This window comes from Diospyros lotus, chromosome 5 (assembly GCF_014633365.1).
Source record: "Diospyros lotus cultivar Yz01 chromosome 5, ASM1463336v1, whole genome shotgun sequence".
Classification (NCBI taxonomy): domain Eukaryota; kingdom Viridiplantae; phylum Streptophyta; class Magnoliopsida; order Ericales; family Ebenaceae; genus Diospyros; species Diospyros lotus.
Window position 1 is genome coordinate 8474705 of NC_068342.1, and position 144179 is coordinate 8618883.

Sequence of the window (144179 nt, forward strand, 5' to 3'; positions counted from 1 at the left end):
GAAAACTGTTCCCGATCTCATTTCTTTCATCACTAAAAATCATAATTTTAATTTCTCATCGGTACTATACCATTTTCCTTGGCTATCTAGAGTCTGAGGTACTCCCTCTGATTAATTCGGTCGTCCAAAGCTGTGTTAGTGTGCCCTATAGTCTTATTTTTCCCAAAATTCCAATTATGCCCTTTATCAAACATCATTTTTATCCTCAAAATTATTCTCGGGTGTTACAGTTGTGGCTGATGCCCTAAGTAGAAAAGAAACCACTTGTGTGGCTGGAATGATGGTATCCGAGTGGAAGCTAATTCAGGCTTTTAGTCTGATGACAGTGGGAGTAGTTTCCCGAGGTAACTCTACTTATGCAGCTAGTCTCACTCTGCAACTAGAATTAATGGATCAAATACGGTAGGCTTATTCAGAAGATTCCAGAAATTGAGTCATAGATTGATGAGCACGGACGAGCAAAGAGACCAAAAATTGTGGTAAGAGAAAACATTCTTCGGTTTCAAGGAAGGATATATGTGCCTCGCATGGAGGAATTACGACAAGTAATTTTGGGAGAAGCCCACCGATCCAGATACTCAATATACCCTGGTGCCACTAAGATGTACAAAGATTTGAAGGCTATGTATTGGTGGCTCGGGATGAAGAAAAGTGTGGCAAGGTACATTAGTCAATGTGATACATATCAGAGGATCAAGATCGAGCACTAAAAACCGGGTGGAAGTCTGCAACCATTGGAAATCCCAAAGTGGAAATGGGAGCACATCACGATGGATTTTGTGACGAGATTACCAAGAAGTCCTAAAGGAAATGATGCTATTTGGGTGATTGTCGACAAATTGTCCAAGTCTGCTCATTTTCTGGCTATGAAAGTAAGCCAACCAATCAGCAAGTTAGCCCAGTAGTATCTCAACGAGATTGTCAGATTGCATGGGGTACCTGTAAGTATTGTGTCAGACCGCGACCCAAGGTTCACTTCTAGATTTTGGGGAAGTCTGCAAAAGTGTTTAAGTACTCAGTTTAGGCTAAGTACAGCCTATCATCCCCAGATTGATGGTCAATCAAAAAAGACCATTCAGACCTTAGAAGATATGTTGCGAGCCTGTGCTATTGACTTTCCAGGAAGCTGGGAGGAACATTTATCGTTAGTAGAATTCGCTTACAACAACAGCTATCACAGTAGCATTGGAATGGGTTCATATGAAGCTTTATACGGATGAAAATGTAGGTTCCCGATATGTTGGGCTGAGGTAGGTGAACGCCAAATCTTGGGACTCAAGATAGTTCAGGAGACGTCAGAAAAGATAAAACTCATTCGAGAAAGAATCAAGAAAGCTCAGAATCGTCAAAAGTCCTATACGGATACTAGAAGAAGGAATTTAGAGTTCCAAGTTGGTGACAAAATGTATCTAAAGATATCTCCCCTAAGAATGGTAACTCAAAGCAACAAGAAAAATGGCAAGTTAAGTCCCAGGTATATAGGTCCGTATGATATAGTGGAAAGAATTGGACCAGTCGCTTATCGACTCGCTCTACCCATGGACCTATCAAACCTCTACGATGTATTTCATGTATCGCAACTCCGTAAGCATGAGCCAGAGCCCTCTCAAGTAATGCCAACCGAAGTTGTCAAGGTTCAAGAAAATCTTTCATACTTTGAGAAACCGGTCAAAATTTTGGATCGTAGGGATTAAGTTCTAAGGAACAAGTCAATCCCACTCGTGCAAGTTCTGTCGAGAAACTCGGCAAGTGAAGAGATAACTTGGGAGCGAGAAGAAGACATGAAGGTTAATTTTCCACATCTATTTGAGAACCCTATAATTAGAATGAGTGAAGAATGATCAAATTTCGATGACGAAATTTTTTAAGGAGAGGAGAATGTAATACCCTGAAACGTCGTGAATAAATAAGCATAATTAGAATTGTAGTGCTTATCAGTAAATTTAATAGAATTAGGTATGTATAAATTTATTTACATTGTATAGTTTAAACATAGTTAAAAATACTAGAAATTATATAAATATTTTGTATTAAAATTAGAATTTTCTTGCAAAAAAAAAAAAAATCAATATATAAATTCATATATGTATGTATATATGTATATTATATAAAAAAAATCAGAAACAAAATCGGAGGAAGCGCAATGACCATGCTCTAGTCGCGCCTGCAACAAGCAATCAGAGGGAGAGGGGTGGTATTAATGCCGCAATGGCAGTTGGGATGGCCTTCAGGACACGTGGGTGCCCGTGATGGGACAAGACACATCGGTTTTGGGCTATAAATATCCGAGTTCGAGCGAGGCTCTTCACTCAAACTTTTACTTTGGAAATCGGGTGATTAGAGCAGTGTTTGAGAGATTGGTGAGTGAGGTTTTAATCCTTACGTTGTGGGCAAAAATTCTGGAAAATTTGGTGGCCATTGGAGCAGAGGAAAGCAGCAAACAAAGCTCACCGAAAAATTGCGCCTTCGTTGGAGCCGAGACTTCAACCACCGATTCGAGGTATTGTTTGATATTTTTTTCTAAATTTTAAAGCTATAATCAATGTCAGGAGGTCGATTTTAAGGGGGCTAGAGGATCGTTTTGGAGCTTGGGGGCTCGAGGGATCGCCGGCAGCGAAGCAACCACCAGAGAAGACGACCCAGCTATGTCGGGCATGTGGCGGCACGCGCCAGTGCGTAGGGAGGCGACGCGTGGTCTACACGCGCACACCAAGCAGAAAATAAAGGAAAAGAAAAGAAAAAAATAAATAAATAAAATAAGAAAAGTTTTGCAAAAAATCTGAAAATTTTTTAGAAAATCTAGAATTTAATTTATGTTTTATTTTGAGAAATTTTTTTTGGAAAATGTTAAAATAATTATTTATTTTGTTATTTTGTTATTATAGAAAATAGGAAAAAATAGGAATTTAATCTGAAAAATTATAAGAAAATTCCATAAGTCTAGAAATGTTATTTTAGGAATATTAGTGAAGAAAAATTGGGTTAAATGAGGATTTAGATATTTATTGTGAATTTTGAGGATATAAGACTTAGAAAATAAGAATAAATTATGGAAAATTATGAGGAAAATAGGAAATTGATATTCGGGAATAAATTTAATATTTTAGGGACCCATGAGGCCTGAGGATTTGGAAATAGCTTGTATGGCACAACTTTCGAGATCGACACGCTTATCGTGGCAACTTAACTTGTGAAAAGTAAGTGTACTGTTACAAGTTTAGTATGGTTATAAATGTTTATGTTAAACTTCGATATTCGGAAATGATTTCATCATATTGACATACTCTGATATGTGTCCGTCACGTAGACTGCACACATGACATGCAATGAAATGCATATGTAGATGTTGATATTCTTGATTACGCGCATTGTGGCCATAAGAAGTATGAACTGGCACCGCTACTTTACCAAGGGTGCCCCCATACACTCTGGCTTCAAAAGAGGTGGCTATAAAAATGGTAGGTAGCATGAAGGGTGCAATTGATACCTACGATGAGTAAGACATTGCATACACACATGATAAAACTTTTGTACCCTTACTTAGATGGTTCATCATCTAATTTGGGTTTTTGCCCCTGGAATATTCAAATGTTCCAGTTGGGACTTGCAGTGATAGTACGAAAATAGAAGATGTGTAACAACACGAGTTGTCGAGGAATGAGCAAGTTGTACCATGTTTTGTTGTAGCATGAATATTTCAAATATTATGATTTGCAATTAATACTTATTTCAAATACTAAATGCTAATCATTAATGCAAGTTTTGGGAGAAAATTTTATTACTACTTATTACTTCAAAGCAATTGAAAAATTTAAATTATTAATGCAAATTACAAAATGTAAATTATTAATACAATAAGTATTAATTGCAAATAATTAATTAATGCAAGTTTTAGGAGGAAATTTCTTTTTTCAAGACTATCCTACTTTTATATATATAAAGATTTTGTAATTAATTTAAATTAAAATTTTAATTTCTTTTTAAGATTTTATATTTCTTTTTATTAATTTAATTCAATTTAATTTTAATTTTGAATTATTTAATTATTTTTAAATTTAGCGGCGGTTTTTTAACCGCCGCTAAATTAAAATTTTTAATGAATTTTGCGGCGATTTTTAAAAACTGCCGTTAAATTAAATTATTTAATTATTTTTGAATTTAGCGGCGGTTTTTCAAAACCACCGTTAAATTAAATTTTTTTATGAATTTTGCGGCAGTTTTGAAAACCGCCGCAAATATTAATTTAATTTTAATTATAAATTATTTAATTATTTTTGAATTTAGCGGCGATTTCTCAAAAACTGATGCTAAATTAAATTTTTTAATGAATTTTGCGACGGTTTCGAAAACCGCCGCAAATATTAATTTAATTTTAAATTTTAAATTATTTATTTATTTTTAATTTAGCAGCGGTTTCTCAAAAACTGCGGCTAAATTTAATTTAATTTTTTAATTATTTAATTATTTTCTAAATTTAGCTGCTGTTTTTTAAAAACCGCTGCAAAATTGAATGTTTTAATGAATTTTGCGACGGTTTCTCAAAACCGCCGCGAAATGTTAAAAAAATCGCCTCTAAAATAGTATTTTGCGGCGGTTTACAAACTGCCACAAAATTTCATTTTTTGCGGCGGTTTTAGAAACCGCTGCAAAAAAATCGCCGCTAAAAATCAATTTTTTTGTAGTGTGTTGTGTACCGAGAATTTGGTATTATGAACTATGTTCAGTTATCAATGTATGAGACGCTATGATCAAGTTCGACTTTAGCTTCCACTTTATAAGATTTTATTTAAATCTAGTGTAAGAATTGTTTCGCTTGATACTAGATAGGTCTAAGGGAATTTCAGGAATAATTAATGAAATTTAGCATGAGAAAAAAAAAATTAAGTCCCAAATTTCCTAAGATATAACACGCCCTGAGAAGATGGTGTGTTACAAGTCAAATCAACTGGATCATCCCAATCAAGAAAATTTGTCTCCACTTTTTCTTTTCCCTTAATTGAATTTTGGTAGAGATCCACAAGATATTTTATTGTACGACAAGTACATGACCAATCCCCTTTCATTCCACATCTATAACAACTTTCTTCAAGTTTCTTAATGGATGAACTATTTTCATTTGCTTTGTGCCTTTTAATGTTGTTGCCTTGTTGCTGATTATTTTATGCATGGGCTTTTCCATGTGTGTGCCCGCGTCCATGTCCACATCCACGTCCATGGTAAGATGTTGCATTTGCTTTATGCAATGCTGTGGAACCAGTTGGACGTGACACATGATTTTTCATCAGCAATTCATTATTTTGTTAAGCTATAAGCAGGCATGAAATAAGTTCTGAATACTTTTTAAATCCACGCTCACAATATTGCTACTACGGAAACACATTTGAGGCGTGAAAGGTGGAGAAAGTCATTTTCAACATATTTTCATCAGTAATTTTTTCTCCACAAAGAGTTAATTTAAAAGTTATTCTAAAAAATTTAAAATTGGTGAATCTCAACATCAAGAATCCATGACAATTAGTTCTTGCCAGATATGTCTAATGTACTAAACTCAAGTTTGGTGATGTTTGCCATTTGTATAACTTTGTAATGAGCAAATAAGATCCAATTAATATTCGAAAAATGTAATTAAATATTGTATGATCATATAATTAATGTTAAGAGGACAGAAGTTATTTGTTCTCCATCAAGGATAAGCATTAGATCATACATCACATATAAAAAACAAATATTATTCAAGATATGTGCTACTTCAAGGGCATAATATAATTTGGAAATAATGACATATTTTGGACTATTACTACTTTAGCAGCAATAGTTTAATATTTTTCAAGAATATTGAAATTAGAATGTTATATAATATAATTTAACAATAATGACATATTTTGGACTATTACTATTTCAAGAGCAATAGTTTATTATTCTTCAAAAATATTGAAATATGGATATATTAATTAAAGAAGGAAATAATGTATGAATTAATGAAGGGAATATTGGCATATCAATTAAAAAAAAAATAAGAATCAATTAACATATCAATTATAGGAAATATTGCAAGATTATATCGATTAATTAATTCCATATCAATTTAAAGAAAATATTGCAAGATCATTTCAATTAAAGGAAATATTGCACAATTATATCAATTAAAGAAAATAATGAATGATTATATCAATTAAAGAAAATACTGCATAATTATATCAATTAAAGAAAATATTGACATGATAAAAAAATAATTTTCTAAAATTGTAATGACATATAATATTAGATCTGATAAAAGTTTGTTCTTAAGGAGCATGTAATATTCTTCTAGAATATTGCAATAAGTTGTGTTACTTCAGGAGCAACAACATATTCAATCTAATAAATTATGTTCATTAGGAACAATTAACATATTAAAAAAATGTAAAAGAAAATTGTGTTTCTTCAAGAGCAACACTAAGATATTCTTTTAGAATATTTGAAACAAAATGAAATTGTAATTCTTTAGGAACCACAATAGTATAATAATCTTCTGGGTTATTTATAACATTATAAAATTGTGAAACAATTGAGAATAAGATTCATGATAAGAGAGAAAGGCTAGTAGACAGACAAAATTGAAGAAAAGAAACTTGAGATTGTGGTTTGAAAAAGTTAAGGTTGTGTTGATAATGTGTTGTAAAATAGATAGAAAAAAGAATGGTTGAATATAATCATATCTGGATTAAAGAGAAATCAACTCTAACAAGTTAACAATGAGACCAGTTGTAATACCCCATATTCGTATGAGGATGCCACATAATTTTTGATGAGTTTAGAATACCGAAAAATTGATTTTATAGCAATTTCAGGTACCGAATCAATTGCAGGGAATGCCTCGGAGTAAAATTGTCTAAAGAAAATTATATGGTCTCGACGAGCGTTCCGAGATAAGATTTATGGTATTGAAAGAAATCGGATCGGGAACAATTTTCGGTATAGCTAAAATACAGCTGTCATTTAGGCTGTAAAACCGAATCGTTGTAGAAAACTCCCGAAAAATCAACGGAAGCCTAGGGGGGCTCCGGTTTTGCATAACGAGCAACCCTTCAGTGGTTTCAGGATGAAACGACAGTCCGATAAGGACATTGGGGCAAAATCATCTATATCAAGTAAAATTTAAGTTATTAATTGTGAATTTTTGGTATTAAAATGCAAGTTTAATCGGTGTTTGAGGACATGGTTGCAATAAGAAAATTACCCAAGTAATATTATGATAAAATTGGATTTTAATATATAATTTCTCTTGATTTAAAGTATAATATATAATTATATATATATATGTATTTATATGTATGTGTGGCTGTGGGCGTGGATGGCCAAGCCTCTGTGAAACTGCAATGGCCAATATTGGAAGCTAGATTTGAGGAAGAGAAAAGATTTGAGAAGGAAGCATTAAATGTGATCTATGTGAGCGTAATGAGGCCATGCCTCTGCAAAAAAATTTATGGCCGAGATTCACGCAAATTGGAAGTAAATGGCAGCGAGATTTGTGGATTCTTTCTGATATGCGTGGCAGGCAAGCATGCAACAGTATATATATATATATATATATATTGGAGAGCAGCCGTGGCTGCCTATAAATAGGCAAGAGAATCGGCCGATTGAGAGGCAAGCAAATGAGAGATCGAGAGAGAGAGGGGGGGAGAGATTGGAAGAGAGCTCGTGAGGGAGAGCGCTGGAGCCGAGGGGGCCGCTCAGAATGGCCAAAGTCGGCCATGGCAGCAGCAGCGAAGCTGCTGTTCGGCAGCCATGGCCGACGACCAGCAAGCATGGCGGAGGTTCGAGGCGAGATGCAGCTCGCTGATGGTGGCGCGGTGGTCGTCGGAGGCTACGGAAGCTTGAGACGCGGCCGAAAGTAGCTGAGCCGCGGCCATGGCGGCCATGGCCGCAAGCTCCAGCAGCCAACGCGAGCAGAGGAAGAAGAGAAGGAAGGGAAGAAGAAGAAGAAGAAGAAAGGAGAAGGAAGAAGAAGAAGAAGAAGAAGAAAGGAGAAGGAAGAAGAAGAAGAAGAAGAAGAAGAAGAAGAAAGAAAAAGAAAGAAGAAAGAAAAGAGGAAAGAGAGAGTTGCAGGTTGCAGGCGGGCGCGGGAGGAAGAAGCAGAGGAAGAAGAAGAGAGGGAGAAAGAAGAAAAAGAAAAGAAAAAAAAAGAAAAGAAAAGAAAATAGAAAAAATGATGGGAAAATTCTAGAAAAATCGTGAAAAATAGGAAATTATGTTTCGGTGACATCCCGGAGATTTTGGTGAGAAAAAATGGAGAAAAAATGGCTCGGGCACGCTTTTCGAATATTGCACGCAAATCGAGGAAATCGGAGATGCTAAGTTAAGGTGAGTAAAATTCTCTAGAAAATTTTATAAATTTTAAAATATTATTTTATGAATTTTCTTAGTGAAATATTTGAGAAAATATTCTTAGAAATATTTAAATTATCGAGGAAAAATAGGAAGAAATAGAGAGAAAATTAAAGAAAATGCCAAAAATTATGGAAAAATAGGATTTAATATTTATTCAAATACTTATGGTGATTAGGATGCTTTGAGGTCAAAGTTGAGGTGTCTGATGCGAATTTTGAGGTTAGCACGCAAATCGAGGCAAGGCACGAATTTCGAGGTAACCCGATAAACTCTAAAAGGTAAGTGGTACTTCCTTGATAATGATTTCATCATATTGACATGCCCTGATATGTATCCATCACGTAGACTGCATACATGATTATGAAATGCATAAATACACGTTGATGTCATCGATCACACGCATATGAGGCCGTAGGGGGTACGAACTGGCACCGCTGCCTTACCAAGGGTGCACCCATACACCCCGGCTTCGAAAGAGGTGGCCGCTAAAATGGTAGGTAGCATGAGGGGTGCAGTTGACACCTACGATGAAAGACATTGCATACACTCATGACATAGCATTATGTACCCTTACTTAGATGGTTCATCATCTAACTTGGGTTCGCCCCTGGAACATTCAACGTTCCAGTCGGGACTTGCAGAGATGATTCCGAGAATGGTGATATGTAGTGGCGCGAGACGTCGAGAGGCGAGTAAATGTACCATGTTATGTTGTAATATGAGTAGTTTAAGAATTATGTACATTGCATTTATTGTAGACGCTTATGAATCAACTTTGTAATGAATGTCATGTCTAGTTATTATATGAGCAGGTTCGATTCAGCTTCCTCTTTGTATTTATTTTCTAGTATAGATATCTCGCACTAGATAAGGTCTTAGGGAATTTCAGGATAATGTAAAGATATAAAAAAAAAAAAAAAAAATAGACCAAATTTCCTAAGGCATAACATGCCCTGAAGAAGTGGGCTGTTACAGTTGGTATCAGAGCTTAAGATTATTAGAAGCCCTAACTGACTCGGATGTAGTTGATATTGGAGTTAAATCATATTTGAAGATTAGGAAATATCAATTTGAAGACTTAAGGGTATCCGGTATTGATGGAAGCAGTTAGTAGGAACCCCAAGTGGAGGCTTAGGGAAAAGAGACAAGGGTTCGTAAGACGAAATCCCTATTTAGGAGATTCAGGGATTGTCGGTTGAAGGCTTAGAGGTTACTGGATTTCAGTGTTGAGTAGTGGAAGTGCATGTCTAGGCAAGTTCTGGCTAAGGAAAGACTTGGTATTTAAATGTGTCCATTTGTGACCCACCTCTCTTTCCTAGGAACTTACCTGGTGTACTATTCACGTATAAACACTATTCCTATTCTCGGTGAAATGTAAAAGCCTCGTGGAAAGCTAATACAATGACCTAGCTATTGAAGTTAGAAGCCGATAATATGATTCGGGTATAAGGTTGACTCGGTAATCATGATTATGGATCCGAGAGATTTAGAGACTGTTGATTTGAGGTCATTAGTCAAAATCATTACGAGAAATGATAGGATAACTGTGGTTATCGAATCATGGATGATTAGTCTGACGTGACATGGCCTAGCTAAAGAGTTAGGATCAAATGATAAATATTTTGTGAGGATCATTTAGTGTCTTGGTAATGAGATGTAAAGATCAGGGATCCAACGGATTAGGTCAAGCAAGAGGCCAAAGATGGTCAATGATGGCGTATGAGTTGTGTCAATTAATCAGTGATAGTGGTGCAACCGATGTGACTCACAGAAAAGGGGATAAGGAACTCTAGCAAGCGTAACGATACTACTGGTTTGGTGTTCGTAGTAACAGATCTGGATCTAGGGACCCACGTGCAGATGGTTGAGGAATGGCTTGCGATATGGTACGGGAAGCCCGTCGATCGAAGCATCATGTCAGACTACCTGGGAGACGATCAGATGATGAAAATCTAGAACAGCCCAGTAGGGTCTGTACCTTGTATGGAGTTTAAGTCCCAATGGTCTGGGATGCAATGTGTGCCACTAGCTGTGATTAATCGAGGTCAGAAACCTAGGGAGTCAACCCGAAATGAATATGAATCGAGTGTCGTATTTAAAATTGTATCGGGATTTGCAATCATCTTGGGAGTGGGTGACATGACGAACAGTGCAAGGCTCGAGGAATAGAATACATCGGTATCTAGTATGACAATAGGGTCATGAATGGTCGTGTGCCGATAGTCAGCTGGATCTAAAGATCGAAATGTGAGAGTCAATGAAATTCTCGGTAAACGAGACTATGACCAGTTCAAGGCCTTGGCGATAAATAGTGAGATAGCAACATTGGTTCGAGTAAAGTTCGGGTATCAAAAAAAAAAAAAAAAAAGAAAGAGTTTCTTAATAGGTCGTAACAACCGTAAAGGAATGATAAGGAGACCTAGTCAATAGAGGTTGTGATTACGGTTCGGTGTGCCAAGTGGGCTTAAGGATTCGAAAGTCTGTAAAAGAAGATTCGCGAATAAGTTATGCCTTGTGCATCAGTATGTGGACCTAAATCATTATTTGAGCTTTAAAGTATCATTCGGTAAAGAGTTCTTGCAAGTTTAAGATTCAGTTGTTTTTAATTGAAACCAGGTAACGTGATCTAAATAGAGATCTTCAAAGAGAATTTCCTAAGGATTGGAGTACCATGGGAGATGTAGGTACTTACCCACTCCAGTTAGCAGGATGGTTACGGACAGATGTCTTTGAGAGCCTTTGGCATGCTTGAGAGAAACAAGTAATGGAAAATGTGCCAGGATGTCAAATTACAGTAGGAAATGTCGCGTTCTTAATAGATTAAAATCTATTGGAGATCTAGAATTTTCGATTTTGAAGAATAAAGGTCCTGTTAGGTTAGACGATTAGTCTGAGATAGCCCTGGTTGGCAATTCGAGGATGTGTAGCTGGGCGATGATTAAAATGATGCCAGTGAGTGTAAAAAAAAAAAAAAAATGCCAGGAGAATATTCTTAGAAGGTTTTTCGGATTTATTTTTGATGATAGATCACTACAAGAAAAATCAGTTTTAGTGACGGGTTTTGTGACGGGGATGCTCCCGTCACTAATTTGTGACGGGTTTAGTGATGGAAAGCCGTCACTAAAGTGGTTTAGTGACGGTCTGAAATTACCGTCACAAAATTGTGACGGGATATCTATTTCCGTCTCAAATCAGTGACGGGATAGTGTATCCCGTCACAAAATAGTGACGAAAAATAATCTCCCGTCGCAAATCAGTGACGGGAGCGAGGTTTCCCGTCGCAGAACTGCGACGGGACTGATGTTCCGTCGCAGTTCTGCGACGGGACTGACGCCCCGTCACAGTTCTGCGACGGGACTGACGCCCCGTCACAGAATTGCGACGGGACATGTCAATCCCGTCACAGTTCTGCGACGGGGACTGACGCCCCGTCGCAGAACTGCGACGGGACTTGTCAGTCCCCGTTACAGTTTTGCGACGGGACTGACACCCCGTCACAGTTCTGTGACGGGGACTGACACCCCGTCACAGTTCTGTGACGGGGACTGACATCCCGTCACAATCGTTCCTTTAAAATAACCCCCGCCCGCCTTTCCCTCCCACTCTTCCTCCACACCTTTGAACGACCCCCCATCCCTTTCTCTCACTGTCTCGATTTTTCTTCTTCTTCACAGTTTCCTTGGTTCTTCTTCTTCTTCTTCACAGTCTCTTTGTCTCCTTGGTTCATCACAGTCTTCTTGGTTCTTCTTCTTCTTCAGTTATCTTCGGTGCTCTCAAGCTAAGTATTTTATGTTTTTTATTTTGTTTTAGTTTTAATTATATTCTGTTAGTTTAAGTATAATTTATTTGTGTTAGTTTAGTTGTAGTTATTTTATTTTTGTGTTAGTTTATTTGTAGTTATTATTTTTGTGTTAGTTTAGCAGTTTATTTTTATATTAATTAGTTTAGTTTTAGTTTAATTGTTTATATTATTTGTAATGCTTAATTAAATAATTAAACTACAACTAATTAATTATTTAGTTATTTTGATATGTAATAATTGGACTAGGAAACTCGTGCATGTGTAAATAATGTTTATTTTTTTATTTTTAAGTTTAGATATATTTTTAATGAAAAATATTGTAATTTTAAATAAAATACGTAAAAAATTATATACTAAAAATAAACTTACTATTTAAGAAAACATATATTTTAAGAAACTTAATATTTTCTAAAAATATTAAGTTTATATACTAAAAATATTTTCTTAATATTTTAAGTTTATATACTAAAAATATATACTAAAAATTATTTATTTAATATTATTTTTTTTTATATTTAAGAATATTTGTGACGGGTACTCCCGTCGCAGATCTGTGACAGGGGTACTACCCGTCACAGATTGTTTGTTTTAATTATTTTTTTTATTTTAAGAGTGTTTGTGACGGGTAGTGCCCGTCACAAATCTGTGACGGGGCAGTACTTCCCGTCACAGATCTGTGACGGCTTGTCATATCCGTCACAAATTTGTGACAGACAGTTCCCCGTCACAGATTTGTGACGGGAATCCCTGTCACAAATCTGTGACGGGCAGTACTTCCCCATCACAGATCTGTGACGGGCACTATTTCACCATCACAGATTTGTGACGGGCAGCACTTCCCCCGTCACAGATCTGTGACGGGTGGAACTGCCCCGTCACAGATCTGTGACGGGTACTACTGCCCCGTCACAGATCTGTGACGGGTGTCCCATCACAAATCTGTGACGGAATTGCTATCCCGTCACAGATCTGCGACGGGTAGCACTCACCCCGTCACTAAAATTCTGTCACGCCCCCTTTAGTGACGGATTTTACCCCGTCACTAAACCCGTCACAGAAAAATTTAGTGATGGATTTTATGTTTTTAGTGACGGATTTTTCCGTCACTAAAACTGATTTTTTTTGTAGTGGATTGAGGTTATTAGATGCCTAGCTATGAGTGATTTGATTGAGGACGTAAATTATCGGGGTTTGAAATTGGTGATAATTAAGAATTAATATCTTTACCTCGGACTTGATGAATTATTAAACAACTACAAGAGGCTAGGATAATTACGATTGATGTGCGACTGAGGAATGAGGCAATAGAGTCATGATTTGATGATTTGACCAAGTACCGTCTGCATTAAAGACGCTTTAGTGATTGTGTTTATCAAGGATATATTGGTGTACTCCTCAGATAGAGAGACGCATGAGAAACATTGAGGATAATGTTAGGGAACGACGCGATAGATGTTGAGACTGAGATTTGCTTGCTAGGTCATGAGCCAATCGAGAAAGAAATGATGAGAGCATGAGGCTCTGTGAAGTCAAGGTCGAGGATTGAAAGTTCCAAAAAGTCAGATAACTCAGTAGGTTTTGAGAGATGAGCCAAATGTTGAGTAGAGGTTGGTTCAAGCAAAGGTCGGTAACTTGAGTATGTAGCTCCGAGAAAGGATCGAGCATGATTAAAGTTAGTTGACATAAAAAAAGAGTAATTTGAGGATTAAATGATTGATGATATAAAATGTTATTTGAGGATCACTTCGAAAAGTTCGAGGAGTTATTTAAGTTATGGATATATGGATAAATAGGTATAAGTTTGGCGACCAAGTAACGAAGGAACAAGCATGCAAGGATATTAGTATTGCTAAACTTAAAAGACAACGTTAAATTTTGATCAAAGTTTTGGAGATAGATAGAATCTATTAACAAAGATTTCTTGAAGTTACATTACATGATTAGAAGATGATTGTAGTCAATTGTCAGAAACTTGAGGTTATATCAGGTGATGAATTCCTATGAATGAGAAAATAACAGTTATAAGAAATTTCGTATAAGGATCAAGCAATGATTAGGTTTGATATGACCTAAACTAAGGCATAACTAGTTTCAAGAATAGGTGATAATGTATAACTGTGATGTTTTTGGATCCAAGGGTTCGTGAAAACGTTTGATAATAATAAAAAAAAAAAAATTCTTTAAGGATCAGTGGATAAAAATTAAGATGTATCGAGATCAGGGACTTTTGTACTAAGGTTGGGAGACTATCAAAGCATAATTGATTAGTATAAGAGAATTAATCGGTAATTAGGAAAGTGTCGTGATATCGAATGGATGACTTAGTGAAAAGTAGATTGAAAATTGATGATATGAGAGTTGTAAGCTCATTATGATGATGTGAGTACCAACTTAGATAGGAGCTCGAGCGGAGATTCTTGGCCCAAGGACCGAGTTATGCGATTATGATTTTTGGAAAGTGAAATTCGAAAGGTATGCGTGGTTGCCAAGTGTACTGGTTGATGAGCATGGTTAACACAAGGGTTTAGATTTTGATATGTGCATTGGCATTCACGAGTTTCGAGTAAGATTTTCTCTAGTTATTTGATCAGTTAAGTGTTGATTTCGATGATGAAATTTTGAGATTTAGAATATGTGGCAAATTTCGAGGACGAAATTTTTGTAAGGAGGGGAGAATGTAATACCCCATGTTCGTATGAGGATGCCACGTAATTTTTGATGAGTTTAGAATACCGAAAAATTGATTTTATAGCAATTTCAGGTACCGAATCAATTGCAGGGAATGCCTCGGAGTAAAATTGTCTAAAGAAAATTATATGGTCTCGACGAGCGTTCCGAGATAAGATTTATGGTATTGAAAGAAATCGGATCGGGAACAATTTTCGGTACAGCTAAAATACAGCTGTCATTTAGGCTGTAAAACCGAATCGTTGTAGAAGACTCCCGAAAAATCAACGGAAGCCTAGGGGGGCTCCGGTTTTGCATAACGAGCAACCCTTCAGTGGTTTCAGGATGAAACGACAGTCCGGTAAGGACATTGGGGCAAAATCATCTATATCAAGTAAAATTTAAGTTATTAATTGTGAATTTTTGGTATTAAAATGCAAGTTTAATCGGTGTTTGAGGACATGGTTGCAATAAGAAAATTACCCAAGTAATATTATGATAAAATTGGGTTTTAATATATAATTTCTCTTGATTTAAAGTATAATATATAATTATATATATATATGTATTTATATGTATGTGTGGCTGTGGGCGTGGATGGCCAAGCCTCTGTGAAACTGCAATGGCCAATATTGGAAGCTAGATTTGAGGAAGAGAAAAGATTTGAGAAGGAAGCATTAAATGTGATCTATGTGAGCGTAATGAGGCCATGCCTCTGCAAAAAAATTTATGGCCGAGATTCACGCAAATTGGAAGTAAATGGCAGCGAGATTTGTGGATTCTTTCTGATATGCGTGGCAGGCAAGCATGCAACAGTATATATATATATATATATATATATTGGAGAGCAGCCGTGGCTGCCTATAAATAGGCAAGAGAATCGGCCGATTGAGAGGCAAGCAAATGAGAGATCGAGAGAGAGAGGGGGGGAGAGATTGGAAGAGAGCTCGTGAGGGAGAGCGCTGGAGCCGAGGGGGCCGCTCAGAATGGCCAAAGTCGGCCATGGCAGCAGCAGCGAAGCTGCTGTTCGGCAGCCATGGCCGACGACCAGCAAGCATGGCGGAGGTTCGAGGCGAGATGCAGCTCGCTGATGGTGGCGCGGTGGTCGTCGGAGGCTACGGAAGCTTGAGACGCGGCCGAAAGTAGCTGAGCCGCGGCCATGGCGGCCATGGCCGCAAGCTCCAGCAGCCAACGCGAGCAGAGGAAGAAGAGAAGGAAGGGAAGAAGAAGAAGAAGAAGAAAGGAGAAGGAAGAAGAAGAAGAAGAAGAAGAAGAAGAAGAAGAAGAAAGAAAAAGAAAGAAGAAAGAAAAGAGGAAAGAGAGAGTTGCAGGTTGCAGGCGGGCGCGGGAGGAAGAAGCAGAGGAAGAAGAAGAGAGGGAGAAAGAAGAAAAAGAAAAGAAAAAAAAAGAAAAGAAAAGAAAGAAAAGAAAAGAAAATAGAAAAAATGATGGGAAAATTCTAGAAAAATCGTGAAAAATAGGAAATTATGTTTCGATGACATCCCGGAGATTTTGGTGAGAAAAAACGGCTCGGGCACGCTTTTCGAATATTGCACGCAAATCGAGGAAATCGGAGATGCTAAGTTAAGGTGAGTAAAATTCTCTAGAAAATTTCATAAATTTTAAAATATTATTTTATGAATTTTCGTAGTGAAATATTTGAGAAAATATTCTTAGAAATATTTAAATTATCGAGGAAAAATAGGAAGAAATAGAGAGAAAATTAAAGAAAATGCCAAAAATTATGGAAAAATAGGATTTAATATTTATTCAAATACTTATGGTGATTAGGATGCTTTGAGGTCAAAGTTGAGGTGTCTGATGCGAATTTTGAGGTTAGCATGCAAATCGAGGCAAGGCACGAATTTCGAGGTAACCCGATAAACTCTAAAAGGTAAGTGGTACTTCCTTGATAATGATTTCATCATATTGACATGCCCTGATATGTATCCATCACGTAGACTGCATACATGATTATGAAATGCATAAATACACGTTGATGTCATCGATCACACGCATATGAGGCCGTAGGGGGTACGAACTGGCACCGCTGCCTTACCAAGGGTGCACCCATACACCCCGGCTTCGAAAGAGGTGGCCGCTAAAATGGTAGGTAGCATGAGGGGTGCAGTTGACACCTACGATGAAAGACATTGCATACACTCATGACATAGCATTATGTACCCTTACTTAGATGGTTCATCATCTAACTTGGGTTCGCCCCTAGAACATTCAACGTTCCAGTCGGGACTTGCAGAGATGATTCCGAGAATGGTGATATGTAGTGGCGCGAGACGTCGAGAGGCGAGTAAATGTACCATGTTATGTTGTAATATGAGTAGTTTAAGAATTATGTACATTGCATTTATTGTAGACGCTTATGAATCAACTTTGTAATGAATGTCATGTCTAGTTATTATATGAGCAGGTTCGATTCAGCTTCCGCTTTGTATTTATTTTCTAGTATAGATATCTCGCACTAGATAAGGTCTTAGGGAATTTCAGGATAATGTAAAGATATAAAAAAAAAAAAAAATAGACCAAATTTCCTAAGGCATAACACGCCCTGAAGAAGTGGGCTGTTACACCAGTACAAAGAGAAAGAGAGAAAGAAATCATAGAAAAGATATCAATATAATATTACCTCAAAAAGTTTGTATTTTATCAAGAACTAAAACCCCTATATTTATAGAGAAAAATTAGAGTTGTAGAAGTACAATAGTTACTCATCCATAATTAATAATTTACAACAATCTCATGATTTTAAAATAATTGCTCATTGTAACGACCCGTTGGTGGGTCTAGGAGTTATTAATATTTTGTGTATGAGCATTGGGAATTTTACCCCTATTAAATTAAATGTGAGAAATATTTTATGTGGCAAATGTATGTAAATAAATTATGTGTTAAATTAATGAATTGGGTTGCCCATTTGTGCCTAAGCCCATGTATTAGTGGGTTGTGTTTTAATTAAATGGGATTGATATTGATTGGGACCTAGAATGGAAATGGGTCACTTGGAACTTGACTATTGAAATGGGTTTTGAGCCCATGTGTTTGAAGTGGTATGTATTAATGAAATAAATGGAAATCATATGGATTGGGCTTTAAAAATTGGTTAGGCCCATGTGAAATTTTGTTGTATTAAATGAAGTTATAAAGTTGGCCCATCGGGCCAAGTATGTGTTGAATTATTGATTTGGGCTCAACCCCAATTGCAAATTATGTTTTAAGTTAAATGAAAATAAGGAAGAAATAAGAAAAAGGCAAAATGTCCAAAGTAGGTTTATATGTTGATGTTGTGTAAGAAAAAGAAAATAGTAAAACGGTAATTGGCATAATGGGTTGAATAAAGAAAGGAGAAAAGAAATGAAAAAAAAAAGAAGAAGAAGAAGCAAAATGGCAAAATTGGGCATGAGATATTTTGTGTTGTGTGTATATGAGGGCATTTTGGTAACTTTCAAGGGGAGAGTGGTTGGCAGCCCACTTCTCCACATCTTTCTCTCCATGCCTTCATGCTTCTTCTTCATTCTTCTTCTTCTCCAAGTGGAAGCTTCTCCTTCTTCTATTCTTCTTCTTTTTCTCCTTCCATTTATCTCCTTGTTTGGAGCTTCAAGAAGTGGGGATGTTGACTTCATCAGAAGGCTTTTCTTCTCTTCAATTTTCTTTAACGAGACAAGTTCTTCTTGCATCCTTTTATCAAGTTGTGAAAGTTTTCTATTGTTCCTTTCCTTTCATGCAACTCCACATTCTCACCGGTTTTAATGTATAAGAATACGACCTTGTGTGCCTCATTTTCTTGCTAAAAATCATTTTTGAAGAAGTTTGAAAATTTTTCTATTTTTCTCCAAAAACTGGTGGGTTTTCCATTTGAGATGGTTTTGGGGTCCCTTTTGAAGTCTCCATGGGGTATATTTCATCCCATTTTTCTTTCATAAAATGACATTGTGGGTTAGGAAGGTAGAATGAGAGTTTTTAGGTGATTGATGTCCATTTTGTGTGTTTTTGGTGGGTTTCTGGTGAGTTTTTTTCGTTTTCAGCCAAGTCGACTCGTTTGGGAGGTCAAGTCAACTTGATTTTGGGTGAGTCGACTTGACTTGCCCTCAAGTTGACTTGGCTGCAACTTGACTACATTGCGCATACTTCGCTATTTTGCCCATAACTTTTGATGTAGAAGTGGGAATTCACTACAAGAAAAACAGAATTTAGTGACGAAAAAATCTGTCGCTAAAACATCAAAATCCGTCGCTAAAAAATTTAGCGACGGGCATCTTCCCATCGCTAAAAATGGCGTCGCTAAAATTTAGTGACGGGGAAAATCAGCGATGAAAATTTCCATCGCTGATTAAAAAATAAAAAATAAAATTTATTTAAAAAATTAAATATTATTTTAGCGACGAAAATCATTCCGTCACTAAATAGCGACGGAAAACTTTTCGTCGCCAATGCACAATAAAAATTAGAATATTTAAAAAATTAAAATAAATTATAATTAACGACGGAAACAATTATGTCACTAACTTTAATTTTAAAAAAATTAATAGTAGCTTGCGCTTGGATGCGCACGCTGCTGCCTTGTAGCGCCACATGGCGCCGCCTTGAAAAGCCATGTGTAGCGCTGGGATAATTTCCCAGTGCATTCCTTCTTCCCTTCCTCAATTTCGATCCCCGATCACCCGCGCACGTGTGCGCGCGCACAACCGTCCGAGCTGTGAGCTTCCTTATGATATACACTGCATATATTAACTATGTACTATACCTAGCTAAAATTACAACATTTTAATTTTATTTTAAATTAAGTTTTAAATTTTAAATCTTTTAAATTCATAAATTAAAACTTAAAAAATAAATATTGTAAATTTTAACTCAACTAATATACCACTTAAATGTTGTAATTAATTTATCTCTTAAATATTTAAGTTTTATTTAATTAAAAATTAGTTTAATACAAATTTGTTATTATAAATTTTACAATATCATATCAATTTACATATTTTTGGTTTGTAAATAAAATACATAAAATATGCATTTAATACATTTTAATATTTTCTTAATCTTTGTTTAATACATAATAAATAAATTTTATTTTTTTAATTTATTTTTTTCATTTGTAACGACTGGCTAAAATTTTTAATTATTAATTTATTTTTTAATTATTTAATGATTTTATATTTAATTCAAATTTATTTTATTATTATTTATTTAATTTTTTTATTAATTGACGATGGAATATTCCGTCGCTAAATATATTTAATTTAATTAAATAACAAATATAAAATTTAGTGACAAGTAACTTCCGTCGCTAAAAAATAAAAATAAATTAAATTAAAAATACAAAATTCAGTGATAGGGCAACACCCGTCGCTAAAAAATAAAAATAAAAATAATAAAAAAATATAAATTTCACAACGGGAGCACACTCGTCACTAAAAAATAAAAAATTAAAATCAAAAATTCGGCGACGGGGCAATACCCGTAGTTAAAAAATAAAAATAAAAAAAATATAAATTTAGCGACGGGGGCACACCCGTCGCTAAAAAATAAAAATTGAAAATTCAGCGACGGGGCAACACTCTTCACTAAAAAATAAAAATAAAAAATAAAAAATTAGCGACAGGGGCACACCCGTCGCTAAAAAATAAAAAATAAAAATAAAAAATTCAACGACGAGGTAACCCCGTCGCTAAAAAATAAAAAATAAATTAAATAAAAATACAAAATTTAGCGAAGGGGTAACCCCATCGCTAAAAAATAAAAATAAAATAATTTTTTTAATTATTTAGCGACGGAATATTCTGTCGCTAATTCCATCGCTAAATTTTAAAAAAATAAAAAATTTGGCGACAGAATATTTCATCACAAATCCAAATTTTCGTCTCTAATTAGCAACGAAAAAAATTTGTCTCTAAATCCGTCACTAAATTACAGATTTTTTGTAGTGATTGAGATCCGTTTGAAGAATAATAAACTAGACTTTGAAGGATTCGATTTGATATATAATATCATATATTTTGGTTATGGTTTGAGTTGGTTAAGACTTTTCTTAATCCAAATCATGTAAGATTGTTAAAGCAAATTATTTTTAAATGCTTCCTTTGATATCCCTCAATCCTCTAAAATGATTGAATGTGGTTGAAGACACCTATACATATATACATGGGATTCATGTGATAATAGCGTAAATGAATTGCATGAGGAAGCATGATAATCATTTGGGAAGTTAATAAGAAATGTTCTTGATTGGTATGTCCATGGAGTCTCATGGGTGATGCATTGCTAACATTATATGAATAATTGCACTTAAATGATAGGGTTGCCATAAATGGATGTGAATGAAGTTATATGCATGATCATGATGTGATGTGGCCTAAAATCCTAGCGAGTGATTTTAGGCCTACCATTGTGAAGTTGTGAAGATGCTTGAATGTCTATGCATACGTGTGTATATATATATTGCCTTAGCGCACCTATTATTTTGTGTGAAAGAAAGTAAGTGGATATCCTCAAGGCATGTCATGGCAAGAAAGGCAGTTTGTCCGCAAGGAAAGAAATGTGAAAAAGGCAGTTCGTCTGCAAGAAAAAAATAGAGATATCCTACCAAGGCGGCTCGCCCGCATTTGTTTCTGGTATGTGTATCATGTACTTTCTTATGCTAAGGATTATGTTGATTAAGTGTGTTACACTATGGCATCAAGTGTTGGAATGCTACTTGTTGTAATTGTGTTTGCGGTTGTGTTACATTGCATTGCGTAATCATATTTCAAAGGTAATGTATCCACAAAAGAGCGGTGTGTTCACAAAATGGCAGTGTGTCCGCATTATTTTTGTGCTATAAGCTATGTTGATAAAATGGCTTTGTGCTATGGTCTAAGTGGGTGAATGTTATTTCCCATGGTAAAATGTGTGAATTTTTTAACAAGAAAAGAAAGCATGACATATATAAATTGAATCACGTACGGTTAATGAAGAAGGCATGGATTGGTGTGTCATTTATGCTTGATGCTTGGGATAAGTCTGGTAATATCTAGTTTTTGTTATTTTTATACACTTGTCAAGCCTTATGAATCACTTTGAAAAATGTGTTATAATGAAATGTAATAAATTATAATTTCTTGGAAGATGATGTTGTCAAGTGTGAAAGTCATAAACTCAATTGAGATTTAGTGGTTGGGTAGTGAGTTTCCCTTGGCTCTTTGTTATTCATGTTTTCGTATATTAATCTTGTCGTAATTTCTTTTTGATATATGCTTGTTGAGCCTTGTGGCTCACCCTTGTTTTTTTTGTAATTCTAGGGAAAAAGAAAAATAATTATTTGGGGCGAGTTTTGGATAGATGTGTACAGAGATGTCCTAGTCTCAAAGATCCATGAGTGTAGTTTGAGGGCATGATTAGAGGGTTTAATTTTGCATTTAAAGTCTTCATGCCCATTTTATTATGAAAATGTATGGGTGGTAAGCTCTATATGATAATGTAAAGAATGATATAATATTTATTTTGACTCCTATTGATAATGAGCAAATATTTATATATATACATATCGTATATGTATGTATATACATATCTACAAAATATATATATTCACATATAAATATATGTCTATACATGCAGTAAAATATTTTAACGAAAAAACATATGCAAGTATTTGTTATTAATGAATGAAAATAAAATATTTTATAATTAATATGTAATTAAAAAAAATAGTCCAAATGACACAAGTGGTGTCATTCGAAATTCTCCCATTTTTAAGTCGAAATCCATTACGAATTTAGACTAAATTTAAATATTTCTATAAAATAATAGTCAAGTATTGGATTTGAGATTTCAAATTACAAATCATAGATAATGGGGTTAAATGATCACATCCAAACACAACTTTATGTAAGCAAGCAATTGATTTGGTACTTGAATTATTTTTTATTTTTAAAAATACTCGTTATATTTAGAAAAATTCCATTTGTGATGGAACTTCTTTTTTTTTAATGGAAACTTACAATCTCCAAATCGAAATAAACTTTACCTTACTGTTTTGGTTCTCACCATCTAAGTCCAATGGTCGATTCCAATAATCTTGCAACTTCTATGGAATTTACTTTTGTGAAGCGTATTTGAGATCCAAGGCGATAGATCAATTTTGGACTTCTTTTCTTTGGGGTGATTCCTTAATTCACTTTTAAAGAAAGGCTTTACCTGGGCAATGTGAAAAATACTTCATATTTTTATAGATCCATTATTACTCTTCCTTGAGTATTGGGTGATACCTTAGCATGAGCTAATGGCATGGGGTTTTAATTAGCTATTCTTTTTCTCTTGGGACTATAAAGGTGAAATTCCTCACCTTAAGGGCTCTTTGCAGTTCAGCCCGATGATTTCTGCAAGAGATGTAAATCACGGAACCCAGTAGTGAGAATCGAACACAAAACCTGTGACCACCTATATAGTAGCTAGAATCCCGAGTTCTTGAGACCATCACATATACGGTCTCAACCGCTGGGCTATGCCCATGGGGGCGCTATTCTTCTTCTCTATTGTTTGGCAATATATAGCAACATTGGTGTATTGTTTTTTTTTTTTTTTGGCTCTTTAGCAATGAATTATATAAGGAGAGATTATAACTTATAGATCAAGGCTAAAATTATTATTGCTTAACCTTCAAGGACAACACAAACATAATACATGAGAAGTGTATTGTTTTTTTTTTTTTTTTTGGCTCTTTAGCAATGAATTATATAAGGAGAGATTATAACTTATAGATCAAGGCCAAAATTATTATTGCTTAACCTTCAAGGACAACACAAACATAATACATGAGAAGAGAATTGCTCACACAATTACATTATAAAAATTTATTAATACAACTCAATATTAGAGTGAAGATTTATTAGAACACGCTGATCTTCAACTTATTGATAACATGACAAAACTAACCAACACACCAAATGAAATCACTTCAGGTCTTTGAATCATTCAACTTATTAATGAAGTAGGAATTTCTTGTACCAAGCTGAAGACTTTTTCAGGCATCTTTTAACTCCATTTTGATAATCTACATAAATGAGACCATATCTGAGAGTGAAACCAGAACTCCATTCCCAAGTGTCAAGAAGAGACCAAGCCATGAAACCCTTCACATCAACACCATCACTGCAGGCATAAAATATAAAATGAAATCTTCGTGAAATTCCTATTTTACTTATGTTAAAAAAAAAAAAAAAAAGCTCAAGTGGGGTATATGCATAAAAAATTACTACTTTAATTAAGAGTTGTTGAACTAGGAATGATACAACACTATAATGAAATATCTTCTATATGTTAATTTATAGGGTTTAGAACTCACTCAATAGCCTCCTTGAGAGCCAAAAGATGGGTACGGTATTACTCTACCCTTTCTGGATCCTTGATACAGATCTTTTCTGAATCTTTGATATCTTTTTGAATTATTTCGTTCTTATCACCTAACCCTGAAAATGATGAAAATCAAATATAAATATATTTAATTTGGAAGATGTCAACAAGCGATATATATGAGCAAGATAATTATTTTCTTACCATTTTCTGTAATGTACATTCTTGGACTCTTGTAATGGTTTTTAGTATAATTCAATATTTTTTTAAGTCCTTCTGGTACGTTATACGTATTTCCAAGCTGCAAGTCATTTATCATAAGTTGATTACAAAACAAAAACTAATATTAGTTATGAAAGGCGAATTGAAAGTAAATCATCATCATATTGTTATTAGTATGTAAATATACCGGTTTACCAATAGGCTTTCCATCTTTCTCACCTATAAACGATAAATACAAATGAATTAGAACTTTTCAATAGATTTAGGTCCATTCAGTTGCAATGTAGCATCAAACCTTTTAAAAAACAAATATACTTACTTGTCAAAATAGCCAAATCATCAGTTGAAAAGCTAAGATGGGCAGGTTTACCATGATGGAGCACATGAACCGCATAGTTTGAGCTATAATAGTTTAGGGCAATGAAGTCGTAAGACCCTATCAACAACATAGTTTCTGAATCATTGAATTTTGGTAACCTTTGTGGCACAAGATCTTTCATGATTTGCGGATAGTCGCCGTAAACCAATGGATGAATAAACCTATAAAAGTTGAAGACTTTTTATCTTAGTGACAATTTCTAAACACCTCGATATAGTCTTAAATCAAAGATTACTTTTTGGCATTTTGATCTATATTTTCAACTCACCATCCATACACAAAGTCAAGTGCACGATTGGCTGCTTTTTCGTCTACGGACTTGTTAGTGTAAGGATACATCCAACCGGCAACCAAAGTTATTCCTATTTCTCCTTTTTGGGACTCCTGCAAGTCAAGTCACGAAAGATGAACACTCGTAATGTATATTATAAACTGAAGAATCAGAAAATTAAAAATCTCACTTGGTATTTCTCCATGTACACTTTGGCTGCTTTTGCATGAGCAATAAGCATATTATGACCAACTATGTAAGGTTCTGTTGCAGAATTCCCAGCTGGGCAAATGTTATTTCTCCATGCAGAACATCGTCCCGGTGCCATGGCACCCAAGTCATAACCCATCAAAATGTAAACATATGGCTCGTTAAAGGTTATCCAATGCTTGACCTTACCACCAAATTCCTTGAAACAAAATTCTGCATAGTCCTTGAAGTCATCCCTGCCCATCAAAATATATCCATTTTGTTTTACTAAAGTCATTAAGTTTTCTGGCTAGATATATATATATAATCATGTAGAAAAATAATGTATATATTTATATGTATATTCCTCAAAAATCACGTGTAGTGCTCACTTTAAAGAGTGTGTGTGCGTGTGTGTACGCATGATGTCCGATATTGAAATATTTACTTACGTAATGTTGGGATTCAAAAAGCCTTCATATTCTTTTTCTAAGGCTTGCCGAAGGTCAAAATGAAAAAGTGTGACAAAAGGTTGAATACCTATATGCGTATTTTCACCAAGGAAAACCAAAATGAGGCAGTACTTAGTTGTTTAAGTAATTTTGTAAAGAATAATCATACAAAAAAAGAGAGAAGAGATTATATATAGAAAGAACCATTTGCAAGAAGCTCATCGATGAGACTCTTATAGAAGTCAACTCCTGTCTTGTTCACTCCTCCGCTTACCCTACCACCTGAGCAAACAAATCATCATTTAATCTAATAATGAAAAACACAAATTGGATATAGGATACGAAATAAAAATAGATAAAAAATGCTTGTGTATATAAATAAAAGTACATTTTTTTAAAAATAAATTATATACATCTTGTAGAAAAATTTAAATTTTATTAAAAAAAATTATAGGTTAGGTCTTTGGCCCTTGCGCAAAGCGAGGATCGAACTTGCAACCTACCGGCCGGATTGACACCAGCATATTGTTCATCCAACCACCTATGTCATGAGGGCTTATTAAAAAGAAACTTACTGGGTAATACTCTCGCCCAAGAAATGGAAAATCTGAAAACATTCATCCCAATGTCTTTCATTAGTTTCACATCCTCCTGCCACATTAATTTTTAGACTGTCAAAGATTGTTCAAAATAAAACAAACATTTTAATCTAAGTAGAAAGAGGTTGCCGCAAATGATAAATAAAAATGATGTATAACCGTTGATTACGGTATAATAAATATATATATTATTTTTAATTTAAAACATTCCAATTAATTGATAATAAATGTATCCTATTTTTGCAATATTCAATCAATTATTAATTTTTTTTTTTGATATTTTTGGCATTTTGAATATTTTAACTATCACTGTTTAACAAGAGAAATGATTTATACAAGTTTGAAACCTTAAAAGGTCTTAGTAAAACTTAGGGGTGGAATTAGTGTATTTTATCATTTTTAAAGTTCAACCCAATTATCTTTTTCAAAAGTTTTAAACCGAATAAAACTATTCACAACTCTAAATTGAGGAATACTAAAAAATATTTATATCATATTTAAGTTATAAATAATTTAACAAATATTTATAGTCACACCTTGTAGTGTCTAAGGAAGTCGTCAGCCACATCAGCATTGCTACCATCTGCTATTTTAGCTGCAACATATTATTATATACAATATTTAGAAACTAAAAGGATCATCATAAATGTTTTTTTAATTAATAAAAAATATAATTATTATTAGACGAGTGTATTCTTAAAATAACACACTCATAATAATCAAGAAATTACTCACACTAATAAGTACAGAAAAGTCTTTTTAGAGATCAAAAATCTTTTTAGAGATCCTAAATCTCATAAAAATTTGAACCCTTGTATAAAGAACTATATTAATTTCTTTATACTAGAGGCCAACCTCACTAATTACAAAGAGCTAATTTTACTTGCACTAAAGAAACACGTTTATCATCCAATTTATATTTACAACTTAATTTTCTTTCTTGCGTCAAAGGAAGTAAAACATTCGATCGAATGCCATTGCCAGCCTTTTTTTTTATGTGAAATGATTCAATGGAGCCTAGCTAGCAGATGACCTCATAGCATTAAGGCTTAGTAATTAATGATAACATAAAAATTTTAAGTAATATTGTTATAACGAGTGTCTTAAGTACTCGTTAATTAGAATATAATAAATGTGTTTTAATTTTTGAGGAGACCTATAACACACTTATTTTTATACTCTTAATAATTTAATTAATAGATAAAATATCTTAAAACATGATATATTTACAATCATAAGATTACTTGAGAATTAAACACAAGATACAATAATTAAATATGTTTTGGCTGTAGATAAAATATAATTATTTCACGCGGGTTAAGAATTTTAAAAGTAGATTTCAATAAAGTGAAGAATTTGAACAGTATAAATGAATGGAGAAGAATTTTAAAAGTCGCGAACAAAAGCATCCCATATGGTTTCGCCTCGCGTGTCTCGTGAGCCCTCGTACTGAATCACAAACACAAGTATATATTCAGAAGAGTCGAACCACGAGCTTGTCTTTCAGCAAGACAACAAACGTAACTAATTAAGAACAAAATTAAACACTAGCTAGCTTAAATATTACTTGATAAGCAGACGATGATGCTCCGAACAGAAACCCTTCGGGAAAGCTGGAGCGGTTGAACTTGTCGGGGACGAGATGCTCGGCGTTGGCCGCAGCCAGGACGAGGAGGCCAAGCAGAAACCAGCTCAGGTGGGTTGCCATTGCCGATGAGTATACTCTCTGTGGTTGGAACCTGGAAGCTGCTTCTTCCACCTGCACACCTATAAATAGCAAGAACTCTGGAAATACGCACAGTTCGCTGCCACGTGAGTTAATTTTTTATTTCTTTCCTCGTGAACGCGTCTGTCTTCGTCGTACGGACGATCGGAAAAGCCCCATTTAACTTATAAATTAAATGGGGCTTTTAACTTTTAATTTATAAGTTAATTTTTACCATTTAACTTATAAATTACGTTATTTATTTTGTCATGCGGTTTTTAAAATTTTAAGAGCTTAAATTCTATCAAAACTTATAAGTTATTTTAAGAGTTTTTTCAATAAGCTCCACCTATTTTTGTTGATTAAGTAAATAATTAATTTATCCACAAACAACTTTCTAATTTTCAACTTCTACCCATCTCTTTTATATTTTTGTCTTCTCTACCGCCCCTTCCCTCCAACTCCCCCATCATCGTTGCCGCCTCTCCCCAACTTCAGCCATCACCATTGATTGTTGCTTCCAGATCCATCCTTATCCTCATCGATTGCTACCTTCAGCATTCATTGCCTCTTTCTCCATGTTCGTCGGTGTCGTTCGTCACTCACGCCTCCATCAACCGTCATCCCAATATACTTATATTTATATATATATATTTAATATATATTATATTAATATATTTTTTAATAATTATATATAATTTATCGATATACAAGTGTAATAATTTTATTAGTTGAATATCAATTTATAATTTATTTTTATTAAAAATTAGTATTTTATAAATTTTATTTATATTATTCAGTAGTATGTTTATTTTCGTATTTTTATTAAGTTCTGATAATTTATTAATTTTTTTAAATCAAACACATAATTATATAAATTCTAATTTAAAACACATTTACTTAAATACAGTACTACTCTATCCATTAATTACGCCAAACAGCGTAGCAATGGCATTTTGTTTGTCACATTGGCTGTGGGCTTTGGCTACATTCACTATTCTATCCATTAATTACGCTGGTAGAAGGGAGCTTTCTTCCTACGTTATCATGCGTTTATTAGAAAATTCCACTCTTATCGATCAAGAAAAAGAAATTTCGTTCTTTATTTTGAATGCCGTCCAGCTGAGTGTTTAATGTTTAATTAAGGGTAGATGTATGAAGGGAAGGGGCGGAGTTAAGATTTTAATTCAGCCAATTTAAATATAAAAAATATAATTTTAAAAATAAAATAATAATAATAATAATAATAGTAAAATATAAAAAAAATTACAATTATTTCTTACTATTTTTTATATTATGATAATGTTATATAATGATCTTATTATTAATTTTATTAAATACATCTTTTTCAACATACACAACTAAGTTATCATTCGATTATACAATTAATTATTCATAATATTCATTAGAAAAAATACTCTTTCAACAGTAACAGTAGAAATCGATACACAACAAGAATTTCGGATTTTAGCGACGGAATATTTCCGTCGCTAAATCCAAAAATCCGTCGCTAAATCATTTTAGCGACGGATTTTTTCCGTCGCTAAAACAATCGTCGCTATATTTTTTTGCTGCAGATCCGTCGCCAATTTAGCGATGGATTAGCGATGGAAAATTTTTCGTCGCTAAATGTATTTTTTTTAAATTTAGCGACAGAAATTTTCGTCGCTATTTTTTTAAAAAAAAATTATTAAAAAAAATTAAAATTTATTTTAGCGACGGAATATTACGTCGCTATTTTTAAAATTTAATTTTTTTAATAATTTTTTTATTTTTTAAATATAAAATTAAAAATTAAAAAAATGTTAGCGACGAAATATAATCCATCGCTAACTCATATTTATAAATAAAAAATAAAAAATAAAAAATAAAGAAAAATAATAATAATAATTAAAAAATAAAAAAAATATTTACACTACAATCTGACAAATATAAAATTATTAAAAAAAAGATAATTAATTAATACTTAAATATTTAAACTTTAAATATAATCAAAAATAGAATAAAATTATAATACTAACACACACTTCTAATAATTGACTGAAAATAAATAAAATAACACACACAAAAAAAAGAAAAAAGCATACAAAATATATGAACAGCAAAAAAAATCTAAAAAATAAAAAATAAAATAAATATCTAAAAAATAAACATCTGAAAATACTTTAAATTTACTTAAATTAAACTGAGCTGCAAACAAATTTTAAAAATAAAAAATAAAATAAATATCTACAAAATAAAAAATTAACATTTTATTTACAAAATAAAAAATAAAAAATTAACCTGGGCAAGGGCGAGAGGCTGCAACGCGGGCGAGGGCGAGGGGCTGCAACACGGGCTAGGGCGAGGGGCAGCGAGCGAGGGTGAGCCGCGAGCGAGCAAGCGAGAGCGAGAGAGCGATGGTGAGACAGCGAGGGCGAGGCCGCGAGCGAGAGGCGAGATCGAGTGAGGGCGAAGCAGGGACCGAAAGCGAGAGAGCGATGGCGAGACAGCAAGGGTGAGAGCGCGAGCGAGAGCGAGACAGCGAGCGAGAGGTGAGGTCGAGCGAGGGCGAAGCAGCGACCCAGAGCGAGAGCGAGACAGCGATGGCGAGACAGCGAGGGTGAGGCCGCGAGCGAGAGGTGAGATCGAGCAAGAGCGGGGGGAAGGCGAGGCAGAGAGCGAAAGCGGGGGCGAGGACAAGGGCGAGAAGCTAGAGAGAGGTAGAGAGAAAGAGGGTTAGAGATTTGGGGGAAGGGGGACTTAAGGTTTTTGGGGGGGGGTAAAGGAGGAGGGGGGATTTGGTTATGAAAGAGGCGGGGGAGTTTCCCGCCTCTTCAAATTTTTTTTTAATATTTATTAATTAAATAAAAAAATAATATAATTTATAAAAATAATAAAAATAATTATTTAATTGATAAAAATAATGTAATTTAAATAAAATTTTATTATTCAATAATTTAAATAGAATATTATTGTAATTATCTAAAAATTTAATTATATTATAAATTGAATAATTATAATAAATTAATTTTATATATTGAATTATTTATTAATAGTTTGTTATCTTAAAAAATTAATTTTTTTTATAAATAAAAATTATACTAAACGAATTTCAAATTGCTGAATTTCATCTATATCTCAAAAACAAAATTAAAGAGTATAAATAATAAAGCGATATATTTATTTTTTTTTTGGTCAACATTAATGTTTTATACATAACACTTAAAATTAAAAAATAAAAATTAACCCGTATAATTTTTTTATAGTATAACTATTAAGGAGGAAACCATTTCATATCTTCATTCGAAAATCATTCCGAACTTATCTTGATACTCTGTTATCTTAATCAACACATTTCACTTCCCTAATTGTTTATTATGAATGACTTAATTGTATATTTAATTGTGTTACAATGTCTATATATTAGATAGTGACATATGATATTGTTCTAAGACACAATGTCATCCATATATTATGGTTTTAAACTTTTTAGTTTAGCAAAAAATTCTCCTATTTATAAAGAAAAAGAAATTGACAAATAGCTTCTAAACACCTTCTTATATAATGTAATCCCTCAATATTGTTTTATTTTTATGATTTCTAATTAAAATAAAGAAAATTTCAATAATATTATGATTTTTAAACTTTTTATTTATTTTTTAAATATAGTGTTTGTTTACATTTTGAACACATTTAATAAATATTACAGTCTTGTACACAATGTCATTCATATATTATAGTTTTAAACTTTTTAGTTTAGCAAAAAATTCTCCTATTTATAAAGAAAAAGAAATTGACAAATAGCTCCTAGACACCTTTTTATATAATGTAATTCCTCAATATTGTTTCATTTTTATGATTTCTAAAATTTAAAATAAAGAAAATTTCAATAATATTATGATTTTTAAACTTTTTATTTATTTTTTAAATATAGTGTTTGTTTACATTTTGAACACATTTAATAAATATTACGGTCTTGTACACAATGTCATTCATATATTATAGTTTTAAACTTTTTAGTTTAGCAAAAAATTCTCCTATTTATAAAGAAAAAGAAATTGACAAATAGCTCCTAAACATCTTCTTATATAATGTAATCCCTCAATATTGTTTTATTTTTATGATTTCTAAAATTTAAAATAAAGAAAATTTCAATAATATTATGATTTTTAAACTTTTTATTTATTTTTCAAATATAGTGTTTGTTTACATTTTGAACACATTTAATAAATATTACGGTCTTGTACACAATGTCATTCATATATTATAGTTTTAAACTTTTTAGTTTTGCAAAAAATTCTCCTCTTTATAAAAAACAAGAAATTGACAAATAGTTCCTAGACACCTTTTTATATAATGTAACTCCTCAATATTGTTTTATTTTTATGATTTCTAAAATTTAAAATAAAGAAAATTTCAATAATATTATGATTTTTAAATTTTTTATTTATTTTTCAAATGTAGTTTTGTTTATATTTTGTACACATTTAATAAATATTACAAATAATTAATTATTATACATTTAATATATTTTTTATTTTATGCACATGAAATATATTAATTGATAAAGTTAGAATTTAGCAATATTATAATTTTTAATATTAATATATTTATTTAAATTTTATAAATTAATTTTTTTATATTCATCTCATGTTTAAATGTATATTTAATTTTTTATAAAATTTAAATATTTATATATTTAAATATTCATCCCAAATTTAAATATTTATAAATTAATTGAATAAAAAAAATTAAAAATTAAAGTGACGGATTGTCCTAGCTTTAATTTTTTTATTTAAAAAAATTTTAATTTTAAATTTTTTATTATAAAATTGAGCGACGAAAATCTATTTTCCTCGCTAAATTTTAATAATAAAAAATTTAAAATTAAAATTTTATTTTAATTATTTAAATTAATATTAAAATTAATTTTTTATTTTTAAATTTTGCGACGGAATATATTTTCCGTCGCTAAAATTAGTGACAAAAAAAATTCCGTCGCTATATAAATTTTTTTTATTTTTTTATTATTATTAAAATTTAGCGACGGAAAATTATTTCCGTCACTAAAATTAGCGACGGATTATTTTTTCTATAGCTAATTCTAAAAAAAAAAAATTAATCCATCGCAAATCCGTCGCAAAATAGCGATGAAAATGTCCGTCGCTAAAAATCCGTCGCTAAATCCCGTTTTTCTTGTAGTGACGGTTAATGTGAAAGTCACAAAATTGTAAACTAATGGTTACATTATATTTTTTTTCATTAGAACCAATTTCTGTGCAAGTTTACTGAGTTCCTGTGATTCTTCAAACTTTTTTTTTAAAATGCAATTTATGAAAAGTTATTTGAATGTTTGGTTTATTAATAAAAAGTATTATTTTTTTAAATGCTTAAAACCCAAAAATAATTCTGTCCCAGTGGGGGCAACTGCCTTGCCCCCACTGGGCCTCATGTGGCTCCGCCCTTGAAGGGCCAACCGGGATGGGCCATGGTCACATGTGTGTTTAATCAAGGGTAGACAAGAGTATCCTGTTAGACAGCTGAAGCTAGTATAAATAAATTGGTTATAGTTAAAAGATAGGTTGATTTTTAGGACATTGATAGTCAAGCATATGAAAGAAATCATGGGCCAAGGGACGAAAAGCAAGCCATGTAGTAAAAAACTTAAATCGTTCCACTTATTCCTCTTCTTAAAATTCCTCTTAATTAGTTATTTTTTCTGTTTTTAATGTCTATAATAATTATAAATTTTGAAATTTTAATTAATGATTAATAATTCATACTTTATGTTAGTTTAATATATATTTTAAAAATATTAATAATTTCATTGTAATAATATATTTATATAATCTAAGCATTATCTTGTTTTTGTGGTTTGATGGCAGATGCAACGAGGTGTGTGAGTTTGATTCTGTGGAGACTGTGACCTTTCGTTATTTCCCACGTGGAGCCACAAGACATCAAATTGGCCCACAAAAAATCTCTTTTGCTTTGTAATGTATTGATAATTTCCTATTTTCATTAGACGTTGCGACAAGCCAGCATTCATAAAAAAAAAAAAAAAATGTCCAGGTAGCATTCAAATTATGTTTCTGTTCTAAATTTATCTTTAGTTTTGTATTTTGAGTATTTATTTTAAAAATTTTAAAAACATGTTTTTTTGTCATTTTAAAAAATTATTTCTTAAAATATAAAATTAAAAAATGTATTTATTTTGAAATTTTGAAAAAAATATTTTATGATATTTTATTTAATGAATTTAATTATTAAATAATAAAATTATACTATTAAAATAAAACTATAAATTTAATTAATAAATTACTGACGTACAACTTAACAATTATTTATATTAAATTATATACTTCATAATATATTATATGTTATCTTATATTTTTAATTATAATATAGATATATACTATATTTTTTAAATTTTAAATAAATATATAATTTTATTTTTAAAATTTAATAATAATATTTCTCTTTCTTTTTTTCCATTTCTTTTTTTCTTCTTTATTCTTCTCTGATGCTTTGCATCTTCTCCATTGCCACCAACCACCACCAATTGGAGATTTACACGATAAAAACCTATCATTAGAAACTCCAAATCAAGGGAGTTAACATACATAAAAATGGATTAGATTTAACGGTTGAATTTTCGTAGATTTAATTTTTTTTTATTTTTGGTCACAAGTGAAAAATGCATTGTCAGTCACCACCAGTCACTGTGGCCAGTGGTTTCTAGTGATTAGAGGCAACCACCCGACACCCAATGATCCATCGACCAATATACCCAAAAACCAACAAGATCCAACGACCAAATCTCTATATATCTAAGTTTAAACGTTCGACCAAACCCAACACTAGCCTTACTTATTGCCAGTCACTACCGGCCATCGTGGTCGGTGGTTTCTAGCGATTAGAAGTAACCACCCGACACCTAAGGACCCGTTGACCAACATACCAAAAAACCAGCATGATCCAACAGCCAAATCTCCTTAAGTCTAAACTTAAACGTTCAACCAAACTCAACGCCCGCCTATATACTCAACGCCCGCCTATATACTCACCGCCAGTCACTATCGACCACCATGACCAGTGATTTTCGGTGATTAAAGACAACCACCCAACACGCAAGGGCCCATTGACCAATATACCCAAAAACCAGCAAGAAAAGGAAGAAAATAGAGGAGAAAGGATAGAAGAGATAAGAAATGAGACAAAACCAGCAAGAGTTGACGGCAGCGGTGTGGTGGGTGCGGTTGACAGTGGTGGTGATGGCAGTCAATGATCGAAGGAAGAGAACAGAGGGGAAAAGATAGAAGAGATGAGAGATGCTAGCTGTACGAGATTGGGAGAGAATGTGTGTTTTCCACGTTTTAGGTATTTTCAATTCAAAATGTTGTTTTGGGTTTCTTTTACAATTTTTTTTATTTTTAAAAATACATTTTTGAAAATAGTAAAGTAAATGCGTTTTCAGTATTTTAAAAAATTAAAAACTCAAAACGAATTAAAAACAATAAAGAAAACGTAGCCCTAATCTTTATATGTACCCAGTTACATGAATATGATATATTATTGGTATGACGGGCACATGATAGTTTAAAACATTTATGGTTTCGATTATAATAAAAAAAATAAATATATCTAGAAGCACAAAACATTTCATCATTCGTTAAATCTTGATAAATATTAAGTGGGATGTGACATAACTAAACATCCAGTGACTCGCTAAATTTAGTAGAATACGTAAAATAGTTTGAATTTATCAAATTGAATGAAATTCAAAAGTTGATTTAAGGGGAATGATTGAAAATAATCAAAATAATTAAGATTAAAAAAGTTTAGTAAAAATTTAGACTGCGTTCTCTTTACTTTTTAATTTTTAATTTATTTTTTATTTTTTGTTTTGATGGTCTATTTTTAGAAAATTAAAAATGTGTTTTATTTATCATTTTGAAAAATTATTTCTCAAAATAGAAAACTAGAAAAAAAATTAATTTTGAAAATAATTTTTTAATGACATTTTATTAAATAAATTTAATTATCCAAAAATTAAAATTATTTAATTTTGAATAAATAAATAAATTAACTTGAAAAAAATAGCAAGTGTGATCATAATGTGATTATAAATGATAAGATTGCATCATTAAAAAACGCATTTACCTTAGAATTTTGAGAAAAAAATATTTTATAATATTTTATTTAATGAATTTAATTATTAAATGATAAAATTAACTCTTTTTAATAAAATTTTACTATTAAAATAAATTAATAAATTTAATTAATAAATTGCTAATATTTTAGTGATAATTTATATTAAATATTATTATACATGATATGTGTAATATACTTAATAATATATTATACGTTATCTCATATTTTTAATTATAATATAAATATACTATATTTTTTAAATTTAAGAATAATTTTTTTTCTCCCTTCTTTTCTTTTTTTCCCTTTTTTTCTTTTTTAGAGCCAAAACATGAAAAATAGATTGTATTTTCCATGTTTTGAATTTAGAGATTATTTTGGTTGAAAACAATCAAAAAAATATTTTTTTTGTTTTGAGTTTCCTTTATAATTTTTTTTATTGTTTTCAAAAATATATTTTTAAAAATGACAAAATAAACTCATTTTCATTATTTTAAAAAATTAAAAATAGCCTAAGAATAATAAAGATAACGTAGTCTTAGAACTTGAAATTTGTGTCCAACGTCAATATGATATATTTATTAGAGCTTGTTTTTTACACCATATACCAAGTTGGCGTATTAATTAGAGATGCTCTCAATACCAAGCTTCATGAAAGAGAGAGATAAAGAAGAGAAGGGAAGTCGCCCTATCCTGCCATTATCAGAGGAACAAATAAATGCAGAGGCCCCCATGGGCGTAGCACGGTTGGTTTTCAGGTAGCAAATTGCACCCAAAAATGCAGGTTCGAGTTATGGCAGCCGCAGTGTGAGAGTTTCACCCTCCTGTGTGGTGGCTTCTTTTGGGCACCATGCATTGTACCTCCTACCTGGTGCGCTGCTGTATATCGTGATTAACTCCTCCCACGTGCGTGGGGCAGTGTGTGGAGGGCCCTTAAGGTGAGGGATTTCACTTGCACCCAAAAAATAAATGCAGAGAGAAGTTTGGCTGAGGGATGGAGTCTAAGAATATTTTTGATATTTTTAAAAAAAATCAAACATATTTAAATTAAAGTATTAAACTCTACAGCTAAGAGGAATGTGTAAACTAATTTATAACATAGTCTTCAGTTTTATAAAAAGGAAATATACTAAAAGATGCCTTCAGAATTGATGTCAAATTAATAATATGTTTAAATATTTTAATAGCAACAAAATAACATAGAGAGAAGAAATAGTTGAAAACCTGGGTGAAATTTTGATGGAGGAACAAAAAACTTGCTGATTATACCAAATTACAGTTGCATTTGCAGAAAGAAGTTTCTCTAACTTGAAGTTGATCAAGACTTATCTCTGCTCAATTATGTCACAAGATAGATTTAATAGATTGGCTATGTTATTTATTAAGAAAAAACATGCTTGAATAACTTGATTATGTAAACTTAATTGATATTTTTGCCTCCAAAATTGTAAAGAGAGTAGTTTTTAATTGATAATTTAAAAAAAATTAATTTTATTCTTTGAAATGGTATACATATTTATTTATTTTTTTATACTTTATTATGAAAAAAATAAATTTTAAATATACTCTATTAGGGGCCATTTTTAGATTTTGACTTAGGGCCCAAAATCTCAATCACAGCCCTGGACATGGCAACCTATGGATAAAGTTTAAGAATTAAAGGCTTGTTTGTGATTTATTTTCTCTATTAAAATTAAAAACATGAACGACAGAAAATTGTACGAGGACGATAATTCAAAAAATTACATAGGAGAAGGGGTCTAATGATGAAAATAGCAACATTCATACGTGGAAACAATCAGTGTACTGTTGTTTCGTCTGAACAATGGAATGGAAAAATCTTTTGCTTTTTATTATAGAAAAGGGCAAGTGCTATAAAGAAAAAAATCTTTTGCTTTTTATAAGATCATCATGTATTATGAAACGTGACACTGTATTATTAGTTTGAGACACAATAACATGATCTCGCTAAAAGAAAAAACTGGACTTTATCGATAGCTCCACCTATGGGTCTTGTTGAGAAAGGAAACTGAATACTTTATTTATCGATAGCTCCACTTATGGGTCAAGGAAACTGGAAAAGCTTGATGCAGCAAAGCTTTGTTGAACAGTGCTTGATATGCTGCCTCAACTCAAATGACATTAATTGATCGGGATCATATCGGCTGAGCTTTTAAGTTACTTTTGTGAAAGATAATGACTCTTCATTGGAATTAAGAATACCTTGATCTAATTTGTCGTGTATAGATGAAGCCCAATTAGATAAGTCAAATTGAATTTTATCCCATGATAAAGCTCAGTTAGGCTTCGTCATGGAATGAAGCCCGATTGAGATGAAGTCTGATTAGGCTTCATCCCATAATGAAGCTTAATCGGGCTTCATGATTGATAAAGTTCGATGATTGATGATGAAGTCCGATTCAGTCATTAGACTTGTATATCTCGTCGATATATGTAGCACGGTCCAATTTATATATACATATATATAAATAGTTACTCTTAAGGCCTATGCGTTAATCATGGCATTTATACTAGTTATTGTTATACGGATATAACAATAATTTTAGTTAATTAAAAACATTGTGGTTAAGTCGTTTGAATGTATAAAAAAATAAATAAATAATCAAAGGATGCAGAAATGTCCTTACACAAACACTCTGATATTTAAATTAAACACTAAAAATGATGTAAACTGTATTGATATTAATATCAGATGTGTTGTCCATTTTTAGGAATAAATGCATGTTTATGTATAGAGGAATGTGTGGAATAATTTTAATTAATTCGAGATTAAGATTCTTTGTAGATAATGTCTATCTTGATTATTGCGAGTCTGACTAGGATTATGATTGTTATAGATAATGTCTATGACATTTATCTTGTCATTTTTTGAAGATAAAATTTCTTAGGAATGATATTTATCTTAATATTTTGAAATTATTTTAAAATTAAATTTTTTATAAATAATTATTTATCTTTTTTTAAAAAAATTTAAATGTTGAAGTTATTTAATTTATTTGGCATAGAAAAAAATTATACCATTTAATCCAAAATATTATTTTAAACTCTTAAATTTTTAATAAGGGCTTACTTGTAAGACAACTCTCAACAATAAATATATCACATTTGAACGTACCGACATATGCGTTCGTTATTTATTATCTTGTATTTTTTAATTTATTTTAAAAGGTTTCTTCAATTTTAAAGGACCCATCCCCATCACATAATAATATTTTAAGTTTTAACTGAAATCTTGCGGCGACTTTCCTTAGAATACACACATACAAACATACATGGTGGGGGTTGCACGCGTTGCGTGTGCTTGACACATTGTTTAACTTATTATATTTTGTAATAAAATTTGTGTACTCGTTATTTATTTATTTTGTAATAAAATTTGTGTAATAAAAGGCATCAATTATTTCCACAATTTTGTTTTTTTTTTCAACTTAAATCCTAAGTGTGAAATTTATGTGGTTGTATGAATTTGTCCATAAATAGAAAGTAAAGTCTAGAGAGTAGTAGAACGTGACGTAATTTGAATGGTGCTATGAATACGACACTCTATAGCTTCTAAGACTACAACATCATAATAATTTGTTTCGTTTGCTGCCAGGCTAGTGCAAAAATTACATCTGAATTTTAGAATATTTATTTTTTAATATTTTATATTAATTGATATTTTTTATATAAATATTTGATATAAAAAATAAAAATATATTATGTATTATAAAATTTTTATTTGTATATTATAATATAAAAAATATTATTTTATATATTAAGAGTGTGTTTGATTGCACATATTTACTATAAAAAATATATAATTATTATAATATTTTCTATGAAATCAATCAAGTACTCTTAATTTTTCTATGAAAAAATGTGTATGGTATAAACATTTAAAGTTTCTTTTTATGAAATTCATTTTTCAAGGGGTGGGGTAATTTTTATTTTCTAGACAAATATTATCTAAAATTAAATTCTAAGTAATTAATTAAACACACCTTAAATAAAATAACGCAAAAGAATGCCATTTGGTTTTGGATATTTGCAATTTCAAAAGTTATGTGTTGTCCCGTCCCTTCATTATGAAATGGAATGTATAGACTATCAGTTGATTGAATATCTAGATGCCCCCAATCAATGTCGTACATTTCACGTTTATGTCCCATCCCCATCCCCATTCTTGCGATCCCCTTCCTCGTCATGGCTCGGTCTCATAATTTTTGAGAAAGAGATGGTTCCATCCCTATTCTCCCCTCCCCTTTTATGCTCCGTATATAATCAAATATATTTATTATATATACTTTTAGTTTTAATAATTTTATTAAAACTAAAAATTCCCACCGCAGCAATAGTATTTGCCAATTCCATCGCTTTCTTATAATAAATTTCACCATACCATTTTCTAAGTTGTTTTTCAAAAACACTCTCTTTGTGGTACTTAAAATTTTGAACTTTTAAAAATTCCCTAATGAAAGTCATTGTCACGATCTCCTGTAAAATGCACAAAAGTCATTGTCAATTGCCAACCATTTTTTTGTGTATTTTAATTATCGATTCTTCTATGTCCTTGGAACCTTCTTGGTTGCTTTTTTTTTTTTTTTCCCGTTTGTTAAAGTTTTACGAAAAAGCTTTTGTTTGGCAATGCTTATAATAATAATAATAATAAAAATAAATTGTCACATCCCATTGTTTAATTTTTTATTTCTATTAATAACAATAATTGTAAATTTGAGAGGAATAGAATGGGCAAAACAATAACTGTGTTTAGATTTTTGTGAATAAGTCTAGTGTTTTTACAAGATTATCGGAGGATTTTTCGGAGTTGTCTTGTTCATGCTTTTAGTTCTAGAAATGCTTAGGTGGAAACTCCTAGGTCTCTTAAAAACTCTTTTGGTGAGAGTTTATCAAGACTTTCCTGACAACCATCTTTCCATTGGGAATCTATTAAGTAGATCTCTCATAAATCCTTCTCTTAGTAGGGTTTCTCATGTCTTTTGTAGTTCTCTCATCTGTTTTAACCCTTATGCTTTATTTTTAATTTGAGAATTTATCTTTCATGGTTTTTGTAAGTAGGTCAATATGTATTTGTTGGGTGAATTTTTTTGCCTTTAAGTCCTTTTCACTTGGGGCCTGTTTGATTACACTTATTTTTTTATGAAAAATGAGTATTTTCCACCTAAGTTCTAACTTTTGCAGTGTTTGATTACACTTATTTTCTAGGGAAATTAAGTTCCCATTTTCGGTCATGTGATGCTATTTTCTCGCTTTTGCGGGAAATGATTTTCCTACGGGGGGCTTGCTTTCCATTTTCAGGCAATTCAATCATCGCGCGCACAGTACATTCACTTCTGTCCACCACAATTTCTCTAGTTCCTCTCCCATTCAAGACGACTTCGTCCCCTTCCTTTTCGTCGCCATCTATCGCCAAAGTCGAGCCCCAACTCAAGCTTCATCGCCATTTCTGACTTCTTGTTAGTTGCCATCCACCACCGAAGACAAGCCCTGACTCAAGCTTCGTCACCATCTCTGACTTCTTGTGAGTCGCTATCCATCGCCGAAGACGAGCTCCGTATTGGGCTTCGTCGCCATTTCCACAGAAGAGAGAGAGAAAGACTCATAGTGACGGCGACAACGTTGCGGCTGACCTAGATGACAACGATGTGGTTGGAAGTGCCGATAGTGCGGATCGATGATGGCGAGGATCTGGTTGTTGGCCATGGTTGAGGGAGATCGACGTTGACCCAGAAGATCGACGGTGGGGTTGTCGGCCCGATCTTTTGCACCTTCAAAAACGCTTAGCAACAACGGTGGCAGGAAGGAGACAGAGAAAGTGAGAAAATGGGTTTAGGGGTGAGAGAGGGTGCGGGAGGGAGACGCATGAGGGAGATAGATTGTGTGAGAAAGTGGGTTTGGGGGTGAGAGAGGGTGAGAGAGTGGGTTTTGTAATTTTTGGGTTTATTTTTATTTTATTTTATTGTTATATTTCATCACAAATTAATAAATAAAAAGTGTTTATTATTATTTTTAATTTTTTGTGATAAATATAAATATATAGAAATGAAAAATAAAAATCATCAAATTTTATAGAAAATATTACCAATTAAACAACAAAAGATGGAAAATAATATCATTGTCTAGATAGAAAATTATACCAATAAAACAGCTTAAACTTCTAATTTCCAGGAATTGATTTTTCCTGTAATTCAATTATCTGGAATTTATTTTATTTCCATCCAAATTCCACCCTTGCAATCAAACGCACCCTTAAAGTCTTCTTCTGTGCTTTACTCCGAATTTCCTTCTAAGTCTCTATTGAATATATTTCATTGGGTATTCGTTTACATATCAAATATAAATCCAAAAATTACTCGATTGTGGGATTTAAAGTAATTGGACAAATAATTCTTGAGATTTGTTGTAATTGGAAAGACTATTCACATTTTATAAAATAATAAAAAATACCTTTCTTTCTATTAGTCAGATATTATGTAAATGACAAAATGATAATCTTACCCTAATAAAATAAAATAAAATAAAATGAAAGGCACTAGATGGAGAGCCAATACCGATAATACACCTTCACATATAGCCAAGCCAATGCTTCAACACATTCCAACCCCACCTCTTCCACCTTCCTGCCCTCTACAAACTCCCCAATACACCACCTTCCATGAGCCATTATGACCAAGGGAATAAGTGAATTTAAATGATATTGTGAGTGACGTGTTTTAATGTTTGATTTAGATAACATTTAGCATGTTAATTTGTAAATATCTTTAATAAAATATAAGTTTATCATTATTTATTAAACACTCAATACTCTAGTTTGTTATATGAATGAGTTATTAGATTTTATGTTTGAGAATATAACATTTTAAGAATAATACTCCCCTTTCCTACGCTCTACAAACTCCTCAATGCACGGCATTCTATGAGCCATCATGACTAAATAAGTGAATTTAAATGATATCATTTTAAATTTTATTCATTTGACATTATATAGGAGTCATTTGAAATTTTTCTTGTTTTTGGATCCATATCTACTTTAGGTTTGAGTTCATATCAAAATACTTTTGCAATAAGGATGAAATGTTAAACTAGTCCCTCAAATTTAATAAATAACTGTACTTTTAAAGTAAATACTTTTGCAATAATAATTTACTTTAAATTCATCAAGTAAATTATTATACAACGATTTGAGAATACATTAGCCATTATGATAGATGGTAGATGTCATATTAATGTTGTGAATGATATTTTAATTTCACTGAAGATATCAACTATATCCTTAACTAAACTTTAAATATTTAAAAATGTCATCCAAAATCATATTTCAAACATTCATGATCTTGATTATTGCATTGTGAGGCAATTGTACTATAGAGTATACTTCAAATTTTGATTTGAGATTCAATAGTTACTTTATTACTAAGATATATATATATATATTTTTTTTTTCATTTTGCACAATGGATACTTGGACCTCCCATTTTTAGAGTCAATACCATTATTCTTTCTCGAATTTATCCTCACCTTTAAGGATGGTAACAAGGTAGGTTCAAGGTGGGGCAATCTTTCTCATCCCCAAACTCAATTTTCTGTGTCACTCTCCATCCTTATTTCGTACCTCAACAGGGCAAAGAAGTTAACCCCAACTTGCCTCCAACGAAGGGCGGGATGTGGATTCCCATTGCATCAAAAAATAATTTAAAATTATTTTATTATTAAAATTTTTGATAATAATAATAATAAACAAAAAATATAGCATTCTCAAGACTAAAGAAATTATAACATTATTACGCAAATGTTTACAAAACCTATCAGAGATTTTTGAGATTAAAGAACAAAAAAAAAAGAAAGAAGCAAAATCTCCCAATTAAAAACCACAATAAATTAATTATCCACTTCCAAAGCCGTTGAACCTTGCTTCCTTCACAAGTACAGTAACCTCAACTCAACTTTATTTATAATTCATAATAGATTATATAACGTAAAAAATAATTTATAAACTACAAAAAATCTATAACTTAGTGACGGGAGAATTCGTCACTAAAACAAGAAAATCCGTCACTAAAAAATTTAGTGACAGAATAAAACTGGCATCGCTAAAATTTAGTGACGAACATTTTAGTGATGGAATTAGTGACGGGGTGACCTCGTCACTGATCTGTGATAGGTCACCCGTCGCTGATCTGTGACGGCATGACTCCGTCACAAATCAGCGACGAGAACCCCGTCACTAAAATATATTTTGTCACAATTCAAAAACAATCTTTGTGGTTCTTGTTTTATTGGTATCTATTACTACAAAACATAGGGGGAGTTGCTTTGCAAAAATATTTTCATAAAATTATAATGTTTTTGTCATCATCAAAAAGGGGGAGATTGTTGAGCCAAGTTGCTCCAATCAACCTATTGTGTATTTTGATATTTAACAAAATATAATTTTAGTAAAACTATTTTTAGTATATTTAAAACCCCTAATGGATTTTTGATACTTGTTAAGTATTATAATATTTTGTGTATCAAAACAAACTAAGAAATGCTATTTGATTCTAAGTAGAATATTAGCACACTATAAGGGAACATATAAATAAAAGAAAATGTGGACATTTACTTAAACTAAATGAATGTAAATATCTTGTAATGAATTTATGCTATGTATTGTATTATCAAAGCAAATCTTATTTTTCTAAAATTTGGACTGAGTGTCGACTCCCGGTGAGGGACAGTCGACTGTAAGTCAATGGTAGTCGACTGTTGATGTGCATTAGTCAATATAGCCGGGCATTGTTTATGCAGAGTCGAGGTAGCCGAGAGTGGATTTTGGCCAATCGACTGTCGAGCCGACTGTAGGCCAATGAAAGTCGACTGTCTGTGAGAAAGTTGACTACAGGTTGAGTGAGAGTCGACTGTCGGCAGCGAGAGTCGCTGTGGGTGTCGCAGAGTCGATTGTCAGTTTGAGCAGTCGACTGCCAGACTCCAATGGTTGGATTTTTGGAGCCGTTGCAGGTCGTTTTGGGAGCCCCATTATAAATATCAAAGGGAGAAATCTTGAGAAAGCTAATGCTCTACCATTTCCTATCTTCCTAAAGCACACCCAATCTCTCAAGCACTCAATCAAAGCAATCCAAGGCCCAAGGAGCTTCAAAGATCTATCCATTGGAGCCTCAAGGCAAAGAAGAAGTTTTCTTCTTATTGGTAACTTGTATAATTTCATTTTGCCTTGTATATTGTTCTTGTATTGATATCCATTGTAGTCCAAGTGTGTTGGACATATGATTGATTTATTTGTATTAGATTGTGGATTGTGAGTGGCATCCTAGAGCCCAAATAATCTAGGTGTATTATTGTGTTGTATTAGTTTCCGGGGTGAGCTAAGGGGAAACCTCGGGGTGTACAAGTTTGCTAGGTGATCTTGTGTGGAAACCTAGTGGTGGTTTTAGTGGAACCTCAAGTGTCGGTTTGACCTTGAGAGAGTGGAGTAGGTGTTGGATACACCGAACCACTATATATCTTGTGTTTATATTGTGATTGTTTGTGTATTTATATTGCTATCATTTCCAAAAAACATATATATTTATAACAAGTGTATTTTGTGTATAAGAAAATCTCAAGAGTTTTAAAAAGGAAAGAATCAATTCAATAAGTTTTTAATCACTCAATTCACCCCCCCTCTTGAGTGGCTATTATGTGTGTCAAGGGACCAACAATGCCGGTATGCATTTACTTGCATTCATGCTCATAGCTCAATCATAAGAAAGAATGGCAGCCTAAAAAGAATTTCATATCAACGATTTCTTAAATTTTAGATTTGTTTTGGGGTGATTTCAAAGGACTGATTCGAGTTTGATATTTGATCAATTGCCTCAAACAAAATTTTGAAGTTTAAGTTCAAGAACTCTAGTTTCGGGAACATCAAACGGATTCACAGTCAGAATTATCCACCAAAAGTTATTTCATGAAAACTACAACAATATAGAAATCAAAACAGTAAGATTCCAGATTTTTGACCAAGATTTAAGGGGCCATCACGGGCTCAATATGAAGCCAAATAAGGCGAGAAATATATCAAAACGAATCCTAGGATTTCTAATTTACATCCCAACAAACAGATCTCAATTCGGAGGTGGGAGCAGAAAGTTATAGGCCAAAGAACACCATGGGGTCAGATTACACGAAACAGTAAGCCACGAATTTCATGATAGAAATTAATCAGCTTGTTACGGGCTCAAAAAGCAACCAAATTATTAAAATAATATTTCAAATCGAAGCCTATGAAGTATAGTTTCCAATGCATCAAACGGATCTTAAATTGGATATCATCACAGGAAGATATACCCAAAAGAACGGAGCATGGTCAGAACTGCTACAACAAATCACAAGTTTGAGAGGCACATTCGAATGACTTCTAATACATTCGAATGATAGGGAAATTCATTCGAATGAGGGAAATGTTGCATTCAAATGTTAGACAAAAATCAGAGCAATTTGATCAGCTTACATGAAATTCATTCGAATGTGGGAGGAACTCATTCGAATGGGACTATTCTGGACAGATTCAACATTGATTGGTAATTAGGGAATAACTTTCTCGTCTGAGCTCCGATTGAGCTGATTCAAGATGATATGGAAAGAAAAAAAAAAATATCTACAACTTCAATGTTTTGAGTTTTAAGAGATTCGGGCTCCATAAAGGTCTAAATCGAGTTTGAAGTTGCTGCTGTCGCAATACATTCGAATGTGACTATACAGTTTCAACAGTGTTTGGAATTTCGGTCATAACTCTCTCATATGAGCTCTGATTTAAATGATTCAAGATTCTATGGAAATCCAAGACAAACATATACAACATTTGTGTTTTTAGTTTTCAGAGATTCGGGATGAATAGGGGTTAAAATTGGGCTTGAAATTTGCTAAAATGGATTTCTTTCTTTTTGGATATATATGGCGTATATATATATGCTATCCGAATCAAACAATGGCTATTCGAATGGAAGCAAGTGACATTCGAATGGTACAAAATGAGGCTTTTAAACAAGGGAGGGCATTCGAACAGAGCATGGGTCATTCGAATGGATGGGGCTCCATTCGAATGGGGCTTATTAATTACATATATGTATATAAAGGCGTGAAACGTTGCAACTTCGAAACACAGGGACGAGCAAGGTCTCTTTTCTTCTTAATCTGAAAATACACCACTCACAGAAAGGATTTTTTTTGGGGGGTATATTAAGCTCCATTCAAGACCACAAGGAGACCCACAAGAAGTAGAACAAGGTATCAATACATTGCAGAAAGACTCACAGTTCATATATATATATATATATATACACAAATATATATCGTTGTGACACAGTCCAACGGATACATAACGAGTGAGGTGTTTGCATCTTTTCCTAACCAACAAAGCCATTCACGAAAAGGAATTATGGGTGATGTAAATCCCATTTGGACCCTTAAGGAAGGACTCATGAAGCACCAAGAAATTCACATACAACACATTAGATCAGTATACTTACGTTTATAAATAATCAACATACAATAAGCAGGAATGGAGGAGGCAACTATGAGGCTTGCTCGACAGAATAAAAAGATAAATGGTACAAGGATTACTTGTAGAAATGGAGAAGGAATGACTGAAAGAAACTTGCCTGATGGAGTCACTCCAACAGAGGAGAAGCTAGGACTCTGCCTTGAAGCTCCAATCGCTAACAACATATCGGAGAAGGAGAAGAAGAGGTCTGAAATAGAAAAAGGATACAGAGATAATTGGAGAGGAAGCAATGGAATAGTAAGAAAAAGGAAGGATACGCACTAAAACAAGGGGATTCGCACACAGCTGTTGCGGAAAATAGGAACTGTGTACAGATTGCACGCCAACTCCATCGATTACTAAAATGCCTTTCCTTTCATATTATAGACAAAAATATCCAGGGGCTCTATTGACAAATGCTAATTAATTATTATTATTATTTTTTTCCCATTTCTTTATTACACCACCAATTCCATTATTTTTAGATTATTTATGATCATGGGCCTAAACCCAAACCAACAATTATATAGCCCACCTGATAAACCCATGAGCTCATTTATTAATTGCGGTCCGTTACATTATGATTAAAATTCCAAACACATCTCAATGGCCCAATCTACTTGGACTCTTCCCACATTTTTGGATTCCATTTAGATGGGCTACTAAATTCTTATTTCCACTTACACTTTATTTCATAAAAAAATATATATATATTTTCAATCCTCAATTAATTAAAGCAAAAATTTTGAGCCCATAATAAAATACTCGAAAATGCCTAAACCCCCTAACGAGTCATTACAATAGAGGTGTCATTTGAATTTTTTCTTGTTTTTGGATCCATGTCTACTTTAGGTTTGAGTTCATATCAAAATACTTTTGCAATAAGGATGAAATGTTAAACTAGTCCCTCAAATTTAATAAATCTAAATAAATAATTGTATTTTTAAACTTAGAGCGACATTAACCATAGCAGGTAATACAAATAAAAGAGGCCGGGGAATAACTAGAAGATTTGAGGTTAAAAAGCGGATGAAAGAGGGTAAAAAGATTATAAGAGTTATTATTAAAAAATCAATGCATCTACCAATAGGCCCTGCTGAAAAGATATTTAAAATGGAGTGTTGCGGAAAACTCTACAAAACAGTGGGTTAGAACTCAATCAAAATCAAACTAAGAATAACTGAATGCAAGAACAAATCAAGGCAAAAAAATTAAACTCCCTGTTTAGCAACAATGGCAGTCACGAAGACTGCTTCAAGGCTCAGATCTGGGCTCGTTCAAACACCACTTAGGTAACGCCAACGAATAGGGACACCAAGCCACAAAGGAGCCCAAAAGCCCCAAGAACCGAACCCCTCAAACCCCCAAATCTCTCGGCCGATCGACACCCCTTACCCAAGCCACACAAGCTTCCACACACAGTAGGATCCACCAAGGAACAGAGGGAAATCACAAAGATATGGGTTCAACAATGGCTAAAAAACTTACATCAAAGAGAAGACAGCAACTCGAACTAAATAGGTGTTGCAAACGCCATTGACGAACAGCCACCACGCACAAGGAAAGTGTGGCACACAGCAAAGGAAAGAAGCATCCATCCGAGAAGGAAAGAAACCCCAAGAGGATCGCCATCAATGAGAGGAGATTCGGCCGAGAGAGGGAACAAGAGAGAGCACACAATCGGCCGCCACACCTAGGGCACAAAAGGGGAAAAATCCCTTTTATATTGTGGGTTTAGGGCAAGAGAGGAAATCGGCTTGGGCTTCATGGACTTGGGATTCATGGGCTTCCTCCCTCCCTTGAGCAAATGGGTCAAGGCCCATTTCTCCTCCAAAGGGAGGGTTAAGGGCTTATGGCCCGACTTCTATAAATGGGCTGCCAATAAATGGGTTGAACCGTTGTTTCAATCCCGGGCCGAAGCCTATGAAGCTAACCTGAACCATCGTCATCGCTTTGGGCCTCATTAGGAAACACAAAACCCAACATGGAGATAGCAGTTGTCACTCGATTGTTATCACCATTAAGGGTGTTTTATTGGAAAAGAATGACAGATGCTCTTAAAAAGCCCCTTTTCTAAAAAATCGAGGTGAGATATATTTATAATTTTTTATTTTCTTAGAAGAACTTTTATATGTTAATTAAGTTTTATAATATATAAATAACTTATTTTGAACTAAATATTTGTAGAGTGAACTTGATATAGACTTGAGTGATCCACATACAAAAAAAGTAGTGGATAAGATTATGGCTAGGCATTTTATGATTTACAAATACCAATGCCACATGCATTATAAGAAATTTGCTACCCCGAAAGAAGCACGTGAAAATCCTGTCAATCACATGGAATCGGATGATTGGAAAGCTTTATGTATCATTTTGAAGAGGAAAAATTTAAGGTAATCTTTTATTTCTAATAAATTTAGATACAATAAATAAATTTTCTCAAATTTTTTTATCTGTGATTTAATTATTCATAGTACTTTTTTTACTCTTATTATTATATATTGTATAAATTTGTAGGCTCAAAGTGCATCAAATACAAGTAATTGAGCGAAGATACAAGTTTCACACACATCAGGTTCAAAGTCTTACTGCCAACGCATGTATGAAATTGTATGTTTAATTAGTTATAAGTTGAAGTATACTTATTTAAACTATTTTGTACTTCATATTTTTTTTAAATATTTTGATATGTATGCTTTTTTTTTTACCAATTTTAAATATAGGAACTTATTGAAGAAAATTTAGAAGAGATTTTAGAAGAAAATCAAGCAGACAAACTTGATCAGCCTATTGAAGTAAGGCTTTATTTTGAGACACATCGTAAAAGTGATGGTACTTGGACCCACCCACAAGCTCAAGAAAACTATGTAAGTAACTTCATTTTATTAATTTTTAGTGATATATTATTTTAACTATTAATTTATATAAATTTTTATGCTTGAATTAACTTCTATTTTTATTTTTATAGGAGCAAATGAATGCTCTTTGGGCAAAGCAATTGAGGATGGTACTGAAATGACTGGGTGCCAGATTCTTGAAAAGGTTTTGAAGCCAAAATCTGGATACATTTGTGGACTTTGTTATGGGGTGAAACTAAGTAAATCTAGAGAATTGAAACTAGAAGCTCTTTTAGAAACTGAAAAAATTGAATTTGAAAAGCGAAATACTGAATTAAGAAAGCAAATACAAAGCCAATAAATCAAAATAAGCAGCTTATAAGAATCTTGTGATCAACTTAAATTTTTGATTAATGAGTTAAGATGTGAACGAAGTGGTGAAGTAAATACATCTGCTTTTTTTCATGAAGGTAAATATATAATTTAATTATTAATTAAGTGCTTTATTCAATTTAAATTCATTTAATTTTTATTTATTCTAATGATTTTCTTTTTGGTAGATTGAAATTATGGAACAACAAGAGGAATTATGGAGCAACAAGTAGATGAAGATCAAGGATGTTTGGTGCCAATTAACTTTATTTAATTTGTATGTTTGGTGAAGATCAAGTATGTTCGATGAAGATCAATGATGTTTGGTGAAAGTAGAATTGTTTTGGAGCATTATTATTATTTCAGAAATGATGACTTTCCATATATAAAGTTTTTTTATTTATATTGTTGATTTTATTTATTATATTTAACATTGTTGACTTTAATATATTTCAAGCCTTTTTTTAATTTTTTATTTGATATAAGGATGAATAAGATATGTCTTAAAAATAATTTCATCACCATGACTTTTATCAGTATTAATATTTTCTAACTAAAGAAATTCGTCACTTATGTGAATTATTGACATAAATATTTTTGTCATCATTGGGACATTGAGAATATGACAAAAATATTTTCCACCCTTTTATAATTTTGACAAAAATATTTTTGTCACATTTTTTGATTTTATGAAAAATAATTTCATCAATATTAATATTTTTTTACTAATTTTTTTTTCACTTGAACTAATTACTAATACAAATATTTTTGTCACTATTCACTATTGGGACATTAACAAAAATATTTTATCACTATTGAATAATTTTGACAAATTTATTTTGTCACTATTTCTATTTTATCAAAAAATATTTGTCACAATATTTGATAATTGACAAAATTAATTTTATCACATTAAAAATTATGTCAAATAAGTTTTGTCACTATTTAAATTGTGACAAAATATTTTTGAATTTTATGACAAAATAATCTCATTGGTATTAATATTTTCTTACTAAAGAAATTCGTCACTTGTGTGAATTATTGACAAAAATATTTTTGTCACTATTGAGACATTGAGAATATGACAAAAATATTTGTCACCATTTCATAATTTTGAAAAAAATATTTTTATCACATTTTTTAATTTTATGAAAAATAATTTCATCAATATTAATATTTTCTTACAAAATTTTTTTTGTCACCTATACTAATTACTGACACAAATATTTTTATCACTATTGGGTCATGAACAAAAATATTTTGTCACTATTGAATAATTTTGAGAAATTTATTTTGTCACTATTGCTATTTTATCAAAAAAATATTTGTCACAATATTAAATAATTGACAAAATTAATTTTATCACATTAAAAATGATGTCAAATAAATTTTGTATGATTTTTATCTAAAATTTGAATTTATTGTGACTAAATAGTACCTATTGTGACAAAAAAAATTTCTTTTAAAATAAAATAATTTGTCATAATAAGTTGGTTTAAGTGACAAAATATTTTTTGTCACAATAAAACTATTGATATTGTGACAAAACTCAATTTTGTCACAATATACTTATTAAGACAAATTTGTTGTGACTAACATGATGACAAATATTTTCGTCACAATAAGTATGTTGTGACAATTTTCATAGTTATCGTGACAAAATATTTTATCACAAGAAGCTTAATTTTTGTAGTGCATGTATCAAATTGAATACTATACTTTAAATTCATCAAATAAATTATTATACAACGATTTGAGAATACATTAGTCATTATGATAGATGGTAGATGTCATATTAATGTTGTGAATGATATTTTAATTTCACTGAAGATATCAACTATATCCTTAACTAAACTTTAAATATTTAAAAATTTCATCCAAAATCATATTTCAAACATTCATGATCATGATTATTGCATTGTGAGGCAATTGTACTATGAAGTATACTTCAAATTTTGATTTGAGATTCAATAGTTACTTTATTTCTAAGATATATATATATTTTTCATTTTGCACAATGGATACTTGGACCTCCCATTTTTAGAGTCAATACCATTATTCTTTCTCGAATTTATCCTCACCTTTAAGGATGGTAACAAGGTAGGTTCAAGGTGGGGCAATCTTTCTCATCCCCAAACTCAATTCTCTGTGTCACTCTCCATCCTTATTTCATACCTCAACAGGGCAAAGAAGTTAACCCCAAGCTTGCCTCCAACGAAGGGCGGGATGTGGATTCCCATTGCCTCAAAAAATAATTTAAAAATTATTTTATTATTAAAATTTTTGATAATAATAATAATAAACAAAAAATATAGCATTCTCAAGACTAAAGAAATTATAACATTAATAAGCAAATGTTTACAAAACCTATCAGAGATTTTTGAGATTAAGGAACAAAAAAAAAAAAAGAAGCAAAATCTCCCAATTAAAAACCACAATAAATTAATTGTCCACTTCCAAAACCATTGAACCTTGCTTCCTTCACAAGTACAGTAACCTCAACTCAACTTTATTTATATATTCATAATAGATTATATAACGTAAAAAATAATTTATAAACTACAAAAAATTTGTAACTGAGTGACGGGAGAATTCGTCACTAAAACAAGAAAATCCGTCACTAAAAAATTTAGTGACGAACGTTTTAGTGACGGGGTGACCCCATCACTGATCTATGATAGGTCACCCGTCGCTGATCTGTGACGGCGTGACCCCGTCACAGATCAGCGACGAGAACGCCGTCACTAAAATATATTTTTAATTTAAGAAAATTATATATATAATATCGAGGTAATTTAGAAATAATTAATGATTATTAATTTAAACAGGAGCAGTTGAAAATGATTAATTGAAATTTGGAGCGGTTGGTAATTAATAATTATTGTAGTTATGGTGACTAACGATTATTTGGGAGTTTAAAGAAAATATTAAATTATTTGGAGATTTAAGGAAAATAATAAAAGTGTGTTGATTTGGGGAAATAGGGAATTAAGGGTAAATGATTAATTTATTTGGAAATATTTATGGAAATACGAAGAATTAAAATAAAGTGATTTGGGTGAATTTCTAGAAATTTGGGGTGTAAGTGTAATAAGAGAAAAATTAGATGTAGGGTGTGTGTGTTAATTTTTGAAAGCAATGGGGTTTATATTCAAATTCTAGAATCTGTCTTGGGCCACGTATGATAGGTGAAGGACGCGACCAGCCCAGTTGGTCGCGTGCACGGATGCAAAGGTGGGGGTCGCGGGATCAAACCCACGTGGGCGCGCGCAAGGCTGGGGGGTTTTTGCCCATTTAATTTGGCCAGGGGAGGGCTGAAACGACATCATTTCAGCCCTGAGGCAATGGCCACCCAGCGTAGCCCAGAGGTTGCCACATGACCCTATTCTGGCCACCCATTTTTGGCTATTTTTAATCCCAAACCAGGTGTCTCCGAACTAGCAAAATTAGAAGAAAAATTGAATAAGAAGGTGCAGCACGCAGTGAGGAAGAAATGGGAAATTTGGGGGGGAAATCCAAGATTAAATGATGTTTTTCTGAGTTTTAATTAGCCAAATAAGTAGAGAAATATGTAATAATCATTATGTTCGGTTGGAATTTAATTTTGGGTCCAATTTTATTAATTTTTGAAGTTTATGTTAATTTGCAGTGTGTATTAATTTGGTGACGTACAAGCGTAAAAACGTTGTAATCTGCTAAAATGAGGTAAGCATTCTTCCACCTTTGTGATCTCCTTTCATTTTGTGAACCCCTAGCCTTTCCTTAATTCGTTTTGATTTCGCGTATTAATTATACGAATTGAGGATTTTATTAGCATGAATTAATTTAAATTAAATATGAGACTCATTGGGGTTTTATTTGTTGTGTGCCTACGGGAGTTTGTACCGCCCCATTTCTTTCGGAATGATGTTGAACCCAACTTGGGGACTAGGTTCCTAGATGTGCGGGTTTGATTATGGATTTCTTGAGTGTGAGTAGGCCAGAGCTATCGAGCAGTAGGGATAGGGGTCTACTGTTTGGTGACGTTGGAGTAAATTATTGTACAGCCCTGAAATGGACCGTCAGGCGAACACTCCTAGTCACTGACCATTCACCAGTGCTGGACACTGCTAACTAACTCTGCCATTATGTGTTTTATTGCATGATTTGATATGTTGTGTTACTGTTCATGGTTTGATATGCTTATGGGTTTGGAATGGATGTTGGGGAATTTATTTATTGAGTATGCTAGGACACGAATATTCTAGCATGATTAGATTGCATCTGGTATGGGCATATGCATCACGTGTGGTTTACTATGTGAGTGGAGCATGGCCTAATGCGCTTGGATGTATGGGGGCTAGTGTATTACGTTGATGCTCACTACGTTGTTGCATTTTTATGTGCATTGCATGGTTACCAACAGTTCACAGTTCTCGGACGGGAGGACCGTTCCGAGGGAGCCTATGACTCGGTTATTCTACAACTCAGGTGTCGGGAGCATCGATCTGGGACGACGCGCACAGGTTTGTTGGAGATTTATGTTGCCTTTCAGGGCAACGGCAGGTTGGTATGGGAATTGGGTGTCGTGTGTCTTATGTGGGCCCCAAGGATTGATACGTGCTTCATTTATACTTTTATACTGTGTTGAGCGTCTCATGGCTTGTGTGTGCTTAGGGGTTTGTGTTTGGGGGAGGGTTTACTAGATATGTTCAGCCTTCTGCCTTTCTTTCTTTATGTTTGTTGAGTCTCTCGACTCACCTTACTTTCCATTATTCCAGGTAGTGGCAGGGTGGGTCAAGAGCAAGGAAGTCAGCATTTACCAGCAGAGTCGGTATGGTGTACAGGTAGTCTCGTCACCGTCAACTCTGATGTTTGAGAGGGATTTCCTCAATTACTTTTTTTACTGTGCTAGGTTATTCCTCGTGTCTCATGTATGTCGGTATAGGAGTCTGTATTCATTTATTTATTATGTGACCGTTGTGCCAGCAGAGTACCCGTAGTGCATGCATGTGTATAGCCTAGCTTTCGTTGTTTTAAATCTTGTGTATGCATGTTAGGGTAGTTCTTGTCTTGTGTCTCATTATTTCTTCTCTCGTTAGGGGCGGATCCATAAATTTATGTAGGGGGAGGCTCAATTTTTTTTTTAAGGTATAAAATTACACATCACAAATTTTGGGGTGGGCTGAAATTTTTTTTGGCTGAATTATTAGTAAAATTTATTGTTTTTTACATTAAAAAATTAATTTTTTATATTAAAAAATATTTTTTTAATAATAAAAAAATAATTTTTAATATTAAAAAAATATTTTTAATTGTGAGCTGCCCTGGGCTTCATCCCTGTCTTTTGTAGGCGCTGCCGTTAGGGTAGTCCGGATGGTTGGGATATCCAGATGGGGTGTTTACAATATATTTATTTAAATAAAATTTAATTAGTGATGGGGTTCCCTTCACTAAAATATATTTTTAATTTAGAAAAAATTTTATTTAAATAAAATTATATTAAAATTTAATTATCTGAAATCAGGTCAGAATGTAAAAATTAAAAATAAAATATTTTCATTAATTAAATTAAATCATATAAATGTGAAAATATAATTAATTTCATATAAATTAATTTTTATATGAAAATAAAATATTTTCATAAATATTACTATTTAAAACACTATTTTTACAACATAAAATTGTATATTTATTAAATTTTTATATATATTTAATATTTCATTTACAAAATTAAATTTTATAACATTATATTTGTATTTCTAATTTTAAAGCTTGTATTTAATAAATACCTAACTAACCAATAATATTTATAACATTATATTTGTATTTTTAATTTTAAAATACAAATAAGAACTAATTAAAATACAAATATTAAGCTTTTTTATTTTAATTATTATAATATATTTAATAAATAACTACTTAAAACACTTTTTTTACAAAAAAAATGTATATTTATTCAATTTTTTATATATAATTAATATTTCATTTACAAATGTTAATTGGCATAATACACACTTTTTTATTTCTAATTTACACTTTTTTAATGTTTTCTCATATAAATGATCAATTATATATGCATAATACACAATAATATATACAAAATAGATAATTATATAAACGTAAAATAAATAATAACATACATGTAATAAATATAAATAACATAGATATTAAAATGAAATTGACATATCAATTAAAACAAAACAATTTATAACTAATATCAATATTTGTTATTTAAGAAACATTCAAAACATATTTGACAGGTAAATCAATAAGATACTAATAATAAAATATACAAGTAAAAAAAATACCTCCAGTGATGCAGAGGAGGGAGAGACGGCAGAGGAGAAGAGTGAGGAAGGGAAAAAGGAGAGGGAAGAGATTACAAAGGGGATGGGGAGAATTTAAAAAATTGGGGAGGAGGTGACAAATTGAGGCGGGAAATTGAAAGGGAGCCGGGGGTAGGGGAGTGCAATTTTGTTCACCCCCTTTAACGGGGTGACCATCACCCTCAATGATTTTGAGGGTGAAAAATAGCGAAACGATAGCATGGGATAATATTTGACTGTCGTTCCGTTATTTTTTACCCTCAAAATCATTGAGGATGATGGTCACCTCGTTAAAGGGGGTGAACAAAATCGCACTGGGGGAGAGGGGGGGAGGAGGCTAAAAATGGGAGGGAGAGGGAGTTTGGGGTTGGGGACATGTGGCTGGAGGAGGGAGGGGGGACATGTGGCTGTGGCAGGAGGGGTGTGCGGGGAAATTGAAAAGGGAGAGGGATTTTGGGGTGGGTGATTTTATAAAAATAATAAAATATAATATTTATAATAAAATATAAAATATTGTATTATAAAATTAAATAGTAAAATATAAATATTATTTAATTTAATATATTTAAAAAATATTAAAATATAATATTTTATTTTAAAAATAAAATATAATGCAATATAAATAATAATAAAATATAAATTATTTTTAAAAATAATAAAATATAAATACACAAATAAATAAAATAGATAATTAAAAATTATACTTCTCATCAAGATTATTCTATTAAATCTCTATACTATTTATTTATTTTTTTAATTTATACTATAAATGTTGGAGGTACTTGATATTAATTAATTGTTAGATTTTTAGTTTCATTTTTATTTTATACGACATATCAAGTACTGTCAAATGTACAATATATGATTATGTTGATATTGGGGTTTTTCATAAATCTTGATCAATTGATTCATACATATAGAATTATAGAATATTCAAACAACAACAATCTTAACATGGGTATTACTCAAAAAATTTGGTGCATCCATTCCAATGATATAATAAATTTCTTTTAAGAATTTCTATATATTTTTTGAGAAGTACTTCTTGATTTGTATAAAAAGCATATATCAAAATTATTTAAGTAATATTTTGTCCTTTTGGATGCATTTGTCCATATGATCATTTCAATATATTAATTTGATTTTTTTTTCATGTGTATATATATTTTTTTGCTCTAGAACATGAATGATCTCACTGATCTCTCCAATCTCATTTAAAATTCAAAATAATAAAAAAATTATTTTGAGATAATGATATGTTCCAAATGTTTACGATAGATTTTTTATATTGAATCTCTATTTATAAATCTATGATCATTGATCAATACATTAATTTGATTTTTTTTTCATATGTGTATATATATTTTTTTGCTCTAGAACATGAATGATCTCACTGATATCTGCAATCTCATTTAAAATTCAAAATAATAAAAAAAATATTTTGAGATAATGATATGTTCCAAATGTTTACGGTAGATTTTTTGTATTGAATCTCTATTTATAAATCTATGATCATTGATCAATACATTAATTTGAATTTGTTTTCATATGTGTATATATATTTTTCCTCTAAAAGATGAATCATCTCACTGATCTCTGCAATCTCATTTAAAATTTAAAATAATAAAAAAATTACTTTGAGATAATGATATCATCCAAATGTTTATGGTAGATTTTTTGTATTGAATCTCTATTTATAAATTATTGTAATGTTTGTTGTTTAGATGAATGAGAATTTATTCTAATTTTAAAAAAATGTTTACTTATAATACTGGTTAGATCTATGGTTGAACTTATTTGAACCAACAAAAAAAATAACAATGAGATTAATAAGAAGAAAAACTTACATGAGATAATGAGTAGTATGCATGCTCATATCAAATTAAAAAAGTGTCATATGCAATATTCTTTAAATTACTTTTTAGTTTCATTTAATCACATTAGTCTTTTTATCATGATTATGTGTTGATTTATTAAATATATTGAAGATAAAAGAAAATGAGGAGAAATAAAAAAACTTAATTAAGAAACATGCCTTGTTGGATCCAAATAATTAAATTGTTATTATCAAATATTAATTTATTATCGAGAAAATTAATGATACTTCAACAAATGAGTGAGAAATTTTTTATAAGATGCATGATTTCATTTGAACCATAAACTGTTCAATAAAAAATTGTTATATGAAAACTTGTATTCTATTATATATAATCTTTTTATTACATAATCATATTTTGATTAGATGGCAGCTCCAGCCCGTATGAATAATGTAGTGAATTTTTTTTTCATACTACGGGTTGCCTATATCTTCTTCTACACTTGTTTTATTTAGAGTGGATAAGATTTTTGAATCATATAACTCATCAAATTGACATATATATATTTAGCGACAGAACTATTCCATCTTGAAATACTTTTTATTTTTATTTTTTTTATTATTTAGTTTAATATTTGGCGACAAAGTTATTTGATTTTACTTTAATTTAAATTTTTTATTATTTAGCGAGGAAATTTTCTTCGCCAAATGATTTTATTTTTTTCTTATTTAGCAACGGAATTTTTCGTCTCTAAATAGTTTTATTTTTATTTAATTTTTTTTATTATTTAGTGACAAAAATTCTTCGTCGCTAAATAATTTTATTTTTATTTAATTTTTTTATTATTTAGTGACGGAAGCTATTCATAGCTTAATGATTTTATTTTTATTTTTTTTCTTATTTAGCGATAGAATTTTTCGTTGCTAAAAGGTTTTATTTTTATTTAATTTTTTATTTACTATTTGGTGACGAAAATTTTTCGTGGTTAAATTATTTTTATTTTTATTTAATTTATTTTATTATTTAGTGATAGAATTGTTCGTCGCTAAATTATTTTATTTTTATTTAATTTTTTTATTATTTAGTGACGGCAATTGTCCGTCACTAAATTATATTTATTTTTATTTAATTTTTTCTTATTTAACGACGAAATTGTTTGTCGCTAAATGGTTTTAATTTTATTTATTATTTGGTGATGAAAATTATCCGTCACTAAATTATTTTTATTTTTATTTAATTTTTTTATTATTTAGTGACTAAAGCTATTCGTCGCTAAATAATTTTATTTTTATTTAATTTTTTTCTTATTTAGCGACTGAATTTTTTGTTGCTAAATGGTTTTATTTTTTTTAATTTTTTATTTATTATTTGGTGACGGAAATTGTCCATCGCTAGAACATTTTTATTTTTATTTAATTTTTTATTTTTTAGCAATGGAATTGTTTGTCGCTAAATCATTTTATTTTATTTTATTTGTTTTATTATTTAGTGACCGATTTGTCCGTCGCTAAATCATTTTATTTTTTTTCTTATTTAGTGACAGAATTTTTCGTTGCTAAATCATTTTATTTTTATTTAATTTTTTATTATTATTTATTGACAAAATTTTTCATCGCTAAATTATTTTATTTTTATTTAATTTTTATTATTATTTAGTGACAGAAGTTGTTAGTCGCTAAATCATTTTTATTTATTTTTTAATTATTTAGCGACGGAATTTTTCGTCACTAAATATTAATTTTAAAAAAATACAAAACAATTAGGGTGCGTTTGATTGGAGAATGGACAATGGGGTGGAATTTCAATTCCATGGAATTCCAATTCTCACCCCACCCCCTAGGAATTCAAATTCCTTGATTTCAAGGAAAATCTCCACTTTTTGAACTAAAATAGAATTCGAATTCCATGGAAAAAAAAAACTATTTGATAGAATTTCTTAGAATTTGGGTGGAAAATGAATTCCACCCTCATTTTCCATGCCTATCAAACGCACCCTTAGTGCCAAAATTTTTCCTTGCTAAATCCGTCGCTTAATTAAAAAATATTTAAAAAATTAGCGATGAAAAATTCTGTTCCAAATCCATCACAAAAATTTAGCGACAAAATTTCCATCACAGATCCGTCACTAATTAGCAACGGAAAGTTTCCGTCACTAAATTGAGTTTTTTTTATAGTGATATAAATCTAATTTAATTTTTTATATATACATTTATTTAAATTGCACCCACTACTCTTGTGTTCTTAGAAATGTTATTCACCTCCCTTATTGTTAATAGACTAATTAAATTGACCATTTTATCTCTCTCTTAAACTATGTTTCTTTCTTTCCTTTTCTTATCCCTATTTTCATCTCTTTTTATCTCCCTTATTGCTAAACTATCTCTAGCCATCTGCTATCTTTTCCCCTCTAATCTCTCTTTCTCTTGCAAAAACCCTCATTGATTGAGGGTTTAGGTATTTTTAACCAATGGTGGTGATGAAGCAGGGAGAGGTTTAAATTGTAAAAACCCCCATCATCATCATCAATCAAGATTTTCTTCTCAATATCATTGGTAAAAAACCCCTATAGCTATCCAAATGGAGGGTTTCTTTTTTCTTCAATCCAAATGGGCTTCATGATATGGTCATTGGAGACTTTAGCACGAGGCATCATTAGTAGAGACTGAGCTAAAGTTTATCCCAATCGTAAATGTGTGTGTGTGTGTACATATATGTATAAGTACAAAGATGAACCCAAATTCTTCAACATCTCTCTTTGATTTAATTTTTCTCTTGCTATGTGTGTGTGTGTTAGGGGGGATGTTCTAGGTTCAAAGATAAACCCAGATTTAACCCCTCTCCCTTTTTATCTAGGGTAGAAAACGAACTTAGATTCAACCCTTATTTTTTCTTTTCTGGATTCAAAGATGAACTTAGATTCAACATCTCTCTCTCTCTCTCTCTCTCTCTCTCTCTCTCTCTCTCTTTTTCAATCTCTTTGTGCTTCTTTTGGGTTGAAGTACGAACCCAAATTCAACCTATTTTTTTCTAATTCGATCTCTATTTCACTATCTTTTTCTCAATTCTAGGTTTAAAGATAAATCTAGATGCAATTTCTCTCTCTCTTTCTCTCTCTCTAGGTTCAAAGAATACCTAGGTGGCCCCAGATGGAATTGCTAGCTACTTACAATACCCTTTTATTTGTTTTGCTTTTGGTTTTTTAAGATATTTTGAGATTTTTAATAAAATGAACCCCTATTACTTAATTATAGGGTATATGATGAATGGTAACATATCTCGATGGAGATTGATGGTATTTTTAGAAATAAAAGGCACAATCAAATGATATCAACACAAACACAAGTATACAACTGACAAACTAAATGCTGGTATTTACTTTTTCTAAACATATTTGATAGGCAGCTGAGGATGCGCCAAAGAGAAAATCCCTTCGGGAAGCTGTGGTGGTTCAACTCCGCTCGCCACCGGCTTCGTTTGAGCCAATGATGCGATGATGAGGAACCCTCGCACAACCATGGCTTTACAACTTTTGCTTTCAACGTATAACTTGATTGATTGCAGTACTTATTTATTAAATCAAAGCTAATTGCTTACCCTAATTTGTCAGGGTAGAGATGACAATAGCACTTCATCGAAATGCAAGGAGGAAGAACTAAGTAGAAGCAAAGACAAGGGAATTTTACGTGGTTCGACCAGAACGATGTCTACTCCATGACTATTCTTTGGGTATTCGGGTAGAGTAACAGTATGTAATTATTTTTGTTGTTCCCCATTTCAATGGTGTTTCTGACCCCTATTTATAGTGATAGGTGTTTACAATTGCATAAAATGCTAAAACGTAGAGATGATATTATGGGGGACGACATGTCCTTATCATTTCCATAAAATTGGGAGTGGGCTTCGTATTACCAAGGATCCGGTTTGCCTCACATAAGTAAGTGGGTCCCCGCCTTCGATTATTCAGCAATCTTATTGCTATGCGAGCTGAAGGATTAGACCGACGAGTTGAACAGTTAGGCCAATGAGTTAGAAGTATTGTTGGAAGCTCATTGAATATATCGCTAAGAGCTCGCTGGAAGCCTTACTAGGAGCTCACTTGGTTTTGCAATCTGAGTTTGGATTTCAGTGATGTATGAGTTTGCCATGATGAGCTTGGCTGGGCCTACTAGGCTTTAAGCAATTGGGCTTGGCTATTGGTCTGAGTCTAACCCATAAGAAGTGGTGCAAGAAATATTTATAACAATAACAAGAACTACAGTCACTTGTATGAGACAAAGTTAAGTTTACAAATTTAGATCTGATGAAAATATCTAATAATTGAATTGAATTTAAAAAAGAGTAAATTATACTAACTTCACCTTGAGTTAAGTTTAAGAGAATTCATTTATTTTGAGAAATTCTAGAAACTTGTGAAAAAAATAAATAAATTACTGTTTCACCCCTAATTTTCTCTCATCTCATCTTCCTCTTCCCTCTTCATCTCTCTAATTACATAAAAAGTTACACCTTAATTGCAGGGAAATCAAAGGCAAACAAACCTAGTGTAGAAACACTGTAACTTTGATAAAGAAGAAGAAGATATGCACGAGAGAGAATGGAGATTTGAAAATTGCTTCATCCACTACAAAAAAAATCAGTTTTAGTGACGGGTTTTGTGACGGGGATGCTCCCGTCACTAATTTGTGACGGGTTTAGTGATGGAAAGCCGTCACTAAAGTGGTTTAGTAACGGTCAGAGATTATCGTCACAATTTTGTGACGGGATATCTATTTCCGTCTCAAATCAGTGACGGGATGGTGTATCCCGTCACAAAATAGTGACGAAAAATAATCTCCCGTCGCAAATCAGCGACGGGAGAGAGATGTCCCGTCGCAGAACTGCGACGGAACATCAATCCCGTCGCAGTTCTGCGACGGGACACGTCAGTCCCGTCGCAATCTCACCTTTAAACCCCCCTCCTTCCCCACTCTCCACAGACGCCCCCTCCCATTCTCTCACTGTCTCGCCCCCCCTCCCCACTCTCCACAGACGCCCCCCTCCCATTCTCTCACTGTCTCGCCCCCCCCACCCATTCTCTCACTGTCCGATTTTCATCTTCTTCACATTCCTTGGTTCTTCTTCTTCTTCAGTTAATTTCGGTGCTCTCAAGTAAGTATTTTATGTTTTTTTATTTTGTTTTAGTTTTAATTATATTCTGTTAGTTTAATTATAATTTATTTGTGTTAATTTAGTTGTAGTTATTTTATTTTTATGTTAGTTTAGTTGTAGTTATTTTATTTTTGTGTTAGTTTAGTTGTAGTTATTTTATTTTCATATTAATTAGTTTAGTTTTAGTTTAATTGTTTATATTATTTGTAATGCTTAAAAATTAAAATGTAAATAACTATAATTAAATAATTAAACTACAACTAATTAATTATTTAGTTATTTTGATATGTTATTGGACTAGCAAACCCGTGCATGTGTAAATAATGTTTATTTTTTTATTTTTAAGTTCAGATATATTTTTAATGAAAAATATTGTAATTTTAAATAAAATACATAAAAAATTATATACTAAAAATAAATTTACTATTTCAGAAAGCATATATTTTATTGTCATAAGAAAATATTTAAGTGTATACATTAAAAAATTAAAAAATTCTATTAAAAATATAAAAGAATTCTATTTAAAATATAAAAAATAATAAATAATAAATAAAATTTTAATTAAAAATTTTAAAACTAACAGATGAAATAAATTAGATTATTATTTTTAAAATTAAAAAGGTATAGATTAAGATTATTATTTAAAATAAAACACTAAAATTGAAAAATAATATGAGGAATTAATTAGATAAATATTTAAATTAAAATATATAAGAAATGCAATATTAAAAATAAAATACAATAAAAAAGTAAACACTAAAAATACACTACCGAATATATTTTCTTAAAAATTAAGGACTAAAAATACAAAATAAAATTTTACCATGAAAAATTATTAGTTTTTATAACAATAAATTTAACCTTAATATTTTTAATAACTCAACGAAAATAAAATAAAAAATGTAACAAATCAAAATTTGAATAATTGTTTAAGTAGTAAAGGAAATAAAAGTTTAAATTGCGTTAGTTTTATTTAATAGTTAATTTATTTTTGTGTTTAGTATGTATGTTGTGTTTAATGATTATTTTATTTAAATTAGTTTAGGTTTTATTTTAATTGTTTATATTATTTGTAATGTTTAGAAATTAAAATGTGAATTTTATTAATTGTTTATAAATTATTTCTGTGGTTATTTTGTTATGTAATTATATTAATAATATTTATGTTTTGTTTTTAATTTAAAACAGATTTTTAATTTAAAATATTGTAATTTTAAATAAAATACGTTAAAAATAAAATACTAAAAGTAAATACAATATTTATGAAAACATATATTTTGTTGCCATAAGATTAAGTATAGACATTAAAAATTAATTTTTTTTGTTTAAAACATTAAAAATAATAAATAAAAGTAAAATTAGAATATTTAAAATAATGTACGAAATAAATTAGATAATTATTTTAAAAATAAAAATGAATTTAAAAAGGTATACAATTTAATTTTTTATTTAAATTAAACACTAAAAATTAAAAATTACATGAGAAATAAGTTAGATAAATATTTAAATTGAAATATTTATTTATTACAATATTAAAAATAAAATACTATTAATGAGTAATATAATTTGTTGTTATAAAATAAAATAAGTACACTAATGGATTTTAAATTTCAAAGTGAGACATTTATAGCTAACTTAGAAAATATATTAGATACATTATTTTAACCATATTGTTCTTAATTACTCAAATCAAAATAAAATAAAAAATGTAACAATTAAAAATTATAATAATTGTTTAAGTATTAAAGGAAATACAAATTTAAATAAGTATTTAAAAAAAATTCAATTCAAACATGTAGAGTTAAGTAAAAATATTAAAATTTATCTTAATTATTTATTATCTTAATTTATAAAAAAGATGCAAAATTTATCTCAATAAATTATTTATTATTATATTTATTTTTTGTTCATATTTATCAATTACTTATGACAGTCTGAAATGATGAAATATAATTTGGTTAGTTTTCAAGATAAAATATCTATTAGGAATCGTGCTTGTTATACAATTTTTTGAATTGAAAATGGAAGCTCCGTTGCATCGTCGATGGATTGATAATCGGTGTATGCCAAGAAGGGGTGGGATCACTCCTGAATTTTATGCTGGTGTTGATGAGTTTATTCAACTTGCATCTTCTCAAGAAAGTTTCATAAGGCTAGGAGTGTTGAAATGTCCTTGTATGAAATGTGAGTGTTTGAAGTTTAAACCAGTTAATGAGGTGAAAAGGGATCTTTGTAAGCATGGGTTTATGAAAGGGTATTATTATTGGACGAACCATGGGGAAGAAATGCCAATAATGCCTCAAAATGTTATTGTAAATGAATATTATAGAGAAGATAATTTTAGAGATCAGTTTAATCCGTATGAGCAAATGGTAATGGATGCAGCAGGACCGTCACATGCGCCTGCTACAATGCAAGGAGCGTTTAGCGAAAGTGGTCATCAGTCGTACAATATTGAGGAACCACCTAATGAAAATGCAAAAGCATTTTATGAGATGTTATCTGCTGCACAATCCCCATTATACTCGGGTTGTGATGCAGAGAGTGAACTTTCTGCTGCAGTTAGGATGTTGAGCATTAAATCTGATTACAACATGCCTGAAGATTGTTATAATGAAATCATGCAGTTTATGCAACATACAATGCCAACTGGTAATCGTGTGCCCAATGACTTTTATCATACTAAAAAGTTGGTTTCTAAGCTTGGACTTGGTTGTCAGAAGATTGGTTGTTGTCCAAATAGTTGTATGTTATATTATAAGGATGATCAATTTGAGAGGAGTTGTAAGTTTTGTAGTCATCCTCGTTTTAAGTCTGCAAGAAGTGGCACAGAAAAATTTAAAGAAATTCCTTTCAAGAGAATTTGGTATTTGCCCCTCATACCAAGATTGCAAAGAATCTATGCTTTAACCATTACTACTTCGAACATGAGGTGGCACTATAAAAATCGGAGAGAGTTTGGGGTATTGTCTCACCCGTCTGACGGTGAAGCATGGAAATATTTTGATCCGACACATCCTGACTTCTCTGCTGATCCTAGAAATATAAGGCTTGGTTTGTGTGCAGATGGGTTCACTCCATATGGTCAATCGGGTCGCCCGTACTCTTGTTGGCCAGTAATTGTGACTTCATATAATTTGCCTCCTGGATTATGTTTGAAAAGAGAGTTTATGTTTTTAACGGTTATTATTCTGGGTCCTTCAAATCCCAAAAGTAAGATAGACGTATTTTTACAGCCTTTAATTGATGAATTGAAATTGCTTTGGCACGAATGAGTGTTGACTTATGACATATCTACAAAGCAAAATTTTATGATGAAAGCAGCTCTGTTGTGGACTGTCAATGATTTTCCTGCATATAGAATGTTATCTGGTTGGATGACATCAGGTAGATTAGCATGCCCGTATTGTATGGAAAACACAAAAGCTTTTAATCTCAAGTACGGTAGGAAAACATCATATTTTGATTGTCACCGACAATTTTTGCTAATGGATCACCATTTTCGAAGGAATACAACTGCATTTCAAAAAAATAAAGTTGATAATTCTTGTCCACCTCCTCGTTTAAGTGGAGAAAACGTATTTGGTAGAGTATGTAATGTCCCGTCTATCTTAGAACAACAAAATTGTGTTATGATCGGATATGGTGTGCAACACAATTGGACAAAAAGAAGTATTTTTTGGGATTTGCCATATTGGAAAGATAATCTTATCCGACACAATTTAGATGTCATGCACATCGAGAAGAATATTTTTGATAATCTTTTCAATACAATCATGGATGTGAAAGGTAAAACTAAAGATAATAGCAAAGCTAGAATGAACCTGAAAGAATATTGCAGGCGGAAGGAGTTGGAATTAGTAGAACGTGGTGGGGGTAAATATTAGAAACCTAAAGCTCAATATACTTTCACAAGAGAACAAAAGTTAAGTATTTTGAAATGGATAAAAGAACTTAAACTCCCTGACGGGTATGCATCTAGATTGGGCAGATGTGTTGATATGAAGAATGGAAAATTGTTTGGCTTGAAGAGTCATGATTGTCATGTTCTTATGGAGCGGTTACTTCCAACGGCATTTTCAGGATTACCAAATCGAATTTGGAGTCCAATAACTGAATTATGCCAGTTTTTCAAAGAAATATGCTCAACAATGTTAAGAACTGAACATTTGGAAGTTATGGAACAGAACATCCCAATCATTCTATGCAAAATAGAGCGTGTATTTCTGCCTGGATGGTTTAACTCAATGGAACATCTCCCGGTACATTTGGTTTACGAAGCAAAGCCGACCAATCCAATACAGATGGATGTATCCATTTGAACGGTAATAAATTTTATATTCATATAATTTATTGATTTTGTCGTATAGTTTATTATGTTCTTTTTCATAAATTAAGATAACTTTAAAATGATTTAGGTTTCTCAATACTTTAAAGAAAAAAGTTCGGAATAAGGCTCGCATAGAAGGATCTATTTGTGAGGCATATTTAATTGAGGAGACAGCCACATTTGGTTCATATTATTTTGAATCAAATATTCAATCAAAGAGGACGAGAGCCCCTCGAAATGATGATGGGGGAGAATCTTCGCATCCACAAATTTCTATCTTCAATTATCCGGGTCGTGCAGCTGGTCTAATGAAAAAAAGATGGTTGGATGCGAATGAGTTCCAAACAGCAAAGTTATATGTCTTGCTAAATACGCCAGAGGTCGAACCTTATATTGAGTAAGAACCCAAACTTAATTATATTAATATATTTATGACTTCATATTAATAATTTTGTTCATATTATGTTGATATATATATTTTAATGTTTCAGCATGTACACAAACATGTTACGTGAATTATCGCCAGTAATCAGTGATGAAGAATTAAACAAACAAATCGAGGAGCATTTTTGTGTTTGGTTCCATAATCATGTAAGTTTGTAAAGTTTAAGATATTTCTTAATTTAATATTAATTATGTATACATAAATTGATGAAAATTTTTGGTTAGGTGAATTTGAGTGGCGAAGTTATTGCAGACCCACTTATTCAGAGCATAGGGTGGGGGCCAACTCCCAACGTGAAACATTGGCCAATGTATTTCGTCAATGGATACAAATTTCATACTGTTGAATGGAGTCAGAGTAGGTCGACAGAAAATTATGGTGTTTGCGTGTTTGCGTCAGGAGGTGGAGCTTCACATATGAATTATTATGGAAAACTTATAGACATACTTGAGTTAGAATATGCAAGCTTACCAATAAAAAGAGTAATTTTGTTCAAATGTGAATGGTATGATCCAAGTCCACGAGGAACTAAAATTCATGATAAATATGGAATTGTAGAAATTCGATCATCAAGAAGATATAGAAAATATGATCCATTCATATTTGCCCAACAAGCTGAACAAGTGTATTACGCGCCTTACCCTGATTACTGTCGTGAAAAAAATGGTTGGATGGTTGTAATTAAAACAAAGGCACGAGGTACAATAAATGCTCCTGAAGCTAACATGGAAGAGCCTTTTCAAGAGGATGAAATATTGCAACGGCCTGTAATTGATGTAAATATTGACCTTGGAGGCACTTTACAAGATGATAATGGGCTAGTAGAGGAAGTTGATGTCTCCAATATTGTTGAGGAAGAAGAAAATGATATGTATGAAGAATCTGTTTCAGAAGAAGACGAGGAAGATATATTATCTGACGATAGAGATAGTGACCAGGAAGACATTGATGAATATATAAAAGAAGATGACTGATAGTTTTATGGTTTTTTTTTTTTTTGTGCATGCTAATTAATAACCTTTGTATTTTTAAAATATGAATATTTATAATTTGTGTACCTGTACTTTTAGTATGATGACTTTGATGTTAATGTAATTTTTTTTTATATATATATAATTATCGAAATAGATGTCAGAACATTCAACACGTTTGGGTAGGGGAAGAGGTAGAAGTAGAACATCTTATAGGACCACACCTTCTCTAGATGCCAATTCTGGTTCGCAATATTCTTCTCCTGACTCCACACCTGTTGTTCAATCCACACAATTCAATCTTCAGTCACCACCCTCACCACCACCCTCACAACCTTTTTCTCCCATGCCTCATCAATTTCCATATCCTGGAACCACGATGCTGCTATGGGGTTATTATGGTGTTCCACCTACTTTCTACCCACCAGATGTTGTACCACCGAGTGGCCAATATGTTGGGGGAACTTCTCATATGCCAGACAGACATTCCCCATACACATTCATGCCGACACCGCAAGGACTCAATTCATCATCTGCTTCTGCACAACACTCTGAGCCTATTCCAACTGACCCGGTTGGCATCAGTCGAGGAGACGGTCGAAAATACTTATCTTGCGATGAACAGTGTAATCAGTGAGTATCGTATTTATTATTTTAAACTTATTACTTGCAAATGAATATATATATATATATTGTGTTTGACAGTTTTATCCCTGAGAGTGGCCCACCAAGCAAATTGGGAAAGATTTGGAGGGCACGATACACCGAACCGTGGATTCATTGGGATGAAGTGCCAGAAATAATACGAAGGATGTGGCTTGAAGAATTTAACGTAAGTTAATTTATAATTCTTTATTAATATAAGTTTGTATTTAAATTCTTATATATATATATATGTTTCTTAACTTAATGTAGAAGACGTATTTCTGGCAACCCGAGGAGAATGATCGCATATGGCTCACATGGAATAAGTCTGGTAGACGAAGTTTTAGGAGCCATTTGCATCGAATTAGAAATGGGGAAGACGAAGCAATGTGGATGGATCCCGACGTGCGTAAGGCACTTGATGCAAAGTGGACAGAAGAAAGCAACAAAAAAATTGCCACACAAAATAAAAAAAATCGTGCTTCCAAGACCGGTGGGTCGCTCCACACTGGCGGGTCCATTCCATTCTCCTTGACTCGAAGAAGGCTGGTAATTACTTATGCTAAGTTATATATATTTTTTAATTTATTTAAATTATAAGTTTACTATATTATTTATTAATTTCTTATACAGGCAACTGAATTGAATCGTGAGCCCAATGAGTTTGAATTCTTCAGGAGAACCCACACCAAGAAAGATAATCAAGGAGAAGAAGTGTGGGTTGATGACAGATCTAGGGCCGTCGCTGTAAGTGTGTTTTATAAATTAAATTAAAATTTTTATTTTAAAATAATTTTTTAATTCATTTACATGAATGTTTTAATTTTATAGGAAAAATATGAAAGATTGAGTGCGGAGGCATCTTCATCATCCGCAAGTACCGGAGAGTCCTCATCGCCTACAGTTAATGAACACGACATCTTCTATCAAGCTGTTAGTGGTCGAAATAGAAAGGGTCGAATATACGGGCTGGGCTCCCAAGCTAATTTGTTATATCCATCTACCACCAATCGTTCTAGCCAATCATCTTCACATATGTCACCAGAGTTTGAACAAATGAAACTTAAAGTCACCCAATTAACTGATGAGTTGCTTGAATCTCGGGCTGAGAATCGGCAATTACGACAGTGGCAAGAACAAATGACAGCGTGGCAGTCAGAAATGAATATAGTAATAAGTAGATTGACAAAACAATTTACTGCAGATGCTGGACCGTCGACTGTTCCAGGTGGATCAGACCCGGTAGCTGATCAAGATGAGAGTGACAATGATGAAGATGAAAATGCTAATAATAATGACGATTGATTGTAGTGGAATGTTGTAAACATTGAAGTAAACTTGGGTAATCTTAATATTAATATTAAATTTTAATTTTCTTTTTAATGTTAAATTTGTTATATTTTTAATGTGAATGTGGGTAATATTAATTTTATTTAATGTTATTTTTAATATTTTATTTAAAATTTTAAAAAAATTGTTGTTATTTTAAATTTTTTATTCTTATAAAAGAAAATTTTAATTTTAATTTTAATAAATATAAATTTTAATTTTATAAATTTAAAAATTAAAAATATATTTTTTGAAATTAAAAATATATTATTGATTTAAAATATTAATATTAATTTATTTTTTTTTCAATTTTTTTATTTATATTAATTTTATAAAATATTAATTATTTATTTAATATTATTTTTTTATATTTAAAAATATTTGTGACGGGTACTCCCGTCGCAGATTTGTGACGGGTAGTAACCCGTCACAGATTGTTCGTTTTTATTTTTTTATTTTAAGAATTTTTGTGACCAGTAGAGCCCGTCACAGATTTGTGACGGGGTAGTACTTCCCGTCACAGATCTGTGACGGCTTGTCCTGTCCGTCACAGATTTGTGATAGACTGTTTCCCGTCACAGATCTGTGACGGGTCGTACTTTCCCGTCGTAGATCTGTGACGGGAAGTATTTCCCCGTCACAGATTTGTGATGGGATGAACTTCCCCCGTCACAGATTTGTGACGGGCAGAACTTCCCCGTCACAGATCTGTGACGGGATACCCGTCACAAATCTGTGACGGAACTGCTATCCCGTCACAGATCTGCGACGTGTACCACTCACCCCGTCACTAAAATTCTGTCACGCCCTCTTTAGTGACGGATTTTACCCCGTCACTAAACCTGTCACAGAAAAATTTAGTGACGGATTTTATGTTTTTAGTGACGGATTTTTCCGTCACTAAAACTGATTTTTCTTGTAGTGATCTGTGTATTTGATAAGACACCAATCTGTTTATAATACATACCAACTAACCACAATTAACTATGGTTACAACCTCTAACCAATTAATAGTAAACAACCCCTAACAGTAAATAATAATAACAAAAACCAGTTTACTTAACTAGCTCAACACCCTCCTTAAGTTGGAGATAATGGAACAAAATGTCCCAACTTGGAAAGGAGATGATGGTAATGAACCGTGGATAAAGACTTGGGGGAAGAGATTTGCAAGCTGATTAGCGGAGGAGATAGGAAAAGGATGAACAAAGCCATGTTTGAGATGCTCTCAGACCAAGTGACGTCAATCAATGTCTAAATGCTTGGCGTGCTCATGGAAAACAGGGTTGACAGCAATGTGTAGGACAGCTTGATTGTCACATTATAGAGAAATAGGCGAAGTGAGAGAAACCCGAAGGTCCTATAACAAATATAAAATCCATAACAATTCGCATATAGTGGCAGCTATGCTGCAGTACTCGACCTCAACAGAAGAACACGAGACATTCTTTTATTTCTTCGTCTTCCAAGAAACAAGAGCTCCCCCAAAGAAGATACAAAACCCTGTGAGAGATCTCCTAGTAGATCGACAAGCTGCCCAATCAGCATAGGCAGTAATATCAAGTGAAATGGATACTGGATAAAAAAAGGCTGATGGAGATAAAACCCTCAAGGTACTTAAGAACATGTATAGTAGCACCAAGATGAGGTTGTCGGGGAGAGGGCATAAATTAACTTAAGTGCTGCACAGAGTAACTAATATCAAGATGAGTTAAATCTATGTATAAGAGACGCTCAATAAGCCTTCAAAACTAGTCAGGATTAGAAAGAAGTTCCCCTTTATCAAGGGACAAATTTAAACTCGGAGATAAAGAAAAAGAAGACGGCTTTGCATCTTGTAAGCCTGCATCCTGTATGACATCGAGTATAAATTTCTGTTGACTTAAGAAAGTACCCATGTCTGAACGAGCAATTTCGATGCCTAGAAAGTATTTTACAAAACTAAGATCTTTGATAATAAATTTATCATCAAGTTCTTTTTGAACCAAATGATGAAGATGGTCCAAATCACTACTAGTCAATAAAAGATCATCAATGTACACAATCAAAGCAGTGAAACAAGTTTCAGATTGCTTAACCAATAGACAATGATCATGGGCAAATTGACGAAAACCAATGCTGAGTAAGAAGGAAGAAAATTCAATGTTCCATTGTCTAAATGCTTGTTTCTCTTCTAGTCCATAGATATTCTAGGGTCACTCGACCTCTTTTTTGTCTTCAGGACTTCCATTGTCATTTGTTGACACACACACCGCTACCTATTACAACATCATCTTTGTATCCATTAACCAACTATGTTTCTTATTCCAACTTGTCTAACCCTCGTAGAACTTTCCTTCTCAATGTATCTTCTAATTTTGAATCTTACATTACTATCAAACAATGCATTATGCTTACTGGAGGGATATATGCTATGAAAGCTGAATTGGATGTTATGCATCTTTAATCATACATGGTCAGTTACTACTCTTCCCTATGATATATCAACATGCACTACAAAAAAATCAGCATTTAGCGGCGATTTTTTTTGCATTTAGTGGCGATTTTTTAACCGCCACTAGGTAAGCTAAGTCAGTCGTCGCGGAGCGTTTAGTGGTAGTTTCTATAATATTTAGCGGCAATTTTGAAACTGTCGCTAAAAATTAAAAAAAAAAATTAATTTTAGCGGCGGTTTCAAAACCGCTGCTAAAATTAATAAAAAAAATTAAATTGTTAATTTTAGCAGCGATTTTTACTACCTGCGCAAGCCAGCCCGACCCGCCCTTGCACGCCACGTGGCGATGCTAGAAATTAAATCCCAGCGAGCTCTCCCCAAGTTTCGAACCCAAGACTCCTTGTGCGCGCGCGCGCACGCGAACCTCCTGATCTGCGAAGAATCCCTTAACATATATGCACATATATATATATATTATATACTAATCTAACAAATAATTTTTAGATTTATATTTTATATTTTTTAATATATATTAAAAACATTTATTAATTGATTATTTTTTAAAAGAATAATAGAATAAATTAAAAATAAATTAATTGAGTTAAATTAAATAAATTAATTGATTAAAAATAAAAAGAAGATTTTATATATTTTTTAAAAATTATTAAAATTTTGTTAAATTTATTTTTATTTTTTTAAATAATATTTTTAATGAATTTTCCTACTAATTTAAATGCAATTTTAAATTTATTTTTAAGAATTTTGCTATTTTATTTTATTTCAAAAACCGTCGCTAAATTTAATTTTTTTTGAATTTTGCGGCTGTTTTTGAAAACCGCCGCAAATGTTAATTTAATTTTAATTTCAAATTATTATTTTTTTTAATTTAGCAATGATTTCTAAAAAATTGCCGTGAAACAGAATTTATTTTTTTATTATTTAATTATTTTTTAAATTTAGCGACGATTTTTTGAAAACTGCTACAAAAAAATATGTTTTACTAAATTTTGTGGCGGTTTCATAAAACCACTGCAAAATTTTAAAAAAATCGCCACAAAAATCATGTTTTGTGACGATTTCAAAATCGCCGTAAAAAATTAATTTTTTTGTAGTGATGTTATTAGGTGTAAATGGATTTACAAGATTAAATATAAGTTTGATGGTTCTATAGAAAGGCATAAAGTACGTTTAGTGGCTAAAGGATACACAGTAAGATGGGTTGGATTTTATTGATATGTTTTCCCTTATTGCCAAGTTAGTGGCTGTCAAGGTGCTTCTTGCTTTAGCTGTTATCCATAAGTGGTCTTTTGTTCAGTTTGATGTTAACAATGCCTTCCTCAATGGTGATCTTTTTGAGGAAGTTTACATGGACCTCCCATTCGATTATCAACCTCAGGTCCCTGCTGCCCCTAAGGGGGGGGGGGGGGGGCGATTGGTTAGTAAAATTCATAAGTCTATCTATGGTCTCAAGCAGGCCTCTCGGTAATGGTTTTCTAAATTTTTTGCTACCCTCATTAAGCATGATTTTCTTCGGTCTAAATTTAATTAATTATTCCCTCTTTATAAAGGGTATTGGTTCTTCTTTTTGTGGCACTTCTTGTCTATGTTGATGATATTGTCATCACTGGTTCAGATGTTGCAGCTATAAATTAGCTAAAATCCTTCCTTCACAATCAATTTAAACTCAAGGATCTCGATCATTTGAGGTATTTTCTTAGGCTTGAGATTGCTCACTCTTTCAAAGGTATATTCTTCTCTCAAAGACATTATACTTTGCAACTCCTTTAAGACTCTAGCTTTCTGTCTAGTAAACCAGCTACATTACCTATGGTTCCTAATATCAAATTGAGTTCTTTTGAGGGTGAACTACTTGAGGATGCATTTGTGTACAGGAGACTCATTGGCTGGTTACTTGACTTAACCATATCTCGATTTGATATTATATTTGTTGTTCATAAACTCAACCAATTTATCTTCTAGCCTAGAAGAACTCATCTTAATGCAGCTTATCATTTATTACAGTATCTTAAGGCAACCCCTAGTCAAGGGTTGTTATTTTTTGCTGCCTTTTCTTTACAGATTCAGGCATTCTCAAATGCTAATTGGGGGGGGGGGGGGGTTTCTTGGATTCTAGGCGGTCTGTCACAGGGTTCTACATCTTTCTCGGAGATTCTTAATTTCAGGCATTCTCAAGGCACTGTGTCTCTCTTGTTTTCTGAAGCTGAGTACCTAGCCCTATCATCTACTACTAGTGAGATTGTATGGTTTAATTAACTCCTAACTAATTTTCAAATCTCTTCTAGAGCTCATGCTCTACTCTTTTGTGACAACCAAGCTGTAGTCCACATAGCTTTCAACCCGATTTTTCATGAACGTACAAAACATATTGAGTTGGATTGCCACTTTATTCAAGACAAGATTGCTGATGGGCTTCTCAAGCTTCTCCCTATTTGTACTTAGCATCAGCTTGCTGATGTACTCACCAAGCCTTTACCTACTGCCCAGTTATTTCCTTTATTAGCCAAGATGGCCATTCTCAATGTGCATGGTCCATCTTGAGGGGGAGTAATACATATTATTGTTATGTTGTATTTTCAGTTAGGAAGTATAGTTGTTGGTTATGTGGTTAGGAGCAGAGTAGTATTTGGTCCTTAGCGTTTGGTTCTCTATTTTCTTCTCCCTATTTAAACGTTTGTATTGGCGCTTATTCTGGTTAATGAAAATTAGAGGCATTCTTTACATCTTGTGTCTCAATACAAGGCTAGCAATAGAAAGAAAACAGATAGCTCATTGAACATGCCAACATAAAGCATATGCAGTGAGCCTATCTGCCTTAAAAGCAAAAGGAGAAAAGTATCATGAACTATAAGGAGACTGCAACATTTTATGATACAGAGCTTAGATTAAAAAAAAAAAAAAAAATCGACGTCTTTTTGAACTGCGTTCTGATAACCCTGTAATTCTTGAAAAAGCAATGGTATACCTGCTTGCAAAAAGCAAGGGAAAAACATAATTACAAGTATTCTTATCCTGTTTGAGTATAATTTTTTAATTATACTCAAAACAGTATAAGAATACTTGTAAAATCCTCAACTCTTTTTTCTTTTGTAAAAAAAAAAAAAAAAAAATTACAAGTATTCTTATACTGTTTGCAAAAAGCAACTAAAAATTTATTTATTTATTATGTTAGCAAAAATTTTAGAATCTTTGTACCATGTAGTGAAAAATAAGGAGACAAAATCAAAGAGAAATCACAGGAAAAAAGAGAACATAGAACAAAAAGATGTAACATAGATTCAATTGCATATATGCATATGTACAAGAGCTGAGACACATGTCACGACCCGAAAGGTATTATAGTAAATGTTATAGTAGTTATAGTATAATGCAATTGTTGTATTTTACTTTCTCTGTAACGCCTCGCTTTTCCGGAAGCATTATAATTTGGGACAATTCTGAGACAATAATTTTTTTTCTTTTCAAACTTAATTCTAAACCACATCATTCGTCGAATCCGTCCCAGAATTCTCATACATTAATCTCGAAAGAGAATCATTATACACATCAAATGCGGAAGCAATGATCGAAACCTGATATCTTAACATTAATTATAAAAAAATTCTTACATCTTCAACATTTCTCAGAACGTTCAGAATCTAAAGTAGCAGAACTTAAATACATGGGCTACATACATTTCATTCTTCATGCACCCTGCTAAGTGTCATTTCATGCCTCATTTATCCTCAAATCTGCTATAATCTCCACCTGGAACGTTTGAATATTCTAGGGGCAAAGCCCAAATTAGATGATGAACCATCTAAGTAAGGGTACATAATGTTATATCATGTGTGTATGCAATGTCTTCCATCGTAGGTGTCAACTGCACCCCTCATGCTACCTATCATTTTTGTGGCCACCTCTTTTAAAGCCGAGGTGTATGGGTGCACCCTTGGTAAAGCAGCGGTGCCAGTTCGTACTCCATACGACCTCAAATGCGAGTGATCAATGATATCAACGTGTATTCATGCATTTCATAGTCATGTCATGTATGTAGTCTACATGATGGATACATATCAGGGCATGTCAATATGATGAAAATATTTTCGAGAAACATAAACCACTTACGAACCAAGCATTTTTTATAAAACTAACTTTAATTGAAGAGTACCACTTACATTCTCAGACTTATCAAGCTATCTCGATATTCGTGCCTTATCTCGTACATTGTCTCAATTTGCGTGCTAATCTCAAAATTTGATAAGTTACTTCAACTTAATCCTCAAAGCATCCTAATCACCATAATTATTTAAATAAACATTAAAAGCTATTTTTCCATAATTTCTGTCATTTTCTTTAATTTTCTTTCTATTTCTTCCTAATTTTCCTCAATAATTCCAAACTAAGTATTTCTCAAATATTTTCTCAAATAATTCACTACGACAATTCATAAAATAATATTTCTGAATTTCTGAAATTTTCTAGAGAATTTTTACTTATCTTAACTTAGCATCTCTGACTTCCTCGAAATGGGTGTCCGAGCCATTTTCCTCGCCAAAATCTCCGGGATATTACTGAAACATAATTTCCTATTTTCTAGAATTGTTTTTAGAATTTTTCCCATCATTTTCATAATTTTTTTTCTTTTCTTTTTTTTTCTTTTTCTTTTTCTTTTTTTCTTCCCCTCTTCTTCTTCTTCTCTCCCCTGCTTCCCGCGCGAACACCTGCAACTCCCCTGCTTCATCTTCTTCCCGCGGTCGTCGCTGCTGCTGGTGCCACCACACGCCTCCGCTACCGATCACCGGTCGCCTCGGCCTCTCGGACCCCGGCACCACTCACCGCCGCGAGCTGCTGCTCGCGACTGCCGCTGGTTCGCTGCCCAACCGCTGCAAGCTCGCGGCCATGGCAGCTGCTACGAGCTTGCGACCACTCTAGCTGCCTTCGGCCTCACCAGTCGGCCTCCACGAGCTCCCTTGCTCGCTTGCCTTCCTTTTCCGTGCGGTCGTCACCGGCCTCCCGTTCGCACCGCCCATCAATGCCACCTACTGTTGCTAGCCGCAGCTTATTACTAGCGGCAGCCATGGCCGCGGCCACCTTGCTTCCATCTCTCTCTCTCTCTCGCATCTCTCGACCAGCTTCTCCCATGCTTCCATTTCTCTTCTCCCATTTCCCTGCCATTCTCTTCTCCAAGCTCCCTATTTATAGCAAAATGTAGCTTGGGCATTACTCAACTTGGCGTGCAAAATCTTCCAAGCTTGCAGAGGTAAGCTTTAGTTGCAGACGCGTAGCTGATTTGCGTAAATCGCAGATGGCTGATTTACAGGGCATGGCACTCACGCGCACTGATATATATCACGCCGTGCATTTAATTCCTCAAATCTCACTAGCTTAATCTCCCATTCTTGCACAATCTCGGCTGATTTTGCAGAGGCGCGGCTGGTTGCAAAGCATGGCTAAGTTGCAGAGCGTGGGAGGAGTTTGTGTGCATAATTCTATCAATTTTGCAGAGGCGCCTACTCTGCTGCTTACATACATATATATAATTATTTACTACTTTAATATATATAAAAAATTATATAATTAATTTATAAAATTATACATTAAACCCCAAATTTATTCCTATTACACTAGTGCAATTCCATAATTGCAACTATGGCCTTAAACCTCAAATTAATTTACATTACAATACTGAAAATTCACAATTAATAATCCAAATCTTAGTTGAAAAGGACGATTTCATCCTAGTGTCCTCATCGGGCTATCGTTTCCTCCTGAAACTACTGAAGGGTTGTTCGTTACGCAAAATCGAAGCCCCCCTAGGGTTCCGTTGATTTTTGGGAAGTCCGATACGACGATTCAGTTTTACAGCCTAAATAGCAGTTGCATTTTAGCTGTACCGAAAATCGTTCCAAATTCGATTTCTTTCGATACCATAAATCCTATCTCGATACGCTTGTCGAGACCATATAATTTTCCTTAGATAATTTCACTCCGAGACATTCCCTGCAGTCAATTCGGTATGTATAACTGCTATCAAACCAATTTTTCAGTGTTCTAAACTCATCAAAATTACGTGGCAACCTTGTACGAAGATGGGCTATTACACTCTCTCCCCCGATTTCTTCCAAATTCTTTTCTAAACCCTATGACAACCCTAGATGCATGACAACATGTTTCACACTTTGCATGCCAATGGAGAAGCTGATAGGAATGAAATTTTCCAGAAAACCTAATCCCACGCTGGATAGGGACAGAAATAGGAAACTAATCCTAATAAAGTAATTGCCTTGAAGTGAAGCCCTTCGATGTAATTTTAAGTGTGCCACAATTCAGTAACCAGTGTTTGCTGAAAGCGACCAGATTACCTTGAGTTATGTGAGTTGCAAAGGTTTGTATTTGTCTATCCAAAAACTGGATTATCTCAATTTTGGGGTTGTGGACGTACGAGTGTTAAAGAGATCGAACCAGCTTAAATTTTCTGTCCTCTTTCTCTAAATTTCTGTGTCGGATTTATGTGATCTGATCCTATTTTTTTTTTCATTTTCATAATTCTTTTTCAGGTTTTTTAAAACAAATGCTTTTGTATCTCCATCAAGTTTGATCTAACAATGAAAGACACATAAAGTACAACAATGAATTCAAAGGAACTAATTTAAATGAGAAGATCTAGAGATGTCAGGATGCAGTTTAAAACACCTAACTTTATGAAGAAAATTTAAAACGTATAAGATAATAGATAACAGAGATAGATAAATTCAATCACCCACTAGATAAATTCAGCACCATGATTCAAAATTGTTTTACTGCACCATGTACTAAAGCAAAACGAAATAAGGCATGTACTATTGTACACAATATGTAAATTGAATATGTAGATTTAAAGTAGATTGAGTGCACATATATAGTACTACAAAATCAACTACAAGGAAGATACTCTAGCAGAAAATTACTTGCATATGCTTTGAGTTCGCCGCTGCACCTTCACTTCCAAAATAGTCTGCTTGGGTCTAGGATAGATCATGCATCCAGAGAATGATCAATAATTGCATCACTTACATCTTATGACAATGAAAACAACGGGGAAAAAAAATTACATTTAAAAGCCACACATATTACCTGAAGGCTTTCAACCGTTCTGGAAAAGCCTGTCCGGTTAGCTCATTGCCACCTAGCATACTTTTAAAAATTGGATGCAACCCCTCACGTGGTAAATCCTTTGCTCTTTCAATAGACTCCCTTGATGGTACTGGTTTTGTCTTTGAATATAAGCGAAAAGCATTTGTACAAGCTTTCTGCAAAGAAGTCAGTTCTGCGGACGAATCAATAATTTCACGAACTCTATCACAAACAAGGTGTTGGTTTTGACGTAGAGAAAAAACAGAACACAATAGCTGGAAGAGCTGATTTCTTTTGATTCAAAACCATACTTATAGAGATTACAGCCAAGACTTCCAAATACATTACCAACTCTACCAACTCCTATCTGTAGATATGCAGCTTAAATTAAGCTCATTCACTCCTATTATAAAAAAAAATAAGCTTAAATCAAGCTTCACAACTTGTCAAAAATATCTAGATACATCTAGTTTAATCAAAAAGATTTTTCCTATAGTGACAGCAAGCTTGACATAGCACCATCACACCTCCTTGGCAAGTTTGCTGCTAACTCCAAGCATCAATCTTAGTTGTTCAAATCTGGTTCTTGGTAGTGCCTTGGTCAGTATATCAGCCATTTGAACTTCAGAGCTACAATGCATCAGATCAACTTCTTTCTCCTTCTTTGCTTCTCTTATGAAATGATATTTGATTTTTATATGCTTGGTTTTTCCATGAAAGACTGGATTCTTAGCAATTGCAACTATTGACTTGTTATCACAATAAATCTCAGTAGAGTTCTTCTATTCTTGCTTCAAGTCAACCAATAGCTTTCTTAACCAAATAGCTAGATTCACTACTGCTGCGGCTGTAATATACTCAACTTCGGCTGTGGATTGCGCCACAGTATCTTGCTTCCTCGAGCTTCAACTGAACACACCCGAACCAATTAGGAATACGAAACTAGATGTGCTCTTCATATCTTCATTTGAGCCTACCCAGTCATTATCAGTGTAGCCAACCAATTTTAATTCTGAAGCTTTTCTGAACCAAACTCCATGATCATTAGTTGCTTTCACATACCTCAACAGCCTTTTTGCAGCTCTTAAATGCACCTCACTTGGTGCCAACATGAATATGGATAATAAGCTTGCTGCAAACATAATATCTGGCCTTGTTGCCGTTAAATACAACAAAAACCTATCATACTCCTATAGATTCCCTCATCAACTTTTTCAGCTCCATCTTCTTTAAGTAATTTTTCATTTACTGTCAAAGGAGTGCTAATAGGTTTACAATTCAACATTCCAAACTTCTTAAGAACTTCTCTAGCATATTTCCTTTGGCAAATGAAAATTCCTTGTTGGCTTTAATGAATTTCCATGCCAAGGAAATAAGTCATAACTCCTAAGTCAGTCATCTCAAACATCTCACACATTTGCTTCTTGAATTTTTGTACTAAAGGGATGCAACTCCCTGTCACCAAGAGATCATCAACATATAAGGAAACTATCAAAGTTTCTTTATCTTCCTGTTTCACATACAAAGTTGCTTCACTATTGCTCTTGTTGAACCCTAACTTCAAGAGGTAATCATTGATTCTGCTATACCAAGCCCTTGGGGCTTGCTTTAAGCCATATAAAGCTTTCTTGAGTAGATATACTTTATCTTCTTGCCTTTTAACAACAAATCCTTCAAGTTGTTCAACAAAGATCTCCTCCTCCAAATAACCATTTAGAAAAGCAGATTTTACATCTAATTGGAATATTTTCCAACTTCTTTGAGCAGCTAGAGCAAGCAAAAGTCTAATAATAGTATCATACCTTGCCACTAGTGCAAAAGTATCTAAGAAATCCACTCCAAATTGTTGAGAGTATCCCTTCACTACCAATCTAGCTTTAAGCTTGTTAACAGAGCCATCTGAATTTAGTTTGGTTCTATACACCCATTTAACTCCAATAACTTTCTTGTGTTTTGGCCTCTCCACCAACTGTCATGTTTGATTTTTCTCAATCATCTTCAGTTCTTCTTCCATGGCCTTCTTCCATTCACTTGAATTAATTGCTTCATAAAAGCTATTGGGTTCAATTTCTGTAACATTGCATCTCACATAAATGTCAGCAAGTGATCTGTCTCCTCTCACTGAAAACTCTTCATCAAAATTTAATTCCTCTTGAATTATAGTTGCATCTTGTTCGTTGGAAGAACTCCCTTCAAAAAGAATCTGTTGTGAAGTTTCAGCAACATTTTTGTCCCAATTCCAGGCTCCAAACTCATCGAATTTCACATTTCTGCTGGTGATAACCTTCCTTGTCTGGACATCATAAATTCTATAACCCTTGGCATTGTTGTTATATCCCAAGAAGACACCAGGAATTGCCTTTTGATCTAACTTGTCCCTCTTTACCTCTGGAACAAGAGAATAACATAGACAACCAAAAATTCTGAGATGCTCCACATTTGGTTTAACTCCATTCCAGACTTCAAATGGAGTTTTTCCTTTAAGTGCCTTAGTTGGAAGCTTGTTCAAGAGGTACATAGAGGTGTTAACTGCCTCTGCCCAAAACTCCTTGGGAAGTTTTTTTTCAAACAACAAACATCTTGCCATCTCCATAATAGTTTTGTTCTTTCTCTCACTCACACCATTTTGTTGAGGAGAGTAGCTAATTGTAAGTTGATGATGAATGCTAGCTTCCTCGCAAAATTGATTGAATTTGTTGGAGGTGTATTCAGTCCCATTATCTAATCTTAACACTTTAATCTTACTACCACTTTGATTCTCCACTAATGCTTTGAATTTCACAAACACAGTAGCAACTTCTGACTTTTCCTTTAGAAAGAAAACCCAGCACATCCTTGAAAAGTCATCTATGAAAAGAATGAAGTACCTACTGCCACTCAAAGAAGGTGTCCTCGTAGGACCACAAATATCAGTATGAATCAATTGCAATTTTTCAGTTGCTCTCCAAGCTTTATTAATTGAAAAGGGTAGCTTGCTTTGCTTGCCTAACTGACACACCTCACACACACCAACACATTCATGAATTGCAGGCATATTTATAGCTAAACCTTCTTGATGCATGTGTTTAAGTGAAGCATAATTGAAATGATCAAATCTTTTATGCCATAGGATAGATTCATCAACAACACCAGTGAGCGCATGCATTTTTGTCGTTTTCCAATCTAATGGAAAACTTGTATCTTTCATTTTTACTGTGATAAGTTCACAGCCAGCAGGATCAATGATAGTGCATGATTTATCTTTGAACAACAAAGTATAATTTTTTTCCAACAGTTGACCCACACTAAGCAAACTCTGATATATTTCGGGTACAAAAAAAAAAATCAGGAATGAATTTAGTACTTGATTTTGTCTCCACTGCTACTGTTCCTTTGCCTTTAACATCCACCAACTCACCATTGCCAATTTTAATAGAGGACACGTAAGACCTATCCAACTCCTTGAATGCTGCTGAATTTGAACTCATATGATGCGTGCATCCACTGTCTACCAACCAAACATTTGTATTAAATTTGTTGTTATAACAGGCAACAAAAAGTTGCTCTTCTTGTTGTTGTTGTTGGCTTTCAGCTACTTGAGCTTGTTGGCTCTGTTGTTGCTGCTGTTGAGTTTTGTTTTTACAAACTTTTTCCATGTGACCAAATTGTTTGCAAGATCTACACTGAATTCCTAGTCTGTACCAGCAATATCTCTCAGCATGACTAGTTCCCTTGCAATGTGAGCATGGAGGATATTTTCTTCTTCCTTTTCCTTTGCTTCCTTCTGATTCTTTCTTCTCTTTCTCTTTTCTATCATTGGCTTGCTTCCATCCCCTTTTATTGAACTGCATTTCTCCTTTATGAGTAGCCCTAAACGCACCTTCAGAAGCCTCTTCTTACCTTAGAGCTCTTCTTTATTCAACTCCTTGAAGAGCATTAGCTAACTCCGAGAGAGTTAGTTTTGAAAGGTCTTTGGAATCCTCCAATGAAGAGATTTTTTACTCAAATCTCTCAGGAAGAGTGACAAGAACCTTCTCCACTATCCTTGTTTCAGGAAACTCATCTCCAAGCAGCCTAATCTGATTCACTACCTTCACTACTCTATTCATGTATTCCTTTACAGATTCAAAATCCTTCATTTTGAGAGTTTCGAATTCTCTTCTCAAGTTTAGTAGCTGCATCTGCTTATTCTTGTCAGTTCCTCAGAATTCCTCTTTCACTCTATCCCAGGCTTCTTTAGCTGTTTCACAAGCCATAATCCTTGTGAACATCCTTTCTGAGACTGCTTGATGAATGCATGACAGAGCCTTAAATTTCTTAGCCACTTGCTCACTATGATGCTTCACTTGAGCTATGGTTGGATTGTTTGGCAATGGTGGTGGATCCCTACCTGTCTCGACCACTTCCCACAAATCATATGCCTTTAAATAGGCTTCCATTTTAACACTCCAGATTTGATAGTTCTCTCCTGCAAATTGTGGTGGTAGTGAAATGGAAAGACTGTTGGCTGCCATGGTTTCACTTCTGGAATATTTTGCAAAGAGGTTGTGTGTTTCGATTTTTTGAAGGGGGGAGGACCTTACTAATTTTCTCTCTTTCTCTCACAGCCCTTCTAAGATCAGAGGGCTCTGATACCAAATGTTGGTTTTGACGTAGAGAAAAAATAGAACACAATAGCTGGAAGAGCTGATTTCTTTTGATTCAAAACCATATTATAGAGATTATAGCCAAGACTTTCAAATACATTACCAACTCTACCAACTCCTATCTGCAGACATGCAGCTTAAATTAAGCTCATTCACTCCTTTTACAAAAAAAAAAAAGCTTAAATCAAGCTTCACAACTTGTCAAAAGTATCTAAATACATCTAGTTTAATCAAAAAGATTTTTCCTACAGTGACATCAAGCTTGACATAGCACCATCACAAGGTCTACAACTGTTTGAGGGAAACGCCCATAGACAGTTTCTCCATTTGCAATTGCCTGATCAATTTTGGAGATTATCCATATCTTCTAAAACCTTCTTTTCAGTTGGAGTAACTCGGATTGGCTTTGAGAGAAAGAGATGAAGATCTAAAAGGTAAGGCATATCTTCTGATGTGACAAAAGAAAATGGAATTCCAGTCTGACCTGCTCTTGCAGCTCGCCCTACTCGATGGACAAAAAGTTTATAAGGTTTGGGTGGGATGCCCTAGTTAATGACATTATCAAGCAATGGGATATCAATATCCCTAGCAGCAACATCAGTGACAATCAGCAACATAGTCTTTCTGGCCCTTAAATCTTGATATGTAAATCTTGTGAGCGTCTTGGTCCATATCGCCATAACATACAGAGGGCTCAATACCCTCTTCTCTAAATAAAACATTAAGAAACTCCACATGATGTTTGGTGGAAACAAAATCAATTGTTGTTGATGAGAATTGATTTGTTCTCTTATCAAATACAATAATGCAGCATATTTTTCTTCCTGGAGGAGAGTGAAAAGGGAAAGCTTCAAGTCAGGGCTAATCTTAGTCTCTCAATCAAGTCGCACAAAATAAGGATCAGGCAGACAGGGTCGAACCTTTTATAAGGCCCGTGAGATAGTTGCCTCAGGGCCCATGAATATTTGATTATTTGGGGGCCTATAAAATTGGGAACGCTCCCTCTTTGTAAGGGTCCACTATCTAGCTGTCAACTCTCTCCCCCTCTGCAAACCTGGTTCGCCCCTGTCCTTCTCCCACTGTTGCTTTCGCTCGCTACCCAACCTTTCTCTCTCTGCTCGCCTACTCTGTTGCTCGCTACTAGTCTACTTCATCGACCTTCACTCTCTGCCTCTCTCTCGCTCCATCGCTTGGTCCGTCAATCGCTCGCCTTGCCTTTGTGGCTAGTGGGCAGTGGCTCACTCTTCGTCACTCACTGCCTTTCTCTCGCTTCGTCGTAGTTTCGCACCCTCCCTGGCTCGCCCTTGTGGTTGGTGGCTCACTGCTTTTGCTTCTTACCTCTTGCTCCATCGCTTGTTGGTCGATCGTTACCTCTCGATTGCCGATTGGCTCATCATTTATCAGTCATCAGATTCAGTCTTTCAGATTTGCTTCTCAAAGGCTTTGACTCCAGTCTCCAGATCTGGTTCAACTTTCTTTCTATTCGACTTCTTAATTAGCGATTAGTTGCTCATTTATTTTGTTTCGTTTATGATGCATTCGGAGATTTAGCTTTCTTGCCTATGTCTATTTTATTGATATTTGTTGAATTTGGTAAAAGAAAATTTAATTTTATTGATATTGCTCTATTTTGTTTATCATACATGACATGATAACAATTGTTTTCTTGTTAGAAGTTAGAACTAGAGTGTAGAGATGTTTTGTTTATTTTATTTTTCTTATTATTATTACAAGTCTAGATATAGAAATTAAGTTTAATATTATTATTATTTAAGTGTGCCTGTAAACATATATTTGGAGCTAAAAAAAAAACGAAAATAGAGAGAAGAAGCATTAGTTCAATGTCAAATCGATAATATGTTTAAATATTTTAATAGCAACAAAATAATATAGAGAGAAGAAATAATTAAAAACTTGGGTGAAATTTTGGTGGAGGGATGTTTTGTTTATTTTATTTTTCTTATTATTATTACAAGTCTAGATATAGAAATTAAGTTTAATATTATTATTATTTAAGTGTGCCTGTAAACATATATTTGGAGCTAAAAAAAAAACGAAAATAGAGAGAAGAAGCATTAGTTCAATGTCAAATCGATAATATGTTTAAATATTTTAATAGCAACAAAATAATATAGAGAGAAGAAATAATTAAAAACTTGGGTGAAATTTTGGTGGAGGAGCAAGAAACTTGCTGACTATACCAATTATAATTGCATATGCAAAAAAAAGTTTCTCCAAGTTGAAGTTGATCAAAATTTATTTTCTCTCAACTATGTCACAAGACAGATTGAATGAATTAGCTATATTGTCTATTGAGAAAAAAATACTCGAACAACTTGATTATGTAAATTTAATTGATATTTTTGCCTCCAAAATTACAAGGAGAGTAATTTTTAATTGACAATATACAAAAAATTTTAATTTTATTCTTCGATAGGTATAAATATTTATTTATGCTTTATTATGAAAAAATAAAATTTGAATGTTCTCTATGATTTGGGGATCTATTTTTAGATTTCGACTAAGAGCCTCAAAATCTCAACTACAGCTTACACGCAGACCAGCCTTTCCAAACTCAACAAGGGCACTGGGTAAGGTAGCGCTGAAAAGAAGGGTTTGTCGATTCTTACTAAGTTGGGGAAGGATTTTATGCAACTGTTGAGCAAAGCCCATGCTAAAGAGATAATTAGCTTCATCGAAAACAACATACTCCACCATACACAATGACATATCCTCAACTTCAGACAAATCATGTATTATGTTAGGTGTCAGGGCCCGCTCCCAAATTTTTCACTAGCATAAGAAGTCTGAGAAAAGGTCCATTCAAGATAGATGTTGACACAAAATCACTCAAAATTTACAAAAAAATTCTTTTCATTTTCATATTTGCTCACTATCAATAGGAGCCACAAAATATTATACACCATTCTTTACATTAAGCTTGGGTTTACAAACCATACCTTTTAAAATATACAAGGGCACTAAGACTTTAAATACATTATGAAACCCTTTATTCATGCCCTCTAATCTACACTCATGGATCTTTGAGGCCAAGACATCTCTGTATAAATCTAAGCAGAACTTGCCCCAAATATCTATTTTCCACTTACTTGGAATGACAAAGAAGCAAGGGTGAGCCACAAAGCTCAGCAAATATATATAGTAAAGGGAGACATCAATAGAATAATATATGAAGGCATGAACAATTTAGAGCCATGGAAAATCATAATCCCGACAACTAAACCTCACTTGAGTCCATGCCTTCTACGCTTGACAACATCATCCCCCAAGTAGACAATTTCTTACTTTTATCAAAATACATTTTTCAAAGAGAGCTATAAGGCTCAGTAAATGTCTAAAAATAATGAAAAATGGATTTGGCTAGACTTTCCTTGAACATCATACATATCATGTCACATATGGACACTTACCAATCTCAAAAACATAGATACACACAATTCATGCCTTCTCATTAACCATGATTCAATTTATATATATATATATATTGCTTTCTTTTCTTACAACAATTCACACACTTTACCATCATGGTAGATAACATTCACCCACTTAGACCATGGCATTATGCCTTTTTATCACATAACTTATAGTGCAAAAATATATAATGCACATGCAAAAATAATGTGGACACACTGCCTTGCAATATAGAACACAGTGCAGTGCAACACAACTACAAGCACAATTACAATGAGTAACATTCACACCCTTAATGCCATGGTGCAACACACTTTATCAACATAACTTATTGTATAAGAAAATACATCACTACAAGAAAAATTAGTTTTAGTTACGGAAAAATCCGTCACTAAAACTGAAAATTCCGTCACACTAAAAGTTAGTGACGGGTAAGGAATCCGTCACTAAAGTGGGCGTCACTAAATTTTAGTGACGGATTTTTGGATCTCGTCACAGATCAGTGATGGGATTACAGAGCCGTCACAGATCTGTGACGGCTCTGCAACCCGTCACTAATCTATGACGAAAATTCCCCGTCACAGATCCTTTTAAAAAATTAAAAAAATAAAAAATAATTTTTAAATCAAAAATAAAAATTTAATAAATAATAAGAAACCTTTTTAAAAATTTAAATTATATATATAATAATTAAAAATTTACATTTAATTATAGAAAATATTAAAAATTTAAAATTGAAAACTTTTACTGTTTTAAATAAAAAAAAATAATATTTATTAATATAATTACATAACAAAATAAGATACATTTATACTTTGGCTACTAAATAACAATCAATAAATTTTACATTTTAATTTTTAAATGTAACAAATAATATAAACAATTAAACTAAACTACACAAAATAACTAAAATTGAACTAACACAAAATAACAAACTTGAAACAATTAAACTAAACAAAACTAACAACACAAAATAACTAAAATGAAACTAACAAAAAATAACTAACTTTAAACAATTAAACTAAACTAAACTAACAATACAGAATAATTAAAATTAAAATAACATAAAATAACTATTAACTGAATAATAAAACTAACCTTAAATTAAATTATCTCCAAAAGATTGAAAAAATGATAGTAATGGCCAGAGGCGACACCGGCGAGAGGCAGCAGTGGATGAAGAAAATAGCGCGAAGAGAGAAGGGAGAGAAGAGAGAAATCGCAGAGGGAGATGGGGAAGAAGAAAATAGTGCGGAGGGAGATGTGGGAGAAGAGAGAAATCACAGAAAGAGATGGGGGAGAAGAGAAAAATTACAAAGGAAATTGGGGAAGAAGAAAACAACGCGGGAAGAAGAGAGAGAGGGCAGGATTTTAAAGTTGTTGTTTAGTGACGGGGCTGACAGCCCGTCACTAAATCTGTGACGGGGGCTGACAGCCCCGTCACTAAATTTGTGACGGGGTTGACAGTTCGTCACTAAACAGCGAGTTTAGTGACGGGGATGTCAGCCCCCGTCACTAAATTTGTGATGGGGCTGACAGCCCGTCACTAAATCTTAAATTTTATATAAAAATAACCTTAATTTTTTTAGTGACGGGTGTCTGTCACTAAATTTAAATTTTCTTGTAGTGCATGATGCACATACAAAAACAAATACGAACGAGCCGCCTTAGTAGGATATCTCCCTTTCTTTTTTACGGACAAACTGCTTTTTTTCACATTTCTTTTCTTGTGGACAAACTGCCTTTCTTGCCATGGCATTCCTTGGGGATATCCACTTACTTTCTTCCCCGCAAAATAATAGGTGCGCTAAGGTAATATACATATATACATACATATGCATACACATTCAAGCATCTTCACAACAACAGGACTAAAATCACCCACTAGGATTCTAGGCCACATCACATCATGATCATGCATATGACTTCATTCACATCCATTTATGGCAACCCCATTATTTAAGGGCAATTATTCATATAATGTTAGCAATGCATCACCCATGAGACTCCATGGGGACATACCAACCAAGAACATTTCTTAACAACCTCTCAATGATTATTATTATACTTCCTCATGCAAGTCAATTATATTTTTATCTCAAGAATCCCATGTATCTACATATATATATCTTCAAACACATCTTATCACTTTAGAGGATTGAGTGATATTGGAGGAAGTATTTAATAACAATTTACTTTATCAATCATACTTGATTTGGAATAAGAAAAGCATTGACCAACTCAAATATTAATCAAAATATATGATATTATATATCAAATCGAATTCCTAGAAGTCTAGTTTATGACACTTTAAATGGACCACAATTCTGACCTTTACATCAAAAGTTATGGTCAAAAGAGTACAAGATGTATAATGAGTTTCTATTTAGACATGTTCGAAACATAAAGGGAAGGTTTCGAAATATAAGTTTTTGTTTAGTCATGTTTCAAATTATAGTGGTTATGTTTCAAAATATAAGTTTCTGTTGATCAAGTTTCAAAATAAAGAGGCCATGTTTCGAAATATAAGCCCAAAAAATCAACTAAACCCACACAAAATCGAAAATCTATGCACGACAAACTCCCCAAAATGACCACCACTAGCTTCCTACACAAATGTTATCCCATGAAAGAAAAATGGGGTGAGAAAGCCTTAACAAAGCCATCAACAAGACCTAACAAAAGCTTTGACATAACATACGAATCAAAGGAAAAATGAAGAAAATATACAACCAATACCAAACATACTTTTTAACAATGAGGGAGAGAAGAACCTTGAAGCATTTCATTGCTACAATAGAAAAGAAAGCTTGCACAAAATGCCATAAAGTGCAAGGAGAACTTGCACAGTTATTTAAAAAAGAGTGCAAGAGAACTTGCCTTGTTGAAGAAAATTCAAGAAGAAGAAACACCCCTTGAGTTTTGCAGTCCACCTCTTGAATCTCCACTAGAAGAACAATGGGAGGAGAAGAACAAGAAAAAGAAAGAAGAGAGGAGAAGAAATTGATTGGGAGAAAGGAAGAGAGAGAAAGAGTAAGAGGGGATAAAGGAAAAAGAGAAGGCATGGGGGAGGAATGGGCTTCCACCAACTCTCCAACCACCCCTTCTTAGCTAATTATCAAATTGCCCTTCACACACATACAACACAAAAAATTCTCATGCCCCTTATGGTTATTTTGCATTTTCTTATTTCTTTCTCATTTTCTTTATCAAACCAATTATGCAAATCTCCTTTTTGCACTCACATTTATTCATAAAACATGCCCATTTTTGTCTTTTGTTATTTTCCTTTCTTTTCTCAATATTGCGCACAAGATTATTCATAATAAATATCCATTTGTAACATTCTCATTTTACCCTTAGCCTTATCACAATCAACATATATAAGATAAACCCTCTTTAGACTTTTCATAATCCATTTCTATTTTTATTAAATGAAATACACAAGTTGATGTACATAGGCTTAATGCCCATTTCATTAGCCCAACTCAATGGCCCCAACATATCCTTAAATCCAATGAGCTTTACAACTTTACTTCAAATAAAACACATCAAATTTACACTTGGCCTCAACCCAAATTTCAAAGCCCTAAACCATTAAATTAAACACATAATTTACTTACCTATATTTTGCCACATAAAAATATTTTCAACATCTAATTTAGTAGGGGAAAAATTTTCAATACCCATAAATAGAATATAAATAAAATATTAATAAATTCTTAGATCTACTAACAAGTCGTTACGTTAGGTATTTGTTTTTTTCTTTAATTTTGTTTGGTAGAATTGATGTTCCCCTGCTCTGCTCTAGCTGTAGGCTCTTTAGCAATGAATTATACAAGGAGAGATCGTAACTTATTGATCAAGGCCAATATAGCAATATCTGATCAAAATTATTATGGCTTAAAACTGAAAATTTCTGAACGAACTCATGCCAGTCCAAACAAAACAACTTTCCCATGAAATTATTTATTCTGGAATATTTTATTACTTCTGTAGAGACATGCATTCACATAATCAAACATTTGCAAAGTATCAAACAATTAAGTTTACACATGCCATTTGCTAAATATAATAAAGGAGCTAAGCAGGCACCTGTGAAACGGCCAAGTTCTTTGGTGAACTTGAAGGTCTGTAGCGCCAAATCACGAGTGGCCGGGGGATAGAATATTTAAAATTTAAGAGTTTGGATAATTATTATACATAAAAATTTTAAATTTAATTATTTCAATATATATTTATATACATATAAATACAAGCATACATATATGAAGCATAAATAGAAATTAAAAGAAAAAATTATGACAAAGAAAATTAATGTAATTGGGGTTAATAGGTTTATGATCTCCTTATAAAGGAATAATCTACTAATTAAAAAAATTAATTAATCTCATGATTTTAAAATAATTGCTCATACCACAATGAGACTCTAATTATTAACTTGAAAAATGCACAATCACACGTTAATCGAAATATATATATATTATAAAAATTATTAGGAGTGATGAATCAACAAGTGAACTAAAGGTTATCAATTTATAGGCTCTAAATTACAATTATAGTGAGATTAGGCCTCCCAAATTTATTTTAATCTCTTAATCATATTCGGTATCTAATAAGGATTATTTGGAAGACATCTTTTACAACAGATTAATTTTATTAAATGAGATAAAACATATCTCAATCAAATTAATATTTGAAGAGTTATTTGATGCATTTTTATGTATAAATATTGTATATGTACATCTCGTATACATACCTAAATATGATATATACAAAAAATATATATTCATATATATGTCTATACATGCAGTAAAATATTTTAACAAAAACATATATGCAAGTATTTGTTATTAATGAATGAGAATAAAATATTTTATAATAAATATGTAATTAAAAAATTTAGTCCAAATGACACAAGTGGTGTCATTTGAAATTCTCCCATTTTAAAATCAAAATCCATTATGAATTTAGACTAAATTTAAAATGATAGTCAAGTATTGGATTTGACTAAATCCAATATGGAATTTACTTTGGTGAAACGTATTAATTTGAGATCCAAGTCAATGGATCAATTTTCGATTTCTTTTTTTTTAGGGTGATTCCTTAATTCACTTTTAAAAAAAGGCTTTACTTGGGCAATTATGTAAAAAATACTTCATATTTTTTTATATATCCATTATTACTCTTCCTTTAGTATTGGGCGATACCCTATCATGAGCTAAAGGCATGGAGTTTTAGCTATTCATCTTCTCTATTGTTTGGCAATATATAGCAGCATTGGTGTATTGTTTTTTTTTTCTCTTCCCAATGGCACATGCTAATTTTGCTTTTATTGGTTTTAACTAATTTTGTTGTTTTTCTTTTTGGTTTATACTGTCTTTTGTTGCTTTAGTTGGGCATTCGTTTTTTTCCTTTAATTTTTTTTGGTAGAATTGATGTTCCCCTGCTCTGCTCTAGCTGTAGGCTATTTGGCAATGAATTATATAAGGAGAGATCATAACTTATTGTTCAAGGCCAATGTAGCATCTGATCAAAATTATTATTGCTTAACCTTCAAAGACAACACAAACATAATACATGAGAAGAGAAATACTGACACAATTACATTATAAAAATATTTATTAATACAACTCAATATTAGAGTGAAGATTTATAAGAACACTGATCTTCAACTTATTGAGAACATGACAAAACTAGCTTAACACACCAAATGAAATCACTTCAGGTCTTGTAATCATTCAACTTATTAATGAAGTAGGAATTTCTTGTACCAAGCTGCAGACTCTTTCGGATATGTTTTAACTCCATTTTTAAAATCTACGTAAGTGAGACCATATCTGAGAGTGAAACCAGAACTCCATTCCCAAGTGTCAAGAAGAGACCAAGCCATGAAACCCTTCACATCAACACCATATTCACTGCAAGGCATAGTTGAAATATAAAATGAAATCTTAGTGAAATTCCTATTTTACTTATGTTAAAAAAAAAAAAACTCAAGTTGTTGAACTACTTTGATGCTTTGAATAAGAAAAAAAATGACTACTTTAATTAAGAGTTGTTGAACTAGGAAGGATACAACAATAATGACATATCTTCTATATGTTCATTTGTAGGGTTTAGAACTCACTCAATAGCCTCCTCGAGGGCCAAAAGATGGTCATGGTAGTACTTTATCCTTTCGGGATCCTTGGTACCGTTTTGAACTGCATCGTTAATATTATAATCACCTAATCCTGAAAATAATAAAAATTAACTATAAATATATTTAATTTGAAATATGTCAACAAGTGATATATATGAGCAAGATAATTATTTTCTTACCATTTTCTGTAATGTACATTCTCGGACTTTTGTAATGGTTTTTAGTAAAATTCAATATTTTTTTAAGTCCTTATGGTACGTTATATGTATTTCCAAGCTGCAAGCCATTTATCATAAGTTGATTACAAAATTAAAACCAATATTAGTTATGGAAGACAAATTGAAAGTAAATCATTTAATACGTGAACATACTGGTTCACCAATAGGCTTTCCATCTTTCTCACCTATAAACGATAAATACAAATGAATTAGAACTTTTCAATAGAGTTAAGTCCATTCATTTGCAATGTAGCATCAAACCTTTTAAAAAAGAAATATACTTGTCAAATTAGCAAAATCATCAGTTGAAAAGCTAAGATGGACAGGTTTATCATTAAAGGGCACAGGAATCGCATAGTTTGAGCTATAATAGTTTAGGGCAATGAAGTCGTAAGATCCTATCAACAACGTAGCTTCTGATTTATTGAAAGTTAAGACTTTTTATCTTAGTGATTTGCGGATATTCGCCATAAACCAATGGATGAATAAACCTATAAAAGTTAAGACTTTTTATCTTAGTGACAATTTCTAAACACCTCGATATAGTCTTAAATCAAAGATTACTTTTTGGCATTTTGATCTATATATTCAACTCACCATCCATACATAAAGTCAAGTGCACGTCTGTCTGCTTTATGGTCTACGAACTTTTCATTGTAAGGATACATCCAACCGGCATTCAAAGTTATTCCTATTTCTCCTTTTTGGGACTCCTGCAAGTCAAGTCACGAAAGATGAACACTCATAATATATATTTGATGAGGGGAACGCCCTCGGTCCCATAATTACGCCGAGACGAATACCTAAACAGCGGTCAAAAGATACACAGCAGACAAGCATTGCCACGTCAATCAGATAAGCACTCAATAGAGAAACCCCCGAGATCTCAGGAACAGGCTATCCCACCGAAGATCACGGAGGCAACAGTTATCCCGAACTCCTCGGAGGCGGAGGCTATCGCGAAACCCTTATCGGGAAAGTCCCGAAGAAGGCGGGAGGAAGATCCCGAAGATCCCTCATGATTCCTATCCCGAGAAAAGGTAAGCGAAGAAGGTGGGGGATTCTCCTTATTTTTTCCATCAATTAACATAGTTTAAAAGGGACAAGGAACCCTAGATCAAAGAACTAACTTAATGATCAGAGATCGACCGGGGGAGCAAGCCCCGTCTCCATTGCAGGTACATTCAGAGAGGCAAGAAGGGAACGTGCGGCTACCACTTCCGAAAATCCTTCATCAATTGGCGCCCACCGTGGGGCCGACATTCTTCTCTTCTGTCTTTCCAGTGCAGCGGACAATCTTCTCAACCGTGAATGGCGACCAGAAGACAGCCGTCTAGGGCCGTGGGGAGCAACCCCGTTCCGGAACCGAGTCAGCAGAACCCTCCCCGAAGCCCGCCGGGGAGGGCTCGGAGTCCGGAGGGCCCTCCGCCTCCTCCTGATCGGATAGCACTTCTGGAGGGTCAAGTACAACGATTGACGGAGTTACTCATGGGTTTTCTAGACGGCCAGCATCAGCAAGCCCAGCACTCTCGGGCGGAGGAAAGGCGCGAGCCCCCAAGAGAAGAGGAATCTTATCGACGGGACGAGAATCCGCAGAGGCCAGGGCCAGATGACGGCGAGGCGGCCGAGTCTCTTGACTTGTCGTTTGTGCAGTAGCGGCAGGAAAGAAGATTGCGGCAGTTGGAGGAGGAGATGGCCGCCCTAAAGCCAAGGACCGGAGAGGCTCAGGGACCAAGGATAAATCAGCCCCTTGGCCCAGAGATCATGGCGGCCATACCACCAGAACGTCTCCGTATCCCGGCCATTAAGCCCTACGCAGGGACCACCGACCCGATGGATCACCTGGATCTCTTTACCTCACATATGATGGTACAGGACGCCTCAGACGCGATGTGGTGTAGAGTTTTCTTGGCTACTCTGGAGGGGCACGCACGGGCGTGGTACTCAAACCTGGCTCATCATTCCATCATAAGTTTTGCGCAACTCCGGGGCAGCTTTCTGGCGCACTTTGCACCTCTCCGAAGACACCGAAGGTCTACCATGGCCTTGGTGAGTATGAAGCAGAACCAAGGAGAGCCCTTGAAGGATTTCGTTTCACGATTTAATATGGAAGCCCTGAGCATCGAGAACTTTGACCACAATGTTGCTATGGTGGCATTCCAGAACGCCCTGAGGCCCGGCCCTTTCGCCCAATCATTAGCCAAAACGCCTCCCAGCGCGTTCACGGACATATTAGGCCGGGCCACGAAGTACATAAATGCCGAAGAGGTCATGCAGGCTAAGAGGGCGGAGCATGTGGAGAAGAAGGATAAAAAGAAGCATCCCGAGGAAAGGAGGAGTGACGACCGAAGAGAAAAGCATCGCCCTCGGTGGGATTCGGCGGGTTTCACTCCTCTGAACGCCCCGAGGGCAGAAATCCTCGCTACTATTGAGGGAAAAGATTACTTGAAAAAGCCTCGACCGATGAAGGCACCATCTGACAAAAGGAACAGAAGTAAATATTGCCGATTCCACCGAGATCATGGTCATGACACGGAAGAGTGTCACCAATTAAAGGAGGAGATTCAGGAACTTATCAATCGGGGTTTCCTGAGGAGCTACGTGGCAAAAACAGGTGATTCTCAGGGGAGAAAGGATCGACGGTCGCGATCAAGAAGCCCCCCCAAGAGAGACCGCGCGGAGGATCGAAATCGGGCCCAGCGGGAGAGATCACATCGAAGAGAAGATGATCATCCTCAGCCTCCGATATTCCACACACTCGCGGCGGGGGAGGTCCCAGTCATGAAGGACGAAAAAAGTAATGCGACCCGGCTGAAAAGATCGAGGAACGTGGATCCAATCTCTTTTTCAGATAGCGACCTCCCGGGGTACCCGACTCAAAATGACCCACTGGTGATAACAGCTGAACTCGGGAAGTGGGAACTTCGGCGGATCCTTGTGGATCCAGGAAGCTCTTCAGAAATCTTGTATCGGCAAGCCTTCTTAGGCATGGGGTATGAAATGACACAGCTAAGGGCAGCGAGGGTCCCTTTGGTGGGATTTGATGGTGAAGCCGTATATTCAGAAGGGATTATTCAACTCCCGTTGACGGTAGGGAGAGGTTCCCGAACTTCTCGTGTTATGCTAGATATCCTGGTAGCAGACGTGCCTTCGGCTTACAACATGATTCTGGGAAGATCGGGTCTCAATGCCCTTCGAGCCATCCCAAGCACGTATCATATGATGATGAAGTTTCCCACGGATAGGGGGACGGGCGAAGTGCGGGGAGATTTGCGCTTAGCCCGTGAATGTTACATGGCCTCTATAGGCATGGCGAAGAGTAAAGAAGCAAGGTTGCAGAAGGATGCTGACCCCCCGAAGGAGGTCAGTTTTCTACTAGAAGGACCTGAAGATCCCAAAACAGCGGAGCCGGTGGATGAATTGGAAGAAGTACCTCTGGAAGAAAATTGCCCAAGTCGATGTGTAAGAGTGAGTATGGAGTTAAAAGATCCGCTAAGGAGTCAAATAATATCACTCCTTAGACAATATGCAGATATCTTCGCGTGGACAGCCCGGGATATGCCAGGAGTAAATCCAGAAGTAATGACACACAGGCTGGGGGTCCGATCAGGCTTTCAGCCTGTCAGACAGAAAAAACGAAGCTTCGCCCCTGATAGGGCAAGGGCGATCGAGGAGGAGATCGCAAAGTTAGCAGCTGCGCGCCACATTCGGGAGGTGGATTATCCAGATTGGCTAGCGAATGTTGTGCTGGTTCCCAAAGGGCAGAGCAAGTGGAGACTTTGCATCGATTTCACCGATCTTAACAAAGCCTGCCCAAAAGATAGCTACCCACTCCCGAGGATTGACGCCCTAATTGATGGAACTGCTGGATGTTCGCTCATGAGTTTCCTAGATGCTTTTCAGGGATATCACCAGATTCCATTGCACCCGGAGGACCAGGAGAAAACAGCATTCATCACCAACAAGGCAACCTACTGCTACACCGTAATGCCTTTCGGATTAAAGAACGCAGGAGCCACTTACCAGCGCCTGGTAAATAAGCTTTTTCACCAACAACTCGGGAGAAATATGGAGGCTTACGTCGACGACATGCTGGTAAAAAGTATGGTAGCCGAATGTCATCCGGAGGACCTGGAGGAATGCTTCAAAACCCTTCGTAAGTTCCATATGAAACTTAATCCTGTCAAATGTGCTTTCGGCGTTTCTGCAGGAAAGTTCCTAGGCTACATAATACACCACCAAGGGATCGAGGTAAACCCTGCGAAGGTCAAAGCTATCATGGATATGCCGGCCCCGAGGAATGTGAAAGAGGTACAGAGCCTTACGGGTAGGATGACAGCCTTGGGCAGATTCCTTTCTCGTTTGGCAGAAAAAGGCCTTCCTTTCTACAAGGTCTTATCGAAAGCAAACAACTTCGAATGGAATTCTGAATGCCAGCGAGCTTTCGAAAAGCTTAAGGAGCACCTAGCCACGCCACCGGTTCTTACCAAACCGAAGCCCGGAGAACCATTATACATATATCTGGCGGTGGCCAACGAGGCCCTCAGCTCGGTATTGATCCGAGAAGAAAATAGGATCCAAAGGCCCGTTTATTATGCGAGTAAACGATTATCGGGAGCCGAGGTTCGGTATCTTCCTATGGAAAAACTGGCGTTCGCCTTAATAACATCGGCGAGGAAACTCCGACCCTACTTTCAAGCTCATACGATTATAGTGCTTACTAACCAACCCTTGAAGCAGGTTCTTAGCAAGCCAGAGCTTTCAGGCCGGATGTTGAAGTGGGCAGTAGAGCTCACCGCCTTCGACATTGAGTATAGGCCGCGACCGGCCATTAAGGCGCAGTCGCTAGCAGACTTCATCGCCGAAGGGATAGGAGCTCCCGAAGGTCCCGAAGAAAACCAGAAACCATGGTTAGTGGCGGTAGACGGAAGCTCGACCTCGGGCGGCGGCGGGGCAGGATTAATGATAAAGAGTCCCGAAGGGCAAATATGGCCTTACGCGCTACATTTTGAATTCCGAGCATCTAACAACGAAGCAGAATATGAGGCCTTATTGGCTGGGCTGAGGTTGGCTGAACAGTTGGGGGCTCAAAACGTCGAGGTGAGTTCAGATTCTAACTTAGTGGTGCAGCAGGTGAATGGAGAATATGAAGCCCGAGAAAGTCACATGGCGCAATACTTGACCCTAGCCAAAGAGCTGATGGCGCGTTTCCAACACGTAAAGGTGGAATACGTCCCTCGAGCCATGAATACAGAGGCGGACTTGCTGTCCCGAATCACCTCTTCCTCTTTCCCTACAAGCTCTCGGGAAATTCGGATCGAATCTCTTCCGCAAAAGAGTATCGAAGAAGCCGCAGACCAATTTTGTATCGATGACGAGCCTAGCTGGATGGACCCCCTGTTGTCATATTTAAGAGAGGAAAAGCTCCCGGAAGACGACTCGGAGGCACGAGAGGTCAAACGAAAAGCCCGAAATTTCGTGTTAGTCGGGGGGGAACTATACAGAAGGTCTTTTTCACAACCGCTGCTCAAGTGTATCCGACCTCGCGAAGCAGACTACATCCTACGGGAGATTCATGAAGGAATATGTGGAAACCACATCGGGGCTCGGGCGCTTAGTCAAAAGGCCCTGCGACAGGGGTATTATTGGCCAACAATGGTACGAGATTCCGAGCAGCGGGTTAGAACTTGCGACCGGTGCCAGAAAACGTCTAACTTGGTCCATGTGCCGGCAGTCGCGCTAACTCATCTCGCCACACCATGCCCCTTCGCCCAATGGGGTATAGACATCCTGGGACCTTTTCCCCCAGCAGCTGGACAGGTCAAGTACATCATGGCTGCTATCGATTACTTCACAAAGTGGGTTGAAGCGGAAGCAGTGGCCTCTATTACTTCTCGCTGAGTGAAACAGTTTCTATGGAAGAATGTAGTCTGTCGCTTCGGAGTTCCTCGGGTGCTGATCTCAGACAACGGCACTCAATTTTCTGATCGATCTGTTCGGGAATGGTGCCAGGAGTTTGGAATCAAGCAACAATTCACCTCGGTAGCACACCCCCAAGCTAATGGCCAAATCGAACTCGCTAACAGAACTCTGTTGCGTGGGTTAAAAACAAGAGTAGATAAGGCGAAGGGTAGCTGGGTAGAAGAACTATCGAGCATTCTGTGGTCTTACCGGACTACGGCGAAGGTCTCCACGGGAGAGACTCCTTTCAGTCTATGCTACGGCTCGGAAGCATTAATCCCAGTTGAAATTGGAGTGCCTACGCTACGAGTAGAGCTATTCGACCCTGAATCCAATGAGCAGAGTTTGAGGGACAACCTAGATTTCCTTGATGAATTTCGTGACTAGGCGAAGATTCGACAAGCTGCTTATAATCAGCGCATAGAGAGATACTACAATCGACGAGTAAGAGCACGAAACTTTCTACCAGGAGATTTGGTACTAAGGCGAGCAGACGTTCAGGGAGCCCGAGAAACAGATAAGTTAACACCAAATTGGGAAGGTCCTTACAAAGTAACAGAAGTCCTCAGCCCGGGGGCATACAAAATACAGACCCTCAAGGTACACCGGTGAAAAACGCATGGAACGTGCAGAACTTGAGGAAGTTCTATCAGTGATAGCTCTTTATTATCTTCATATGATCTGTTAGTCATAATTTTACATTATATGTCTTGGCATCTTTTCTTTTTTATTACTTTGCGTATGCTATCCAGGAATAAATTCATTTTTTCTCCTATGCGTAAAAACTCATCATTTCCAAAGATCTGGGAAGGCACATCAGCGCGAAGGGAAAGAATTGACATACCTTCAACGGGGCTAGACCCCTCAACTAAAACAAAGGATCAGATATGATCCTCGGGGGGCCCGAACCCCCGACAAAAACAAGGGATCAAATATGATCCCGACAAAAACAAAGGATCAAATATGATTCTCGGGGGGCTCGAACCCCCGACAAAAACAAAGGAGCAGATATGATCCTCGGGGGGCCCGAACCCCCGACAAAAACAAGGGATCAAATATGATCCCGACAAAAACAAAGGATCAAATATGGTCCTGGGAGGCCCGAACCTCCGGCAAAAGCAAAAGATCAGATGTGATCCTTGGAGGGTCCCGAATCCTCGAAAGGCTTAAGATTGCGAGGATCAGGCGCGATCCTTGGGGGTCCGGAGCCGAACCCTTTTGAGCAAGCGACGAAGACCAAGTCTTGCGATGAGCAGGAAGGGTAAAAAAAAAAAAAGGGGAAGAATCAAGCCTGATCCCAACACTTTTATTATTACGACAACAGGTTTTAATACAAAAAATGACTACTCTAAAGAAGACAAAGCGGCGACAACATCGAAGGGGATGGAGTCTACATCCAAGTTCGGGAAGCGCTCTTTGATGAGTTTTCTCATATGCTCAAACCCACCCCGAAGAACTCCTTCTAATTCCGCGGCATAAGCTTCAGAGCTTCGGAAATCCTCTCGACCATTCTGAAAAGCCACTTAGGCGTCCTTGAGGGCAGATTGAAGTTGGGCATGAGCAGTACGAAGGTCTTCTTTGCACCGGGAATAAGACTCCAACGCTTCGACCTGTCCCTTCTTGGCCTCCTTCAGCTCTAGAGTGAGTCTTTTTATATCCTCCTGAAGCTGGCGATTAACAACCTTAGTGGAATCCAGCTCCTCCCCAAGTCGGGAATTGGCCTGGTTAGCCTCAAGCATGTTCTTCTGGACCAACTCCAAATCCTCCCGAGCTTGAGCTTCGGCTTCGTTGGCAAGTCGGGCATCTTCTTGCGCCAGCTCCACAGACTTGGTTAAAATATGAACACGGTGCTCGAGACCCGACAGTTGGGAAGAAAGAGATTCCAACCCTCGAAGCCTTTCCACTTCAGACTCCAGGGAGATGATTCGAGTTTGAAGTTCGGACTCTCGTCGAGAGACCAGACCTTGGAACTCCGTAAGGTTCTGAGGAAGTAAAAACAGAGTACAGATTAAGACCTACTCGCATAGAAAAAGCGAAAAGTCAAAAGAAGAAGAAGTACGGTCGCACCCTTAGAATTTCAGAGCAATAGTCGATCTCGTTCGGAGTTCGTAGAGTCTCCGGTAAGACTAAAGCCGTTGAAGGAGCATTGGTGGCTTCAGGAGCCGAAGGCTCGGAGGGAGCAGCAGCTGGGGAGGCGGCTTCCATCCTGCGACGCTTCGTTCGGCGCGCTAAAATCTCCTTCGCCGACAACACCGAAGCCTCCTCCAGCGAAGCCTCTCCCGTCAGCTCCGAACGCCCCGCTGGTGCCAATGGCGTTAAAATTCGTTTAAAAATCGAACCGATAGGGATGCTGGGAGGCGTAGCACTGGACTCCGTACCTGCCATGGTTTGCCTTTTCTGGGCCTCTGCGCGAGCTACAGCAAGCACCTGAGCGATGGTCGCCGAATCATCTTCGGGAGAGATCGGCAAGCGCGTAGGCATGGTGGAGGCTTCTCGCCGCGCGGTCGGAGAGCCTCTGGTTTGAGAAAGGTGAAGCGGGGAAGATAGGTCCCCCGAACGGGAAGATGGGTCCCCCGAACCCCCAGCAATGCTCCCCTTGGAAGCCTCTTGGAAGGTCCCGGGGTCTTCCTCCACCGCCCTTCGCGACCTGGACGGTAATGAGTTCTTCTTGTTACTCTTCTTGCTCTTTGGAATTCGCTCGGAATGCGCAGTCCTCTCCAACACCCTCTGGTTGCCGGAAGGTGCCGAAGGGCCTTTACTCCCAGGGAAGTCCAAAATCATTCCTTTGGTGATAGCAGAATAAGATATTTCTCAGACCTCTTCATCTAAGAAAGAGATAACAACGAAAATCAAATACAGACAAAGGAAAAAGAGAGAGTAAAAGAAAAAGATGAAGGAAAAAGAGCTCACAGTTCTCGCCATCCAGACCCGCTTGGGAAAGGCTGGGATTGGAGAGCCATCCTTCTTCCCAGTTCCGACTGTTCTTCATAAGTCGGCAGGCGAAATCTTCAATGGTCTCGACACTCGGACGCTTGTGCTTAGTGTCCAGAGTCCACTCATTACTGACAGACCAGATCTCTTGAGAAGAGCCGGATGGCCTGGGGCGGACGAAGACAAAACGCTCCTTCCAATCATCAGAATCTTTCGACCCGCCGGATTGCATGAGAGTCGAAGCAGAAATCTCAAGATTAGAGTATCCCTTGCAGGCGAGAAGACGGCTATCTTTCACGATCCGAGGGGAGATGGAGATCCACCCCCCGGGGTCGCGGTTGGTCGTGAAGAAATAGTCGAAGAGGTCTCCAGTTGGCTCAATTTTGCCAGAATGACAAATAAGGAGGAACCCCATCAAGTATCGCCATCCGAAGGGAGATAGTTGGGCGGGAGCGATAGTAAGATGTTGAAGTAAGGTCATCACTCTTCTCCGGGGAGGGAGCCGAAAGCCCCTGTCAAAAGCACACTTATAAATGCAAAGGCGGTCGGCGACGGGATGACATGCTCGTAGATGGCTGTTGAACTCTACCTCCCACTCTTCGGGGACGTTGTACTTTTCTCTAAACTGTTGACATTCCGCTTGGCTCATCCATTGACATGGAATCGACGCAGCAGGATGTTTTTCCCACTCAATAAGCTCTGCACCAGCGGGATTAAACCTTCCAGAACCGATTATCGCCATGGCAAAAAGCTAGAAGAAAGAGAGGCGAAAGAGGAGGAAAACGCTTGCGGGCACAAAAAAAGCTAAAACTGAAGGAAAGTCGCACGGAAAGAGAAGTAGAGGGACTGAAGGGTTCCCATTTTAAAAGATTAAACTGCGGGGATAAGAGACCAAAGGACGAGCAATAATAAGCATTGATCACCCCGCACTGACAGAGCTCGAAAGACGAAACGGCCTCGGACAGCGCATAGGGAAGGGATACCGCCGTCAAAACCGATTGATTTTCGCGTCTGCCAGACGCAAAAAAAAAAAAAAAAAAAAAAAAAGAGGAGTTAAAGTGAAGAGCCTCAAGGGCCTTACTACTCCTCGGGCCCTTCAAGCCGAAGAGCTCAAGGAGTGGGGGGGCAAGTGATGAGGGGAACGCCCTCGGTCCCATAATTACGCCGAGACGAATACCTAAACAGCGGTCAAAAGATACACAGCAGACAAGCATTGCCACGTCAATCAGATAAGCACTCAATAGAGAAACCCCCGAGATCTCAGGAACAGGCTATCCCATCGAAGATCACGGAGGCAACAGTTATCCCGAACTCCTCGGAGGCGGAGGCTATCGCGAAACCCTTATCGGGAAAGTCCCGAAGAAGGCGGGAGGAAGATCCCGAAGATCCCTCATGATTCCTATCCCGAGAAAAGGTAAGCGAAGAAGGTGGGGGATTCTCCTTATTTTTTTCATCAATTAACATAGTTTAAAAGGGACAAGGAACCCTAGATCAAAGAACTAACTTAATGATCGGAGATCGACCGGGGGAGCAAGCCCCGTCTCCATTGCAGGTACATTCAGAGAGGCAAGAAGGGAACGTGCGGCTACCACTTCCGAAAATCCTTCATCAATATTATAAACTGAAGAATCAGAAAATTGAAAATCTCACTTGGTATTTCTCCATGTACACTTTGGCTGCTTTTGCATGAGCAATAAGCATATTATGACCAACTATGTAAGGTTCTGTTGCAGAATTCCCAGCTGGGCAACTGTTATTTCTCCATGCAGAACATCGTCCAGGTGCCATGGCACCCAAGTCATAACCCATCAAGATGTAAACATATGGCTCGTTAAAGGTTATCCAATGCTTGACCCTATCACCAAATTCCTTGAAACAAAATTCTGCATAGTCCTTGAAGTCATCCCTGCCCATCCAAATATCCATTTTGTTTTACTAAAGTCATTAAGTTTTCTGGCTAGATATATAATCATGTAGAAAAATAATGAATATATTTATATGTATATTCCTCAAAAATCATGTGTAGTGCTCGCTTCAAAGAGTGTGTGTATACGCATGATGTCCAATATTAAAATAATTACTTACCTAATGTTGGGTTTCAAAAAGCCTTCATATTCTTTTTCTAAGGCTTGCGGAAGGTCAAAATGAGAAAGTGTGACAAAAGGTCGAATACCTATATGCATATTTTCACCAAGGAAAACAAAAATGAGGCCGTAGTTAGTTATTTAAGTAATTTTGTAAAGAACAATCACAAAAAAAAGAGAGAAGAGATTATATAAAGAAAGAACCATTTGCAAGAAGATCATTGATGAGATTGTTATAGAAGTCAACTCCTAGCTTGTTCACTCCTCCGCTTACCCTGCCACCTGAGCAAACAAAATCATCATTTAATCTAATAATGAAAATAACAAATTGGATATAGGAAATAAAAATAGATAAAAAATGCTTGTGTATATAAATAAAAGTACAATTTTTTAATAAATTATATTCATCTTATGACATTGTAGAAAAATTTAAATCATATTAAAAAGAAACTTGGGATAACTGCTCTTACACGGCCCTTAGTGCTCGTACTTTCGATTATGTCAAGAGAGATAAATCACAAATTGGGCCTTTGGCCCTTATGTAAGGCGAGGATCGAACTCACAATTCGGATTAACATCGATATATTGCTTATCCAACCACTAAGTACATGAAAAAAAACTTACTGGGTAATACTCTTGCCCAAGAAATGGAAAATCTGAAAACATTCATCCCAATGTCTTTCATTAGTTTCACATCCCCCTGCCACATTAATTTTTAGACTGTCAAAGATTGTTCAAAATAAAACAAACATTTTGATCTAAGTAGAAAGAGGTTGCCGCATATGATAAATAAAAATTATGTATAACCATTGGTTATGGTATAATAAATATATATTATTTTTAATTCAAAACATTCCAATTAATTGATAATAAATGTATCCTATTTTTGCAATATTCAATCAATTATTAAAATTATTTTTGATATTTTTGGCATTTTGAATATTTTAACTATCACTGTTTAACAAGAGAAATGATTTATACAAGCTTGAAACCTTAAAAGGTATTAGTAAAACTTTGGTGTAGTTAGTGTATTTTATCCTTAAAGTTCAAACCAATTATCTTTTTCAAAAGTTTTAAACCGAATAAAACTATTCACAACTCTAAATTGAGGAATACTAAAAAAATATTTATATCATATTTAAGTTATAAATAATTTAACAAATATTTATAGTCACACCTTGTAGCGTTTAAGGAAGTCGTCAGCCACATTCGCATTGCTACGATCCGCTATTTTATCTGCAACATATTATTATGTACAATATTTAGAAAGTAAGTAAAAGGATCATTATAAATATTTTTTAATTAATAAAAAATTATAATTACTATTAGTTGAGTATATGCTTAGAATAACACTCATAATAATCAAGAAATTACGCACTCTAATAAGTACACAAAAATCTTTTTAGAGATCCTAACTCTCATAAAAATTTGAACCCTTGTATAAAGAACTATATTAATTTCTTTATACTAGAGGCCAACCTCACTAATTAATACAAAGAGTTTATTTTACTTACACTAAAGAAACATTTTTATCATCCAATTTATATTTACAACTTTGTTTTCTTTCTTGCGTCAAAGGAAGTTAAAAATACGATCGAATGCCAATGCCAGCCTTTTTTTTTTTTTTTTTTTTATGTGAGATGATTCAATGGAGCCTAGCAGATGATCTCATAGCATTAAGGCTTTGTAATGATAATATAAGAATTTTAAGTAAGGTTAACGAGTGTCTTAAGTACTCGTTAGAATATAATAAATGTATTTTAATTTTTGAGGAGACCCATAACACACTTATTTTCATACTCTTAATAATTTAATTAATACATAAAATATCTTAAAACTTGATATATTTATAATCATAAGATTACTAGAGAATTAAATACAAGATACAATAATTAAATATGTTTTTGCTGTAGATAAAATATAATTATTACACGTGGGTTAAGAATTTTAAAAGTAGATTTCAATAAAGTGAAGAATTTGAACAGTATAAATGAATGGAGAAGAAGACTCGGAAGAGGTGGTTGATTAGAGACATGGAAAGTCGCGAACAAAAGCATCCCATATGGTTTCGCCTCGCGTGTCTGGTGAGCCCTCGTACTGAATCACAAACACAAGTATTTATTCAGAAGAGTCAAACCACGAGCTTGTCTTTCAGCAAGAGAACGAACGTAACTAATTAAGAACAAAATTAAACACTAGCTTAATTACTTGATAAGAAGACGATGATGCTCCGAACAGAAACCCTTCGGGAAAGCTGGAGTGGTTGAACTTGTCGGGGACGAGAAGCTCGGCGTTGGCCGCAGCCAGGACGAGGAGGCCAAGCAGAAACCAGCTCAGGTGGGCTGCCATTGCCGATGAGTATACTCTCTGTGGTTGGAAGCTTGAAGCTGCTTATTCCACCAGCACACCTATAAATAGCAAGAAAGCTGAAAATGTTGTGTGTTCATGTGCGTTAGTGTTCGTGTAAGTGTGTGTGCGTATGGGGTTAGTGTTGTCCCACATTGGTGGGGTAAAGAGAGCACTAAGGGTATTTAAATCCTTATCTACTTGGGTTAAGTCCCAAGGGGCACCTAAATTTTGCAAGCGGGCAAGCCCCTATCTGTTGCAATCGTCTATCCAGGCAATTCGGTTTGAAAAATAAATATATTATATTTTTTATATATATCAAAAAAATATGAACTTATTAATTTTTTCCTTTCTTTCCTTGATAGCGTTTGGGTGTCCCGGTGTCTCTATAACTCCTTTTTTATTGTAGCAGTTAATCAGAGTTCATCTCCAGTTGAAGGGGCACATGTAATGGCAGCATTCACTTCGTGAGTGAATGTTGTAGCCTGCCATAACCTATGTAGGCCGAATCTCTCTTCAGGACAATGCCTCCGACGTGCTTCGATCGCTACTGTCTCTTGCTGCCATTCCAAGTCCTGCATCTTCGAAGTGTTGGTGGTTTCAATCCCCACCTTTAAGTTTGTTGCGCAAGTATCATTCCTATAATTCTGTGGTGTTGTTGCTGTTTCAAAATAAGATATATATTGTGTTGTAATTGTTGTAGAAGATATAGATATACACTGCTTCTATTCGGTATTTTTCCAACAAGCTGAAGACAGATTATGGCCATCAACGTCGCTACTACAACTTCAGCCTTTACTCAGGTCATTGCTTCGGCCACCACCACGACTGTTGTTGTTGAGCTAACTGCACGTTGAGAAACCTCAACAATTCAACGATGAGAATTTTAAGAGGTGGCAACAAAAGATGATTTTCTATCTCACCACTCTAAATCTAGCCTATATTCTCAATGAGAAGTGTCCGGTCACTCCCAAAGAAGATATCACAGTAAAGACTGATCAGTTGCCAAGGAGGCATGATAGCATTCAAATTTCCTTCGCTGAAACTACATACTGAGTGGGTTGGCGAACTCGCTGTACAATGTTTATTGCACGGCTTATCAAACGTCCAAGCAGCTCTACAAGGCACTAGACAAGAAATACAAATTGGAAGAGGCTGGCACCAAGAAATTCCTAGTGGAAAAGTTTCTCGTTTACAAAATGGTTGATACCAAGTTGGTGGTCAACCAGTTGGAAGAATTGCAAGTCATCTTTAGTGATTTGTTGAGTGAGGGGTTGGTCATTAATAAACCATCCTAGGTTACCGCTGTGATTGAGAAGTTATCACCCACGTGGAAAGACTTCAAAAACTATCTTAAGCACAAGAGAAAAAAGCTATCATGGAGGATTTGGCTGTCAGACTCCGCGAAGAGGACAATAGGAAAAGAGATAAAGTTCCTCTCAAGCTTGAAGCTAGGGCTAATGTGGATAAAGTTTCAAAGTCTTAACCCAAGAAGCAACAAGCCAAGAAGAATAGTGGGAACATGGGTCCAAAGAACAACACCATCAATAAGTGCATCCAGGGAAGTTGTTGGATGTGTGGCAAGACGAGTCAGAGCTATCGACGACTGTCGCAAGAAAGGATAGAGCTCTGGCAATAATCAACGCAAGAACAGGCCTAGTCAGGCTAATATGATGGAGGAAGATGTCAACCTGGTTATAGTTGTCACTGATGTTTACATGGTGTCTAACACCAAAGGCTGGTGGATAGATGATTAGTGGTTAATTTTATAAAAAATTTGTTATAATTATACCCTTCTTTTGATCTTAAAAATGGTTTAAATTAGATATTAATATATATTTTATGGTTATATGCAAATTTAAATTGAAAGATAAATGAAATGAAGTTCTAAAGTAAATAATAATAATATATAAAATTATATATAATACATATATATCATTATATGCATGCATGTAATATATATATAATATAATCTAATATATATATGTGCCATGTGTAATACATATATATAATATATAATTTATTAATAACATTAAATTTTTTTTTATTTTTTTTAGGCATGAAGAATTCAAGCCCATTAAGACTTAAAGTCCATGAAGAATTCAAATCCATGAAGAAATCAAGTCCATGAAAAATTAAAGTCCATGAAGAATTCAAGCCCATGAAGAATTAAGGCCCAATTTGAGCAACCCATGGAAGATATTATTTGGAGAAGGCCCAAGGATTATTTTTAATCCTAATAAAGATTAAAAACCAATTTATAGAAATCTATTTTTATTTTTTATGTGAGAGCTTTATTAGGTGTGTTTTTTTAGCTAAAATCCATTTAACTATTAGGTGGATATTATAGCTAAAATCCATTTAACTTTATGAGTGCTTTATTAGGTATGTATTTTAGTTAAAATCCATTTAATATTAGGTGTGTATTATAGCTAAAATCCATTTAACTTTAAGTGTGTGAGTGCCCATTAGATATAATTATGTCTAGTTGAATAATTGAAATTGTGTGGTTTGTATTGCATCTTGTGGCCTATAAATAGATCACTTGATTGCATTTGTAAGTGTGATTATTATTCTTGAATCAAAGTTTAGTTGTTTTCTTATAATTCTCTCTTTGAGAATTGTTCTTGTTCTTTCCCCTTTTCTTTAGTATTCTCTCTTGTGATCTTACTTCCTTCTTTTCTTCTTTTAAATTCTTATGTCATTTATTATTACTTTATTATTCACCGCCTAAATGGCCAGTTAATTTGTGCCTTTAAATTTCTGCAATTTTAATTCTTGTCATTTAATTATTCACCGCCTAAATAGACGGTTAGTTTATGCCTTTAAATTTCTTGTCATTTAAATTCTTGTCATTTAATTATCCACCGCCTAAATGGCCGGTTAGTTTATGCCTTTAAATTTCTTGTCATTTAAATTTTGTTATTTAAATTACGTCGAAAATTCATGTCAATTAACTTTTAAATGGAAATGAGTAGCTAAATCTAAATCTTGGGTTAAGGCAAGGACAGTGTCCAACGCCAATGAATTCCCAAAGAAAGCTGCGCTTTAAATAAGTAACAAAATTTAAATTTCAGTATGAGTGTATCTTAATTATTGAGAAATCACAAGGTTTGGATTGAAGCGTAAGCCTAACTTAGAGCTTTCATGCCATGTATGAGAGTTACTAGAACTGGAAACGCTATCATACCAAAACCTGAATGATTAATTTAGTTGTTTTGTGTATTAATTGCAATTGGATTTATGGTGGTTGCTTAAATTAGAATCCCGCATATCATGTATGGGGATTGCTTAACCTAGAACTATCATCATCTCTAATTGCATTTAATAACAAACCCTCATATCTGAAATTAAATTAATGTTGCTAATCTTTTATGCTAAAATTTGGGAATCAACGGGTTGGCACTGAAATTGTCTTAACTCAAGTACTATCCAATTTTATATTCTCACTTAAAGTATTTATTTCAGTTACTGCCTTAATTTATTTCCTAGTATCTGTTGTTTAAAAAACCAAAAAAAACCTTGTTGCCAATTTATCCAAATGCGTGTGTACTTGTGTGACATTCTTTTTATTTTGCCATAAATAAATCTCTCAGTGGACGACCTGGAATCATTCAGAAAATATAAATTTAAATTTGGACTACAACTGCACTCGTACACTGACGAGTATAAACCTCTCACCTAAACAAAGAAAAAAATATAAAATTTTTATTGTGTTTTGTTTTGTGTTTTAATTGCAGGGTGGGAGTGCAACCAAATTTTGGCGCCGTTGCCGGGGAGATTGAGGCAAAAACAAAAAGAAAAAAAATATAAGAAGAAGCATCTCCTGATAAATTCGGTAACTCTGTTTCTTTTTACTTTATTTTTATTTGTGCATAGTGTATGATACTTAGGTCAGGTAAAACTGTAGAAAATCAGTCACTCATGTCTCAACACAATGAGAACATGCCACTTCCACAGAACATGTCTGCACGTGGTAGTGACCACGGTGACCCTGATCCCATTGATCAGGAGATGATCAGACCCCTTAGGGAGTATCTTCATCCTTCTAGGCAGACAACCCCCTCATGCATTATTCTTCCCATCAATCATCATAGGTTTAACTTCAAACCTGGCACAATCCAATTGTTGCCAACTTTTCATGGCATGGATTCTGAAAATCCATATACTCATATGAAAGAATTTGAGGAAGTATGTAGCACTTGCATGGACCATACAGCAAATGAGGATGTCATAAGATTAAAACTCTTTCCATTCTCACTGAAAGATAAGGCAAAAATATGGTTAAGCACTCTCCCGCCTAGATCTATAGGAACTTGGAGAGAAATGCAAACAACTTTCTTAAAAAAATACTTCCCTGCCAACAGAACTGATACTCTTCAAAAACAAATCATGAACTTTGCCTGTAAACCAAATGAGAATTTTGCGCAAGCGTGGGAAAGGTTTAAAGACCTTCTTCACACTTGTCCGCACCATGCTTTTGAGCAATGGAGAGTGGTCAGTTTCTTTCATGATTCACTCACTCCCCAATTGAAAATGCTAATTTCTACAATGTGCAATGGAGAATTCTATGAGAAGACTCCAGAAGAAGCTTTCCACTTCTTTGACACATTGGCTGAGAATACAAGGAACTGGGAAGTTGGTCCAACATCTGCTCTTGATTCAAGAGAAAATCCACAACCTAGAGGGAGATACCAACTGAGTGAGAGTGACGATTTAAATGCAAGACTAACTGCTTTAACAAAGAAAGTTGAAAACATGTAACCCAAAAAGGTGCAATCTGTTAATCAAGTGGAAGTAAAGTGTGCTGTGTGTGATGCAACAGATCATTCAACTGAAGAATGTCCTACCCTACCTACTTTCAATGAGGTATTGTATGGGCAGACTAATAACAATTATTCACACAACTTTGAGGGGAGACAAAATCAAAATCAGAGTGGAGCCTATTATGGGAATAATCAGAACTACAATTCATACCATCCCAATAATAGAAATCACCCCAATTTTTCTTGGAGAAATGATTCTGGAAATCATTCTCAACCTCCCTTCCCTACACAACAACATACCTTCCAACAAAATCAAGGTTCTTCATCCAATACTTACCAACCTCCTCATAGGAGATCTTTGGAAGATACCTTGCACCAGTTCATCCAAAGTCAAACAGGTATCAATAATCAGGTTGCTCAGCTTGTCAAAAATCAAGACCAAACAAACAGAGCCATAGAAGACATTAGGAGCCAGTTGACCAAGATAACACAAACATTGAGTGTGAGAGAACCCGGGAGGTTTCCATCCCAAACTAATCCTAACCCAATTAGGCAAACCAACCAGGTAGAAGCTTCAAATAGTGAAACCAACACTCATGAACAAGTACAAGCAGTGACTGCCCTAAGAAGTGGAAGAATAATTGAGAAACCAACTGATCCTAGGATAAACCAACATGTTGATGAAGAAAAAGAACCAAAAGATCATGAATCCACCGTGGAGAAAAATGAGAAAAATGAAAAACAAAAAGAAGATGAGAAAGAAATTCAATACAGGCCCAAACCACCTTTTCCACAAAGGTTGAATCATTTGAAAAAAGAGCAACAAAATACAGATATATATGAAGTGTTTAAGCAAGTGAGAATCAACATCCCGCTGTTGGATGCAATCAAACAAACACCTTCATATGCAAAGTTTTTGAAAGATCTGTGCACTGTCAAAAGGAAAACAAATGTGCATGAAAAGGCATTCTTGACTGAACAAGTCAGCGCCATTCTCCAATTGAAAACTCCTCCCAAATACAAAGATCCAGGCTGTCCAACCATTACATGCATCATAGGAAGTCAAAAGGTTGATCGGGCACTCTTGGATTTAGGAGCTAGTGTCAATTTGTTGCCATACAGTGTGTATCAACAGTTGGGATTAGGTGAGCTTAAACCCACTAGAGTGACCCTTCAGCTGGCTGATCGATCAGTCAAAGTTCCACGAGGAATTGTGGAGGATGTTCTGGTACAAATCGATAAGTTCTACTTTCCAGTGGACTTCATCGTTTTGGACACCCAGCCGCATCAGGGGCCTCAACCTCCTGTGCCAGTCATCTTAGGTCGACCATTCCTTGCCACATCAAATGCCATCATCAACTGTAGGAATGGTGTGTTAAAGCTATCTTTTGGGAACATGACTGTAGAAATGAATATCTTCAGGGTAGCCAAACATCAGGACACTGAGAGTGAAGTGGAGGAGGTAGACTTGATCCAAACACTGACCAATGACTGTTTTGAAGAGTTCATGAGAAGACCCAAAGAAGAAAATCAAGATCTTGAAGAAATAAAAGAAGTGGAAGTCATAAGCAAAGAAAGTGAGAAGCCTACATGGATGCCTGGTTTAGAGCCATTAAGGAAGTTGGACAGTAAGCTCATGGCTCCTGATAGCCATCAGTCCACGCCTGAGAGAAAGCCATTGCCCAGTGATTTGAAGTATGTCTTTCTAGGAGAAGGGGAAGCATTTCCAATGGTGATCTCTTCAAGTTTGACACCTCAGCAAGAGCAACAACTGATAGAAGTTCTAAAAGCACACAGGAAGTCATTAGGATGGACCATTTCAGATTTGCAAGGTATTAGCCCTTTGATCTGTACTCATAAGATATTCTTGGAAGAAGGAGCAAAACCAGTTAGGCAAATGCAAAGGAGATTAAATCCCAACATGAAAGAAGTTGTCAGAAAAGAAGTGCTTAAGCTATTGGATGCTGAAATAATTTACCCAATCTCTGATTCTAAGTGGGTAAGTCCAACACAGGTAGTACCCAAAAAGTCTGGAGTCACTGTTGTAAAAAATGAGAACAATGAACTGATTCCCACGCGCATCCAGACAGGATGGTGTATGTGCATTGATTATAGAAAGCTCAATTCTGTGACAAGGAAAGATCATTTTCCTTTGCCTTTCTTGGATCAAGTTCTGGAGAGAATAGCAGGCCAAGCCTACTATTGTTTCTTAGATGGCTACTCAGGGTACAATCAGATAGAAATTGCACTAGAAGATCAAGAGAAGACAACTTTCACATGTCCATTTGGGACATTTGCATACAGGCGCATGCCATTTGGGTTATGCAATGCTCCAGCCACCTTTCAAAGGTGTATGATGAGCATTTTCAGTGAAATGGTTGAGCAGATTGTTGAAGTATTTATGGATGACTTTTCTGTTTATGGAAGTAACTTTGAGGCCTGTTTGGAGAATCTGAAAAAGGTTTTAGCAAGATGTGAGGAAACAAATCTGATACTCAATTGGGAAAAATGTCACTTCATGGTAAAACAGGGCATAGTCTTGGGGCACATCGTTTCATCTAGGGGGATGGAGGTAGACAGGTCAAAAATTGAAACAATTCAAAAACTCCCAATCCCTAGGAATGTGAAAGACATCAGAAGTTTTTTGGGACATGCAGGGTTTTATAGGAGATTCATTGCTTCCTTTAGCACCATAACAATACCCTTGTGCCATTTGTTGTCTCAAGATGTTCCGTTTGAATGGAGTCCTGCCTGTCAAAATGCTTTTGATAAATTGAAAGATGCACTCATTTCAGCACCTATCATTCAGTCCCCTGATTGGTTCCTCCCGTTTGAACTTATGTGCGATGCTAGTGATTACGCGGTAGGAGCTGTGTTAGGGCAGAGGAAGGATAAGAAACCTCATGTGATATATTATGCTAGCAAAACTCTTAATGAGGCACAAAAGAATTACACCACTATAGAGAAAGAGTTACTAGTAATTGTCTTTGCCCTGGACAAGTTTCGATCTTACCTCGTAGGGTCACTAGTGATCATTTTTACTGATCACGCTGCTCTGAAGTATTTGTTCACAAAGCAAGATGCAAAACCCCGTCTGCTCCGATGGATCTTACTCCTGCAAGAGTTCAACATTGAAATCAGAGACAAGAAGGGAGTAGAAAATGTGGTGGCTAACCATTTGTCAAGGATTCCAAGTCAAGATCTCACACAATTTGATGAACCAATTCATGACAATTTCCCTGATGAGCAACTGTTTAAAGTGAATGTTATTCGTGCATCATCTGTTGTCCCTTGGTATGCCGACATTGCGAACTACCTGGCAACTGGTCTGATCCCAGACCATTGGAGTAAGCAAGATTGGCATAAATTCTTCAGAAAAGTCAGAACCTTCTTTTGGGATGAGCCCTACCTCTTCAAGTATTGTCCTGACCAAATCATCCGTAGATGCATACCCGATCATGAGCAACAAAGTGTCATCAATTTCAGTCATACTCTTGCATGTGGAGGCCATTTTTCTGTCAAGAAAACAGTTGCAAAAAATTTTCAGAGTGGATTTTATTGGCCGACACTATTCAAGGATGTGTACAAGTTCTGTTCAAATTGTGATCGATGTCAAAGGTTAGGAAGTCTGTCAAGAAGAAACATGATGCCATTACATCCGATCCAAGTGTTAGAAGTTTTTGACTGTTGGGGTATGGATTTTATGGGCCCATTTGTCAATTCATTTGGTCATGAATATATCTTACTTGCTGTTGACTATGTGTCCAAATGGGTAGAAGCAATCCCGGCCAGAACAAATGACCATAGGACTGTCGTGAAATTTTTGAAAGAAAACATATTCAGTCGATTTGGGATGCCACGAGCAATCATCAGTGATGGGGGTTCCCATTTTTGTAATAAAGTTGTGGCAGGATTAATGAAGAAATATGGTGTACTGCATAAGGTTGCAACACCATACCATCCCCAAACTAATGGTCAAGCCGAACTAGCCAATAGGGAGATTAAGCGCATATTGGAAAAGACTGTTGCTGCTAATCGTAAGGATTGGTCCTTAAGACTAGTAGACGCTCTTTGGGCGTACAGGACAGCTTACAAAACAATTTTGGAAATGTCTCCCTATAGGCTAGTATACGGTAAATCTTGTCATCTGCCGGTGGAAATTGAGCATAAAGCATATTGGGCAATTCATAAGATCAACAAGAGTCTAACTGAAGCAGGCTTATCCAGGAAGCTCCAATTGAATGAACTTGAGGAAATTCGGAATGAAGCATTTGAAAATGCACGATTGGCCAAGGTTCGCATGAAAGAGTTACATGATCGGCACATCATTCGAAAAAGCTTTCAGGTAGGGCAACGGGTACTCTTGTATGATTCTCGATTGCATCTATTCCCAGGAAAATTGAAGTCTCGATGGGTCGGCCCCTTTGTAATCAAATCCATCTCAGGATATGGGGCATTTGAGATAGAAAATCCGGAGTTAGGACAGCTTCTAACAGTCAATGGTCATAGGTTGAAACCATACCAGGGTAGTGTTGAGGAGAATGAAGGAGTTGTGGATTTGGATGATCCATCATCATCTGATGAGTAGGGAAAGTTTCCTATCGTCTGGGAATCTGAAGTTAAAAGACCACCTTTCCATTTAGGTTAAATGGATGTTTATAGATCTGAAAAAAAATAATAAAAAAATAATAAAAATTAAATAAAAAAAAGAAAAAAATAAAATAAAATAAAATAAAAATAAAATAAAATAATAAAGAATTATATATATAAGTTGTTCATTTTCTGCATTACTTAATTAACTTTGATTCAAATAGTGTTTCTCTGTGTGCAGTCTAAATAAAATTTTTTTGCATACGAGTTCATGCATTGAAGACCACCAGGTATGCCTATCTTCTATCCTTTTATTATCGATTGAGGACAATGTAAGGTGTACTTAATTTTATTGGTGTTTGAAACTGATCCATTGTGCAAATAATTTTGTTAGACTCGATAATATTGTCTTGTGTGATATGTATGATTTTATTGGGCCCCTAAAACAAAACATTTATTAAAAAAAAAATCAAAAAAATAAAATAAAATAATTAATAATAATAATAAGAATAAGAATAAAAAAATTAAAAAAAACAATAAAATAATAATATAAAAAAAAAATTTTTGAGAGACAAAATTGACGCTGGTGGTAGCTATCTTTTCTTGGGCAGTGCAATCACACTGCCCTATAAAGGATAAGGCACACTACCAAATGTTGAAAAATGAGGCACCAAGCGTTGAAAAAGAGACGCCAAGCCTGACCCTGTAATTATGGCATGCCTCGAGCCGAGTGTAAAATAGTGATGGTCATTGCTCTATAAGAGACTCCATATCTGTATAAGGCAAGCCACCCTTCTTGAGCTCAGTCTTCTCTCCTTTGCGTTATTCTTCGATCAGGTACTCTCATCCTTTTTGTAAAGTTTATAGTTCTTTACTTTCTTCTTAGTATAGTTAAAAAAAAAAAAAAAATGGATCTTTATCTCTCAAAAATTCACAAGTACTATCCATCTCTCCCACAGAATGATTTGAAAAAAAATTATGTTGCTAGGTGTGAAAGACTTAGGTTGTTGATGCTTAATAACATCCCTGAAGATATTCGTTGGCTGATCGAAGCAAAAGTTCGATTAGCTGGTGAAACTTCACCTAGTTTTAAGCATTTTCCAAGCTTAGGGAAGAGTAGTTTTGCGAAGAAGAGAAGAGCGAAAAGAGTGAATAGTTGTTACAAATGTGCTCGATGGACCTGTAACACACGATGCAAATCTGTGGGGTTTACGTCCATAAATCGAAAAGATAAAATTAGTTTCATAAAGGATGGACTGAGTAAGGAGTCTCTGGATGATATCCGATTGACTCTTGAGACGCATCCATGTGGAATAGTGCAAAGAGAACTTCTTGCTTTATGGATCCAGTTCAGAAGTGACCACCAACGCTATAGTCTTGGGAATCTGACTAAAAACGACCCTGTTTGCCAATCTATAAGAAAATTGGATGGGAAGCTTATCCCCGCTTCATAGAAAGTGTTTAAGCCATTTCTGGACGTAAAACCAGAGAAAGATGTGAGCCACAATCACAACTACTTATACATACGCATGATTTTTGTTTGTATTTATTTCTTGTTGAATTGTTGTATAGCTACTTTTGATCGCCAAACTTCTTTTCAGGACATACAAAAGGAACAAACATGGAAGGCCAGTTAGTTCGTCGAATCAATACCATATGTGAACTTTGTGGCTCTCAACTTGGGAGCGATATTTGTTACGCACTTGCAGCGAACGAACTTGGTAAAAAATTAGGAGAGAAAAAAATTAATTTGGTATATGGAGGGGGAAGTCGTGGATTGAATGGTTATGTTTCACAAGCTGTACATCTTGGAAATTCATCTGTGGTAGGTATAATGCCAATCCCTTTAGCTGAACCACATATTTCCGGGATTACACGCGGTCAACTTATAGAAACGACTTCTATGTCTGAGCGCATGGCTTGTAAGATTTATCAGTCAGATGCCTTCATTGCTTTACCAGGAGGTTTTGGAACACTTGAAGAAATCTTTTGTATAATCTCCTGGGCCAAGAGTAATCTCCATACCAAACCTATTGGACTTTTAAATGTTAACCATTTTTTCGATGGGTTACTCTCTTTTCTTGATCAGGCTGTGGACCAACAGTTCATTTCTCGTTCAGCAAGAAAGATTCTCATTTCTACATCCACCATTGATAAGCTGCTAGAGAAATTACATGCTTATGTTCTACAGTACGATCCTCATGAGCCTCGGATAGACTGGTCTAAGGCAATTAGTAACAAGCGCCAAAGGGGTCCGATTAATTTAGATTTATCACTGTGAGAAATGCTCTTTATTAAGATGGCTGAGTAAGGAGTACTTTTTGTACTCTTGAGATGCATCTAGTTATTGTACACCTTGCAGGATTTTTCTTGGTTGTGTTCTTTAAAAAAAAAAACAAAAAAAACAAAACTGTGGAATGTTGTTAGCAAAGTCTTTGATAAGGTGGCTGAGTAAGGAGTACTTTTTGTACTCTTGAGACGCATTTTGCTTATCTTATGACTTGCATGAAATTTTTATTTTGGTGTGAAAATATAAATATATATATATATATGGTGTGCTCATTTGTTGTTTAAGTTTTAGCAGTTCACAGCAAATCTATGGACTTGTGGAGTTACAGGTATTCTTAACAACCCTAATTTATTACTGCAATTCAAGTTAGGGGGTGTAAGGTTTAGTTATGAATTATTTGGTTCATATTTAACTGTGAGTTTGCTATTGCTAGTTTGTTGTCTTGTGTGAATTGATTATCTTTATCTGCTCTTATTAAAAAAAAAATTATTATGTGTTTTAAATAATGCTATTCCTAAAGCTTTAAAGTTATGCACTGATAGCCTGTTAAGTTTGCAATACGAAACATGAATGCATTGATTTCTCATTTGAAAACGTTTATGCATGAGAATAAGTAATTTACATTCATCAGAGATTCAAAATTTAGAAATTGGTTATCGGTCATAAAGTCAAAGGTAACAGTAATTAGCTGATTAGTACACTGTATGATCCCTCAACAGAAGTGGAGACTATTACCCAAGTGAGTGTTTGAGCCTAATAACCGTTAATTCTGAGTGAAATAACACTTACTCTAAATATGCTCTCTTGTTTATCTTATCTTTTCAATGGTTTCAAAATATCAATTCGCTTTGAATGTCTAGTATGATAGCGGATGAATTTGACTGGTTTCAAACTATGAATTAGATGACTGAGAAGCATGATAGGGGGATCAATTTCTTTCATTTTGAGCCTATTTTTTTCTTTAAATCAACCTCTTGTTAGCCCATTTGAGCCATTTGTAATACAACTTCTTTCGTTACCCTCGTTTAACCCATAACCATATGAATTTTATCCAACCTGGTGTGATTTTGGGAATTAGTCTGTTTATCTATTTTCATATTTAAAAAGAAAAAGAAAAAAAAAAGAAAAAAAAAAAAAGAAGAAGAAAAAAGTGAAAAAAAAATGGGGCAAATTCTCTTAGCTATTCAGCATAACTGTTTCAAAATAAATGCTAAAAAAAAAAAAAAAATCCCGACACACCCTTTGCACACTCTACATTTTCTTTGACAACCCGTATTAACCTTATAGCCCCATTACAACCCAGTCTGGTCCCTTTTGATGCTATAAATCATGTGATCTCAGAATTCGAGTTTGGAGTAGGGAATCATGTTTAAATTCAGAAGTTACTCATCTAGAGCATTATTCCAATCATGAAGCTATGTCAATTTCCTTGTTCTTTCATGAAAATACGTTCTTTGTATTTGGGATGGCACCGAGTTTTGAACTTGTTCTGCATTTACTCTTATAATGGTGCACCCCCTTGTGTGTACACCTGAGGAATCCTTTTTATTGGAGAGAAAATCCATAGTAAGATTTGAAGTCAAAACTTCGAGGGAGTAAGTCTGTGTGTTGGTTATCCTAATTTCCATTCCTGAGATTGTATGACCTTTAACCAAAAATCTGATTTAGAATGCTAAATTATTTATTTAATTTTATGCATTTCGGTTTCGAATTTGAAATTTTTACATTCATACAGTTATTGTGAATAAAGTTTGGCAGGTGTATAATCTGATTGCTAAGGGACTAGCAATGTTTAAGTTGGGGGGTATGATTAGTGGTTAATTTTATAAAAAATTTGTTATAATTATACCCTTCTTTTGATCTTAAAAATGGTTTAAATTAGATATTAATATATATTTTATGGTTATATGCAAATTTAAATTGAAAGATAAATGAAATGAAGTTCTAAAGTAAATAATAATAATATATAAAATTATATATAATACATATATATCATTATATGCATGCATGTAATATATATATAATATAATCTAATATATATATGTGCCATGTGTAATACATATATATAATATATAATTTATTAATAACATTAATTTTTTTTTTATTTTTTTTAGGCATAAAGAATTCAAGCCCATGAAGACTTAAAGTCCATGAAGAATTCAAATCCATGAAGAAATCAAGTCCATGAAAAATTAAAGTCCATGAAGAATTCAAGCCCATGAAGAATTAAGGCCCAATTTGAGCAACCCATGGAAGATATTATTTGGAGAAGGCCCAAGGATTATTTTTAATCCTAATAAAGATTAAAAACCAATTTATAGAAATCTATTTTTATTTTTTATGTGAGAGCTTTATTAGGTGTGTTTTTTAGCTAAAATCCATTTAACTATTAGGTGGATATTATAGCTAAAATCCATTTAACTTTATGAGTGCTTTATTAGGTATGTATTTTAGCTAAAATCCATTTAATATTAGGTGTGTATTATAGCTAAAATCCATTTAACTTTAAGTGTGTGAGTGCCCATTAGATATAATTATGTCTAGTTGAATAATTGAAATTGTGTGGTTTGTATTGCATCTTGTGGCCTATAAATAGATCACTTGATTGCATTTGTAAGTGTGATTATTATTCTTGAATCAAAGTTTAGTTGTTTCCTTATAATTCTCTCTTTGAGAATTGTTCTTGTTCTTTCCCCTTTTCTTTAGTATTCTCTCTTGTGATCTTACTTCCTTCTTTTCTTCTTTTAAATTCTTATGTCATTTATTATTACTTTATTATTTACCGCCTAAATGGCCAGTTAATTTGTGCCTTTAAATTTCTGCAATTTTAATTCTTGTCATTTAATTATTCACCGCCTAAATGGACGGTTAGTTTATGCCTTTAAATTTCTTGTCATTTAAATTCTTGTCATTTAATTATCCACCGCCTAAATGGCCGGTTAGTTTATGCCTTTAAATTTCTTGTCATTTAAATTTTGTTATTTAAATTACGTCGAAAATTCATGTCAATTAACTTTTAAATGGAAATGAGTAGCTAAATCTAAATCTTGGGTTAAGGCAAGGACAGTGTCCAACGCCAATGAATTCCCAAAGAAAGCTGCGCTTTAAATAAGTAACAAAATTTAAATTTCAGTATGAGTGTATCTTAATTATTGAGAAATCACAAGGTTTGGATTGGAGCGTAAGCCTAATTTAGAGCTTTCATGCCATGTATGAGAGTTACTAGAACTAGAAACGCTATCATACCAAAACCTGAATGATTAATTTAGTTGTTTTGTGTATTAATTGCAATTGGATTTATGGTGGTTGCTTAAATTAGAATCCCGCATATCATGTATGGGGATTGCTTAACCTAGAACTATCATCATCTCTAATTGCATTTAATAACAAACCCTCATATCTGAAATTAAATTAATGTTGCTAATCTTTTATGCTAAAATTTGGGAATCAACGGGTTGGAATTAAAATTGTCTTAACTCAAGTACTATCCAATTTTATATTCTCACTTAAAGTATTTATTTCAATTACTGCCTTAATTTATTTCCTAGTATCTGTTGTTTAAAAAACCAAAAAAAACCTTGTTGCCAATTTATCCAAATGCGTGTGTACTTGTGTGACATTCTTTTTATTTTGCCATAAATAAATCTCTCAGTGGACGACCTGGACTCATTCAGAAAATATAAATTTAAATTTGGACTACAACTGCACTCGTACACTGACGAGTATAAACCTCTCACCTAAACAAAGAAAAAAATATAAAATTTTTATTGTGTTTTGTTTTGTGTTTTAATTGCAGGGTGGGAGTGCAGCCAATAGACATTGGGGTTACGAGGAACATCTGCAGGGACAAGACTCTATTCTTCACATATGAAAAGTCTAACGACACTGAGAAGCTGTATATGCGGAATGCTTTAACTTCTCTAGTAGAAGGGAAAGGGAAGGTCCTGTTGAAGTGGACCTCTAGAAAGATACTCACCCTCAATGATGTGTGCCATGTGCCAAAAATTTGAAAGAATTTAATGTCTAGAACCCTGCTAAATAAAAATTGGTTCAAGCTTGTGTTTGAATCAAATAAATTTACTCTAAATAAGATGGGTATATATGCGGGAAAGGGCTATCTACATGATGGCATGTTTAAATTAAATGTACTAGTCCAAGGTTCCAAAAAGTAATGATAATAAGAATAAGGCTTCCATTTACACTATTGAGTTGTGTAATGTGTGGCACTCTAGGTTAGGGCATGCCAATTATCGTTATTTTCAAATAATAGTAAATTTTGAACTGTTGCCTAACTTTAGCATTGACAAATGACACAAATGTAAAGTTTGTGTCGAATCAAAGTTCACGAGGAAGTTTTTTCCATTTATAGAAAGAAACAGTGAACTACTTAATCTAATTCACAATGATGTTTGTGACATGAAGAGAACTCCTACTAGAGGTGGAAAAAAATACTTCGTCATATTTATAGATGACTATAGCATATATTGCTATGTATATTTACTACATAGTAAGGATGAAACCTTAGATGTCTTCAAAACGTATAAGGCAGAATTTGAAAATCAACTTAGAAAGAAGGTAAAGGTGTTGAGATCATATAGAGGTGGTGAATATGAATCATCGTCTCTCTCTAAGTTTTGTGAGATTCATGGTATAGTACATTAAACCACAGCACCTTATACACTACAACAAAATGGTGTAGTTAAAAGGAAAAATCAAACTTTGAAGGACATGGTTAATTGCATGCTGAATAGTTCTAGATTACCCCATAACTTATGAGGGGAAGCATTGCTCACAACAAATTTAATATTGGATAGAATTCCACATAAAAAGACTGACAAGTCTCCTTATGAAGTGTGAAATAAGAAGCAAGCCTCGTATAAAATCCTAAGAGTGTGGGGGTGTTTGGAAAAGGTGCAAGTTCCTTTATCGAAGAGGACCAAACTTGAACCAAAGACTATAGATTGCATAGTGCAGTCTATAGGTTCTATAGATTGCATAGTGCAGTCTATAGGTTCTTAGTGGTAAAATCAGAAATTCCTAATATTAACAATAACACCATAATGGAATCTATTGAAGTTGAGTTTTTTGATAACATATTCCCTTTCAAGAACAAGAGACACAATGACAGTGGTTCCAAGAGTAAGTATGAAGCGAGTTCTTCTGAAGGCCAAGTTGGTCAGGAAACTGAGGTTGAACCTAAAAGAAATAAAAGAACTAAGAAAGCTACTTTCTTTGGACCAGATTTTCTAACTTACATGCTAAAAGATGAGTCTCAAAATTTTAATAAGGCTATGGCATCTTTCGATGCTCCATATTGGAAGGAAGCTATCAATAGTGAAATGGAGTCCATTATACAAAATCAGACATGGGTATTGGTTAACTTACCTCCTGAAAGTAAGCCGATTGGATGCAAATGGATATTTAAAAGAAAATTAAATGTTGATGTCACTATTGATAAATACAAATCCCGTCTAATAGTTAAAGGCCATCGTTAAAAGGAAAGGCAAGACTTCTTTGATACCTATTCTCTAGTGATGAGAATCACATTTATAAAGTTGTTAATTGCGATTTTAGCATTACACAATTTGAAAATTTACCAAATGGATGTGAAGACTGTATTCTTGAATGGAGATTTAGAGGAAGAAGTTTATATGGAACAGCCTGAAGAGTTTGTCGTAAAGGGACTTGAAAAGAAAATGTGTAAACTTATAAAGTCTCTTTATGGGCTGAAACAAGCACCAAAGTAATGGCATGAAAAATTTGATCACACTATGTTAGCAAATGGGTTCAAGATAAATAAGTGTGATAAATGTGTTTATGTTAAAATCATAAATCACAAGTGTGTCATTGTGTGCTTATATGTGGATGATATGTTGATAATGGGCACAAAATATAAGGGTCATAGAATCCACAAAGAAGAAGTTGAATTCCACAAAGAATATGTTAAATTCCAACTTTGACATAAAAGACCTTGGTCTTGCTGATGTTATTCTTAGAATTCGAATAACAAAGGATTCCAAAGGGTATATACTTTCTCAGTCACACTATATTGAGAAAGTATTGTGGAAATTTGATCATTATGAGAGTAAGCTAGCAGTTACTCCATTTGATCAAAATTCTAAATTAAAGAAGAATAATGGTGAAGGTGTATCTCCTCTAGAATATGCTAGAGTCATTGAAAGTTTGATGTACATGATGAATTGTATAAGACCCGATATCGCCTACTCAGTAAGTAGGTTAGGGAGATACACAAGCAATCCTGAATGTGATCATTGGGATGCCCTTGTCAGGGTACTTAGGTATTTGAAATACACGTTTGATTATAGATTACACTACATGAGGTATCCACCTATACTGGAAGGAAGGATTTAGTGATGCTAATTGAATCATAGATAGCTTAGAGACTAAATCAACCAATGGGTATGTGTTTACCTTAGGTGGAGCTGTTGTGTTGTAGAAGTTTTCAAAACAGACATGTATAGCACGGTCTACTATGGAGTCAAAATTTGTCGCTTTGCACAAAGTAGCTGAAGAAACATAATGGCTTCGAAATTTTCTTGAAGATATTCCATTGTGGCCAAAGCCTGTAAACACAATATGTATCTATTGTGACAACTTAGCTGCTTTGATGAGAACTAAAAATAGTGCTTACAGTGGGAAGTCAAGACATATAAGACGTAGACACAATACAATAAGGTAGTTGCTTACCAATGGAATAATCTCCATTGATTATGTAAAGTCTAAGAAAAATTTGGCAAATCCTTTGACAAAATGAGTGACAAAAAAGCAAGTCACCTATACATATAAGGGAATGGGGTTAAAGCCAATGAAATGAATGTTTCGGTGATAACCTAATCTAGTTGACTGGAGATCCCAAGATCTAGGTTAAATAGGTAAATTGGCTAAAATAATTCATAGCTTACACATTAAGAACTTATAGTTTCTTCCCCAGTTCCTAGTAGAAAAGAGAGTGTGTGATTTGTCGAGGATACATGTAATACTGTTATCTTGTTACAAGAGGAGCGGTGACAGAGTACTCTTAATCAATAATTACCTATGTGAGAGTAGAAGTGGGCCGCTTCTATGAAAACAGTTTGGAAGGCTTGAGTTTTCTAAAGCTCTCATGAATTCAGAATGCTGTCCAGGACCAAAATGGACACAAACATATTGAACTCGAATATTCAAGACAAGCGATGTGTGATGTCTATTATCTCGATTTACCATCAAAATGATAGTTCAAGAGTTGAATCCCTTATTTCTTTGACAAGTTCGATAGATACTCACTAAGAAAGGATTAAGTCCAAAAGACACCTTACCTGATACATAACTTGTTTGTTAGCTCTCCATGGTGTTGTATAACACCCCATATTTTTGTGAAATTGCCATGTATTTTAAGTGAGTTTAAAATACCAAAAAATATGTTTGAAATGGCAACAAGTGACCGAATCAGTCGCAGGGAGTACCCTAGAGCTTAGATGCCTAAGGTTAAAGGTATATTTTTGATGAGCGTCTAGAGGCGAGATTTATGACGCTGAAAGAAATCAAATCAGAAATAGTTTTCAATTAAGCTAAGTTGTAGTCTAAAAAGACCGAATGATGGTAAGGGGCTTCCGAAAAATCATATATATTGAGTAATTTTGAGTTATTAATTTTGGGATTTTAAGTATCTCGATAAATTTGATGTTTAAGATGTTCAGTTATCACTTGATGATGTCCATGTAATATATTTTGTAGACGTCTTGAACAATTTTATGATAAATAAAGTATTATGGTTGTGAACCATATCAGGTTCGATCTAGCTTCCGCATTCGAGATTTTAACGTCAGTCTTAGCTATTCGATTATTGGGTTTGTTAAGTTGAGAAGGTGTAAATTAGGGTTTTTGGGATATTATGTGATGTATGGCAGTTATTGTGATATGAAAAATTTTTATATTCCCGAAATCCTAAGTTATAACACGCTCAAGAAAATTGGGGTGTTACAGTTGGTATCAGAGCGAACCTAAGGAAAAGTTCGCATGTGGCTAGATGAGTAAAGCCACCGTAAGTTTTGGGAATTAGGTTAGGATTTTTGAAATATTTAGGGGCATACTCTTGTTGCTTATTCAAATTGAATTGTGCCATGCCGTGATGATTTAATAGATCGCCCTGTCTTCTTGCCAGATGGTGAATACAAGAAGGAACAGGCGTGAGAGAGGCAATGGCGAAGAAAGCAACACCAACCCACACCCAGGAGGTGGCATGGGAGGTCAAAGAGATGCACGAGCTGACGTTAGTGAAGGCGGGATTGATAGAATCGAGAGAATCCTAGAAGGCATGGCTGGGCGAATTTTGGAGTTGTAGCCCGAGCAAAGAAGAGTAGATTCCTTGGAGAGGTATCTACGACAAAATCCATCAGTGTTTCGAGGAAAACCGGCAGATGACCCCGCAATCAGTGAATATTGGTTGGAACAGACCGAGAAGATCCTACAAAGATTGAGAATTCTAAATGAGGACAAAGTCGAGTGTGCGACCTATATGCTGAAAGAGGAAGCTGCCCAATGATGGAGGTCTATGCAGCGAGTGATACCTAACCGGACAGGATCTCAAGGGTCGGCGACAGACGTAGAATTGGGGGAGGCACCCCAGATGTCGTGGGAACGGTTTAAGGAACTGTTCAACGAGAAATTCTTTCTCACTTGCTAGAAGTTGGATAGAGCTCGAGAGTTTATGAACTTACGCCAAGGGCCAAATATGTTTGTGGCCCAATACGAGGCTGAATTTTTGTGGTTAATCAAGTATATGCCACTGTACGGGATGGACGATGTGGAGAAGGGACGAAAATTCTTGCAAGGCTTGTGAATTGAATTTCAACAGCTAATGAGCCTGGTCCATGTGGAGTCTTATGCAGATATAGTTTTTAAGGCTATGACCGCCAAGGAGAATATGACGCGGGTGGCAGAACTAAAGGCCACGACTATTCAAACTGGAAGACAATCAGAGAAATCCCACTCGACTATGGGACCTCGGGATGGGAAGATCATGAAAAAGGACAAGGCATGCTTTAAATGCAAGAAAAGGCACCCAGGCAAGAGGTGCGATGGCCAAAGCATTGTCTGTTACACCTGTGGACAACCCGAACATACTTCTATAAATTGCTCGAAGGAAATGGTCCAAAAAGGTAAAGCTATAGTAGCAACACCAGTGAGCGTGATATGCTACAATTGCAACCAGCACGGGCACATCTCAAGGAATTGTCCGAAGAAGAAAGAGCAGCCGCTAAAGATTGAAGAAGGAAAAGGGACCAGATAGGGCCAAGTCTATAACTTGACCAAGGAGGACATAAAGGCGAATCCTACAACTATCCAAGGTACTCTTTTCATTTTGGATACTCCTGTGCATGCATTGATAGATCCAGGGTCTACTCATTCTTTTATATTGCATGCTTTGGTTGGGAGTTTGAGAGTAGAAACCGAGTCTATGGGGTGTCTTATGGTGATTTCGACACCTATGGGTAAGAGTATGAAGTCCTCAAAAATGGTGAGGGGATGCAAAATTAGCCTGAGTAATATTCGATTTCAGGCTGATCTGATTCTGTTAGAAGTATATGACTTCGACGTAATCTTGGGGATGGACTTCTTGTCCAAGTACGACGCCAATATAGACTGTCGTAGGAAGATAATGACCATAAGAAAACCCGAGAGAGGGTGGATCAAATTTCGGGGACAAGGCAACCCCGAGGTCATAAAGATGATTTCAGCAATGAAGGCTGCAAAGCTGTTGAGCCGAGGAGCTCATGGATTCATAGCTTATGCTCAGTTAAAAGAAAGAGAGGTACCGAAGCTCAATGAGGTGTGAGTGGTATGAGAATATGAGAACGTGTTTCCGGAAGAATTACCGGGACTACCTCCACGTCGGGAAATCGAGTTCTCAATTGAGTTAGTGCCAGGAACCCAGCCAATATCAATTCCGCCATATCGAATGGCTCCGGCGGAGATGAAAGAACTGAAGAGTCAGCTACAGGAGTTGACTGATAAAGGGTTCATTAGGCCAAGCACGTTGCCATGGGGCGCACCAGTGCCATTTGTAAAGAAGAAAGACGGGAGTCTAAGGATGTGCATTGACTACCGTCAGCTAAATAAAGCCACTGTAAAGAACAAGTATCCGCTTCCAAAGATAGACGAGTTGTTTGATCAACTGCAGGGAGCGAAGGTGTTCTCGAAGATTAATTTGAGATCCGGATATTATCAATTGAGAATTAAACTAGATGATGTTCCGAAGATGACATTTCGGTCGAGGTATGGCAATTTTGAGTATTTTGTAATGCCATTCGGATTAACTAACGCTCCAGCAACATTTATGGATCTTATGAATAGGGTATTCAAGCCCTACCTGGATCGGTTTGTGATCGTCTTCATAGATGATATATTGGTGTATTCCTCGAATGAGAGTGACCACGAGGAGCACTTGAGAATAGTGCTAGGAACCCTCAGGAAACACCAATTATATGCCAAGTTCTTGAAGTGCGAGTTCTAGCTATCCCAAGTGGCGTTTCTTGGGCATGTGATCTCAACCGAAGGAATCTCAGTGGATCCAGCTAAGATTGAGGCTGTTCGAGGATGGAAGCAACCAATGTGCGTGACCGAAGTATGAAGCTTTTTGGGATTGGCAGGCTACTATCGAAGATTCGTGGAAGGGTTTTCAAAAATAACTGCACCTATGACGAAGCTCATACGGAAGGAGGTAAAGTTCAAATGGACTGCAAAGTGCGAGGAAAGCTTTCAAGAGCTTAAGGACAGATTGACCTCGGCACCTGTGCTAGCGATCCCTAGTGGGCCCAGTGGATATGTTGTATACACCGATGCCTCGAAGGTTGGTTTGGGCTGTGTATTGAGGCAACATGGTCAGGTGATCACATATGGATCACGCCAGTTGAAAAGACACGAAGTGAACTACCCAACGCATGACTTGGAGCTGACAGCAGTGGTATATGCTCTGAAGCTATGGAGGCACTACCTATATGGAGAGACGTTTGATGTATTCACAGACTACAAAAGTCTAAGGTATGTGTTCTTGCAGAAAAAGTTGAACATGAGGCAGCGACGATGGATAGAGTTCTTGAAGGACTACGACTGCACCATCTTGTATCACCCGGGGCTTGCCAATGTGGTAGCCGATGCTTTGAGTAGGACCATGCCTACTGTTATGGTCGAGTTGATGGCCCAAGAGTGGCTGCTAATTGAGGCTTTTAGCCTGATGACGATGAGTGTAGTGCCGAAGGGATCTTCTATCCTAGTAGCTGGCCTGACAGTTCGGCTGGATCTGGAGACCGAGATACGTGAGGCTAGTGGAAGTGACCGACGTATACGTCTATGGGTAGATGAGCAAGGCCAGCCCAAGAGTTTAGATTTTGAGATGCGAAATGGCATTCTCAAGTTTCAGGGTAGGGTGTACGTGCCAAACCTTCAGGAGTTGAGACAGAAAATTTTGGATGAGGCCCATAGAGCTAAGTATACTGTGCACCCAGGAGCCACAAAGATGTATCGAGATCTTCGGGAAATCTATTGGTGGCCAGGCATGAAGGCTAGTGTGGCTAGAAGGGTGGCACAATGTGATATATGCCAAAGGGTAAAGATTGAGCACTAGAAACCTGCAGGGTTGATGAGACCTTTGGAAGTTCCTGAGTGGAAATGGGAACATATCACGATGGATTTCGTGACAGGATTTCTGAAGAGTCGAATGGGTTATGATGCCATTTGGGTGGTGGTAGACAGGTTGACAAAGTCAGCGCATTTCCTTCCTACGAGGATGGATCAGCCGGTATGAAAATTTGCAGAGCAGTACGTAAAGGAAATCGTATGACTCCACGGTGCGCCGGTAAGTATAGTTTCAGATCGGGACCCGAGGTTCACCTCGAGATTTTGGGAGAGCTTGCAGGAATGCATGGGGACCCAGCTGAAATTGAGTACAGCTTATCACCCCCAGACTGACGGGCAATCAGAAAGGACAATCCAAATGCTTGAAGATATGTTGAGATCTTGTGCCCTTGATTTTGGAGGAAATTGGGAAGAGCATCTGCCATTGGTAGAATTCGCATACAACAATAGTTACCACGGCAGCATTGGGATGGCTCCTTATGAGGCTTTGTATGGAAGAAAGTGTCGGTCGCCTATCTGTTGGACCGAAGTAGGGGAACGACAGATGTTGGGGCCCGAACTTGTGCAGCAGACTATTGATAAGATTCGAATAATCCAAGAGAGGATCCGAGCTGCGCAAAGCCGACAAAAATTCTATGTTGATCAAAGAAGAAGGGATCTAGAGTTTGAGGTCGGGGATCTAGTGTATCTCAAGGTGTCACCCCAGCATTTGGTGACTCGTGGAAGCGGTAAAGGAAAGCTGAAGCCAAGGTATATAGGACCATATCTGATTGTAGAAAGAGTCGGACCTTTGGCATATCGATTGGAGCTTCCTCCTAGCTTGTCCGAGATTCATAATGTGTTCCACATCTCCCAACTTCGAAGGCATGTGCCAGATCCAACCCTCGGAGTTTGAGTGGAGACAATTGAGCTAAGGAATGACTTGACCTACCCGGAGTCACCTAGAGCAATTTTAGATCGCCGAACTCAAGTATTGCGAAATAAAGAGATACCGTTAGTGAAGGTTCAGTGGGGAAAGCACTCTGATGACGAGGCAACGTGGGAACTTGAGGAAACAATTAGGAAGAAATATCCTCATCTGTTCGAGGAAATGGAAATAAAGTAGGGAATTTTTATATTTTCTTCCAGAAATTGTATGCAATAATTATTTAACCCTCAATAATGTTGATTATGTTTAAAATTTCGAGGACGAAATTCTTTTGAGGGGGGAGAATATAACACCCTATATATTTGTGAAATTGTCATGTATTTTAAGTGAGTTTAAAATACCGAAAAATATGTTTGAAATGGCAACAAGTGACTGAATCAATCGCAGGGAGTACCCTAGAGCTTAGATACCTGAGGTTAAAGATATATTTTTGATGAGCGTCTAAAGGCGAGATTTATGACGCTGAAAGAAATCAAATCAGAAATGGTTTTCGATTAAGCTAAGTTGTAGTCTAAAAAGACCGAATGATGGTAAGGGGCTTTCGAAAAATCATATATATTGAGTAATTTTGAGTTATTAATTTTGGGATTTTAAGTATCTCGATAAATTTGATGTTTAAGATGTTCAATTATCACTTGATGATGTCCATGTAATATATTTTGTAGACGTCTTGAACAATTTTATGATAAATAAAGTATTATGGTTGTGAACCATATCAGGTTCGATCTAGCTTCCGCATTCGAGATTTTAACGCTAGTCTTAGCTATTCGATTATTGGGTTTGTTAAGCTGAGAAGGTGTAAATTAGGGTTTTTGGGATATTATGTGATGTATGGCAGTTATTGTGATATGAAAAATTTTTATATTCCCGAAATTCTAAGTTATAACACGCTCAAGAAAATTGGGGTGTTACATGTTGTGTCAGTTCGTTATAGTACACTTACACTCATGTGAGGGATTATTGTGTGTTCATGTGTGTGAGTGTAAGTGTGTGTGTGTGTATGGGGTTAATGTTGTCCCACATTGGTGCGATAAAGAGAACACTAGGGGTATTTAAACCCTTACCTCCCACTTGGGGTTGGGCCCTAACGGGCACCTAGATTTTGCTAATGGGAGAGCCCCTACTTGTCGTCGTTGTTGTCCGTTCGGTTGGTCGGTTCGATTTGAAAAATAAATACATTATATTTTTTATATATACCAGAAAAAATAATTACTTATTAATTTTTTTTTTTTCCATTTCCCTAGTGGCATCTGGGGGGCCCGGCATCTCTAGTTAAAGAAGTGTGAGTAATGACAGCATTCACTCTTTTATTTGGTGTGGGCATCGGTTCAAGCGTCTCCGAAGCCTTATATAAGGCCTGGTTACCTCAATGTGTGGGCATTGAGGTTTCATCTATTGTCCAATGTTTTTGGTCATGGAGAGCCAGTGCCTGAGAGTTCTGCTAGAACCTGCCATCGTGGTTGCAATTGCCAAGCTGGTTGTCGTATCCTGCGAAGCCAGACGTCATAGCCTGTCATAACCTATGCAAGGTGAATCTATCTTCAATATAGCACCTTCGACGTGCTTTGACCGCTGTCGTCTCCGACTATTAGAGATATAGTCCAACCTCATCCTAACGCCACAACTACAAACACGGAACTCAGAATACTCAGTCACAACAAGGGAGATTGCAACTGATATTCAAATCCAACAGTTACATTGTGATATTGTTTTTGATTTCAAAATAGCTTATGTATAGGAGGAAAGTTTGTATATAAATTATCTGCTGTATATACTTCAAATTATTGGAATACAAATCTGCAATTCATCCATCTTCTTCCAATAACACTTTACATGGTATCAGAGCATCTAAGACTCACGTCTAACTGATCTGGTTCAAGATGTCTGCCTCCCCAAATTCCTCAACTTCAAATGTTGCTGAAACCAACCTTCCAATCTTCAACCCATCTTCCTCCATCAACCCCACCAAACTCACACGTTTGAATTACCCAACGTGGAAAGCCACCATGTTACCATACCTCAAAGGCCAGAAAGTCTACGGGTATCTAGATGGCACCATTCGGCAACCTGCAAAAACCATCACTGCCTCTGATGGCTCTACAACCCCCAACCCAGCCTATGATATTTGGGAAACCCAGGATAATCTTATTCTTAGCTGCATAAATTCTTCTCTCTCTGATGAGATTCTTGCCCAGGTTGCTCATTGCAGCACTTCCGCTGAAGTCTGGACGGCTCTAAGCTCTGCTTTTGCATCACAATCACGTGCCAAAGCAGTACATGTTCGTTCTCAACTCTCTACTTTGCGAAAAGGTACTCAATCTGCAACTGATTACTTCATGACGATCAAACGTCTCACAGATGAATTGGCCATTGCTGGTCAACCCCTAAAGTGTGATGATATTATCACATATTTGCTTGCTGGACTTGGTCCAGAATATGATTCTCTTGTTTCTATGGTATCTCATCGTGACAATTCTCTCACCTTGGAAGAAATTTACTCCATGCTCTTGACGTGTGAAGCTCGCATTCAGCATAATAATCAAAATTTATCCTTGCCCATGCCTTCGGCCAATGTTGCCACTCGACAACAACCCTTTTTTTCAGGACGGGGCCGTAGCTATGTAACAGCTCCTCGAGGCAGGGGGCGTAATTCATTCACTGGCAATCGTGGAGGTGGTCGCAGTAATACCAGTATGTGGTGCCAATTGTGTGAAAAGACCGGTCACACGGCTTTCCGTTGTTGGAAACGCTTTGATCCTCACTTTCATCCCCCACCACCTCGCCCCAATCCTCAAGCCAACCTAGCCTCCAACCAATCTCAGCAGCATTCAACTGAACACGAGTGGCATCCCGACACTGGTGCAACGCATCATCTGACCAATGATATGAGTAATCTGAATATCCGAAGTGATGATTTTTCTGGCACTGATCAAATTCAAATTGGTGATGGTACAGGTTTGCAAATAACTCATATTGGAACTGCTTCTTTATCTAACTCATCTTCATCTTTTATTCTTGATAAAATTCTTGTCGTACCCCAAATTACAAAAAATCTACTATCTGTTCAAAAATTTGCTCAAGATAATAATGTTTATTTTGAGTTTCACAGTTCTTTTTTTCTGCTTAAGGATTACTTGGGGAACGTCCTACATAAAGGATCTATGTCTGATGGCCTTTATTGCTTCTCTCCATCTCTTCAACGCTGTCTTCCGTCTGCCTTTGTTGGTGCTCGAATCTCTGTTACAGATTGGCATCGTCGTCTTGGCCATGCCTCTTATGGTATTGTTCGACATGTGCTCCGCAATAATAATTTACCAGTAGGTTCCAATAAGAGACAAAATATTTGTCCTGAGTGTGAGATGGCTAAAAGCCACAACTTACCTTTTTCTACTTCAATTCATTCTGTTTCAAAACCTCTAGAATTAATTTATTCTGATGTTTGGGGGCCAAGCTCGGTTGTTTCTAGTTATGGATCTCGTTATTATGTTTGCTTTTTGGATGCCTTTACTAAATTCCTTTGGGTGTTTCCTTTGAAATTCAAATCTGATGTTGAAACTGTTTTCTTTCAATTTCAAAAATATGTTGAAAGGCATTTTGATTTACAAATTAAGGCCATTCAAACTGATTGGGGAGGTGAGTATAGACGTTTGAATACCTATTTTAAAACTTGTGGTATTCAACATCGTTTAGCTTGTCCGTACACGCATGAACAAATGGGTTCTGTTGAACGTCGTCATCGTCAAATTGTTGAAATGGGCTTAGCATTGCTAGCTCACTCAAATTTGCCAAAATCTTTTTGGGAAGACGCCTTTTTAACTGCCACTTATATTATTAATCGCCTTCCTTCTACATCACTAAACCACAAATCACCTTTTGAAATGGCTTATAATAAAAAACCCAATTATTTGTTTATGCATGTTTTTGGATGTGCATGTTGGCCAAACTTGCGTGCTTATAACAAACATAAAATTGATTTTCGATCTACAACTTGTATTTTTCTTGGTTATAGTCTATCACACCAGGGCTACAAATGTCTCGACTTGGCTACAGGAAAATTATACATCTCACGGCATGTCGTTTTTAATGAGTCTTTGTTTCCATACCACAAAGAGTTCTCTGAATCAAATCCTCCCGAACCAACAACTTTTTCCTTACCACCATCCTTATGTCCACCAAGTACTCACACTAACCATGCAGGTCCACGCATTTGTTCTACTGACCAGCTGCCACTTGACCAACTTAATCCACAAAATCAAGTGCCTTTGGATATTCAGTCTACTCTATTATGCTCAGATGCTGCTCCTGTACCAGCAACGGATGCTGCTCCTGCACCAGCAACGGATGCTGCAAATTCTCACCAACCAAATCCTCCACATTCCCATGATATTCAAATGCCGCGCCGTATGCTTACCCGATCACAAACACAATCTCTCAAGCCAAAAGCTCCTTATGTTGGTATAGCTCGTTACCCGTTACCTCACTGTTTACTTACTACTCATGACTCATCTGTTGCAGAACCCACTTGTTTTTCTGAGGCTACTAAACATCACCACTGGCGTGAAGCCATGGATGGTGAGTTTAATGCTCTTGTTAAAAATGGTACTTGGGATCTTGTTCCACCCAAGCCATGTTATAATCTTGTTGGAAACAAGTGGGTGTTTCGCATTAAAAGGCATGCCAACGGTAGTATTGAGCGTTTTAAAGCGCGTTTGGTGGCAAAGGGTTATCATCAGCAACCTGGTGTGGACTACACGGAGACCTTTAGTCCTGTGGTTAAGCCAACAACTATACGGTTGTTATTATCGTTAGCTATTACACGACAATGGATCATTCGACAGATTGATATCCAGAATGCATTTCTACATGGCCAACTACAAGAAGACGTTTATATGCAACAACCTCAAGGGTATGTACACCCTGATTTTCCCAATCATGTGTGTCGTTTAAAGAAAAGCTTATATGGTCTTAAACAGGCTCCCCGAGCCTGGTTTTCTAAACTGACTGCACAGTTGCAGCAAATGGGATTCATTGGCTCAAAGGCAGATACCTCTTTATTCACTCTTCACAATAACAGTTTCTCTATTTTCATCCTTATATATGTTGATGATATAATCATCACTGGGTCTTCTTCCGATGAAATTGCAAAATTTATTCAGCAACTTGGAGCTATTTTCCCTGTAAAAGACTTAGGAAATCTATCCTATTTCCTCGGTGTAGAGGCTTTGTTCAATGGCCATGATCTCTTTTTAACCCAAAGAACATATGTGTCCGACCTATTACACCGAGTTCACATGCATGAAGCGAAGCCTTGCTCAACTCCTATGAGTACCACTTGTAGTTTGTCTAAGTTTGAAGGTCATGATTGCTCTGACCCCCAACTATATAGAAGCACTGTTGGTGCATTACATTACTTGGGTTTCACTCGTCCAGATATTGCTTTTGCAGTCCATTGTGTCAGCAAATTCTTGCATCAACCCAAAGACAGTCATTGGCAAGCTGTCAAACGAATCCTTCGGTATCTAAAGTCTACGGTGGGCTATGGCCTTCATTTACAAAGTACTTCAGAACATTCTCTTCAAGGGTATAGTGATGCCGATTGGGCAGGTGACAAAGATGACAGACGTAGTGTTGGGGCATACTGCGTTTTCCATGGATCCAATCTTATCAGTTGGAGCTGCAAACAACAACAAACTGTTGCTCGAAGCAGCACTGAATCAGAATATAAATCACTCTCCAACACAGCAGCAGAGTTACATTGGATCCAATCTGTCCTTCATGATCTGCAGCTTCCCTTAGTGACGAGTCCCAAGTTGTCGTGTGACAATATTGGTGCTACTTATTTATCTTCTAATCCAGTATTCCATGCCCGAACTAAACATATTGAAATTGATTTTCACTATGTTCGGGATCAAGTCTTAGCCAAAAAGCTTCAAGTCTCTTTTCTATCCACTAAGGATCAGCTTGCAGATTTATTAACAAAACCACTGCCTTCCGCTCGTTTTCAGTTCCTACGTGACAACCTTCATGTTCAAGATCTGCCCATTCGGTTGAGGGGGCGTATTAGAGATATAGTCCAACCTCATCCTAACGCCACAACTACAAACACGGAACTCAGAATACTCAGTCACAACAAGGGAGATTGCAACTGATATTCAAATCCAACAGTTACATTGTGATATTGTTTTTGATTTCAAAATAGCTTATGTATAGGAGGAAAGTTTGTATATAAATTATCTGCTGTATATACTTCAAATTATTGGAATACAAATCTGCAATTCATCCATCTTCTTCCAATAACACTTTACACCGACCACTGTTCCAAGTCCTGCATCTCTAGCGTGTTGGTGGTTTGAATCCCAACTTTAAGTTTATTGTGCAAATATCATTCCTATAATTCTGTGGTGTTGTTACAAAAATAAGATATATATTGTGTTGTGTTATTGCTGTAATTGTTGTGGAAGATATAAATATACATTACTTATGTTCGATATTTTTCCAACAAAAAATACGTACAGTTCGTTGCCACGTGAATTAATTTTTTAAGAAATAATCAAGATTAAGGAAGTTTAGAAGAAATTTCAAAACATTTTCATAATTTTGTAAATAACATAAAATTTAGCAGTTTTTTTTTTCAAATAACATAAAATTATATTTTTTTTTAAATGATCACACCTTTTTTAATTAATTCTGTACAAAAAGAGGTGGATGTGTGAGAAATAGAAATACGAGAAAGAAACATTCGATACCAATGAAGGAAACAAGGAGAGAGAGAAAGAAGAGAAGGGAAGTCGTCCCTATCCTGCCACGATCAGGGCAAGAAATAAATGCAGAGAGAAGTTTGGTTGAGGCATGGAGCCTAAGAATATTTTTGATATTTTTTAAAAAAGTCAAACATGTTTAAATTAAACTTTACATCTAAGAGTAATGTGTAAACTAATTTATAACATAGTCTTCAGTTTTATAAAAAGAAAATATACTAAAAGAGAAGGGGTCCACTCCACAGTGAAGGTGCTGCTCAAGTCATTAATGGTGGATTGGTGGGTCAAAACTTTCTTGAGGAAAGTGAAAGAATTTTGAGTGCATTACTTTTTATTATCTACTTCATCTCTCTATTATTAGAGATAAATAATATTATTATATAAATAATTCAAGAATATTCCTCGACAATTCTTATTCCATCCCACTTTAATATATATATATATATGTGTGTCTTCAATAATATTCCTCGACAATTCTTATTCCATCCCATTTTAATATATATATATATAGATAGATAGATAGGTATGACTACCTATTGATCGTAATCTTATTGCCTTTGTCATCGCTACCTCCCTCCAACTCCTTCTTGCTTTCACCGCCTCCCTCCAACATCAATCGTCACCTCCACTTCCTCCGTTGCCGTCAGCCACCACCTCCAAACCCATCCCCATCCCCATCAAGCCACCACCTCCACCCTTCATTGCCCACGTCCGTGTTGCTTCCTCTTCCATCGGTCACCCTCTATTGTGTATATAATATATGTATATATATATGTAACATATATATATTGGATTAGTATATTTTTTAATAATTATATATAAATTATCAATTTATAATTTAATTTTATTAAAAATTAGTATTTTTATACATTTTATTTGTATTATTCAATAATATGTGTATTTTTATCTTTTTATCAAATTCTGATAGCTTATTAGCTCTTTTAAACTAAACATATAAATATTAATTGATAAATTAAAAGTACATTTATTTAAACACATTATCAGTTTAAGCGCTACATAATTTTAAAGTTTTACACAACTTAAAATCAAGTAACTTTTAAACTAGATTAAAAAACACTCAGCGAAACAGACCCTAAAACTGACATTTGAATGTATCGGCATACCCTAAACCAACATTTGAATATACCACATTTGCATTTGTTTTTTATTACCTTGTATGTTACTATATCTGAAGATAATTTAGGGCCGATTGCATTACTTTGTAAATAGAAGAATCAGTGACCGGGGTTGTTCATCTCTAATAATAAACAACTTTAATTGAAGTAAGGGTAATTGGGTCCCATAGTTTACTTTATATTTTTTGTTTCGTCTTATTTTCTGTCTTTTATTTAAATTAAACTTTACAACAATGGGGTGTTTGGCTTAGCTATTGAACATAACTTTTTTTTTAAAAAAAAATATTAAATTTACATTACAGATTTATAATCACAATCACTTGAACCACCTTGATCTAGACATGGCCAAAATTGAACCGGACCGGCGGTTCGAACCGGAACCGGACCGGCCGGAACCGGACCCGGAACCGGCCGAACCGGAACCGGAACCGGAACCGGACCGAACCGGCGAAATTCGGTCCGGTTCCGGTTCAAGGTTCCGGAGAACCGGAACCGCCGGTTCCGCGGAACCGGAACCGGAACCGGCCCCCCTCCCCCCCCCGTGCGCGTAAGGCCGCGCACGGTGCCCCCCCCCCCCCCCCGCGCGCGCGCGCGCGCGCGTAAGGCCGCGCCCCCCCCTCCCCCCCCGTGCGTGTAAGGCCGCGCACGGTGCCCCCCCCCCCCCCCAACGGTCCAAATTGGACCGTTGGACCCCCCCCCCCCAACGGTCCAATTTGGATTGGACCGTTGGACCCCCCCCCCAAACTTTTTTTTTTTTTTTTAAATTTTATAATTCCTATCTATATATACCCCTCCCTCCCCCACTCATTTTTCACACTTTCTCTCTCTCTCTCTCAAGTCTCAAGCTATTATTATTCTCTCAATTTTGTCTCTCATTTAATATTTTAATTTCAATTTCTTCAATCTTCTCATTTTGTTATTTATCAATTTATTCAATTATATTGTTAATTATTTATTACTTGTTACTATATTATTTTATCATTATTATATTTTTTTATTATCATACTTTTTTCAAAAAAATGGCAAGTGAAGGTAGAAATGTTGAAAATGTTGAGTTTGAAGCTCAAAATTTTCAAACACAAGAGAGTGAAACTCAACAAAAGGGAGGTGGAAAAATTTCTACTTCTGATATTTTTAATATTCATTTCAAGAAAACACCAAAAGGAGATGGTAAATTTGATGTATCTTGTAATTATTGTAATCAAGTATACAAATTCAAGCAAGGAGGTGGATATGGCACTTTCGCCCGACATTTGCAAACAAAGCACCCGCTCAAGGTTGGATTGAGCCGCGATCAAACACAAATATCCGGGTTTGCTACCTCTTCAAACTCTCCTCAATTATTTCATTATAATGAAGCTAATTGTAGGTCTGGTTTAGCTGAAATGGTAGCAATTGATCATTTATCTTTTAGTTTTGGTGAAAAATTAGGTTTTACTCGATTTTGTCAAAACTTTGTTAATCCTAGTTTTAAATCAATTCCTAGAAATACTTTGAAAAGGAATTTGTTAAAATTGTTTAAAAACTCAAAAATTGAATTGATAACATATTTTCAAAACAATAATATTAATGTTTCTATTTGTAGTGATATTTGGAGTGATCATTGGCAAACTCATTCATATATGGGTATTACTTGTCATTGGGTTGATGAAAATTATGTTTTACAAAAAAGAATTCTTGCGTATCGATGTTTTGATGAAAGTCATAATGCTGAAAATATTTGTAGATTAATTCAACAAATTTTACAAGAATATAGATTAGTTAATAGAATTTTTTCAATTTCTTTTGATAATGCATCGGCTAATACTGCTTCTATTAATGAATTGAAAAGAATTTGCCAACCAAATTTTGGTGGAAGATTTTTTCATGTTAGATGTGCATGTCATGTTTTAAATTTATGTGTTCAAGATGGTATTAAGTCACTTAATTCTTATTTAGATCCAATTAGAAATGTTATTTCTTATATTTGGGTACACCCTCGAACTGCAAAAGCATGGGCACATTTTTGCACCTCCAATGGTCAAACCCCAAAACGTTTTTCAAAAGATGTCCCTACTCGTTGGAACTCAACTTTTAAATTACTTAATCAATCTTTTGAATATAAAGATTTATTGTGTTCTTTTGCAGCAAATTATATTCCACAATATCCTATTTTTCCAACTATGTGGAATGTTTGTAGTTCAATTTTGAATATTTTACGAATTTTTAATGATGCTACTCATACACTTAGTAGTGTTTATAAACCAACTTCACATCAATTTTTAATAGAAGCAATGAATGTGGCCGGTGTATTAATGGAAGGAATTAATGTTGAAGAAATTTGTCATGCTGTTTTAGAAATGAGAGAAAAATGGTTACGTTATTATCAATTTATTCCTGAAATTTTTCTTGTTACTATGGTATTTGATCCTAGGTGTAAATTTGATGGTTTAATTGAGTGTTTGTCTAACTATTATTCGTTGTTAGGATTAGAAAATAATGAAGAAATTGATGTGAATATTATAATTTCTAAGGTTAGAACTTTATGCAATCAATTATATGAAGCATATGTTATTGCTCCTAGTAGTGAAGAATCATTTCCATCCATGGCTCCGCATTCCTCTTCCTCCCAACCAATGAAATGGGGTCATAAATTTTTAGATCAAAGGAGGAAAAAACCTAGATCGAGCTCACATTCGGAGCTCGAAACTTATCTAACCACAGTTTTTGAGTTTGGTGATGATACAGGTTTAAATTTTGAAATTTTGGAGTGGTGGAAAAGGCACAAGGAGACATTTCCAACTCTTGCAATTATTGCAAGTCAACTTCTTGCAGTTCCAGCTTCAACTGTAGCCGTTGAACAAACATTCAGTAGTGGAGGCAACATTTTGGACGAAAGAAGATCAAGATTGGCTCCAGAATCATTGG

At 34.9% G+C, this 144179-nt stretch overlaps 2 protein-coding genes across 2 annotated transcripts; one reads left to right on the forward strand and one right to left on the reverse strand.

Annotated features, from left to right (window-relative positions):
- Positions 1–527: 527 nt before the first annotated feature.
- On the forward strand, positions 528–1694 carry LOC127801582 (uncharacterized). The gene is made up of 2 exons (XM_052336826.1): positions 528–661; positions 1229–1694. The coding sequence occupies exons 1-2, from the start codon at positions 528–530 to the stop codon at positions 1692–1694; spliced, it is 600 nt and encodes a 199-aa protein (XP_052192786.1).
- A 22112-nt stretch (positions 1695–23806) lies between these two features.
- On the reverse strand, positions 23807–109179 carry LOC127801565 (furcatin hydrolase-like). Its single transcript, XM_052336807.1, has 13 exons — positions 109033–109179; positions 108858–108921; positions 108002–108060; positions 107449–107524; positions 107029–107106; positions 106826–106913; positions 106391–106646; positions 25054–25169; positions 24726–24946; positions 24594–24625; positions 24389–24485; positions 24177–24300; positions 23807–23983 (listed from the first exon to the last, which is right to left on the reverse strand). The coding sequence occupies exons 1-12, from the start codon at positions 109171–109173 to the stop codon at positions 24215–24217; spliced, it is 1314 nt and encodes a 437-aa protein (XP_052192767.1). The 5' UTR covers positions 109174–109179; the 3' UTR covers positions 23807–23983; positions 24177–24214.
- Positions 109180–144179: the final 35000 nt, after the last annotated feature.

Excerpts from the sequence above, each read along its gene's own strand:
- LOC127801565 (XM_052336807.1), bottom strand. The coding sequence starts at position 109,173 with ATGGCAGCCCACCTGAGCTGGTTTCTGCTTGGCCTCCTCGTCCTGGCT. Across the intron at positions 108,922-109,032 it reads CATCATCGTCTTCTTATCAA|TACGAGGGCTCACCAGACAC; the intron begins GTAATTAAGCTA and ends TTTGTGATTCAG. Across the intron at positions 108,061-108,857 it reads TTTTGTTCGCGACTTTCCAT|ATAAAATAGCGGATCGTAGC; the intron begins GTCTCTAATCAA and ends AATATGTTGCAG.
- LOC127801582 (XM_052336826.1), top strand. The coding sequence starts at position 528 with ATGGAGGAATTACGACAAGTAATTTTGGGAGAAGCCCACCGATCCAGA. Across the intron at positions 662-1,228 it reads ATGAAGAAAAGTGTGGCAAG|GTTCCCGATATGTTGGGCTG; the intron begins GTACATTAGTCA and ends ATGAAAATGTAG.